This window comes from Oryza sativa, chromosome 7 (genome assembly GCF_034140825.1).
Source record: "Oryza sativa Japonica Group chromosome 7, ASM3414082v1".
NCBI lineage: Eukaryota > Viridiplantae > Streptophyta > Magnoliopsida > Poales > Poaceae > Oryza > Oryza sativa.
The window spans coordinates 6,066,347-6,183,613 of record NC_089041.1 but is presented as its reverse complement, the minus strand read 5'-3'; the positions used below and the strand labels follow the sequence as shown (position 1 = coordinate 6,183,613).

At 39.9% G+C, this 117,267-nt stretch overlaps 7 protein-coding genes, 1 long non-coding RNA gene and 1 pseudogene across 13 annotated transcripts; 3 read left to right on the top strand and 6 right to left on the bottom strand.

The window, feature by feature from the left end:
• Positions 1–14,455: 14,455 nt before the first annotated feature.
• LOC107276332 (adenylate isopentenyltransferase 3, chloroplastic) lies at positions 14,456–16,197 on the bottom strand. Its single transcript, XM_015790849.3, has one exon. The coding sequence runs from the start codon at positions 16,078–16,080 to the stop codon at positions 15,037–15,039; it is 1,044 nt and encodes a 347-aa protein (XP_015646335.1). The 5' UTR covers positions 16,081–16,197; the 3' UTR covers positions 14,456–15,036.
• An 8,619-nt stretch (positions 16,198–24,816) lies between these two features.
• Positions 24,817–35,718, top strand: LOC136357294 (uncharacterized). The gene is made up of 2 exons (XM_066312360.1): positions 24,817–25,283; positions 35,711–35,718. Exons 1-2 carry the CDS (start codon positions 24,926–24,928, stop codon positions 35,716–35,718), a joined length of 366 nt encoding a protein of 121 aa, XP_066168457.1. The 5' UTR covers positions 24,817–24,925.
• Positions 35,719–37,054: 1,336 nt separating this feature from the next.
• On the bottom strand, positions 37,055–43,795 carry LOC107275794 (basic helix-loop-helix protein A-like). Its single transcript, XM_015790874.3, is given in 9 exon segments — positions 37,055–37,661; positions 38,328–38,439; positions 38,441–38,741; positions 38,912–39,461; positions 39,664–39,720; positions 39,861–39,875; positions 40,109–40,205; positions 42,903–43,208; positions 43,528–43,795. Coding segments are annotated over 9 exon segments (2,001 nt in total). The 5' UTR covers positions 43,623–43,795; the 3' UTR covers positions 37,055–37,193.
• A 2,639-nt stretch (positions 43,796–46,434) lies between these two features.
• On the bottom strand, positions 46,435–55,793 carry LOC4342711 (protein phosphatase 2C 70). 2 transcript variants are annotated; one of them, XM_015789312.3, is made up of 13 exons: positions 55,518–55,793; positions 52,933–53,119; positions 52,602–52,775; positions 52,327–52,499; positions 51,493–51,651; positions 50,354–50,494; positions 50,230–50,291; positions 49,916–50,051; positions 47,427–47,521; positions 47,215–47,330; positions 46,996–47,125; positions 46,852–46,906; positions 46,435–46,774 (listed from the first exon to the last, which is right to left on the bottom strand). In XM_015789312.3, the coding sequence occupies exons 1-13, from the start codon at positions 55,692–55,694 to the stop codon at positions 46,622–46,624; spliced, it is 1,758 nt and encodes a 585-aa protein (XP_015644798.1). In that variant the 5' UTR covers positions 55,695–55,793; the 3' UTR covers positions 46,435–46,621. The 2 variants fall into 2 exon arrangements, with proteins under 2 accessions (XP_015644798.1, XP_015644799.1); XM_015789313.3 differs by lacking the exon at positions 55,518–55,793 and adding an exon at positions 54,277–54,447.
• A 6,774-nt stretch (positions 55,794–62,567) lies between these two features.
• Positions 62,568–71,065, bottom strand: LOC4342710 (mediator of RNA polymerase II transcription subunit 33A). 2 transcript variants are annotated; one of them, XM_015791753.3, is made up of 12 exons: positions 70,668–71,065; positions 69,902–70,012; positions 69,021–69,365; positions 67,960–68,270; positions 67,749–67,840; positions 67,336–67,666; positions 67,001–67,211; positions 66,506–66,620; positions 65,333–65,494; positions 64,561–65,233; positions 64,199–64,405; positions 62,568–64,037 (listed from the first exon to the last, which is right to left on the bottom strand). In XM_015791753.3, exons 1-12 carry the CDS (start codon positions 70,940–70,942, stop codon positions 62,917–62,919), a joined length of 3,954 nt encoding a protein of 1,317 aa, XP_015647239.1. In that variant the 5' UTR covers positions 70,943–71,065; the 3' UTR covers positions 62,568–62,916. The 2 variants fall into 2 exon arrangements, with proteins under 2 accessions (XP_015647239.1, XP_015647240.1); XM_015791754.3 differs by having other exon boundaries at positions 69,059–69,365.
• Positions 71,066–85,749: 14,684 nt separating this feature from the next.
• On the top strand, positions 85,750–91,871 carry LOC4342709 (exocyst complex component EXO70E2). Of its 4 annotated transcripts, none has more exons than XM_066312572.1 (5): positions 85,750–85,887; positions 86,021–86,206; positions 86,837–90,033; positions 90,142–90,304; positions 90,473–91,871. In XM_066312572.1, the coding sequence occupies exon 3, from the start codon at positions 86,866–86,868 to the stop codon at positions 88,030–88,032; it is 1,167 nt and encodes a 388-aa protein (XP_066168669.1). In that variant the 5' UTR covers positions 85,750–85,887; positions 86,021–86,206; positions 86,837–86,865; the 3' UTR covers positions 88,033–90,033; positions 90,142–90,304; positions 90,473–91,871. The 4 variants fall into 4 exon arrangements, with proteins under 4 accessions (XP_066168669.1, XP_066168671.1, XP_066168670.1 ...); XM_066312574.1 differs by having other exon boundaries at positions 90,142–91,481; positions 91,542–91,871; XM_066312573.1 differs by having other exon boundaries at positions 90,142–91,481; positions 91,538–91,871.
• A 12,870-nt stretch (positions 91,872–104,741) lies between these two features.
• LOC107276348 (L10-interacting MYB domain-containing protein-like) lies at positions 104,742–106,653 on the top strand (annotated as a pseudogene).
• LOC136357208 (uncharacterized) lies at positions 106,029–106,877 on the bottom strand. Its single transcript, XR_010742396.1, has 3 exons — positions 106,612–106,877; positions 106,222–106,356; positions 106,029–106,093 (listed from the first exon to the last, which is right to left on the bottom strand). It is a non-coding gene; the product is annotated as an uncharacterized lncRNA (long non-coding RNA).
• Positions 106,878–106,879: 2 nt separating this feature from the next.
• LOC107281577 (protein ALP1-like) lies at positions 106,880–107,974 on the bottom strand (the record flags this gene model as incomplete). The annotated part of the gene is made up of 2 exons (XM_015790412.3): positions 107,443–107,974; positions 106,880–107,344 (listed from the first exon to the last, which is right to left on the bottom strand). Coding segments are annotated over exons 1-2 (951 nt in total), but the record flags the coding sequence as incomplete, so codon positions are not given.
• Positions 107,975–117,267: the final 9,293 nt, after the last annotated feature.

Below are 117,267 nucleotides of genomic sequence, written 5' to 3'. Positions count from 1 at the left end.
ATATATTATTTTTTCTTCAATATATATCTATCTACCTTACAATCTGAATAATTGATCCATGCCATTTCCAAAGTTTTGATAGACATATAGATTATTATTCTTGTCAACTCGACCATCAACTGATGATTTTTAAATTACACTCTTGGAGCCTATTCAAGCCTTTTGTTTGTTCTTAGTTCTATGAAGCCTTAGTTTACTATTTGTTGTTTTTTGTATTACTATTTTTTTTACATATAAATCATCTCTGTAAAAATGAAAGACAATATGCAAGGCCAAGGTGGTTTTATCGCATCTCGACAAGTGACATAAAATTCCCAAAATGATAAATCATCGCCGTAAACTATATTAAGATAAGGTGCACTACCCATTTGCTAAGCCATCTTAATTTACATGCTGCTTCAAAGTAAACAGTTGAATGATTGAACTTCAATCACTTCAAGACTGATGGATAATATCTCGTGTTCTAAACGGGACCTACCTTAGTTGGTGGAGTATCAAACACTGGAAGTGAAGGTAGAAAACAGTCAACTCAACCACCAATCATATATAGTTGGTCTAGAACTGGGAAGCAACACCTGCATGTTCCAACAAGATAATGACAGTTACTCCCTCCGTCCCATAAATATTATATATTTTAGTTTTTGACTCTTCGTTTTATCTAAATTCTTTTTATGATTAGTATTTATATTGTTATTAGATGATAAAACATGAATAATACTTTATATGTGACTATTTTTTAATAATTTTTTTATAAAATTTTCAAATAAGACAGATGATCAAACGTTAAACACAGAAACCTAAAAATGTGTTCTTTGTGAGACGAAGGGAGTATATGTTGATGTCACATTTCGCTTAATTTGTCACCGCTCATCACCAGTCACCACTTGGATCGATTAGCCGACTATTCTGAAACCTATTATGTGGTGTCCATCAGGGCAATATATCCTATGCACACAGGCCCTCACGTGTACACATGTGCACACCAACTAAAAAATATCACCAAAAAATCTAGAAAAAATCATACACATACTTTCAATTGTATTACACCTAGGGTTAAAATCTTAACATCAAATTCATTATATTTTAGCCGTAACAAAAAAAACAAAAAATCTGACAGCTTTAAGGTTGCAATTTTGTCAGAATTTTATCTTTTTTGTTATTCTCTATGTAGAATGAATTTGAAGATGCGACTTTGCACGTAAATGTAATACTATTGAAAGTACATGTATGAATTTTTCTAGAATTTTTTGTGATAATTTTTAGTTGGTATACACGGTGTGTACACGCGAGGGCCTGTGTGTATAGGATACGCTCCCGTCCATCAGAAACATATATAGGACCCGTTTGGTAATTTTGGTACTACTAGCAAAGTTTGGTACGTATATGGTATATGCTCGGTTTGATGATAAATATATTAAGGGTGTATAAGTGGATTGGTCTGCGAAACCACTTATAGGGGTCAAATAAGTGGGTAACATCCTACTTACATAATTAGATAAAATCATTCTAACATTGTAAAACTAGAGGTTGCTACTCAATTAGTTAAAGTCCACCTAATAATTTTCCACTTACTGTCTAACATGTGGTCTGTGAGCACTTCATTTGCCATTGCTCCAAAAGGAACTGTCCTCCACATATATACTACCTCTGTTTTTTAATAGATGACGCCGTTGACTTTTTCTCACATGTTTGACCATTCGTTTTATTCAAAAAGTTTACGTAATTATAATTTATTTTGTTATGAGTTGTTTTATTACTCATAGTACTTTAAGTGTGATTTATATCTTATACATTTGCATAAAATTTTTGAAAAAGACGAATGGTCAAACATGTGAGAAAAAGTTAACGGCGTCATCTATTAAAAAACGGAGAGAGTATCATGCTTGTACAAACCACAACATGTCTACGGAGCTGTGTGGTGAGACTGCACCTGATGAGACTTTCTCCCTTCAATTCTTTGTGTTAAGTATAGAGAGCATCCTTTTAATTAATTAATTTGTTCTATCATCAGATGGTTTTATAGTAATTAATTTGTGGTATAACAAACTCAAAGCTGTAAAAACATGTTGCTGGCCAGTCGTCAATCAGTATAAGAGAGGAGTTAAGGCAAAATTATATATGCAATGTCGGCTAGCTAAGACAAGAATCACGAGTATGGAGATCTTTTTTTTTCACTGTATTTTTTGATGAAAGGTTTAGCAAAGGATAGAACTTTGTAAAAGAGAGTAGATGCATGCATGCAGTGATGATAAGATAATATAGGCATATTAAAGGCTTAGGATAAAACCAAAGGCAACTAGAAGTGCTAATGTCGAACATTACAGCCCCTGAAAGGTGATTCCTTCATGTGATAATCTGATTGCTTTCTGAGTGCTTCTATAAAATGTAACCCCCTATACATGTATAGGTTTAAATTCTAGAACTAGCATCAATGCATGAATCACAAATTAATTAACACTGGTTTGCATGACATATATATTAATGCCTGCAATTAATGTTACACATGTTAAAAGGTATATTAATTATTTGACATTTTAATTTGGTAGGTTAAAACTATACTTGTATGTTGGAGAATTAATAAATATATATCACGCTAGCTAGCAGCCTTTTTCACACTATTTGTGGAGAACATTATATTTGAGCTCTATATATATATGCTCTATTATTTGTTCACCGATATCACCATTGGCTATATATTTTATTTAAAGATACACTGACTTTATTCCTAATATTTACTTATGTTCTTATTTTGAAAAAATAACCTTTCCAGTCATGAAAAATCTGTGAGATCAAGGTTAATTTGATTAATTCTCAAGGGCATTAGTCATATAGAGGAAAAATAGTACTCCCTCCATCCCAAAATGTTTGACGCCGTTGACTTTTTTAAAAAATGTTTTGACCATTCGTCTTATTCAAAAAATTTAATTAATTATTAATTCTTTTCCTATCATTTAATTTATTGTTAAATATATTTTTATGTATACATATAGTTTTACACATTTCACAAAAGTTTTTAAATAAGACGCGCGGTCAAACATGTTTAAAAAGTCAACTGCGTCAAACATTTAGGGAAGGAGGGAGTAGTATTAGAGCAAGTTTAATAGTATAGCCAACTACTGGCTCTAAATTATCTATAGTCAATTTAATAATCAATTTATACAATAGTTACCTATACACATACTCCTCCGTACTCGTAAAGGAAGTCGTTTAGGACAATGTTTAAGTCAAACCTTGGGAATATAAATCATGAATAACTCTTAAGTTATTGAGTTTGAAAATATAAAAATTATATGAATAGATTGGTCTTGAAAAATACTTTCATACAAGTATACATATATCACTTTTTAATAAATATTTTTATAGAATTAAGAAGTCAAAGTTGCGTTTTGGAGACCGTGTCGATGTCCTAAACGATTTCCTTTACGAGTATGGAGGGAGTATACTACACAATTACTACCTGGTCCTACCTATCATATACACATTTATCTTGGAGTCCGTGCTGCAGCTGGCTATAAATCTGTAGCCCGCTGCTCTTCTCTCTCCTCTCTTATTTTCTCGAAATGTGTTTATAGCTGGTTTATAGTATGCTATTGTACCTTCTCTTACTTGTGTTTTTTTTTGTCAAAACTACTGCCAATTAATTTCTGGTAGTGATCAGTGGAAAACTTATGTGTGTGAGTTAACTCAAGCAGTGCATTTGTTATAAACTGCCAAAGTTGGATGCATGATTGAGCATGAAAAATAAAAATAAGTTACTGAAGTCAAAGTCATTCACCCAAAGCCACAAACGAAAAGACTCACCCAATTAAGAAACCATTAAACTCATTGCAACAGATGAGTGCTTTGCTTTTTAATCCTAGGAGACTTTTGCTGTTTAGCAGGACTAGGAGCAACAGAAGGCTGACTTTTTAAAAAAAAAACACATATGCAGGCTTCTAAGTTCAGTGCTGATCTTCTTTCCAATTATCTAACACTTCAATTGTTGTTTTGTAGTAATATTTGGAAAGAGGATTTGCACTCTATCACTATATGAAATAATTACAACAGGTGACTGCAAAGGTCACTTGTGTACGAATGCTACGTACGGCCACTCTATCTTCTCATTTGCTCTATATCACCCTCATCTATGCATTGTTGTATCGTCGAACACATGTAAATCCCTCTATCCACAAATATAATCATTCAAGTAGCATGTACTCCCCTCGTCCACAAATATAATAATTTAATTATAGGTATTTGGCAGATATTAAGATGAGAGAACAAATGCTACTTATTAAATGATGGATATGGTTGGATATAAAGATGGAAAATAAGTTAAATGAGAGATGATTGATGGGATAAGTAGTACTTTTGAAATGCTTATATTTGTTTAGACAAATTTTAAGCAGTTTGAATGATTATATTTGTGAACAGAAGTAGAGGTAGTACTAGTAAACTGTGTGAATGGGACTATAGTCACTGTATACAAGTAGATTTATCCCAATACATCATTTGATAATTGGGAAAGCACCGAATGTGTGGTTATGTAATCATGTCTACAATATTTCACCCACTAAGGTCCTAATTCTGGTGTCCATAAATAATACATACACGCGGATGTGTTTCTAATAGAAATTTAATGAGTGGTGATTTGTTGCTGGTCATCGTTTCTTCAGCGTGTTAGGAGAGTGTACTCATGGATATTTGTATATATGTAATGGCTTATATGTGTCTTATTGTCTTCCCTAATAACACAAAATATCCTTCAACAATTTTGTAGTAAGTGTTTTTTTCTTTATTATCTATAAGTCATTTAGTATTTTTAGATAATCTAAGGCATATATATGTCCAGGAGTTAATGCTAGTTTCACTCTTTAACTCTGTTTATTCCATTCTTTTTTCCCCTAAACATTATGTAGGGGAAATCATCACATCCTTGCCTTTTGGGAAAACTTAAGATATGGATTTTATGTTTCGCTCCATTCGATTTGATGGTTTCCTAAATATTTGAGTTTTGTTTCAAAATATCTTACAAGAAACAATGGAGCAAGTCACAGGTTGTAAAAGTACCCAATACGGTAAAAAGATGATCAAAATAAAAAGAAATAACGTTAAGATCTTATATTGGATTCCAAGTGTATATCTTTTTAAAAAGGTAGCTAAAAATATTTTTTCTTTTGAAAAAAATGGCTTTCATATAGAACCTTGATGAGCATTTATAACTCGAATTCCATAGGTTCTACAATACTCCCAAAGACTAGTGAATGTATCACAAAGTAAAAGGTAAAGGTAAAAGTGAACGAAGTGATGGATTCCCAAAGAGAGTTATCTACCTTCTTTCCCTTTCACAGGTGGGGAATTAAAGGAACTTTAGTTAGTTTAGCTTCCATACCTAAGGATCATATCTTGATGTGTGCATCCACCAATTAAGCTCCTATCAACTTTCTAGGTACGTTTTCTCATTAAGCAGTGCCTTTGATATACACATGATTGATTCTGCGGTCTTCTTCAGTTCTTCCAACTTGCCTTTTAGAACAATATCCCAGGGTTTAGCTGTGTGAAAGGGATAACTTCAAAATTGGCATATAAGCATTTGAAAAACCCACAGCTGTCTAGCTTGAGGCATCAGATAGCTTCAAATATTCAATCTCCTAATTAGAGCATATCTTATTTTCTAAAAATCTTTTTACCATCCTTGATAAGGGAGGCACAGCCAAATTAATATGTACAAATCTTTTTCCACCTCCCAAATTATAATTTTGATATCTATATGTTCTTAAATGTATGGGAGGGGATCTATCTTTGCTATTGCAAATGAGAGAACAAGCATCATTTTCAGGACAACTGCATACTTGTGCCTCAGCCAACAATTGACCTCTCATGCATATAAGATCCTATAAATCTGTACCATAGTTTCTGTAGGTATAATTTTAATCAACTTTGTTTCTATACAGAAATAATTGAAGAATATATTAGAAACAATTCATGCTGTATATATTTGAATGTTAAGGGCTAGTCCCTCTTAACAGCATGAATACTTTAAACATAAAAAACTTATCAAATGTTTTGAATGGAGGGCAGTTGATTTAGAATATATGGTAAGAGAAGCAACATTAGGGCTTAGGATAGCAGTGAGCGCAACTTCAGTAGGTTGAAAGGAGGTAGACAAGAAAAAAAACAACTATTTCACTTGGCGTGATAACAACATTTTCTGGGTTTTAAAACATAAGTGTGATAAAGGCCTTCTTCAATTTAAGATGAAGCCACCATAAAGAAAATGATATTAAAAAGGTGTTTAAGGGACACCGACTCATCTCGTTATTTTCTCCGCTTTCGCTAACTTGATTATATGTAAATCATATGGAGATTTGTCTTGAAATACATACTTTCCTAATGTAGAAATTCAGATTTTAAAATCAAATATACTGCAATAGAAATTAGTGGTCAAACCTACATTTTAATTAGGGGACAATTGATATTTTAAATGGCATGTTTTGACCGGATGGAGTAATATACTAATTAATAAGGAATCCTGATAAATTCAGTGTATATATGAACCCATTTTTAATTTTGGTAAGTGTTGAAGTTACCTACATATGCGTATATTTGAACTGTTTGTGAAAGCTCATTGGGCTCATTGGCACAGTACCACGAGGAAGGTCTTGAGGAATTTGAACCTGTAGGAAATGGAAAAGCTAAGGAATAGGTGCACGCAGAATTTTTTCAACAGATTTGAGTTGAAAAATTCCCTATGTTTTCTTTTTACAGCTCATAGGAACAAAAAATTTTGTTTCTTTTTCCTATACTCGATTCCTTAAAACGAAATGACCCTTACAGGAAAATATTTCTTAGAAATCAAAATGTTTTGCTTTTCATCCAAACCGAACAAGCTCCAATCTAATTCGTGTCTTTCTTTCTTTGATAAAGTTAGTTTCTTTGAAACCAAGATAATTACATGAAGATTATACAAAACCATGTTGAAAGATAATTATTTTGGGCCTCTGCATAACTAGATATATGCACACTGTCCAATTCTTGTCTTGGTACAAAATGGCAAACGGTACTGGTCCTTAGAGCAAGTTTAATAGTATAGCCCACTACAAGCTCCAATTCATCTATAGCCGATCTAATAGCCAATTTATACAATAGTTGCTTACTATACTATTAATATATGGTTCCACCTGTCATATATACATTGTGTCTTAGAGTCCGTGCTGCAGCCGGCTACAGATCTGTAGCTTGCTGCTCTTCTCTCTTATCTTGTATCTCACTAAAATATGTTTATAGCTGGCTAATAGTCTGCTATTGTATCTGCTCTTACATAAGCATGCATGATACTATTACATTATCCTATCAAAAGTTGTAGTACTTACCATGCTTGTATGGGTCATTTTTGAGACACATTGCATGTCAACATGGATTGGCTTTCTAACGGATTAATGATCGAGACTGCAGCCACGCGTGCACACGCACTACACATGCATGCGCACATAATTTTATTGCTAACTAACTAACGATTAGCTCTCGCTCGAACGTCATCAACCAGTGTTATATGGATGATGGCAATGACACGACAAGCTAAGCTAGAGAGCACGAACATACGCTGATCTCCTTATACAACTCTCCACTTGATCATTTTGTACCCATGGTATCTATCTCTTGAAACACTTATCTCTCAAGCAATAGCTATAGAGAAAAAAAAATCTAAATCACCCCTGAATTATTGAGATCGTCCGAATTACCCACCTCATCCAAACACAAGACGTCTTATCCCTCCAACAGCACTGACGACCGCTCTAGCTAGAGGCGCGGAGACGAAGAACATGGAGCTAATTAACCGCGAGGGCCGAGGTGCTCGTTGATTAGCCTGCCCAAGCCTTTGTCGCAGGCGGGAGCTTGAAGAGGGGGCGCATGGTGCTCGTTGGCAGTAGATAGCAATGTGCTCGTCATTGCCTTCGTGCGAGCTCGACTGCCACTTAACCCCATCAAAAGAGAGGGGGAACGGGCGGGCAGGGAGAGAGAGGAGAGGGAATGAGGGAAGAGATAGATGACAAGTGGCCCTTATGTGTGTGTTTTTTCTGATTGGTTTACTATTGTGTGATGCTATGTGTGCCAGCTTGGACCAAAACTACTCAAAATAGTTCTAGGGGTTTAATTCGTACGATTTAAAGAGTTTTAAGGTATGAAATGTCCGGTAATTTTTTAGGGCGGAAGAGGGGGAGGGGGGGAGGGAGGGGGTAATTTGGACTTTTTTTTAACTATTTCGTTTGGTAGTATAAATATATCTCATTATTGTAAACATTTCATGATTGTAAGCAGTGGAGGAGCTAGCTGTATAGCTTGGAGGAGGTCAATGTGATTTTTTTTTAAATCAGAGGATATTTTACTGATTTATCCTAAAGTGGTAAAATTTAAAAAACTTTATTGTAATTCTGGTAAAGCTGGAGGTGGCCATAACTTCCTTTTGTCTTAACAAATCTTCGCTCTGAGGCCCTGTATAAATAAATCCTTCAAAGTAGTGAAATATACTCCCTCTATTTTAAAATGTTTGACACCGTTGACTTTTTAGTACGTGTTTGACCATTCGTTTTATTCAAAAAAATTAAGTAATTATTTATTCTTTTTATATCATTTGATTCATTGTTAAATATATTTTCATGTACACATATAGTTTTACATATTTCATAAATTTTTTTGAATAAGACGAACGGTCAAACATGTGTTAAAAAGTCAACGGTGTCAAACATTTTGAAACGGAGGGAGTATTTCTCATGCCCGTAAATGGTGAGACTCTAATAGGACAGTAGGCATGAACATCTCATAGATATTAATAACTTACTCTCATTTCTTTACTTCCATTATATTTATGAAGGAGTTGCAAATTAGTCCTTTATAAGGAATCAAAATTTCAATGTACCATTTGGAAGACTGGGACTTTTCCTGATTTCCATGAAAAATGAACTGAACGATTCTTGTAAAAAAAAATCGTTCGGAGTAATTCCTCTACTCCAAAACAGGACCAAATAAATTTGTCCTTCCAAAAGAACTTAGAAATTTTTGCTAGACCAAATATGTATGACGGTTGAACTACAATATTAATCATCTGCTGAGCTTAACATCGATCCTCATGCATGAGCTAACCATCTGATCTTGTTTATCTAGTTGAAGTGGCATGTTTGGTTTTGCATCCTGTTGTTAATTAGCACACTACGTACTACTTACATAATAACCAACTAATCTCTAATGGTTTGATGAGAACCATTAATTTGACATCACTTAGATCTTTATATAACAGCCCCTATAAAAGCAATTGAGATTTGGCTCAAGATAACTTCATATCACGTACGTAGTGTTGGTAACTAATTTTTAACAGTTCAGGATTATGTAGTACTACCTCCATCCCATTTTAAGTGCAGTTGTACGTTTCCGCGTCCAACGTTTGACCGTCCGTTTTATTTGAAAAATTTATAAACAAATTTTTAAAAGTTAGTCGCATATAAAGTACTATTTATGTTTTATCATCTAATAACAAGAAAAATACTAATAATAAAAAAATTTCAAATAAAACGGAGGGTCAAACGTTGGACAAAAATGGTGCAAAACTGTGATCTTTCTGGGACGGAGGTAGTATCTCCTAGTGTCCTAGTGTAGTATAGTAGTAAGCTTACACACGAGAGGAGGAATCAGTGGTATACTCGTGTAATCGTAAATGTAAATATAAGATTTAAATCTTACTGTTTATAAATATTATATATGTGGTCCGTGTTTCCAAAAAAAAATTAATATTAACTATGGGTTTGTCATTGGTTTATATTAAATATTTTAAGTGCATGCTAAGATATATATAGGATGCACTCGTGGATGTGTGCGTGCGCATAGCGATATGTTTGTGCATCTTCCGTATTATTTAAAAGTGCTATATGAAACCTTACAACAGGAAGATGAAACTACTTGGATCGATGGATGGAGCCTCTAGAGACAAGAAGTGTTGGAGCTTTGCTTTAGAAAATGATCTTCTAATGGAGTAGGGATTTAATTAGTACATGCTTGCGGCCGGCCTGTAGCTTCCCGATCGCTTTCAAGACCAGCTTTTTCTCGTGTAGCAAGTACAAACACAATGATGCATGCAACTCATGTTAAAGAATGATTAACAAATTACCAACTTGGAAATATTTTTGGGTTTTAGCAAGTGCACGCTTGTAACTAACTACCTTAATGGCTTTAAGGCTAGCTAGGTTAGCTACAACCCTATTAATTAGCCTATAGAGATGTCATATATAAAACCTCTATAATCATATCTGAAAAAGAGTAGCCTAATGATTACCAGCCTCAGCTTAGATGTGCATTTTTATGATAAACAAAGCCAAAATTAAAAGAAGGGACAAGTGATAGTGTTATCATCAGTAACTAACAATAATAATTTATTGTATACAAGGAAATTTCCTTTGACCCTTTCTCCATGCTCCAGCCATGCATATGTTAATATAATTAGAGTAAATTTTAATGCATATATAAATTAGAGTAAATTAATTTTACAAAACCACATGCACTCTACATAATATATCATAGAACTACAGTTACAAAACTATAGAGTTACAAAACTATAGATTTAGTATATTCATTATCACAAAACTACTGCAAGTTTTAACTTTACCCGTTAGATTCACGGTCACCTGACATGTGTGACCACTGCAGTCCAAGAAGTTTCAACATGCATCATTGTTGATTGCCACATCAAAAATCCCAAATTATGCATGGAACCCTTCTTGTTAATTCTTTTTTCTTCAGTTCCTCCATGGAAACCTTCCAATCGTACTATGTATGCATGTATTCCTTCATATTTCTACCTCTAAAACCAGCTTTTTCATTCAAAGAAGTTCTAGTGTGGCAATCAACAACTGCGCATCTTCAAGCCTCCTATGTCTGCAGGTAGGTCCCACACATCAGCTGTTGGTGCATCAAACAGGTAAAGCTAGTTTTGGAATAACATAGATACTAAATATGTAGTTTTGTGAGACAAGCAGGGTTGTCGATGGCCATGAGTAAACGTGGCGGCTGCACAGGGCCCTCGATTTTTTGTGGCCTCGACCTCGGTGTTGGCCACATGCATGCCTGGCCTCCTACAAAGTGAGAGAGGAGCAAAGGGACAGAAGGTCAAAGGTGTCATTTCCCTTGCCGCTAGCGTGTGTTGAGCCGTCGTGACTCGTGAGTCCAATTTCCAACTGATGCTGATGCGCCTGCGAGGTCGACAATTGAGACAACGATGTGAGGTTGCAAGTCGCGACTGCTGATGCGGTGAGACGTAGGCACTCAGCAGACAAATGATCGAGCAACGTGTGGGTATCGCAGGCAACACCATCGATCCACTGTCCGCCAAGCATGCCCCACGGCCGCAGCGATGAGTGGCGGCGAGGCGAGCACTGAGCAGCTCGAGCCCTAGCGGCTACCTTCTGGGGGCTGGCTGTGCGGCCTCTGTGGCTCTCCCTCCTCGTCGAGTCGCCATCCTCATTTCCTCATCCTTGAATCCTCAATCCAATCTCCTCAAAGGCTCGAATCATCATTCACAAGGCCATTTCTACTCATAGCATTTTCTTTTCTTTTCTGAAGTCGTGTGCTTTCTCTAGTTGCATAGCTAGCTGCATCTACGGGCCTATCAATCCATTCAACTACGTTTATATATTCTCCTCGTTGCAACTATTCATTGACTGGGATAGATATATATCCGTATGCATTTACATTCAAATTAAATCACAGTGTTTTGAATGGCCGATTAGATTGATTATTGGACCAAAGTAATGTGATTGTCTTTTCTTTTGTTTATAAAACAGGAAGACATTTATTTCCTCTCATCGGCATGTCTTCTAGAAATAATAAGTATGATTTGGGTGTTGAAAATGATGCCTTGGATAATTATCTTAATTATGATGATATAATTAATGATTTCATTTCAAAAAACACTAGACGGGTGATGCTTTTTAATAGAATATGAGGTCAGTACTACCTTTACTCTCTTTTAGTATTAATATTTATGTGATGTATTTTAAATATTGTAAAAACACATTAAAATTATATAGTTGACACAAAATATGTGCTTATTTATACATGAAATTTTCACAATTTAAGGGCCCCATTTACATTTCATTCTGGACCCCAGATTTCTAGAGACGGCTCTGGAGGCATGTTCTTAAATCTGTAGTTTTATGATGGATTGTGCAAATACCTATAGTTTTGTGAAATTTACTCTATAAATTACTAAGATGCTGCCATCGTCTAAATGATTTGTAGCTATATATGGACCACAATTTTAATATATAGTTAGTTGAATTATGGAGAACAAGTGATTGCTACAAAGCTAAAACGATAAATAAATTTAAACAGACTCTTTGTAAGAACTGTTAATATATGACACAAGAGACCTTACCATTTGCAGTTATTTTCAGCTGATGCTCCATTCAATCTTAAAGTGTGTGTAACTGTTGTAATCCTGGAGAAAACAGCCCAAGTGGTTGTAACTTATATATAGAAAGGAAGTCTAGCTATATATGCTTGCCAATTGACAAATTTTGTGAGTTATCTGCTAAAAGCAAATAAGTTGTAAATAGATCTTTTGCCCTTAAGTACCTAACTGCTAAACTTATATGGTATTATATTGCAAAAGCAGTTGAGCACAACAAAAGTAGCCACTATATTTGAACTAATTTTCTATATAATATTGGTGATTCATTTCTAGCTGGTGCGCAAATGAATTAGGACCATCCCCTGGAAAGAACAGAAAGATTTGGAAGAAATAATGGATGGTCAAAGCTTTGCATCGATCTCTTTCTCACTAAATGTCAATGTTTTTTTATATCTCAAGTGGTTATGCATTCTAGACCCCCATGGAAAAATATTTTTTTCCCTTTAATCATTGGAGAAATTAATACCAAAAGTTTTTGGGACTAAGATCTTGTACGTGTAACACGAGAATTTCTGAATTATGATTCTCCATTTATCTTCTCTCCTGCTTACTTTAATTTAAGGGAATAACTATTAGATGTGATTCCATGCTAGCTAGGTAAAAGAGGGAACTTAATTTAATATATTTCCAGAATATGGTTCCTAATAGAACAGTTATATATTTGTAGCCATAGCTCATTCATTAGAACATGTCGATCGGGCTAAGGTGGTTTATAGGCTTTACTTTGTTTCAAAAAGGTGGTTTTCATGCAATCTCTTAGAATTCGCCTATTTTGTTTAAAAGCTTACTGAAACATAAACTAACCACAACATATGTCCGACGGCTAATATATGTCTGATGAATTCATTTTACCAACCTAATAATTATTGTTAGAATTTGTATCGGATATGTGTATATAATTGGCTACAATTTAAAATTATTATATTTTCTAAATCAACATATTTATATATGATGCTTTATCTTAAGGAATTTTCTTACCGGAGGATAGGGGGACCCATTTTTCCTCATGCATTACAGCATCACCTTCTTCCACACTGCAAAATTATTAATTTAATGAACGATATTATTGATAAATTATTTTATATCACTGCCTAGATTTTAATATTTTTATCCACTCAGAATATGCCTAAAAATATTCATGAAACCAGCAGAACTAATTAAATTGGTTAAGAAGTGGTATAAATTTAATATTGAATATTCTGAAAATTTTAATACCATGCTATGCATTTTCATATTTACCAAAAGTTGTGTTAGTTTTTTTTCAAAGAAGGTATTTTCGAATTATATATTAGCCTAGGAACCATAATTCAGATTTAGCTTGTGCAACTGTGAATGCACTTCAAGTTGATCGATGGACTTCTCCAGATGTGCAACGATGTCACTTACTAGTTTCTTGAAGGAATTTTTTTTCATGATTAAGTTGAAAAGGTCATATTACAAGATATTACAATGATGATAATTAAATCAACTGCATGCATGCTACTAAGGTTGAAGCTCAGGTGTTTTATATATTCTTGTTAGCTGGCCTCGATCCATTTGTGTTAGCAACTGGCACAAATTCATGGTGCCCACTAGCACCAATATATTCTTGATTACTATCAGAAAATATCAACCAGCGCAGTGCACATTAGCCAAATTTGCCTTCATTATCAAAATCATGTGCACTACTAGCTTATTTAATTAGTTTCTTTATCTGAGAGTTATTTCAATCAACATGTAATTATCATGTATTCACATTTATGTTAGCAATACAGACAAGCTAGCTAGCCTAGCTTCCCATATAGGTCAACTAGCTATAGGAGTTATATATCTCGATCAATTGAAAAAAAACTAGCTAGTTGTATAATCTGATAATACAAAACACAATATATAGATAACAAGATCAATACTCAATCACCTCAAATAATTATTACATTCATCATCAGATCATCTCACTCACAAATTAATATTTCCAAGTAAGATGAATAAACAATCCAGAATAAGCAGAATTAAGGTGAAGGTTGGGTAACACTAGCTCAATCACACAACCGTATTTTTTTATTGTAGTTCAAATAAATAACAAAGAAAAACTAATATTAATCACTCTCAACAGAATCATACAGAGGCCCGACATTCATACCCTACTAGACCATCGCATTTACATATGCAATGCACAACAACCTTATAAAGATCTCATACTAATTTGTAAAGTGAAAATACCGCCATAAAATCCTGTGATCCAAAGTAGCTAGGGGTTAGAGTGGGCCGACCCACGAATACTCCTTAACCATCCTAGTTTAGCTATATGAACTAAATTTATTTTCAAAACTCCAATCGTATAAATTAGTTCATTTAGCTGAATCAGAGTGGGTCAAGAAGTTCTTGTGGATCGACCAATGTCCATCCCTAATCGGAAGGGTCACTCTCAGTCCACAGATGGTACACTCCTCCACATCTGCTGCTCTTTTTCTCTCCCTTTTTTGGCCTGGTCAATATCAATGTCATTACATCAAACAGTGGTTAATTTCTTCTTAATTACCTTCACTTCACACTTATTAAGCTCCCCATCCATCTCTGCAAGTTTTTTAAAATTTTTACTGTCGTTTCGAGCTGAGCTGAGCTTAGACGCCGGCGCCCGCCGCGGCGAGAGCAAACATGGGGAGGAACGGCGGTGGCGGCACCGGCGCCGCCGTAGTTTCGGCGGCGGTGGTGAATTCGCCGTGGAGGAAGGATCGCACGGTGTCAATGCTCGGCGCGGCGACGTGCCGCTCCCACGCCTCGTTGGCGGCGCCGCCGCGCCGCCGGAACGCCTCCGTGGCGTCCACGCGGCGGATTCGCCATAGGCGGTCTAGCCTCACGATCTTGGCGCGCTGCCGGCACGACAGCCAGCGGGTGTTCGCCTTGATGTCCTCGATGGCATTGGCCAGCAGCCGCGCGCGTTCCTCCTCGCCGCCGGCGGCGGCGCACGAGCGGAGGTACGCGTCGAGCTCCGGCACGCCGATGGCGCGCCAGACGCCGCGGGAGTAGTCGGTGCGGTCCGGGTCGAACGCCGCCTCGATCTCGGCGACCATCCCGCGGCCGCACATGTCGTCGACGCGGCGGCCGACGAAGCCGTGGAGCACGGGGAGCTGCACGTCCACCCACAGGAAGCAGCAGTCGTACCGGTCGCGGAACGCGCGGCGGTCGCCGTCGACGAGCTCCTCGATGTAGGAGTTGGAGCCGCCGGCGATGATGGGCAGCGCGCCGCGCGCGGCGACCGCGGCGGCGGCGCGCGACGCGGCGCGGCGGAAGTCCGCGGCCGTGAACTCCTCGTCCGGGTGCGCCACCCCGATCAGGTGGTGCGGCACGCCGGCGCGCTCGTCGGCGGTGGCCTTGTTGGTGGCCACGTCGAGCCCCCGGTGCAGCTGCAGCTTGTCGGCGTTGATCACCTCGCCGCCGAACTGGAGCGCGAGGTCGACGGCGAGCCGCGTCTTCCCCGTCCCCGTCGCGCCCATCACAACCACGGCCTTGTGCTTCGCTACCATGCTCCTGCTGACGCTGACGAGCGGCGGCGGCGGCGACAGCGCCGACATGTCGATAGACGGCGGCGGAACAAGCCTCGGGATGGCGGCGGCGGCGACGGCGACGGCGGCGGGTTTGGGCGCCAAGGATAGTGACGTGGCCATGATGTGTGTGTGTTTTGTTGTGTTGTGTTCAAAGTTAGACCACTAATTAGCTTAGCTACTTAACTACTTGGTCAAGAGGAATTCAAGATGCTTTGTTAGTTAGCAAGCTTGGAGTTGGTTGCTGTCTTGTGGGTGTGTTTGGATGTGTATTTATATGGAGTTAGCTAACCAAAACCAAGTGGAGAACAAACAACAAAGATACTCAACAGAATTAACGAGTTTTAATTTGAGGCATAAAGTATAAGTTTAGCCATCTACTAAAAACATATATGCTATATTTGGGGAATTATAGATTCTAAGAAATAACTTATGAGAATCTTGAGAGATCGAAGCTCCGCTGCTTTTAGCTACTAGTTTATTTCTAAATTTTACATGTACTAACTCTTAAAATTTGGAGCGAGAATCTATACTGCTTAGGGAGCTAGAGATTCAAAATATATAGCAAAAAGTTAGAGATTTTTAATATAGTTGTAGCTGCTAGAAGCTTCTCCAAAGAAATCCTTAGTGTCGATAGAGACTACGTAACATCTTTTATGTAGAGGACCACAAGAATGAAAAACAAGAATGAAAACAAATGCACAAGGTAGAGAGATGTAGTGCACTATCAGATAAAAAAAGTACTACCTCCATCTAAAATAACTTCATCTTTAGCCAATGGATTTCAAATTATCAGAGGAAAAAAACGAAGTGCTCTTTATCTCTTCTTTGTATAAAGCTAATATCCACTAAACACCTAAAACTCAACATGCAAATATAGGGAGTATTTATTAGCACTCCTAAAATCTGCATGCAAGCATGCCACATCAACCTATAAAACACACAAAGTTCAACATGCAAGCACGTAGTAATTATATCTACAACTTATTTCATTCTAAAACTAAACATACACATGCTAAATCATCATTCTCAAATCATTTTCATAATATTTCAATCCAAATTATTTTATTGTATCTTCAATAACTAACATATATCTCATAGCAAAGTGCGATACATTATCTAGTTAATAAGAAAGTATAGTATATTAGTGGATAGGTAGGTAAGAGATATTTAAATAATAAGCTTTCAATTGGTGCATCAATTAGGGTAAATAAGGTGATAAAAGTAAATTTATTTTAGAACAAATGATAAAATTTAAAAAAAAATTATTTTAGTATAGAGAGAGTACTTTCTCCGATTTCAAATACATGTTGTTGCAAACTTGTCGACACTCTTCGTGAGTTTGTGAACACCTAGAAATGTTATCTTTTTTTTTCTTTTCTTGATTGTCATTGTCAATTATTAAAGGCAATGAAGCCATTCCAGATATTCTTGTACAACTTTTTCTTATTTACCACTGATAACTTTCATTTGAAATCAATACTAACAAGGATATAATAACCCTAAATGCAACTTTAGTTGTACATACTAGTTGTTTTTCAGGTTAAGAAAAAAAAAGACGAGGTTCATCAGCTTCGTCCTCGCGCGACTTTTTACTCTCCATCTAGATGACTTGTCCTGTTGCCAGGGGTGGATCCATAACCATCCGGGAAACTCTATGGTTTGAAAATATATATCTAAAATTTTTTCAAATATGTTTGTCTCTAGGCTGTAAAATTTTTCTATGGCATTAGTTGTTGGCCGGCTTCTGGGTCTCCATCGACCTGGTCGGACGGCGTGCCATCGATCGGCAAGGCGATCCTGTGGGTGTGTCCATCATCTTGCCTCTCGTATGTGTTAATCACTTAATCTCTTGTTCCTCCGTGTGTTTATACCAGAAGGTTCAGCATCAAGTTTAATTTCATCCATGTCATTTCTGCTTTTGTACTAGTTTTTAGGCAGGTGTACGAGCATTAAAAATGTACAGCGGGACCTCTGCCACTTCATCCACCGCGAGTGTTGTCATGTCTTAGACAAGTTCTTCGACCCAGACAGCATCCTGGCTATAAGCCATGAATTCAAGGCCCTTCGGGAGTAGAGTAACGTGATGCCACGACGTGTTTATTAGTTACATTTGGCAGTGTGTATTTGAAGTGAACAATATAAATTAATGTACAAATTTTTCGTATAATACTTTGAATGCAATACATGTCATTATCGAATGTTCATTACTTACTATCATTACTTATGAATTAATTAATTAATTACAACATTATTAAAAAATATTAATATAAAATTTGCAGCTATTTCAATTTTTGGTGCTATTTTCCCAAGCGATCCTATCATATCATTTCGGGTGGGCTTTTCTAATCTTTCCAGGCGGATAGGACTAGGTCCCAGCCGCCTGGGAAAAACATTTTCCCAAGCGGACCGGTCGCCTGCCTGGGAAGATATTCTATTTTTCCAAATGATTGTCTACAGGCGGAATGCCGGCCCGCCTAGGAAGGCCATTTTTGCCCGCCTGGAAATACTTTTGTTGTAAGTAGTGTGTGTACGTGTCTGCGTTATTTTAGTTACATGAATATGGCGTTCATGTTGAAACATAAGAGAAAAATAATTTCGAACGGTTGCTTGGAGCTGGAGGTATTTTTATGTCGTCCTATAAACATAGGGGCACGATTGTTAGAAATGCTCTTAATTAGTTATATCACTTTAGCTCAGATATATAAGACCATTATTTGAGGTGTGGATGTTATCCTATTTTTTGAAAATCCTAGATAAAAAGATTGTTGGATTAGGTAGTTATTTAACTTTTTTAGACGAGTTAATTAACCATTTGCACCAGATTGAGACGACCATGGAAGCTAGTAATTATGTATTTTTACAATCATACAACAGCATGTAAATTTATTTTTCTCTTAAGAAAAAAAGTTGTTTTTCTTTTCCCCTGCGGCTTGTCGATCAATCAACTGTAAATATATATTCCCTCCGATTTTCAATATATTACGTCATTCACTTTTTTAGATAAGTTTTATCATTCATCCTATTAAAAAAACTTAAGTAATTATTTTTTATTTTGTTGTGACTTGATTTATTATCAAATGTTTTTTAAGTATGATTTAAATATTTCTATATTTGTAAAAGATTTTGAATAAGATGAATGATCAAACGCTGTTAAAATGCCAATGGTATCGTACATTTATAAAATAGAGGGAGTACATATTTTTCACTTTGATTAGAGGAGATAATCCATCAATATAATTAATTATATATATGGTGCAAGTAGGGGCATGCATGCATGAGCGGTGGTGTGGTGTAGTGCGTGCGGCTAACCCAACTTTTAGCAGCTGCTTGTATGCGGCGAAATGGTGCTAATGGTGGGGTTAATCATAGGTTATTACGCAAGTGGATCTGATAGTACGACGGCACACGGCGTGATAGCTCTCTCCTTTTCTTCTTTTTCCTAACATCCTTTGCTTCAGATTTTTTTTTCAGAGCAAACGTCCTTTGCTTTTTGTTTCTAAGTTTAAACTACCTGTGATGCTTTTGAACTTAATTGAGACAAGCTTCACAGATCTTATCCTTTTTCAAAGGTACATGGTGTCATGGTCTAAATGCAAAACAATGGGCTCCACATACAAAAAAATAATACTCTATTCGGTTCGTACTAGAAGTCGTTTGACTTTTTTCTTAAAATTTCTTTAAATTTGACCAAGTTTATTGTAGAAAAGATTAGCAACATCTACGACACCAAATTAGTTTCATTAAATTTAATATTAAATATATTATGATAATATGTTTATTTTTATTGAAAATATTCGTATACTTTTCTACAAACTTGGAAGTTTGGCTGACAAAAAAATTATACGACTTATAATATGAAATAAAAGGAGTAGCGAATCATCTTGAATTTGAAGTGAAATTATTTTGAATGCACCAATGCAGTGGCGTGGTATTAGAGTTGTTGTTGCATGACTCTGCTCATAAATTGGTGGGTTCAAATCCTCATCTATACAAATATGATATAGAAACTAGAAGTTATGCTTCTGTCATAAAAAAAAGGTACATGGCTAATATAATTGAAGAATAACTGAAAAATCCATATTAAATAGTAAAATAAAAATATTTGCATTTTGATATTTACTCTCAGTTCAATATTAAATCCAGAAATATTGTCTATAGTTTGGAAATGAAATTAAATTAATTAAAATAAAATCATTTTGAAAACTATGAAAATTCCATATGTGCCCCTAAGTTTTGAATTGTCTTATCCCTTATATACCCTGAGTTTTTATTTTTATCCCATCTATACCCTTATTGTTAGTTGATTGTATTATCCCTTATATACCCTGAGTGACATTACTATGGCCTTATTTGGATCCTCTGGGCTATTAAATAGCCATCCGGAATCTTGCTATTTAGAAGTATTAAACGTAGATTACTGATAAAACCAATTTCATAACCCTTAGGCTATTTTCCGAGACGAATCTAATGAGATATATTAATCTATGTTTAGCGGATGATTACTGTAGCATCACGGTAGCAAATCATGGATTAATATACCTCGTTAGATTTGTCTCGGAAAATAGCCTAAGGGTTATGAAATTGGTTTTGTCAGTAATCTACGTTTAATACTTCTAAATAGTAAGATTCCGGAGGGCTAGTCCGGATGATTCAAACAGGACCTATGTCGTCCTTCACTTATATGATAAGTATTAGCTTAAAAGCATAATTGCATAACAGTTTCATCCCAGAAAAATAGGAAGTGCAATTACTTGACTCCTAATTTGCAAACCAAAATTTAAAATTTGACATGAATTTTAATCACCTTTGATGAATTAATTTAAAGCATAATTTCACTACTCTATCCAAGGAATTTTTTTTTCAAATTTGGTTGAAGTTGACTAAAAAACAGATAAGTTTATTTTTGATAAGAGGGAAAAAAAAGGTCATTTGTGTAGTTTCCCCTCCTTTGAAATTTAATCCAATATCAGTGCTGTTCATTTGAATTTTTGTTTTCAAATTGGTGGTAAAAACTAGTTTGTCGGCATCAAATTTTTCTGTAACTGAAGGTTTTCATCATATTAATGTACGAGCAAGGGCCAAACCTAGAGTCTTAATTTTAAGAAAAATCTATCGCGAAAACTCAAGAGAAATTGTCTTGATTGATCAAAACTATGACTTAATTAACCCTATGGACAAATATTTAACCTTGTATGGTTTAAAAATAAATGAAAGCGATGCGAGTCAATGCTTAGGACGACTGAGCTTAGACGCGTATAACAACAAAATTAGCCTTTTTTTCCCTTTCCCGCGTAGATCACAGCTAAGCCTTGCGTTGCGTGCTGAAATCCCTGAACCGACACAAAATTAACTAAATTCCTCTCTTCTCGAAGCCACGAGCCCACGAGCATGATACATATTTAGATTTTGCTCGTATCTTTCCCAAGATATGTATGAACTGCACAAAAACAATTAATCTACATCAACCTGATGGATAATTTAATTTAAATTTAATTATTATCGAAAACAAAAACCTGATAGCTAGATAAATAACAGGGAGATCAAGAACTGCAGGTAGATATTTCGCGAGCTAGTCATTGATCGTGTAGGCACGATCGAATTAAGCTCTAGCGCTAGCTAGCTAGCAACTTTTTGGGATTGACAAGCCATAAGATTTAGTAGGACTGAAACCCACATATTTTTAGCGTTTCCTGAAGATTCTGAAATCCAAATATACTTGCAAGCAAGATCACATGTACGGGCCGAAATACATATATATTTTTCCTATTTTATATATTATCAATGAATAATAAGTACTCTCTGTTTGTGTCCGTTATAAGACAAAAGTTCAATAGTTAGCTGGCTAGATCACAGTTAGTTTATGGAGAGATATATAGATAGACCTAGGTTATACACTCCAGCTATCGTCGACCGCTGACGCACAATGAAGGATTCGATATAGGTAAATCAACCATGTCAACAGCGTTTGACAATGGTAGCGACTATTAGTGAGGGTTTCAGTATGGCTCTAAAAATTTATTGGTTCCGCTTCTGAGATAGCCCACAATCCCTTGCAGCTCGACCGTAACTTTATATAGACATGCATAACATTCCTTTTGAAATTCTTACAAATTATTAAAGCACTAACTGAAGCGTATATTTAGTCAGACATGGAATACGTATGATTCGTAGGAACTTTCGATTGTTGATCAATTTAAAGAGCAATTGCAATGTACTACTGCTAATCCTACTTGTCCAAAACAAACCCTAACTTTTCTGAAAGAAACCGTTTGCGGCCGGGGTAACGAGGACTAACCATGTGGCTTATGAGTGAGGATTGGTTGTCCCAACAAAAAGGCTAACTGCATGCAACTCCCCAGTTGATCAAGGCACTGACTTTAATTTTGTGCTATATTATTTAAAATTGACAATGGGATACGGTACAGCTGCAGAATGAATATATATATAATCAATTAACTCGTACGGTTGGCGCCAACAGATCACACTTAAGCTACATATATACTATAAAACATGATAGCTTTTGATTAATCAGATCTAATGCACATAGTGCCAAAGCAATGTACACCACAGGAAAAAGATATTAGGATTAATAAGTACAGTCCTAGCTAGCCCCAGGAACATAATCACATCACACTAATTAAGCTAGCTAGGTCAGAGAGGACAAGCCCTACATGCATCATGTGTTTCCATAAGTCTGAAGGGCACATCTTAGGCTGTTAATTGGAAGATGTTTGCTTTTGGTCTGTTAATTTAGGAATTAAGAGTTATGATAATGTGGGCAAAAAGTGCCAAGGACAAAGATGCTCCATGCATTGCAGAAAACAGTGGGCTAGCTAGCAGATGCCCCAGATACCTTATTGCTAGTATGAAAGAGGGATGCACTAAATGTGAGCCTTTATGTTGGTCAAATGAGTTTGTACATAATAACCTAAGAATCATGCTGTCCTTTAAAAAAAACTCGCAAATAAACTCATTTGGCATGTATTTTCTATCTCGATCGTGGGTTTGGAAACCGTGACAACAATAGGACAAATTGGCACTACACTGGTGGAGAAACCATCTTTCGTCGGTCGGCCGATTTCCACAATAGTCCCGGATGCAATAAAAACCGGGGCTAAAGATGATCTTTAGTCCCGGTTCAAAAGGGAAACGGGCATATTTGATCTTTAGTCCCGGTTTGTGTTACCAACCGGGACTAAACATCATCTTTAGTCCCGGTTCGAATGCTGTCAGGACCTGTCAGGCCCCCCCGGGATCTTTAGTCCCGGTTGGTAACACCAACCGGAACCAAAGATCTTAACTTTAGTCCCGGTTGGTAGCACCAACCGGGGCTAAAGATCACCGGGATCATTAGTCCCGGTTGGTATTACCAACCGGGACTAAAGTTAAGATCTTTAGTCCCGGTTGGTAACACCAACCGGAACTAAAGATCTTAACTTACCAACCGGGACTAAAGATCCCGGTGATCTTTAGCCCCGGTTGGTGTTACCAACCGGGACTAAAGATCTTAACTTTAGTCCCGGTTGGTAATACCAACCGGGACTAATGATCCCGGTGATCTTTAGCCCCGGTTGGTGCTACCAACCGGGACTAAAGTCCCACCCCTATATATATGTCTTCTTCCTCCTCCAGCTGCCCGAGCAAGCTTCAAAATTACTTCAAAAAAGAGGGGAGGTCATGCCAAAATTTCTATTGAATTTATTTTGGTGATTACATACAAATCGGAGGTGCCTAAAAGGTTTGCAACTTCATCCTCCAATGTTTTTTTTTGTCATACTACATTTGCACCTATGTTTTGCACACTTTTTTTGTCTCCAAAATTTAGTTGTAAGTTGATGAGAGAGAAAATGTGTGTGGGGAAGAAAGAATATATAGAAATTTAGTTCATTTGCTAAACAAGGTTTTATAAAATAGTTGAGAAGGAAAACTCTAGTGAAAGTTAATCTTAAATAATAGAAAACAAACTAAAATGAAAATTAAAAGAAGTAAAACACATTAAAATTAGTTTAAAACTTTACAAATAGTTTTTAAGAATTATTTGGTGTAATATTTTATGATTTTTGTATGAATAAAGATATCTTATAATTATTGTATGACTGTCATTATTGTAAGAATAATTATTTGTGTGCGGTTTTTTTGACTCATGTAGATGGATCGGCAATGGATGTACGCTGACCGGCGGTCCAAAGAGTTTATTGACGGCGTGCACTATTTTTTGAGAGTGGCCGAAGCTAACAGGCAAAGGGGTTTTATTTGTTGTCCATGCAATAAGTGTAAGAATCAGAAGGAGTATTCTGTATCCAGGACTATTCATTTCCACTTGTTTGAGTCGGGGTTCATGCCAAGCTATAATTGTTGGACATCCCACGGAGAGCAAGGTGTTGAAATGGAAGAAGATGAAGTGGAAGACGACAATATTCCGGACTTTGCTCAGTATGTTGGATTTGAAGGAAATCAAACGGGCGAGGAGGAAATAGCTGCTGATGGTAACGACGTTGCGGATGATCTTGGTCAGATGTTGCAGGACGCTAGGGAGGACTGCGAAAGTGAAAAGGAGGCCCATAAATTGGACAAGATGTTGGAAGACCACAGAACTTCGTTGTACCCAGGTTGCGAGCAGGGGCACAAAAAGTTGGATACCACTCTGGAGTTGTTGCAATGGAAGGCAAAAAATGGGGTTAGTGACAAGGCATTTGGCGATTTATTGAAACTCATTAAGAACATTCTTCCGGGGGGAAACAAATTGCCTGAGACAACGTACGAGGCTAAGAAGATAGTCTGCCCGTTAGGACTGGAAGTTCATAAGATTCACGCATGTCCGAACGATTGTATCCTATATCACGGTGAGGAGTATGAGAACCTAGAAGCATGCCCTGTTTGCAAAGCACTACGATACAAGATTAGACGGGACGATCCAGGAGAAGTTGACGGGCAGCTAACAAAGAAGAGAATTCCTGCTAAGGTGATGTGGTATTTCCCTATAATACCACGGCTAAGGCGTTTGTTCAGGAACAAGGGGAATGCTAGAATGTTGCGATGGCACGCTGAAGAGCGTCAACAGGACGGGATGCTGAGACACCCCGCCGATGGTTCGCAGTGGCGAAACATCGACAGAAAATTTAAAGAATTTGGAAAGGACGCACGAAACATACGGTTTGGTTTGAGTACGGATGGCATGAATCCTTTTGGAGAGATGAGCAGCGGCCATAGCACTTGGCCCGTTACGATGTGTATCTACAACCTCCCCCCCTGGCTATGCATGAAGAGGAAGTACATAATGATGCCGATTATTATTCAAGGCCCCAAGCAACCTGGTAACGACATCGACATGTACCTAAGACCACTGGTCGAAGATCTTAAACAGTTGTGGAAGAAGGAAGGTGTCCCCGTGTGGGACGAGGACAAACAGGAGGAGTTTAACCTACGAGCGCTGCTGTTCGTAACCATCAACGATTGGCCTGCACTTAGCAACCTATCCGGACAGTCCAACAAGGGGTACAAGGCTTGCACTCACTGTATGGATGAAACAGAAAGTACGTATCTTAAGCACTGTAGGAAGGTTGTATACATGGGTCATCGTCGATTCCTTGCAGCAAACCACCCGGTACGGAAGAAAGGCAAGCACTTCGAACATAAGGCCGACCACCGTACGAAGCCTAAACATCGCAGCGGGAAAACAGTGTTTGCTATGGTTAAAGATCTTAAAGTAGTGTTCGGAAAGGGGTCTGGAAGCCAGCATATAGAGAGCGAAGATGGTCACGCGGCGATGTGGAAAAAGAACTCTATATTTTGGGAGTTACCATATTGGGAATTCTTGGACGTACGCCACGCAATCGACGTGATGCACCTCACTAAGAACCTTTGCGTAAACCTTCTTGGCTTCCTAGGTGTATACGGAAAGTCGAAAGATACACTGGAAGCACGTAATGATCTGAAGCATATGGAACAACGCGGCGACCTTCAGCCGGAACCAAAGGAGAAAGGAAGCCATTACTTGAGTCCAGCCAGCTACACTCTTAGCAAGGTAGAGAAGGAAAGTATGTTTGAATGCTTGGAGAGCATAAAGGTACCGTCTGGATACTCCACGAATATCAAGCGAATAATAAGCACGAAGGAGAAGAAGTTCACAAACCTAAAGTCTCATGACTGTCACGTGTTGATGACACAACTGCTACCAGTTGTAATAAGGGGTATCCTTCCAGACAATGTCCGGGCAACAATAACAAAGATATGTGCATTCATGAACGCAATTTCGCAGAAGGTCATCGATCCGGATAGATTAGAAGCCCTTCAGAATGAAGTGGTGCAATGTCTCGTCAGTTTTGAGCTGATATTTCCACCTTCATTTTTCAATATAATGACGCATCTGCTTTGTCACCTTGTGAAAGAGATCCGTATTCTCGGGCCTATGTACCTACACAACATGTTTCCTTTCGAGAGGTACATGGGCGTTCTGAAGAAGTATGTTCGTAACCGTGCTCGTCCAGAGGCAAGCATCGCCAAGGGTTATGGAACAGAGGAGGTCATCGAATTTTGCGTAGAATTTATCGAAGACCTTCGCCCAATCGGGGTACCTGAATCACGCCATGAAGGGAGACTACGGGGAAAGGGAACTCTCGGAAGGAAAGCAATAACGACGGTAGACAACAATTTATTCCGTAAAGCCCATTTCACTGTTCTGCAACACTCTTCATTGGTAGCTCCTTACATCGAGGAGCACTTGGCTCTAGTTCGCGCAAGGAACATCGGTAAGTCCGATGCATGGATTACACGGCATCACATTGATACTTTCCCCGCGTGGCTACGACAACATCTCATGGGTAACGAGTCGATCAACCAACAACTTGCCTTCCTGGCGAGGGGACCGTCTGGGTCGATCGCGACATTCCAGGGATATGAGATCAATGGGTACACATTCTACACGAGAGCCCAAGACATGAAGAGCACGAACCAAAACAGCGTTGTTCGTGTCGATGCCATGGGACACGATGGAACAACTGCCACGTATTACGGTGCCATCGAGGATATATGGGAACTTGACTATGGTCCTCTCAAGGTTCCTCTGTTCCGGTGCCAATGGGTTAGGTTGACTGGTGGAGGCGTAATGATTGATGACAGTGGGATGACAACTGTTGACCTTAACAAGGTTGGATACTCGGACGAACCTTTTGTCCTTGCCAATGATGTAACGCAAGTCTTTTTCGTGAAGGACATGTCTAGCAAAGGAAAGAAGGGCAGAGGGCCTGATGAGCCTAAGCGTCAAGTGGTTCTCCCAGGCAAAAGAAAAATCGTCGGAGTTGAGGACAAGACTGACGAGGATTACGATCAGTTGGATGGGCAACCCCCTTTCACGGTGACGATTGACCCTAGCATCCTCCTATCAAATGAAGACACCCCTTACTCACGCAGCGATCACAAGGAGGGAACAATAGTGAGGAGAAAGTACGTGCCGTAATTATTGTGTACACGATGTAAACTATTTTGGATGTATTGATTATCCATATAAATAAATTGATGTATGGCATATGTTAATTACGCACGATTATTAGAGGTTTCAACAAGTTTAAATCATGTATATGCTAGTTATATGTGATACTTACAATTTTTAAAAGTTTTAAATCACACAGGTGGCAATTTCATATGTATGTTAATTAGAGTTTTTAACATTTAATTTACTAGCATTCATATGCTAATTATAATTGACTAGAGGATTTTTAAAAGTTTTAAATCACGCAAGTGGCAATTTCATATGTTAATTAGAGTTTTTAACATTTAATTTACTATCATTCATATGCTAATTATAATTGACTGGAGAATTTTTAAAAGTATTAAATTTAATATATTTTTAAAACTATCATTCATATATTAGAGTTTTTCACAATTTAATTTACTATCTTTCATATGCTACTTATATATGACTATTCGAATTTTTAAAAGGTTAAAATCATGCATGTGGCATTTACATATGTTAATTAGAGTTTTTAGCATTTAATTTAATATAATTCCTACGCTAAGTACATATGATGATTACAATTTTTATTAATTTTAAATCATGCAGTATGTACATACATATCTTAATTAGAGTTTTTACCAATATAATAATATCATTCATATATATATGCTAAGTATATATGATTATTGGAATTTTTATTAATTATATTTGCTTATTACGATTTATCCACTTAATTTATTACAGCCAAAAATAATTTTTCGAAGTAATTGTCATTAATCTTTGTAATTTAAATAATGTTGATGCATTAACTTCTATTTTATAAACACATATGTAAGCGAAAATCATATGCAGTGCTATAATCTTTAGTCCCGGTTCTTAACCCTAACCGGGTTTAAAAAGAATTTCGAAATAGCGGGAAAAGATATTTACTCCCGGTTGTTGAGAACAACCGAAACTAAAGATATCTTTAGTCCCGGTTGTTGAGAACAACCGGAAGTAAATATCTTTTCTTTACTCCCGGTTGTTCTCAACAACCGGGACTAAAGATATCAAGATATCTTTAGTCCCGGTTGTTCTCAAAAACCGGGAGTAAAGATCTTTTCTTTACTCCCGGTTGTTCTCAACTCTTTAGTCCCGGTCTTTAGTCCCGGTTGTTGAGAACAACCGGGAGTAAAGATCCAGGGGTATATATATTCCCGGTGCGCCCTCGTCTTCTTCACCAACACTTAAACGTTTTCGGCCGATCGATCTCTCTCGGCCTCTCTCCTTCGCCGCCACTGCCTAGGGCAAATCCCCGCGCCGACGCCGCCGTATCTCGCCGTCGTCTCGAGCTCGTCGTCCTCGCCGCCGCCTCCGCCTCCTCCGCTGCCGCCGCATCTCTGGGGTGAGAGCCGCCGCCGCCAGATCTCCCTTCATGCATCTCGATCTCTCCGATCTCGATCTCTCTCCGTCGCGCCGCCCGCCACGAGACGCCGCGCCACGACGACGACGCGCCACGCCGCCGCCTTCGACGCCGCGCAACGCCGCCGCCGCATGCCAACGCCACGCCGCCGCCGCCGTCGCCACGCCGCCGCCGCCTTCGCCGCCGCGCGCGCAATGCCGCCGCCGCCACGCCACGCCGCCGCCGCCACGCCACGCCACGCCACCGCCGCCACGCCACGCCGCCGCCGCCACGGCCCCACAACGCCACGCCGCCGCCGCGCCAACCGCTGTCCCGATGCCGCCACACCGCCGTTAACGAACGAGAACGAGAACGATCGAATGAACGAGAGCGAGAACGAACACGTCAACGTACGTTGCCGCGACAACGTGAACGAGAACGAGAACGATCGAACGAACGAGAGCGAGAACGAGAACGATCGAACGAAGACAAGCGAGAACGAGGGAACGAACGTGAACGAGCTAGGGAACGTGAACGAGCGAACGAACGAGGACGAACGTTAACGTGAAATGCAATATATATATATATATATATATATATATATATATATATACATACATGTATATATATATATATATACATGTATATATATATATATATACATGTATATATATATATATATACATGTATATATATATATATATACATGTATATATATATATATATATATACATGTATATATATATATATACATGTATATATATATATATATACATGTATATATATATATATATACATGTATATATATATATATATACATGTATATATATATGTGTATATACATGTATATATATATGTGTGTATATATATATATATATATGTTACTTCGCATTTATCCTAATACATTTTTTTTATCTTGCAGAAAAGACGTGTTGTCGGAGTCGTCCGTCAAGCCTGAGTGGAAGAGCTAGCCCTAGAAGAAATTGGAGCAGGCAAGTGACGTAATAATATAAATGATTGTTATATTTGTAATGCAATTAATTAAGATTATTAGACCTGTAATTAGACTTATCATATAAGATTGTGTAGTGTTCTAATATTATTTGAGTTTTAATATAAGATTATTTTATTGCAAATTAGACTTAGTATGACATTATTGACTACGGAATTGGTGCGACTCCTAGGAATTGACTATTGTAGTCTTAATTAGACTTAGCATATACGCACGAAACACTTAGCATACATTACTATTTTAGTCTTAGCATGTAATATTATTTGAGTTTTAATATAATATTACTTTATTTGTAATTAGACTTGGTATGTAATTATTGACTACGGAATTGGTGCGAAAAGTAGCAATTGACTATTGTAGTCTTAATTAGACTTAGCATATACGCACGAAACACTTAGCATATACATGACTATTTTAGTCTTAGCATGTAATATTATTTGAGTTTTAATATAAGATTATTTTATTTGTAATTAGACTTAGTATATAATTATTTACTAGCTAGGGTTGTATAATATACGTCACCTAGACTTAGCTTATATCACGATTTGTAATTAGACTTAGCACGTAAGGTTGTGTAGGGTTCTAATGTACGACATTTACACTTAGCATACATGACTTAGATTGTTAAAACATAAATGTCTCGTGACTTAGCAGATGTTTCTTGTATCAACAGATGGCTGACCGCGATGAGGAACAGATATTGTACGATACAATCGCGGAGGGAAGCAGCCAGTACTGGAATGAAGAAGAGGGGAACGAGGATCCAAACCAGTACTTGAACGAGGAAGGGAACGTGGAGAGGGATGCGGAGGGGAACCAGCAGGGGCACGTGGAAAGGGATGTGGAGGGGAACCAGGAGGAGGAGGCTAGTGGTAGTCAACCCTCCGTTGGACAGAAGAGGGCACGCGGGCAACGAGGTGCAGCGAAGAAGCTTGAGGGTCGGCACATCATAACGGAAGTGGAAGAAGATGGACGTCCTAGTGCCCCGGCCGAAGCCGCCAAGAACTATGTACGTCACAGCGGTTGGGTTGTGCGGGATAACGTGCCTGTCAGTACGGTGTACTGGCGAAGAACAAGGGCACGCGGAGATCATGAGAGCTTTGTCCCAGATTCGGAGAAAGAGATGCTGTGGACCACAATGCTCGAGACATTCACCCTTCCTGCGGGTACAGAGGACAAAGTGAAAAGGTGGACTCTGAAGAAAATGGCAGAACAGTTTCAGAGCTTCAAGGGAGATCTGTACCAGAAGTATATACTGAAGGGGCAGACACCGAACTTCGACACATTCCCAAAGCTAAGGGATCACTGGGACGAGTTCGTTGCATATAAGACAGGTGAACAAGGGCAGGCGATGATGGAAAGAAACAAAGAAAATGCCGCCAAGAAGAAGTACCATCACCACTTGGGGTCAGGAGGCTATAGCATCGCGATGCCGAAGTGGGAGCAGATGGAGGCTAGCTTGATTGAGAGGGGTATCGAACCGGCAACAGCCAATTGGCCGGAACGATCGAAGTTCTGGTACTATGCTCACGGTGGAACGCTCAACCCAGCTGATGGCTCACTGGTCTTCGGCTATCAGATACAAGAGGCTGCGCGACGACTAACAGATGCAGTGGAAGCCTCCTCTCAGGGCACGTTCCGACCAGACAGAGATAGGGACGAGCTGACACTCGCCCTGCAGACTCCAGAGCATCCAGGACGAACTCGAGGGAAAGGGGTGATTCCTTGGAAGATTGGTTTCAAGGAGGACATCCACACGTACAGGAGTCGGATGAGGAGCAAGAGAGATACCGAGGCGAAGATTGCAGACCTAGAGTTCCGGGTATCGAGCTACGAACTCAACATGCAAGAGGAGGTGGCAAGGAAGGTTGATGAACGCATGGCCGCACATCGGTCCCATGATCCCCAGCCGACCATTCCTCCTGCAATGGTGAGCCCGTCAGGAAACCGTAGCAGCTGCGCCTCAACGGGGCAGGTAGGATCACAGAGCATGGACGCCATGCAAACACAGGACGAATCGACCTGTCCCGTTGATGACATCACTCAGCGGACACCATGTGAGCTGCATATTCCTTTCAAGAACTTATCAATAAAGGTAAGATTTAGCCATTCCGCTAGTTGCTGCTTATATATGTTGATTACTAATAAATAATCTCTCACAACATGAAGGTGGCGTCGGGCATGGCCATCCCAACGGACCCTTCAGGTACTTACCACTGCAGGCCGATTCCAGCAGGATACTCCAAGGTCGAAGTTGAGTTGGTCGAAGGCGCGTACGAGGACCTCGAGCTGGATTACCCTGGAGGAGACGGTGAGACGCATCTACGAGACACATGCCATGCCATTATTCTATGGCGCAGGCGGTACATCATCCTCCCTGGGCGACAAGCGGCGTCTCGTGCACCATCTCCTCCGGCTCCGCCATCTCCTCCTCAGGATCCTGCACCGTCTCCTCCTCATGCTCCGCCAGCACCGTCTCCACCTCAGGCTCCAGCATCGACTCCTCCTCAGGATCCTGCACCGACTCCTCCTCGTGCTCCTACACCTACTCCCCCGCAAGCTCCTCTTCCGGCACCTTCAAAGTCAAGGGCCTCCCCAGCTCCACCGCTTGCCCACACAAGGGCAACAAAGAAGGCGAAAGTTGACGCCGCCAAGAATAAGGACCCGGGGTACGATTGCACGCAAGAGGAGCTTGACGCTTACGTTGCATCAGAAGTCAAGAGACAATTCAAGCCTCGAAGTCCAGAAAAGAAGATTCCTATAGACCCCAGTGTCAGGAACTTCTTCAGGGGTATGTCTGCATCTGTCAAGGAGGCCATCAAGCTATCGGACTATGAGCGAACGCTGAAGAAAGCATCTTCTGAAAAGTCCAAACCAGTCCCTCAGCTTGGAGAGCAACCAAACCAGGAGATCGAGCCGTTGGTGACCGGTAAAGAAATGACGATAGAACAATTTATTACTGACACCGGTCTAACTACGGATCAATTGCTAGGAGTCGCACCAATCGAAAAGGCGGAAGTGAAATACATGTACGAACTCGGTAAACCGCTTGTCAAGCCTGAGCTGCTGCAGTCCCTACCCACACAAATGTACAAGTTCCATCAGCTGTACATGGAGATGAGCGCCACCGGTAGAGAGATGATCGGAGCGAGGATCAGGGACACGGACTTCTTGCAAGGAGATGACATTCTCTGGATCAATTTCAGGGGAATCTACGAACTATACCAGCTGGACGCCCTCGACGTCTCTATTATGAGTTGCTGGATTTTGTAAGTATATCGTTCAGTTAGATTTCTTACTATACGTCTCCTTTAATTAATTAGGTCCTTGTATATAAGTAGACCATAGAAAATAATATACTCCCTTTTATCGTTGTAGAATGGAGATTCAAAGGGCCCGACGGCGGAGGGTTTTCGATACTGGATTCATCGACCCTCGGAAAGTAAACGTCGCAATGCTCGACCAATATCCACAAGAAACAGAGGACAATCTCGTCCATCTCCTGAAGGCGCAGCATTACAAGACGTTCATACTGTTGCCATACAACACAGAGTTAGTTTAATTTTACTGTCTTCCTACATACCAAATTTCATTCCCGTACGAACTTGCTAAGTGTTTCATATGTAATGCATCCCACGCACATTGCAGATTCCACTGGGTGCTTTTACTCATCGACCTGGAGGCCTGCACCGTCAACGTATATGACTCAATGGATAAAAAAGAGTCTATGTTTGACAAGGTTTTCGAACTTATAGACAGGTACCGTCATAAGTTCCTTTGTTAATTAAGAAAATCTTGTTATGTTAATTGCTACTACGAATCATAGCTTTAAACTCCATGTAGGGCTTGGTATCGGTTCCGTCATTTGGTCCGCGGCAAATGGAGAGAAAGACTTAGGTGGAAGTTCAAATTTCCTGTGAGTACACATGCTCTACATTTATATTTCTCCGATTCAAATACATACAAGTGTATATTAATTAGATCTCTCGTTGTTTGTCATTTATTTGTAGTGCGCAAAGCAAAAGCAGGGAACTAACTTGTGTGGCTATTACGTGTGCGAGTATTGCCACTGCCTTGCAGACCAAATCATCACCACAAGAGAGCTCGATGTACGTACAAATAAATTCAAAATTTCATTACGTAACGATTTCTTGTTTAATTACTAATCAATTTCATACATTCATATAGTTTATTCGCATGAGGGATAACCTGACCACACACAAGGAATTTATCGCGGCGGTTCAAGAACAACTCATGGGATTCATCAACGAAGAAATCCTTGATCCCAAGGGTGAATTCTACTACGACGGAAACACAATTCACCGGTCCTTAGCTTCTGAGCTAGCAACGAGTACTACTACGTCGAAATCGTAGCTAGCTAGGACATATAATGGATTGTAATTAATACATGACTACATATGTTTCTATATGCATGTGTACACATTTTCTATAATGTAAATATATTTTGTTCATATATATATCTATATACATATGCATTTGCATAACATATATATGTATAAATACATATATATTATGCATGTATATACATATAATATAATATAATATATATATACATATATATATATGTATGCATATATATGTATTGAAACATATATATGCATGGTTTATATATATATATATATATATATATAGGACACTCATATGGGGCACCATGGTGCCCGGGCACCATGGTATCTAATGCACAAAATCACTCAAATTTTTCAAAATTTTCAAATTGTGAGTATATACCTAGTTATAATAATTTGATTCATACCTATACTTATCAACAAAACAACTCAAATTTAACTTTATTTCACAATCCATGATTACATACCTAACTAATTATATGTATGGATGCTATATACCTAGAATCAAAATCTAACAAAAACAAGTTCAAATTCAGTTCAAACTTGCTTTAAACTAGTTAGTAAAGTAGTTAATGTTAATACCTAAGTAATTGAAAAAGTTTCATACTCATTTGAATTGGGTATATACTCAATTTCAGCAATGGTGCCCGGGCACCATGGAGCACCAAACAAATTTACTATATATATATATATATATATATATATATATATATATATATATATATATATATATATATATATATATATATATATATATATATATATATATATATATATATATATATATATATATATATATATATATATATATATATATAAACCATGCAGCAACAGGGGCATGCAAAAAAAAAAGGTCAGCTCGATCTTTAGTCCCGGTTGGTGTTACCAACCGGGACTAAAGATCGATCTTTACTCCCGGTTATTTCACCCGGGACTAAAGATAGCGATCTTTAGTCCCGGATTGGTACTCCCGGTTTGGAAACCGGGACTAAAGGGGGGTTACGAACCGGGACTACAAAGGGTTTCTCCACCAGTGCTAGCTGTTGTTGATGATTCTTATTTTTTTAAAAAATACTTGTACTAATATTGGGTACTCTAAGAATGTTGCGATGTTAATCGAAGAAATTGGTGACCAAATATGATTATCCATTTGGGTAGGACGAAATTATAGCCACTTAGTTTTGTGTTCCTTACGACATACTAGTTATAAGCACAATGTTAGAATTTCTTAAATTATATTTATAACTACTAAGAGTTCAAAATTGATATAACTAAATATTGCATTTGTTTGTTCTTCCCTGTGAAATTTTTAAATCTCAACAAAATAAATTTTAAAGCCCAAATTGAGTACAACTCCATATGTATATTACTTCAAAGTTTTAAATTATTTAATCAAAGAAACAAAAAAAGTATGAGTCCAGTTACTGATGACTTGATAACTATTAATTTTTAAATTATTCAATTATTAAATGATAAAATATATAACTGAGGCTCCAAATTGAGTACAACTTTGTATTTATGACTTCTAAGTTTTGCAGCTATTTAATGAAGGAAAACTAAAATTAAGACTCTGTGCAAATACAACTTTATGTTTATTAAATTCTGAATGTAAGAACTACTAGGTCAAGTTCATATGTTGAATGCAACATGAAAAAAAAAGTATTAGAGTGTATATACTCTATGATTTTCATGTACCAATTTGAATTTTGGGGGTATTAAATTAAAATAGATAGTCTTGTTTTGTTGTGCTATGAAGAAAAACATCACACATATTACAATACTACATGGTGCATGCTTAATTACGTGGTCTCACTCTCAAATGAATCCTATATATTTATATTTATAAAGTTCATTCCCAAATTGTACAGTAAGTAAAGAAAGAAACTCATGTCTACTACTCCCTCCGTCCCACAATATAAGAGATTTTTAGTTTTTGCTTGCAACGTTTGACCACTCGTCTTATTCAAATTTTTTTTGCAAGTATAAAAATGAAAAGTTGTGCTTAAAGTCACAAATAAAATAAATAATAATTTCAAAATTTTTTGAATAAGACGAGTAGTCAAACGTTGCAAGCAAAAACTCAAATCCCTTATATTATGGTACGGAGGGAGTATTTTATTACACATTTCTCCTGCAACAACGTGTGTGGTACCCATCTAGTAAAATCCATGTTGTCTTTGACAAAATTCAAAAATAGAATCAACTTAACATGTAGCTACAATATATTTTTCCACAACGTTTTACTAAACAATGAAGCATATATTGAGATGTACAAATGACATTTTCTAGCCCTTTTTCTTTGCTCATGGGGATTTTTTTCCAACGGTTATATATATAGAAAGTTCACATATATAAATCATGATAATTACCTTTTAGAAAATTCAAACAAAGAATCGATATATATAGTTCTATCTATGCATCATTTTCCTAAATCACGATAATTACCTCAAGCTTGATAAAATGGCATTACATTACTATTATTATTACTAGAGTTTTTTCACTTCCCTGATCTAACCAATTTGCCACGATGGTTAGATATATAGATGGTTCTAATTAATCTAATGTTAATGTACTCCACATATATGATATATGTACATACATATCTAGTTTTAACATTTGCAAATGAATTGCAATCAGAATATATATATGCATGCAGCACAGGTGCTTGATTGCAATTATATGATTATTACTCTCTCACATATTGATATGGTAAATTTGTATATATTTGTGGCATGCATTCATGCACGAAGCTAGATTAATTATTAATTAATTCAGGGTGATATCGATGAGGAGGAGAGGACGAGATGGATGGCCCTCTTCACCTGAGCGATGCTGCTCCTCCTCCTCCCCTTCACCTGCGCCAACCAATTCACCCACACAAAAACACACAAAAAAGATTCAGTTATTTTCAGTTCAAAGATTCAGTTAATTTGTACATAATTTAGGCGAAACGAACGTACGAGCAGATCGAAAGAAGGGTGAATATATAAATTCAGAATTCAGAGGAGCAAGAATGAAAGCTTAATTCTGCATTTGCATTTGCATTTGCATTTTCATGCAGATCAGGATCATAACGACGACCTTGGCGCGCAGCTCGGCGAGCAGCTCGCCACCGGCGCACGAGGCCTGGACGGCGGTGACCTCCAGCTGGAGCTCCTGCATCGCCTGCATCACCCGGAGCAGCACCACACCGCCGCCGCCGCCGCCGCAACCGCACCGGAGCTCCAGCAGCGCGTCGCTCTCGATGATGGACACCTGCACCACCTCCGCCGCCTCGCCGCCATTGCGGCCATTGCTGCTGCTCATCCCTTCCGCCGCCGTGGCAGTGGCGGCGGCGGCGGATCTCTTCCTCCGCCTCCCGGCGGCCGCCGCCGATGGCGCCCGGGCGGCTGCTCGTGACGACGACGACGACGACTCGAGCTCTTGTATGCGGTTCCTTAGCTGCTTCACGTACTCGATCGTGTCGCCTAGTATCGACGCCTTGTCCATCTGGACACAAAAACAAATTAATTAATAATTGAAAACAGATTAATTGTTTCTGCCATTTTTTTCTGAGATTGTAATAATATTAATTTCACTACTCCTGAAAATTTGTTACGGAGTAGTTTGGAACTATATAATTCATGGATTATATATAACATTAATTCATTACTCCCAAAAATTTAGGTTTATTACCGGTGGATACGGGTAGGATTCACTTCTGGCCAAAAGTTCGGAAATTTTTTCGAATTTATCAAGATTTATTCAAATCCATAAAAAAGATTCAATTTTCTTCATTCTGAATTTTTTAAAAATCGGATGCCCGGTAAAACATATTTTGCATTCCGAAATAGTGAACCCTAGATTCATGCTGCCATTAGTGAGGATCTTCCAATGTTCGTTAGAGGCTTAAGAAAAGATAACTGAATTTTGATGATCCTGTGGGTACTTAAATACCCCTCTATTTTAAAATATGTGACGCTATTAATTTTTATATATACATTTAATCATTTATCTTATTAAAAATATATATGTTTTATTTTTGGTGTGACTTATTATTTAATAACATTAAAAGTTCTTTAAGTATGACTTATATTTTACATATTTGCACATACTTTCTAAATAAGATAACTAGTCAAATACGGCTTTATAGAAATAGAGGGAGTACTTAATTACCTTTGTCATGAAAGGTACCAAAGATCGCAGAATTATGAACTTCTCATTGAGCTTCTCTCTTCTTCTCCTCTCTTTCAGCACATGGTTGGCACTGAAATCACCTTGGATGGCATCCACTTGCGCCTTTCCCGCCCCTTGATTCAGGTGTTTCTGCTCCCCTGTAACTGCAGTGACTACTGGGAACAATCATCAGGATGCTCTTGAGCATTCTCTGTGTGGTGCCTGGACTGATCATGGTCTTGTTGTCATCACTTCCTTCAGGAGTAGTCCATCTGGAGAATGATGATTTCTCTGAAACTGGCAAGTAGTTCTTGATGTTCATCTCTTGCTGTCGCAGCGTGTTGTAATGTAGGATTGTCATGAGTGTTTTTGGGTAATGGGTATTTTCAGGTGATGCCACTTGATCTTCAGTAGCTGTGACAGAAGGGAAATGGAGACAGTTGTATCAAATATATGGAAAAGAAATGCAAGAATTGAGGATGTATGCAAAAAAGAAAAAAAATGGCAGTGCTTGTGTGAAGAGTACAAATATATATTTTTGGAACAAGGGTGCTTTTGAAGGATTATCTTCTCAAATGTAATACCTGGCTGGTAATCATTTTGTAACTCCTCGCAGAGAAAATGCCAAGAGTGACAAGGCTCATCTGGCCCTTGCAAATTTAACTGACAATTACTGTTTTGGCAATCCATCAGCATTTGGATTTCATCCTCTAAAATATTATTTGAGCAGCCATCTCTTACCACTTCTGACATCTCACACTGCATTAGCTCACTGGAAACTGCATTATTTGGTATTGTCTGGTGGTCATTGCTCACCATGTTCAGTTGGTCTTGCATTTGAAGTTGCAGCTGGCCTGAATTCCTTTCAGTGTCAGTGTTGTTAGTGTCTGAACCTGACATGCCCTCTTCTTCTGTGTCATCATTCTCCTCATCTGCATTGAGCTCATCTGAATAATCAAACTTTGTTTGGCTGGTGATACCTAGTTGCATCTGAACCTGGATTGGATGCTGATGAGTACAGTGGGTGACTGGGTTGGATGTTGAGTGCTGTGAGAGGGTAGGCTTCATGTGGATGCCATGTTGATCCATGAAGATGCCCCTTGCATACTGAATCAGGCCCATATCTTCCTCCACCTTGAAAATATATACATTTTGATTAGTTTGATCCTTACGGAGTTTCAGAGGATTATCAGTTTCATATATCAAATTACATTGAAATAGCCAATATTCACATAATCACATTAGATACTTTATAATATATTATGAGGTATTTTGATTTATACTTAATTATATGGCCCATATAATTAGATTGTCAGCTGATAATATACGAAATCACCTTTTCCGTAGTTCCAATTTCCAGGACGCCATCGACAACAGGAATGCACACAACTGTCTGATGTACAAAGTCACAAAATTAGATAAAAACTGCAGTCTGGAAATTCATAGTTTTTAGATAATGGCCACTGCATCCAAAGATGAACAAAAGCCACAAAATTTCATAGTAAACGTGTAGCTACTTTTAGAGGCAAATACCTGGATACCAGCACTCTGCCATTCATCAGTTTGGTTATTTGTTATGCACCACATCAGGGAAAAGAACAAGAAAAAAAAAGGAGAATTATTGTTACATATTCTTGCTAGCTGGCTCAAAAAGTATATAATATTATTTTATTTTCTGATCTGATTATGGTCATCATTTGCAGTCTGCAAACAGACTACAATGTGCAAAGCACTGTTGGCATTCAGAGTGAAAAATAGGTAAGAGAAGGTGATGGCTGAACCTTGGCAAGAATTGCTCTTAGGAATACTTTGCTGTCAACTTCATTTGCTCCAGTGAGCCATACATGGCCTCTCCTTGCAAATGCCCTTCCAGGTAACCTGAAGACATGCAAAGCACACATGTGTGCAACTTAACAAGTTCTCTCCTCATGACAATGTGAAAAGCATACATGTGTGCAAAGAAAGATGCATGGGCAAGGGCAATTAAAGGCTCTCTCTCTCTCTCTCTCTCTCTCTCTCATGTGTAGAAAGTAGCTAGGACAGAGTACCATTCTCACCGACTAAAATGTTGCAATTTAGATTTTTTTTTTCCTTCCAGACATAAAAGGGTACCAGATTGTTTATAAAAAAAATAAAAAAATCAAAATTATAATGTGAGAACTCGTACTGAAATCTGGTAGCTAAATGTACAAATATTTGGCGCCTTCGGACTATGTACGTCTATGTTGGATGTAGAGGTAGGGTTTTAATTGTCATTATTAAAAACAAGTTTGGTGTCTCCCAACTATAATTAGTTGTCTCTCTTGATACTTTTGTAAGACTAGTAAAATACACTAATTAATTATTTTTAAAGAGTATGCAATGCATGCTATTCTGACAAAAGAAATACAATAACTAAGTTTGATGTTAAATTAAATTGAAAAAGGGCAGGGCTAGCTAGTGTATTCCTTGTTGTCATTCTTTGCCATGCAAAATACAAAAATGGATTTCATGCCATGCATTACTACTTAATTTGGATGAGAAATGTTCCTACGACAGGTACGTTATGTACACATCGCACTTAGCAATACCGTCTATATAGCTCCCTAACGTCCAAGAGGGGGATTTGGAGGGGCGCAATTATTCTCTCTCAATCTCTCTCTTAGAAATTAACCGGACATATACTGATTTTTCGCATACGAGTTTAATTTAGCTAAGCGGCACATCACTTCATCGATGAGAAGTACACCTCGATTTATTATTATACTCTTTAATTATTACGATGTGAAACTAGCACTGTATCGGAGCTATAGAGACGGTTGGTTACAAAATCATGTAATGATGTGATTGCTATATATTCAACCACTTATATAAGGTGGAAGAAAAGTCTTAGCCTTTCATTCATTATTATTAATTATTACACAGTGCAATGTCTAAGAGGATAATTTTCCATGTTATCTCAAAATTTTGCTCTCATAGTCTATCAATTTCAAAACGTACTATACCATTGACTTTTTGAATAATGTTTGATCATTCGTTTTATTCCAAAAAGATTATATAAATATTATTTATTTTGTTGTGAGTTGTTTTATCATCAAATAAAATATAATTGTAACTTATATTTTTAGATGTTTATACTAATTTTTAATATGACAAATGGTTAAATGTTGTGCAAAAAGTCAATAGAATCATACATTTTGAAAAGGGGTAGTATGTTATTATCTAAAAAAATAACCCAACAACTTTTGACCCTTGGATTTATGGAGTAAAACTTATAGGACATATTTTAGGAGAGATATTGTTTGATCACTCTAGCACTACCTTCATTCTTTATTTAATTTACTTGACGTCATAAAATCAGGCTATTGAATTCTATACAATTTGACCACTATATTTTGTAATAATAATAATTTTATCATTGGATATGTTGTTAAGAGTACTTTCATAATACTATATTTTTATTGTGATCTCTTAATATTAATTTATAAAAAACAAATAGTTAAAAAAATATACACCATATGATCCTAATGGGTTAGGATTATAATGGTGGATATTTATCAATATATTTGTATTCATACAAAATAAAAGTTGTATTTATCAAACAAAAGCCATATATAGTTGTATTAAAGATGATATTTTCTCCCATCCTTAAAAGAGCCATATATATACCTCCTGGACAAGAAGGTACAAAGCCTAATATCACAACAGTAGGATTGGAAATTCACATTAATTAATACTCCCTCCATCTACTTTTGATAGGCATATTTTCAAATCTAAAAATTTATTTTTGATAGGCATATTTCAATCCAACAACCTATCCTCTTAATGACATTCCATTCTTCCACACAATATTGGCTACACAAGCATCGAGAAATGTAAATATTAATGAATCGCTTGTTTATGAGGAATAACTAGTAGCGTGTTTAAATGGATGATAAGTAGAATTACTTATACTTGATCTGTGTGTCAAGATGAAATATGACTATCAAAAGTATATGGAGGGAGTACATGTTATTAAGTTTTTCTTTAGAGCCTATCAAAAGTATATTTTGACTATCAAAATTATATATGCATCTAGTGTTAATCAGGAAATATAGAGCCTAATAATACGATGTATATATACATCTCTATGCTTTAGAGAATCAGAAAAGTTAGTTATGATATAATTTGACCGCACGATCTTGTTCTAATCAATTCCAACGGTTTAATTTTTTTTTTACCTCTGATGTAGTTGGATCGGAGGTATGTACCAAAATAAAATTTTGTATACAGTTGTATCTATTTGAAATAAAAAATAAAAATCATAAATCAAATTGAATAAATTATATTTTAAAATCTAGCTAGCTAATTATACGTGAAGATCTAGCTAATTAACCTGCAAAAGAAAAGGAGCTATCCTGATCTTGATTTTCTGCATGCATGCATGCGTGGATCAACACACCGATTAATTAACCAGGTGGGTAAATCTTTAGGGTTTCTGGCTCCAATTAATTAGTGGTAATTGTTCATCATTTTGCCAAGAACACGTAACAAGAAGTGTGGTTTAATTTATGCATGCATGCTTAAATATTTATATCTATATTTTTTATTATATACCCGATGCCGGGAGGGAAGGAGTAGGATGCCGACATGAGGAAGAACCACTCCGTCTCCGTCAGGTCCTCCGGCGACAGAGCCGCCCCCGGCCGCCGGCTCGCCGTCGTCGACGACGTCTGCACGCCGCCGCTGGAGTTCTCCCCGGCCTGCTGCAGCCAGTCGTAGAGCTCCCTCAGCTGCCGGCTCCGGTGGCGCGCCGCGTGGTCGGCGTCGTCCTCCTCCTCCGCCGGCGGCGGCTGCATCACCGTCGACTTCCGCGTCTTGACGGCGCCGTTGTAGTGCCCCTCCCCCCACACCAGCGAGCTCCTGCATGCCATGCGATCACAACTAAATTCAGAATTATTACATCCGTCTCAAAATATAAAAACTCGTGATATATCCTAATAATACGAATCAAAATATGTACATCTTTTTAGATTCGTAGTACTAGCATAGCATATGTCTCATTCGATACTAGCTAGAATTTTTATATTTTTGTTGTACGGAGAGATCAGTATATATATTATCAAAGTATTGAGCCATATCCTCTAGCTTCCTTCGATGATCATCGACAACGACGACGATCCGCCATGGCCGGCCATGGATGAACACTGTGCATCGTGTCGTAGGTAGGTAGGGTAGGTACCCTTGGTGGGGGCAGAGCTGCCAGAGGAGGCTGTAGGTCCACCGGAGGCTCTGCGCCACCGCCTGCAGCGCCGCATGCGCCTCGCCGCCGGCCATGGCGAGCACTGCTAGCTAGCTCGTGGATGATCGAGATCGATAAGTAAAGGCGAGTGAGTGAGGGAGCTTAGGTAGGGAGATGGTCTGATAGTTGGGGATGGAAGAATTGATTTGAAGGTGGTGGGGTTTGACTGGTGGCTGCACACGACGGCTCATGCCGAGGTCGGTCACGTGGACTATAGGAGCTACTATGCGTACTACTCCCCGGCCTCCACATGTGTCGACAAAGGAAAAAAAAAACGGTTCATACATGTCGTTTTCGACGTCAGCACGGTTTTTATTCTTTTTTTATGTTGGTACAAAATATTTGTAAATTTAAACTGATAAATTTTGGAATTTTGGAATTTGCTTCAGAAATGAAATTAATTATTCTCTGCGCATATATTTAGATGATGAGTGAAGTTCTTAGTTCTTGGCTTTTTACCTAGTTACAACGTCGGTAGTTAAATATTTTCTTTAATATAATCTAACCACTGGGTAAGACTAGTAGTATTTTCAGTAAAAGGAATTATAATGTTGTGAAAGCTGAAAGATGATCTTTTTTATTAAAAAAACATATCAGTATTTACTGTTCATATACAAATTAAAAAAATTTCAAATAAGACGAACGGTCAAACGTTGAGCGTGAATAGTGCAAAACTGCACTTATTTTGGGACGGAGGAAGTATCTAAGAGGATCATAACAACTACTCCCTCCGTCCCACAATATAAGGGATTTTTAGTTTTTGCTTGCAACGTTTGACCACTCGTCTTATTTTAAAAAAATTTCAAATATAAAAAACGAAAAATTGTGCTTAAAGTACAGTAGATAATAAAGCAAGTCACAAATAATAATTTTAAAAAATTTTGAATAAGACAAGTGGTCAAACGTTAAAAGCAAAAACTCAAAATCTCTTATATTATAGGACGGAGGGAGTAGTAGGTTTTCTTATTACATGGAAGATGAACAAGCACGCACATCAATATGCACACACCGATCAACTAACAAACACCGAGCAACTTAAACCCTGATGAGTGCAGTTAATTATGCATCTAACAACCACCGGCACTTTCTCATCTCAACCGAGTTTGATTGGTTTGGAATTTTTATTCTACACAGAATATATACCCTCAGTTATATATTGATCCTTTTTCTCCATATGTGTTGGAAGCAATTAATATTGTAATGTGTACATCTTAGTGTTAGCATGGTGTAGTTAGCTAGCCATCAAAACGTGCTTCTGTGAGCGTATTGTCAGACAGTTAGTTTAGCTGTTGCAATGCGTGATACTGTATACGTACTACGTACGTGCATATATATACGGTCAGTAGATAGGGTGTGTCTTAATTAGAGGCCGTATATAGGCAGAATGCCTGTTGATTAACTATTGGCCAGTAGGTCATTAGCGTTTTTATTCAAGTACGTAGCTTTGGAGTTTCTGTACGAGTGAACAGAGGAACCAAACAAGATGCCGTCCAATATATACGCATGTTTGTGTCTATTTTCTTACTAGTACCTCTGTACTGTTTGTCTTGTTTGTGAGACTGTAGGGTGAGAGAGAGCGAGCGGGGGGAAATTATTTAATTAATTTCAACAATATAGTGTGTTGGCCAAATTGACCCATAAGGTAGGAGTAGTAGTTAACACCTCACTTGTTACAATATGCCAATGCCTGTGTTGTCGAAATTGACCCATAAGGTAGGTAGTAGTTAATACCTCCCTTGTTACATTATGCCGATGCATGGTTAGCCAAGAGCTAACTATAAGCCAAAATGACTAATTAGCGATTAAGAAATAATTTGAAGTTTACTGTAGTATATTCTATGACATGGTAAAAGGTTTCTGATGAACATCAAGCATATGCACTTAGCGACTTGAAAGACTAGGCTAACTATAAGCCAAAATGGCTAATTAGCAATTAAGAAATAATTTGTGAATAAAGCTTTTATTCACAAAAGACAATGCTGATAAAGAAAACGTTGAAAATACTCTACCTTCAAAATTAAATTTGATAATTTGAAGTTTTGGCAGCAGCTTTTTTCTTTTTTGGGGTGGAGGGGGGGACGGTGAACTTTACGTAAATTCAAACTGGTAATTTTCAAATCTTATATCGTTTTGATTAGTAAGGAAAAATATTTACACTATAACTCTTCCCTCCTTTTCAGCAGTCACTTGTGCACATACTACTGTTAGTCAAAGTTTTGTCAAACAGATCTAGAAACAACTTGCATGTTTGGAGAAGCATGCAAAGCATTTGACACCCAAGATTTTCAGCTACAAAGCTCACAAATTAAGGCAAAGAGCTCTAACAACTTGCAGTGCCCTAAGTAGCAGAGAAAGGAATTGAATGATTTGTGCCAAATCTGCAGAGAAGAGTAAAAGGGACAGCATTTACTAGCCTTCCTCATGCATCTTGCTGGATTAGGACAGAGAATTTCAGAGTTACACCACTAGATTCTAGCCCTTGGCAGATTCCACAGTATTCCATTTCTGTCAGGGAAACAACTGGAGGCTTCTGAAGCCTGACCTTTGTGCAAAAATGATTGAAAGAGACAGACAATGCAAGGCAATACAATGCATTTACAACCTGACCAGTGATGGAGTTTGGAACTTTGGAGTTGTTGGGAAATCACAGCAGTTTTCACTTGGCAGGATGTCCTTGGAGGGCTTACTGTAGTATATTCTGTGACATGGTAAAAGGTTTCTGATGAACATCAAGCATATGCACTTTATGCTTGAGTTTTCATCAAGAAATTTGAAGTTAAATCTACTGAAAGATAACCACCTAATCAAATGATGAGGCAGTGTATGAAGGCAATGACACTGGTTACATCAGTCTATCAGATCCAATAATAAGCTAACTTAAAAGTCCACATAATTTACAGTCACAGGATAGGTAGGCAACACTTCATGACATTGCAGCATCTTTGACACCATAGCTGAAGCAAAATTATGGAAGCGACGAGCAACAGCCAGGCAAATGATTTCTTGGAATATGGTGTCCCAAAAATAGTCAAAATCATTTGGCAATACAATGGTCTGTTCTCAAGATGTCAAAATCTACAAATATTACGGATGTATTGTCCTTGGTTCGCAAATTCCTAGCTTCACTTAGTATACGATTGGCTACTTTGTCCGCCGAGGCACTATCACCACTGTTTCTCTCCCTACCCTGCAACATATGACCAGCATGAGACAACAATTAAAAGAACAATGCAACTAACACGAAAAAACAGCGTGCTCGTTCACCTCAACAACAAGCTGAACTGCCCTTTTAGTACTAATAACATCCCAGAGCCCATCGCTGCACACATGCAAACAATCACCGGAACGTCATGATTGACACATTACATCAGTAAGCATTACCTTCGCAGCACTGAGAAATCATGTTACCTAGCAATAACTGCAAAAGCTGTGCATGCTTTTGTAATGTGAACAGCTTGGCTCACATATGGTTCTGAGCTGAAGCGTGAATCTTGCTCTTTTAGAAACTTATCTCCGAACATCCTGGCGAGATTAAGTCCTGGAGAAATAAAAAATAACAATATAGCTTTCACCATTTATGGTAATCTCAGACTTGCACTCAAAACTTGAAACGGGCAAAGAGCAAACCATTAATCCGGACTTCGCCAGCTTTCAGGGCCTGTCCAGCTCTTGCTATCCTAGCTCGTTCAGTTACACTAGCTACTCGATGATCTTCAGTCATTTCAATCATCTTTCCATTGACACTGACAAAAGCAGATGTTATACATAAAAAACTGGAGGTTACAGTCAACAGACAAACGGCTAAACTTCAGAAAATAAAGTAAAAAGGTACTTTTTACCTCATAACACAAGCTGAATCACCTAGATTAGCACATTGGGCAAAACAGTCTTTCTTTTGATCAAACCAAATCAGCAGGACTGTTGCTGTGCACCCCTGAAATAGTACACACAAATATCATAAACCACAGCAGTTGTTATCGTGTAAAAATAATTGAAGAGAAAAGGCACAAAACTATTGATGGCTAAAATGGTATCAATAATGTGGAAGCTACTGATAATGAAAAACAGGCCAGACTGCAGAATCCCAGGAAAAGAAACAATTGTTGCTACCTCTAGGTTTCAACCCAAAAAAGAGCTCATGAAGTATTTTTGGCATTGTAAGCTAATGAAGTACCTAGTATATACATTTGTGGATAATATTTGCAACAAAATCTATAATGGATGAAAACACTTATAATTCAAATCATGGGGGTCGGATCAGAAAATATAGATTTAGCAAATAAAAGTACTGCTCTATAAATGACTGCCTAGGTCTGCAACAACTAGCAGCAAATCAATAAAGTTAGTATCAACCATATCCAGATGAAGTTCACAACCAGATCTAAATGTTCAGGAGAAAAACTTTCGCAACAAGATCTAATGTTTTGGAGAAAAACTTTCTAAATCCGAATCCTGTGGATGGAATCAGTGATGATATTAGCAGTTATGCATACTGCTCACCAACGGCTAGTTGAGTACTCCCTCCGTCCCATGATATAAGGGATTTTGGAGGGATGTGACATATCCTATGACTACAAATCTGGACAGGTGCCTATCCAGATTCGTAGTCCTAGGATATGTCACATCCCTCCAAAATCCCTTATATTATGGGATGGAGGGAGTATGCAACTTGCAACTACTAGCAGGAACTAACTAAAGCATATCATTGTTGTTCCGATCAAAGATGGATTTAAATTAACTAGATGCAGACCTATGATTTGCACAGTGTGGGACAGGATATCTTTTATTCTTCGCCTTACTGTTTGTAAAATGTGGAATACCTGAACTTTTAGTCAGCAGGGCACTACATAAAGTGGTTCAGAAATCATATGGATGCTTCCCAAAACCATTTTTAGGCACCCCCAAAGTGTTTAATAAAAAGTTATCACAGGTAATGACTGTTTTCATGATTCAGCTAGTGACATGTCAGAACCTTGAAATGGACGACAGCTAGGAACATCCATAAATGAATTTACTAAGTTGCAATAGGCAACCACATTGGAACTTCGGGATTCTTGTTACCACGTACCAAGCATAGAAAATTTAGTTAAACTATGCTAATGCAAGTTCACGGCAAAGCTCAAATCATAGAATAGGACATGACTGTACTTCATTCAGAACAGGACTTGACTGTTTCATTTATGGAACTAGATATATGATAAGAAACAGGTCTCAGCTAATGTAATTTTTTTAGTGTTGGTAATGACAAATCTATCTCAGTAGTGAACAGTTTAACAACAACAAAAATAATGATAGTAAAGGTAAAGGATGGTTAAAAAAGCTAAACATTTAAAGAGTAAATTTCACAAAACTACAAGTACTTTGATCGAATTATCGCAAAACTACAGATTTAAGACGTCATATCACAAAACTACAGATTTAAGACATCGTATCACAAAACTACGGATTGAACACAAGATTTATCATAAAACTACAGACTTAAGACCGAGGACATATCCGGTGAAAATGAGCTAAGTGTTGAAAACTCGTGAAAATCATACCTAAAAGTTTCGTAAATTTATGAAAAAAAATACTAGAGATAGGTGTAGATATAAAATACATTCTCACCAAATCTTAACTCCAAACTCAAGTTCGTTTATGAGAAACAAAAAAGACAAATTTCAGGTGAATAGTGTCCTGTTACTATTCACCTGAAATTTGTCTTTTTTGTTACTCCTAAACGAAGTTGAGTTTGAACTTGAGATTTGGTGAGAATGTATTTCATATCTACACCTATCTCTAGTATTTTTTTCATGAATTTACAAAACTTTTAGGTATGATTTTCACGAGTTTTCAACACTTAGCTCATTTTCACCGGATATGTCCCCCTTAAGACCAAGCATCACAAAACTACAGATTTAATACTCAAATTATCACAAAACTACATATATTTTACAAGTTTAAATTCCTACAAGTACTATTATGTTAGAGTTATAAATGTTGTAGTTTTGTACTTAACTTGGTGCAAAACATGTAATTTTGTAATAATTTTATTACTAAACATGTAATTTTATGATACTCCATCTTAAATCTGTTGTTCTTTGATAAATTTGGTTCTAAATTTGTAGTTTTGTGATATATCATCTTAAATCTGTAGTTTTGTGATAGTTTGGGCAAAGTACATGTAGTTTTGTGAAATTTACTTTAAATTTAATGCAAGCATTTGAACCACCCATGGAGTACAAATTAAATCACCATAGTAGGGGCAAAGAAGTTTAAACCAAAACCTACTTTGGCAATTTCAAGCCATACAACAAAAATAATCAGATCAGAGAATAGGAGAACCAACCTCATACTCATGATCGATTGCAGCTTCTGTCATAGTAAAAGCATATCTAAGAACGTCAGAAGCATCAGAGTATGAAAGAACCTTTTCTTTTGTCTCATGGTGAGACAAAAGAGTTGCCACATTTTCTGGAAAAATCCTAGAAATCAGGAGGGGGAGAAAACATCAGTTTTTCATGTGGCTATGATGATAAATAATCAGATTACTAATGAAAGAGTAAGTTCCATTAGATATAAGTTAGTACATGAATCCTCATATGTTAGAATAAAATATATCCATGATATATATTGAATATCAGGTGGGAATGAAAGACTAACTTGCTGACAGCTCTGGCAGCTCCATCACCACCATGTCCATCAAAAATTCCAAAGAGTCCAAACTGCAAAACCAGTTGGTATCAAAAACAGGCATATAAATTTATCATAGTTAAATGGTCAGCACCTGTTCAACACCCTGCAGAGGGCACTGGCAAAAGCTTATATCCTCCATTGCAAGCTTCTTTCCACTTCGACGGCCCACCATTGGATCAGATGCCATACCAATCCCAGCAGGGACTCGCTGATTTTGCAGTGAGATCTGGACCTTCAGTGACATAGCAACGCAAATTATAAAATGGAACATAAGAATGCTACCAAAGAATAGGTTAAAGAAAATGCGCCATAGAACTTCAAATATGTCGCAGAGCAACTTGAATGATGAATGTGATTACCAATACAATGAAGAAACTTCAGCTTATGAATTAGAGTACTTGGCCAGGAAAGAAAAAACGGTTTGTGATAGCTGGAGTATTCCAAAATCCTAATTTCCAGAACATGGTTTGATTGAAATTCAAAATAAGAGCAGCGTCTTGGTGAGTCAGCATATTTTATTTTCAGGAAGAATGTTGAATGAATTTTTAAATTAGGGACTGGAGCAATCAAATAGTCAGCAAGGATAACCAATTAACAGGATAAGGAGACTTGGTCGTGTTAGTTGCATACTTATCTTAGTGCAGTAAATCAATGTAGCTCTACCGAATAGAGCAACTAGTTTGTTGGTAATAAATTGATGATACAAAGTTGCACAATTCCCTCATCTCCAACCAAACCATTTTAGCAGATATTTATCCGAGTTGTGTTCAGGAAGCACATTCTTTTTCAACTTAAATTGGATCAAACATAAGGAAATTATTCTTGGAATGGGCTGACAGCAGACAGGCTTAGAACAGAAGGGAATACTGATAAAAATGAAAATAAGTATCTTCAGTACACAAGACTGAACAATGATTGAAAATAAATATCTTTTCATTCAAAGCACAGTTACTAGCTTTATTTATCTTAAAGAAATACTAATGGTTTCAGATTATGGATAACTAGGAATTAACATGTGTAGGGTTCACAATTGCTGAGACGAATTCTATAAGGCATGCCTGTTTAACAATTCTGGAAGCTTCATGTCAGACTAGTATAAAACCTATGAATGAAGGAAGTTAGTACACTAGTCCAATTATGCCCCGCAAGAAAGAAAATGGGAGTTAAGCAAATATTTCAGCAAACATGAGAGAAACAAGAAGAGATGCTGAAAGCATATAAAAAACTTACAGATAGTTTTGATGAAGTTCCTAGAGTTATAATGTCACCATCTGCTAGTTCAGCTGGCTCACCCCAGTGCCTGGACCCAACATTTGGATGGTGAACTGCCCGAGAGTTCACAAATGTCCCATTCAAGCTGCCCATGTCCACAATTTCCCATTTCAATGTCTGCATATGAACAAGCACTTCATTTTATGTAAACCAATGCAAGATTGGTATATTTGCTTACAGCATATAGCTATAATACTAGTTAGCCTTCCATTGTACAATTTTCTACTCGTTAAATGCTCAAAGATAAGGGAACATATCTTGTGCGCACAAGCCTTCTTGTGCACACATATCCTGTGCTCAAAGATAATTTTTCATAGTTACAGCCAAGGAAATAAGCTTCTGCTCGTTAATAACTAGCTAACAGTAAAGAGATGCTGAAAGAAAATGTAGCATGCAAACCTTTCTGGCAGAAACAGTTTCTCTTTAGAAATGGATGAAAATGTTTATTGAGTTCCTGTATGAACAAAAACTAAAAAATAGTTTTCTCTAAAAGCGTGAGTTCAGGATCTTGTGGCATTAGGTCAGGAGTATGTGTCCATCATACCACCCTAGCATCTCAATTCTCAACATTTTGATCAGTCAGCTGAGTCCTGGGCTCTAATTGAACAAAAGGTGCATCTTACTATTGAACAAAAGCACATATTTGACCAAACAAATCAAACAAAATGGTAATGTTAAGTTTCATTACAAACATCACTATTCCAGTTTAGTTACAAGGCTGGGGAAACAACTAGATAAATAGCACTAAATCGAAGGCACAAGAAATGAATAAATAGTTCCTGAACAACTTACCTTTGCATTCCAATTTATTCGAGCATGTTTCCCTGACACCTCAGAGTCCTTCAACACCAAATCACTTGGGGGGACCCTTCCAAGAGTTATCGGGATTGTAGGACTAGTTGACTGTCGGGAACAACTTATTCCGTGAGATGGGCCAGCAATGACCTCTACGTCTAGGTTGCTTCCTGCATTTCTAGCAAAAGATTGGGTTAGATGCGTATACAAATTCAAACCTTTGCAAGGCATAGCTACTGAAACATTCTAATCAGGTTTGAGGGATATCGTACGATATGTATTATCTTTTAGAGAAATGCTTCCATTCTTATTATCCTCTCCAGAACCCCATCTTTTGTGTTTTTTATCAGGCCTTGACCAACTTGTCTGTTTTGTACACTTCAGTGTGCTTCCCAAATGGAACTCTTCAGATGTATCATCTGTAACATCGATCACATGAGTTTCTCCTACAAAATTCATAGCAATTTCTGTTACTCAAGAGTTGACATTGGTAAACACTCAATATTCAACTGAGATGATCAACGCAACAAAGACGAGAGAAATTGAAGAAAGTTGATTTTTATGTCAGGAGGCTACTAAAGGTTTGGGCATCATTATACATACCTTGCGGAGTGCAGGAATCAGCAGGATAAGTCCTGCCAGAATCACTTATTCCATGACTTCTTGGTGAAGTATCACTCCTGCTTGTTTGAACTTTTGAAGATTCTCCAACAACATTTCCAGGAAAAGTGTTACTCTGGCTAGAGTGATCATCCAGAATTTCAAGGAGAGGCTTATTTAAATCCTCATTCTGCAAATGCAGAGCGCAAATCATCAAACAAAAAATACATGGATTTCCACGCTGCAATCAATGGAAGGAAGAGATTGATGTAGATCATGTGGTGGGAATTTTTCAAGAAATAATTAAGAGTGCAGTCAGATTTTATAAGAAAAGGTTTTAGAAGATAAAACAAAATGTGAAACTTCATCCTCTCAAACATCTTGCATGCAAGAAACATACTCCATGGAGTTTTGTCAGCTTAGACAATAACTTGAGCAAGTTCCCATCAAAACGAAATGCTTAAGTGAGTGAATCTGGAAGGTTCATGAAATTGAATAAATCATCTAACTTACTGTCCAAAAATGCAAGATACAACTGTGAAACTCAATATATTATTGAGCATGGGACACACTGTAAATCTTCTGAAATATCTCTAACATACTTGCAGTAACTTCGTATCACTAATGACAAAAAAAAAACACGCCAGGGTTGAATCAGAGAATAAATGGAACTACAGTACTTACAAATTTCATCACACCTTGACTCTAATATACAACAAAGACAAACTACAAGAGGAACAACGAGTTAGCCTTCCAAATTTTGGTTCTGGTATCTCATATTTTAGATGTTGTATTTGTGCCACTAGACACCTAACTGGCTCATCATTTTGAAAGAAAAACGTCTATTTCTTGTCCCTCAATTCTTCACTCAATTTAATTTCCGTCCCTCAGCATCAAAACTGGATAAATATCATCCCTCAACTCTTAAAACCACATAGCAATCGTCCCTCAACCTGTCTAATAGTGGTTTTCACCCACGTGGTGTCGGGATCATATGTCTATGTAGGGCCCGCTGTCATGAGGATTCTATGACAAGCAGGCCCCGCCGCTGCCACCGTAGATCTTACATGGACGCCAAAACCTCTCTGACAAGTGAGCTAGAGCAACCTCAGATCCCATATCTACACCAAGTAGGTCAAAAACCACTTATAAACGAGTGAGAGGTGAGATCTAAACAGTTTTGAGAGTTGACGGACGAGTTTTATCAGTTTTGGAGACGAGAAATACAAACCAAACCAAACCAAGAGTTGAGGGACAAGGAAAAAAACTTTTTTTCCTTTGGAAAAATCACGATTTGGAGAGAAAAAGAAAAGGACAACATATCAGGGGGTGCTGTATCCAGCTCACCGGTTTTTGCTCCATCTTCTTTGATTTGTGGAATGCTTCCATGAGCATTCCACACAGAGATGAAGAACGGATCGTGAGGGGATCAAATACCACCAAGAAGTAACTGATCAGATTTCAGTTAGTACGTAGGAAAGATGTGCTGCATATAGAAGAGAGCAGCAGCAGTGCTTATGGATGGAATCTGTTGATGGGAGAAGATGGATGCAAGATATAAGCAGCAGATGGACACGGGGGGAGGGTGACGGAGTGCCTATCTCGTGACGGGGTAGCGGTGCGGGGAAGACGGCCAACTCATCCTCCCTCTTTTTCCCCCACTTTTTGCATGCCGTTTTATTCTTTTCCTTGTCTCCATGTGTTCTTTCTAAAATTTTCCAAAAATAAAAAAAGAACAGAAAATTCTTCCTAATTTTCAATTGAAGGAAGCAACAACTTGTGTTCATTCCACAGTATTTTGCTACTGTAAAGTGTAAAGATTTGATTTACAAAATTTATGAAGCAAAGAATTATGAATAGCCATTAAATTGCATGATATTTCCCGCTGTCCAACATGGAAGCACACATAAACAAAGTTAGCGCAAACCCGATATCCACCGTTCAGAACCAAGCTTCAAATGTGACTCTAACCATACGCTTCCTCAGATTACTCCGACAATTTCTGAATTTCCATTTTAGAAAAAACATGGTCCACAGAATATCGTGTAACGCCGTACATTTATTTCCGCATTTTCCTAATGAATACATCAATGCGCTTGGTATACTATAATCATAGCAACAATAAAGCAGCCTTAATGTCCACGAACCCAATGCTTGTTTTTATACCCATACTAATTTAATTGATCTGTAGCAAGTAGTAATGCATTAATGTACTGTATCTTTAAGCATGGCTACGTCTCCCTAATGCGCATAATCCGACCCCAGATTTGCAACCATTAGTGAAACAACCAAAATCAGCATATACACATGTTCGTCTCCATCAAGGGTTTACCAAATCGCCCCCCATTTCCACGGATTCCTCAGCAACCAGACGAGGGAACAGCGAACGATAGGCCATATCCGAAAGAAACGACGAACAAACAGCGAAAATTCGCAAGAACAAGCTCGCTCCACGGCGGCCAGCCCCAAATGTTCGTAGCAATAATAATAGTAACAACAATAATAACAGATTAATCCGACGAAACGTTCGATTCCGTCGACGCGGGTGCGGATCAAAGCGAGGGAGGAGGGGAGCTCGGATCTTTAACCTGGCTGCGGACCGGAGATGCGGCGACGACATCCGCCGCCGCCCGCGGCGGCGGCTGCGGCGCCGCCGCTACCACCGCGCGCCGCCATCGCCGGCAGGCGAAGACGACGAGGACGAGAATGACGAGGGAGGCTATGGCGGCGGCGGCGAGGACGAGGGGGAGGGGCGGCGCGGCCATGGAGGGGGTGGTGGTGGAGGGGGGAAGCTTGCCTAGGACGACGGCTGCGTCGCCATCGCCATTTTTTTTTTCTCTCTCTTTCTCGCGTGCGCCGCGCGTGCGTTTTTTAGCGTCCGTGGGATTTTTACTTTTTTTTCCTCTCTCTCAACCCCTATTTTCGGGGGCAACGTGAATTCGGTGTCAATTGCGAGACGAGCTTGCGGTGTAGCTCTTGAAAGAAAGAAAAAGAGTTTTTTTTCCTTTCTCCCTTTTTTTTTCTTTTTTTTTCTCTAGCTTTCACATCAATGTTGTTCATGGTTTTAACGTTGAATGTGTGTGCTGATATACGATAATAATAGAATCATAGTTGGAAAAAAAAAGAAGCTATATATTAGTCGAGAAAGATATAAGATTGTTACTATATAATATTATATAGTGCTGTATTTTAGTTAACTTTAATTATTTGTTGTTGCATGCATGAGGAAACATGGATTTTTTTACGTTCTATTGAAAGGTTATATCTAGAATTCAAGTATTAAGGAAAAAACGATTGCCATACAAAATAAGGAAAAAAATAATGAATATATTACATAGCATTCGTTAAATAATTTTATTCGCGACGACAAGTTGATACATGAGAAAATAGAACATTGTGTGCATCTTCACCGTATGCATTATGGTTAAGCAAATAGCTGCCATGACAATTGTCTATGAGAAATGCCCCTAATATGATATAACTTCCTTTGTTTTGTTTTTTTAATTTAATGGTTTAGCTTAAAAAGCACCGAAAGTTTTCTAGTTTAATAATAACCAAAGGTTTGTAAAATTTATTTATTCATGGTGCATTACTCATAGGTCATGTTGTGTTACGAATAAATGATTATGAGAAAACTCCAATTGGCCATATTGGTAACATCTATAGTCTCTAGTTGGCCATATTAGCTATGACAGGTCTGCCAAGAGACTAGCCACAATTGATGGATCTAAGCTACGGCTACAGTGACGTGCCCACTATCTCTAGCCAGCTATCAACCCAATTCTATAGTTGTACTAACATTACTCGTCGGTTACATTAGTAAACGGGCAAGGGACTCAACATATGGCTATAGTGACATACATACTATTTTTGTTTGGACGCATCGCCTTCGGGGTGCATGACTATGCTGCTTAGAATTACCATCCTAAAGCAATAGTGACATGTCTGCTATTTTTTGTTCAGATGCCTCATGCCTCGGTTACATAAATAAGCTAGCCAGTGAAACCATTCTAAAGTAGTAGTGGCATGACAACTATCTTGGTTGGACACGTCAATTATATCACTAGGTTGGCTTATGCTTCCATCCTAAAGTAGCAGCAGTGACATACATGTCTTGTCAAGTTTGACACGTCGACCGCATCACTACGTTGGCTGGCGGATAAAATTCGGATGAATCTAAAGGAGTAGTGATATACCTGCTATCTCTAGTCGAAGATAATGGCTTTCTCTCCATGCTGCTTAGTGTACCTATCTAAAGCAGTAGCGACATGCCCACTGTCTCTACTCAAACGTATGGCAAGTGAACCATATGTTGATAGTGACATGCTCAATATATCTAGTTCTCAAGTTGGACGCATACCCAATGTACCCAATCATATACCAATAGTGAATGTCTCCAATAGTGACATGTCTGTTATCTCTAGTTGGATGCGTCAACTATATCTTTAGGGTAATCGGTAGATTAAAGTGACACGTCAACAATCTCTTATTGCCTACATCGGTTGTGTCAATAGCCTAATTAGTGAACCCAATATCCATATACACAGTTCAATAGTATGTATGTGTGTGTATATATATATATATATATATATATATAGAGGAAAATGGTTCTATATACCCAGATGTATGTACTCCCTCTCCCATCTACCGTCCATCTCAACCAGCCTCGATGAAGCTCCTTAATGGATCAACGAGCGGACCTGTTTTGATTTTCCTTTTGTAAAATAATCTGGATCCTTAATTAGCGCTTAATTATCTAAATCACAACAGTTAGTACTCAGCCAATCGAACAGCTCTCGCTACATTTGCGGTTTGACGCGAGGTGGAGGCAGCGACGACACCTCCTCGGATTGACTCCGCGACGATTCAGCGGCGGCTGGGTGGCTGGTGGAGGATCATAGAAGCGATCTTTTCTGATCTTTGAATCTGCTCGTTCCTTGCTCCAGTGATGGCTCCTCCTTCACCAATCGGAGACAGAGATAATCGACCTGGAGAACCTGCCACTCGTTGGTGTTCCAGGAGTAGAGGTCATCGATTTGGAGTCGCCTGAATGCAGGAGCAGAGCAGCCGTGGCAAAATCGACGGGTCTCAGTAGTGGAGGTCATCCAAAGCAGTAGGTTAGTATTGGTTTTTTTTCTACGACGAGATCGATGCTCGATGCCTTAAATTTTCTTGTTTGCAGGGTCACAAGAAAATCAGTGTGTCACCACAGTCCAAGGTATGTCACCAGAAATGGAAATCTTGATGCCTATAGACAGGGGTTCTGCATAGTATGGTTCATGCACGATCTCAGTTCTGTATAGAGAGGGGTTTTGCATATACTGCATTTCTATGCATTTGTATATACTGAATTTTTCTTTGGAGGGGTATGTACTTAATCTTTTTAAGATGGTAGTACATACTGCATTTTTTTGGATTGGTATATACTGAACTTTTTTATGGAGGGGTACGTACTGAACTTTGTAAGCTGTCCTTTGTTAAGCAGAAGTATATACTGCAATTCTACATAGAGAAGTATAAGCTGATTTTTTGATTGTCAGTAGTATGTTTTGAACTTTGTAGATACTGCATTTCTCTATAGAGAGGTTTATACTGTTTTTTTTTTTTTTTGCCTACGGAGTGGTACGCACTGAACTATTTAGATGATGCTATACACTGAATTTCTATGAAGGGGTTCATACTGAACTTTGTAAGATGACAGTATAAACTGCATTTTTCACATATATACTGAACTTTGAACTTTGTAAGATGACAGTATAGACTGCATTTTCCACATATATACTGAACTTTGTAAGATGACAATATATACTCCATTTTTCACATATATACTGAATTTTATAGGATGACAGTATTTACTGCATTTTTCACATATATACTGAACTTATAGGATGACAGTATATACTGCTACGAACTAACGAAAAGTATATACTGCTACTAACTAAAAACAGTACATACTGCTACTAGCTAACAAAAAGTATATACTTCTACTAACTACTACTAAAAACAGTATATACTAAAGTATGTACTGCAACTAACTTAAAAACAGGTATGTACTGCTACTAAAAAAACAGTATGTACTGCTACTAACTTAAAAAACAGTATATACTGCTACTAAATTTAAAAAACAGTACATGCATACTACTCCTTACTTCAAGAACAGTATATACTACCTTTAAAAAATTATCATCTGAATGATTGTATATTAATTTGATCCAACGGTAGCTGTACACGCTGGCGATGAATGTGATTCCGGATGGAGCAAACCAACAAACCAGACGAATGAAGCACTGATGAACCAGTATATACATCTATCGTTAATTATTAGCATGCATGTTCTAGTAAATCACCAGTACCATGAGGATCCTACAAGAAAGTATATACTGCTCAAATCTAGCGAGGGATTTAGTATATACTGGATGCCACCCAATTGCATGCTACAAATTTTTGATCCTGACCTTGTACCGGCCGGCCGGAGTGCATGCACATGCAGGAATTTGAAAAATAAAGGGAACGGTATTCTCTTTAAAAATTTTCTTATTAATCCAATTATTTAGTATATGGATATCCAATAAGAAATAAGAAAGGGGTGTACATACACCTGGGTAATCAAAACGGGTCCGCTCGTTGATCCGTTAAGGAGCTTCATCGAGGCTGGTTGAGATGGACGGTAGATGGGAGAGGGAGTACATACACCTGGGTTTATAGAACCATTTTCATATATATATATATATATATATATATATATATATATATATATATGGTAGTTACTATATATGAACCGGTATTATATCATCTAGCAGCCACATGAACAATTGTTGTTTAACACAATATAATTGTTTGTCTATTAGAACACTATACAAGGCAAACAAAAATACTATAGCAACACAGTAGTGTAAAGGGTCTAAGTTCACACTGAAGCATAAGGAACTATATATCAGAGTGGTATCTCATTTCGTCCTACCTACCACCCTCTCTTTCTCTTCCCTTCGTCAACCTGGTTACCAATTCCAAATCAGGCTGGAGATGTGCACCGCCTACTAAATTCACTAGTAGATACTCCTACACTACTACCATAATAACTCAACTGATGAATAACTTCATGCCATATGCTCATTGTCGCAAGCATGCAATTTCACTGATTAAGATTTTCACGTTACCGCACTCCTCGATCTCATCATCCTACACAACCCTACATCACCTTTTCATCCATGTTCATGACAACTCTTCTCCACGTTGATCAGTGCTTACCGTGCATGTATTCCTCCCCAGTATCATTGTCTTGGATTTTCTTTGTGCAGCTTCTAACAACCGCGGCTAGTCACAGAATCTCTAACTCCAAACAATCCAGATTTCAAAAGATTATGCAACTATTATTTATAGAATGAGTAAATTACATTAGTGGTACACAAACTTGTTAGGTGGGTGCAATTTAGTAAACTTGTAAAATACTCATTTCAGTATATGAATTTGTCTAGTTCATGTAAACGAGGACCAAAATAACTTGAAAATGATAATTTTATGAAGTGATGTTGATTAGGATGTGACGTGCATGTGTGTAGTGAGTATGTATAGGACATTCAATATTTATAAATTTAGTCTCTACTTTATTCTTCACCATGAAAATAATGAATTTCATATATTTCTAACATTTATAAACTATAAACTAACTAGATTTTCACCAGCTAATTATATTGTTTCTTAAACAACTATTGGAATATATGATCATGTTTTCTACAATACATTTTGTATAAAAGTTTTCTACACAAAAGTTTTTCCCCAAAATAAATAAATTCAATTTTCAAGTTTAATGGCTTATTTTATTTCACATGCCTAAAATCCCCTCCGAACTTATTTAATGGGATAGTTTTTCTCCACATCGGATAGTTTCTTCTCCACATCTGATAGTGCCGATGTAGCAACAATATTATTCCTGATGGCCGTGACCGATTTACTAATCGATGATTTTCATCGGTTAATCCGCCAAGTAGTGAGGTAACGCCAGAATCTTTGGGGGAATGATGATGCGGATAAAGTAACGAGACATAAAGTAGGGAGAGGGAAGCAACATACGCATACGGGATTAATTAAGAGGAGCCACGTGACTCCAACGTTTAATTAGATCTCCCTCTGAAGTGCAATTCAATCGACATTTTCAGATTGATGACTAGTTTACCATCTTCCCCTTCTCATGAAGTGAAAATAAGAAATACAAAGTATAAGGCATTTTGCCAATTTCCAATAGAAGATAGTATCATTTTTATGTTTATGAGGGATATAAGAAACGTTGTATTTATTTGATGATTGAAATAGCTCATACAATATCATATTATTTTATATTTGTTGTTTTACAGGAAATACATGCAAAAGACAACCTGTATTGAAAACTGTATAGATATAGCAAATCCATTCCATCTCTCACTTTATTAGTTTCTTATCGTATTATTAGAAATCCTAACATGACATCCTATTCGACAGAACGAAATCTCGGCCAACGCAACGATTTAGCAAAGCGAGAGGACAAAGAGATAAACGGACAAAGATAGAATACCAAACCTAGCCCCTTAATTACATGGCAAATTTTACTATAGCACACTTGTTATGTGTGGTTTTAGCCCTAGGACACTGCCCAAACTCACTTTTAGAGAAAAACACTCCATAAACGTGGTAATTTGCTAGTGGACACCACGCCGATTAAAATAATACTTTTCAGTTGGGGAGGAGAGAGAAATCGCGTGAAATGTCAAAAATGCCTTTGGGCCCACATGTCAGCTATATCTCCTATCTCTCTCCACATCTCTCTCTTTTCTCTCTCTCTTTTCTCTCGCAGATGGCGAGGACGGCGGCCGGCGGAGTGGAGCAGGGCGGCGGCGGCGGTGGACGAGTGCACGGCCGCCGGAGCCACCCCTCGTCGTGCCCGTGCCCGCAGCAGAAAGGGGCGCCGCCGCCACGGCGGGGTGAGGGGGACGCGATGTAGAGCCGGTGAGTTTCGGGGAGGACGACGTGAAGCCGAGTGAGCACGAGGCAAGGGAAGGAACGACGGGCGGGAGGTGGGCCGGCTGCGGAGAAGAAGCTCATTGGCGGCCGCGCGAGCAAGATGCAGGGGAGGGACAAACAGGCGAGAGGATGGCTGGCTGCGGAGGAGAAGCTCGTCGGCGGCCGCGCGAGCAAGACAGGGGAGGACCTGGCTGGCTGCAACGCGCTGGAAGGGGAATGCCGGCCGGCTGCGCGTGGGGGAAGGAGTCGTCGGCAGCGGCGCGCGAGGAGAGGAGCTCGCCGAGCACTACTGCCACATGCGAAGAAATCCCCATAATCGATCGTGTCGCACCCCCCACGACAACGTGGCCAAGCAACATGACCACCACCGCCGCCGCCCCACTCCACTCCGCCGGCCACCGTCCTCGCCATCTCCGCCGCGACCGACACCACCCCGTGCGAGCGCACTCTGAGAGAGAAAAGAGAGAGATGAGGAGAGAGATAGGAGATAGAGCTGACATGTGGGCCCAAGAGCATTTTTGACATTTCACACGATTTCTCTTTCCTCCTCAACCAGAAAATATTATTTAATCGGCGCGGTATCCACTGGCAAATTACCATGTTTATGGAGTGTTTTTCCCCAAAAGTGAGTTTGGGCAGTGTCCTAGGGCTAAAACCACACGTAACAAGTGTCCTATTGCAAAATTTGCCTAATTACATCTACCACGCCATCCACATCAATTAATTGCACTATAGCAACACACGACACACATGTTAGATACAGCGATAACCTATAGAGACGGGTGGCTTCTTCAAGAACACCATTTTTAACACACATATATTGAGCAGTTTCCTTCCTTCCAAGATATACTAATAAGTGGACACTAGCATTAGCGAAAGAGAGCAACGAGCCTAGCGATCGATCAGCAAAGTCATCAATTACTACCACAATATCGAAATCAACTACACACGCATGCACATGGCAATAGTTATGTACAGATCGCCGGCGTAGTGTCACCAGTCGCCGCCGATGATGAGCTCGGCGGCGGCGGCCATGGCCTCCGGGCCGGCACGGCGGAGGAGCGCGACGGCGAGCTCGTCCTCCTTCCACTGCCGGAGGCCGGCGCTGAGCCTCCTGAGCACCCTCAGGTCCACCTCGTGCGCCCAGCACGGCGTGCACTCCACCACCAGGCCCAGGAACCCGGAGACGTAGGCGCGCCACAGCGAGAGGTCGCAGCCGAGGGAGATCTTGCCGTCCAGCGCGCTCGCCAGGAACTCGAAGTGCGACCACATCACCCGCTCCCGCCGCCGCGACACCGGCGTCGGGTCGATCCTCCAGGCGAACATGCCGGCGTAGACGGCGAGGTAGGCCAGCGCGTGGCCGCCCAGCTTGTACACCGTGCCCCCGCTCGCCGCGCCGCCTCGCCCCAGGTCCTGCACGGACAGGAACCACGACGGCAGCATCTCCTGGAACAGGGACTGGACGAGCGCCGTGCCGCCGGAGAGCCACACCAGCGTCGCGCCGAGCGACGCCGCCACCTTCACCTGCGTCATGGCGGAAGAGAGGGATACCTGGCCATGTCTCATCACGTACTTGGTCTTCCTGACCTTGTCGGATCGGTGCCTCGACACCGTTGTTTCGGCTATGTCTTTCACCGAGAGCATGAGGAGGCGCAGTATATCTTCCGCGAGTATGGAGCAGTCCTTGATGCACCGGAATATCCGGAGATAGAGGATTCCCGGCGCGACTGGGGAGAGGCCACCGGAGCAATGAGAGCCGAAGCCGTGACCAAGAAGGCTGGCAATGCCACCGCAGCTGCATACTGATGTGGTAGACGACATTCCAAGGGTGGCGGTGAAGCAGCTTCGGAGGAGCTGGAAAACTGCGTCGTTGTTATGGTGGAACACCGTGCGTGAAGCCGAGAACACTAGGAAATCACTCCACCGCTTCACCTTCTGAGTCCACAGTGCCGCGACGATTGGCATGCTTGGCCATGGGCAGCTTGCAGCAAGGTTCTCTAAAGCTGGCCCGGCAAGGTTAAGGAAACGCTCTGATGCCTTGTCAAGTTTGTATGTAATGGTTAGGCTCACAAAAGCAGCCAATGGCAATGGAAGTGTACCCAAAGTACTTCCTCCTGTGGGATACAGAACTAGATTAGTGTTGGAAAAAAAATGCATTTTATTCACGGCAGGTGAAAAGATAATAAGAGCAAAATTGCTGGCAGGACTAATGATAGTAAAGCATAAATGCGCTAATCGCTTGTACAATGGACTAAATGGTAGCACAAATAAGCACCTGTGACAAGCCTCGGAACATCAACGCCAGTGGCAGCTACAATTTTTTTTATATGCTCTTCAACCATAGATAGATTGGCAGCAGGGCTAGGCCAATCTGTTCCATTCATGAATGCCGGTTTCCAAACACCTCGTGTTACTTCGGCTGAAAAGTAACTTACTATTGTCGCAAGAGATGCAGGGAGAAAATCAGTCAGATCTTTGAGACCTGGAATGGAAAAGGTAGTATCAAACACTGATGATCACATAGAACATAGTAATGGTTAAATAATAAGGTTCACTCTTCAATCATCTTAATTTTCAAACAAGAATCGGCAAAAATTTTACGTCAAAAAAAAAAAAAAAGAATCGGCAAAAACAAACCTGTAGCCAGTTCTCGTGGAAACAGTCTTCCATGGGAACAGGCAGTTAGAGCAGCATCCACCACAAATGGAACAGCTTCCAGTATCTCCCAAGCAGGTAACTGAGGCCAAAGATGTGAATCATCAACACCAGGACCCGAAGAATTACTTATGCTGCTACTCCCAGACAAAGAACCAATAGAAGTGCTTTCTTTGTTGGCCTTTCTGAACATCAAATTGAGAAGGCTGTCTACATTCTTATGTACTGGTGTGCCATGAGCAAATCCCGAGAGAGTTGAGGCCAGACAAGCTTGGTGTTGTCGGTACCATAACTTCAACTTTGGAAATGAATCCATGAAAATAGGATGCTCAGACGATGGGTTTGAAGTAACTGGCAACTGTTTCTGGGTATTTCTGTTTTTTGCTGAACTTCTGATAGATACAACTTGGGAATTTCGCAATAACAGAAGATACTCAGGAGTAAGCTGAGAACCAACTGGAGCACCATCTCCCATTACACAATATTCAAGTGGTGGATGGTTAAACTTCCAGAGCCTCAATAGTAGAATGAATGCATTTGAAAAGACTGTGTGAGCAGATATTTCCTCTCCTGTTCTCGGAGACCAGGAAACACTTGGGGACAGGGACCCAAAAACTTCACATATTGCCATGAGTGCAGCAGCCAGCTCTGGAATCTGTTCATTTTTTAAAAAGCAAAACCATATAATTCAGAATAAGATGGTAAATATAAACCATCAAATAGAAGTAAAGATAGGCTAGCATATGAACCATACTAGGCCATGGAATGAGAAGATTGGAACATAGTCAACAGGTGATATTCCAGTGACAATAACATTGAGCATTGGGCCATGCTTTACTAACTGGCTCTCTCCTCCAGAAAAATCGATTGGATCAGAACTTGAGAGTAGTTTGACAACTAACCGAACTGTATGCTCCTGCAAGATAAGAGAGCAAAAGGTCTTAATATTAATAACTTCAAGACAAGCAGATGTTAATTTACCTCATTATGATATTAAAAAATGAAGATGCATGCTGCTTTTACATAGAAATCAACAAGAGGAACTTTTCTTTTTACTACCAAGGAATTTCCATTTTCTCTTCTACCAATAAAATATAGCACTTCTCTATTTGTCACTACTATTAGGTCAGCTCCCATTGACTGAAGAAAACAGTAGAAATTTCTTCCTTTTTTTCGAATGCGCAGGAGATCTGTGCATCATTTCATTAATAATAATAAGAAGAAGATACACCGGGATGGTAATCCGGAAACTCCCCACACTAAACACTATTACAGTTACAAAAAGAAAAAAAAAACACCAACAAGACCACTTAAGCCGCAAGGGCTATTGACCTCGCCACCACCTCTCGGAGCTTTGAAGCTCTGGCTAAAAACCGAAGTGTGCCTTCATGTGCTACTGATTGAAGCACCATTGACACACTCGGAATAGAGCCATTGAAAACACAAGTCATTCCTCTGCTTCCAAATTTCCCACGCCACCAACAGTAGAATTTTCAGAAACCAATAATGGTATTTTGAAATCACAGAAATTAAAACAAGTTCAAGGATGAATTTTGAACTTAAAACTTAAAGTTTGTATTATAGATAAATTTAACATCATAAAATTATTTTCCCAAAACTTTCAAATATTTAATTTCATTTTTGGTGTTTTCCAGTTCTCTATCTGTATTTTTTTTAATTTACTACAGTTTCCTAAGTTGAGTTCTTGGATTTCCTGATTATTTTTTCAATGACCCAAGAGTTGCTAGTGGCAAGAAAGAATAAAAAGGAAAATGCCACATGGCAAAAGAGAGTAGTCATTTTGGAGCGGTACAAGAATATACGTTCTTTCTTCTGCAAAAAAAAAAGAAGAATTTTCCCTTCGAATAAATCATATGACTAGGACCAACAGAAACATTTCATAATATGCAAGCTACACAACACTAACCTGAAAATTCCAGCCCCGCAGCAAAGTGGCACCACATAGAATAGTGGCAGCAGAAACCTTGTCCTCATCTGACCCATCGACTGCAACTTCATACAACTTCTGAACCTCTGCTAAGCTTCCATGTTTATGAGCTTCATTCAGTGATTTATTAACAGGAACATTGTATGAGCATTAAATAATGCATATGCTATGATTCAGATATACACAGCCATAGAAACTAACCACATCTCAGAGAATAAATTTACAGCAAACATAAGCTATGGCATAGCACATCTAAACAACGCAGCCATTGACATTGTATCTGACTGGCAGCTTAATTTGACTTTTTTCCCCAAAGCACATGGACACTTGGACAGGCATACAAATGATGATCATGATAAGGAACATAATGTAGTTTTCTCTTTTAAGTAACTGATGACTTCTCATGAGAAATGCCCATTCCAAATTAATATGGTAAACTAACATCACTTGTTTCCTAGGGAAAAAGATACACACCTTGGTGCAGGAGTTGCAACCAACACATTAACCAATGACTGAGTTAATGGCGCACGCTTCATGAAAGATGACCATGCAGCAAGTTGGCTTGGGAGTGCATGAGTTATGGAATTGACATGACCATTAATATAACCAGGCCAATAGTAAACTGATGTTTCCAACAAGTTCCTTGAGATACATGACTCCACAATCAAATGCCACATGTTTCCAGCTGCTCAAAATTAAAGGAAGATTGATATTCAAGTTTATGTATACTACTCTGAAGCAAAAAAAAAAAAAGGTCAATGAGATCACTAATTATGTATGTATTTCTAAGATAAAGAGCAGACACTTACAATAATTTGTTGTCCTGTCATTGACATTTTCCATGTATCCACTGCTAATGTTGGTTCTTGAAACAAACATTGCAGCTTTGGAAGCAGCCTGATTAGCTACCGAGATGATACATGGAGGAGGGACAAGCAAACTTTCATAATCACCAAGTGTCTGTAAACTTAGCATCAATTCCTTGCGCAGATCATCACTCGTTCTCTTTTCTTTCCAGTTACTGTTCATCTCTGAATCTGATTCCTCGATTATGTCAACAATCGCAAGTGTTGTGATAGACAAAAGCATGCATACCCGTGTGTCTAGATGAGGCACAGGACCTTCTATTGGTTCTCTTTCCTGCTTGTTTTATAAGATCCAAGATGAGGATCTTAAAGACAGTTTTAAGTTTGAATAAATGCAATGAAGCGTGAAGACTCACCCTTTGTACAAGGCGAAGTGATGCTATCCAAAGGGCCAAGAAAGCATCATGCCAGGTGGCTCTATTAACTGCTTGGAGGGCCTTGATCAATCCTGCGAAGAGCACAAGCTCCCATTTAGTTACAGAAACAATAGCAGAAAGCAATGATACAAGGAAAAAGATGCTTCAATGCAAACCAAAAGATATGATTCTGTTGATGGGAAAAAATTACCACTTAAAGTCTCAATGGAATTCGTTGCAGCAATTGAGCCATCGAGACAATCCTCAAGATACATATCAATAGGAATCCATTGTGCAGAATAGCTAGCTCCAAGGCACCGTCCATTTGGAGAAGATAGAGGGTTAGAAGTCACTATGGGGTGGAATTTTCTACGCAACCAATGTTTATTTTCTCTGAATATATTGCAGACATCAAGATTCAACTGTTGAAATGCTTCCAAGGCTACTGTTGAAGTTTGTAAGGTAGATGACTTTGTAATAAGCAATTGTAACCGATTAGTGAATGCTGCCCACTGAGATTGCCTGAATCATCAAGACTCGTTAGTACTGGTGGTAATAATAACAAATTAAAGTAGCATACTTTTTCAAAAAAATAAAAAATAAAAACAGTAAGTGAATTCAGTTGTGGTGTCTTAAGGATGCCCTTGATCCCCACTTTGGAAGTTTAAACGAATGCCTTCTACCAATGTACTGTTATCCCAATAGTTCATTTGTGTACGATTCTAGTACAGTTATGAACACAAACAGCAATATCAGACAATATTGGCATGAGTATATCAGAGCTTGTCCCCCATGGCCAGAGTTTCTATGATTCTATCAGTGATCCTTCTTGGTTATAAAGTAGTAGAGAAAATCATTTGAACATTACAGTTGCAACCAATCAAGCTTGCTTGTTCATACAACCAGTAGTCCTTCTAGAGTACTATTAGTTCACATTTTAGCATTGCGGTCGACAGTTGTTTTATAAAAGTGTACAGCCATTCCATAAATACAATGAATCTGATATATTCCAGAAAAATATTGGCAATACCCTGTATACTCAGAAGACACAGAAGCTTGACTTGAGAACCTTAAGCCAATAGAGAGAATGTTTTCAATTATATGGTGCATATGGAACACAGAGATATTTAAGCCATACATTAACTCACTAAAATAAAATTAAGTTGCTATCAATTGATATAATAACAAAGGGATAAATTCACTGTTTTTAGTGATAGGAAGAAAGAGCTGGAATAACTCAGTAAAGCAGTACATGAAGTTGAAAAGCCATACATGTTTTCGCGTGCCAATGAGAGGATATGAGTAATTACTTTGTCATGAAGAAGATGCCCAATGAGCTCTATAGTTATCACATTATTCATCTTCTGTAACTTGTCAATTTTGTCTATTCTTTGTTCAGAGAAAGTTCCATCAAATGCACTCACATCATCTGATCTAGTTGGCCAATGAGCTTTCTTATCCGGTATCAACTCTAACAGGCCTTCGTCATCTAATGCAGCATCAACCAACTGCCATAACATGCAAAGGGTAAATTCAACAACAAAAACCCCTGGTTCGCATGTTGAAAAGCCAAATATCTTTGAGAGACCAAGGTTATCATCTATTAATTGCATGATCCTGCGGAAATATGAGAAGGTGTCATGAAACTTTGCATTTAGAAGACAACTAAAGGAATGATAAGTTGCAGACAGAATGACAGATACCTACACAAGGCATAAACATAGGATGCTAACAGAACAGACATGTCACAAGAAACAAACTCTTTAAAAACTAACATGAAAGAACTATATGCGAGTTGAAAACATATAAAGTGACACCTTAACCAATTCAACCGAAAATATTATGTATCACTGCAGAACTGGCCCTTTCAACCAGGTGAAATTCTTCCTTTGCAAATTGTTGCTCTTTGGAACAGATCTTGATATGTCCAGTATGCAGATGCAATAAGGTGGTCTAGATGTATTGTGGTAGACACCCAAAACTCTAATTGTCAGCATATCGTATTAAAATTCCCGTCTTATATAATTCTTTTGAACAGTACTGAATCGTTCAGAATGATGTACATGTTCCTGTGATGTATATTTCGAAACCTCTGAACATAGAATGCGTGCATTATGAAACTACTGGGAACACCTCATAGAAGGAAACCTCACTTTTTGAAATTCGCCGCTTTCATCTGAAAAGCAAAATTGAATCCATGTCTCCGCAAGAGCTCCAGATAAAGTCTATATGCAGTTGGCCTTGTGAACCGGTGAGGAATGACCCTGAATGGAGAGAAACCATCAACGGAATATTTGCAATCAGTCTTATATTCTATTTTATAGAACATTCCACAGCAGCATAGCAGATATTGAAAATGTGCACGGATTTCGCCAGTTGGTTATACGATTACTGCTGAAAAGCACATTTCAAACTGCACTTGTTATTCCAACTAGCATGATCTAGACTCTAGAGAGAAGAAAAAAAGTGAAAAAAATGAAACAGAGTATTCTGCTGCTATACATGTATTAAATTGATCTGCATTACACTGCACACTCGAGTACTCTACATACACTGCCATTCATATACTTCTCAAATTTATGGGTATTACGCACAGTAAGCACGCCACCATCCCTTTTCCTTCTCAAATTTACAGGGCCCAAAACATCAGATTGTTTATGATCATGTACAGGCCACGCTGTAGAACAACTTGCATTTGTGGTAATCTGGTTGCGAGGGAAATCTCATAGATCGAAACTAGTAGCCTGATCCGATCGCGATTGCGCGGATTCCATCAGACAGTACACCCCACGTGAGCAGGAGCCCATGTCAGATACCACGCACGCAAATTCGTCTCTCCCCGCGCGCGCGCACAAACGCCACTGCGCGCGCGTGGGGGGAGGGCAATGGATGGGAGCGGGGGCGCCGCGCCGTCCGTACCTGGTGGAGAGGATCGCGAGGAGCAGCGCCGGCGACGCGAGGCCCGCGGCGAGCGCTGCCTCGGCGTACTTCCACGCCGCGCCGCCACCGCCATACAGCAGCGCGCGGGCGAGCATCTCGGCGAGCCCGGGCGACCACGGCGCGTCCCCGGCGGCGGCGACGACGGAGGCCACCCGCGCGGCCCACTCCGCGGGCGGGCGCGACTCCGCCTGGGCCGCCTTGGTGTACTCCGCGGCCCAGTCCACCCACGCCGCCGCCGCCGAGGGCGCCGCCATGCTGGACTACTCGCCGCCGCGTGCCGTGGCCAGCCTTCCTCGCCGTCGCCGTCGTCGTCGCCGCAGGCGTCGCGGGGGTGGGGAGTGGAGTGGGAGGGACGAAGCGTGGGATGTTTGTTTGGTGGGAAGGAGGAAGAGAGAGAGAGAGAGAGAGAGATGGTGGTGGTGGTGCGCGTTGGTGTAACCACTTCGCCCACTGCATCACCACCAGGCACCAACACGAGGTGGTCCCAGCCCGCCGGATCCTCTGCTCCGCCTCACCCACCTCATCTATCTTGTGTGCGTGTAGGCGTGTAGCCATACCTATTCTAATTCAAGGAATAAGAGGAGCCTACGCGTCGGGCGACCGATGGGTTTGGAGAAAAATCGGACGCTGACATCAGTATGACGCATGCGTGCAAAACTACTTTAAACTAATTTTTCTCTTAAATTATTTATCCAAATCATGATTTCACCATTAAATTCGTTGCAATTAAATCTTCAAAACAAGATCACACACATAGATATATTCCGATGAAAAAAAATTTAGCTTATTATTGAATTATTTTAAAATGTTGCACGATATTCTACCAAGTATATCGGAATTTTTTCACTAAGAGATCGAAAATGTTTCAATAGTTTAAGTCGGGCGTTGTTTCACCTTATATAAAAATAATGTTTCAGCAAATAGTGAAAGAATGTTTCAGTTCACTGCGACATTAGATCTATACACAGTGGAATATTGTGGGTATAAAAGGTAAAACATTCTTCGTGGAAAAAAATGAAATGTATTCCCTTAATAGAGTGTTTCCAAAATATATAGGTGATTTGTTGCAATGGAGTATGTGATAGAGATAAGTGGCAGGTGGGGGTAGAGACGTGGTGGGGCCCAGGGCAGTGCGCGTCGTGGGAGGAGGGAGCGCCCGATTTTTCTCCCTCCCCTGAGCGACCGATTCCTAGCATTCCCCTAAGGAATATCAAAGTCGTGTTCTTTTAGGATGTGTTCGGTATCTCTGATTCCCAACCGGAACAGTACGCACAGAAAACAGAGCAGTCCATTAGCGCGTGATTAATTAAGTATTAGCTTTTTTTCAAAAATAGATTAATTTATTTTTTAAGTAACTTTTATATAGAAACTTTTTTTAAAAAATACACCGTTTAGAAGTTTGAAAAGCGTGCGCACGGAACACGAGGTAGAGGGGTTGGGAACTCTGAACAAAGAACACAGCAAGCTTTTCCAACTTATACCCTATCATTTTCCATGTGTATACTTTTAGCTAATACTTAATTAATCATGTGTAAATCTACCACTCCATTTAGCGTGTTCGATGAAAGGTTCCCAACCCAGATAAACGAATCAAGCCTAAGCAACCGTTGAGTAGCTACTAGCAGTACCTCATGAAAACATGTAAAATGTAGTTTTCCTGTACTTCTATTTAATTTCTTATTTATTTTCTATATTCTACAACTATATATTATTAAAATTTAACTATGAATTTAGATCAAGCTGCAGTTGATATAAACTCCTCTAGTCCTCTGAAGAGAACCTTTGTCAGATGCGGTCACAGTAAGTGATACTAGAGTAGGTTGTTTACTATTGATATATTCCGCATGTTTAGGATGAATTATTTAGCGGTTGCTAATGTTATGAATATGAATGTATATAAGCAGAATCTACTAGTAATATAGAAGATTCCAATTGAGATATTACTATGACACTGCAAATGGCTATACATATATCTCATTTCCTTCATTCTATACTCGTATTTTTTAGAAAACATCAGCTAAGGCGTATTTATTAAAAGGCTAGTCGAGACTTGAGAGGATAGATAGATTTACACATGAGGCCCTAAAGAAAAGGGCAAATTACAACTTGAGCACGAATTAAGCACACAAGGACTTCAAAAGATAAGGAAAAAGCAATCATGTCCATTGTCGATGTTTGATATCACGACTACGGTATTTTGTATAGTATGGGGATCGTTGGCACCAAAGTATATGCGAGATTGAGGTAAAAGAGATGAAGACAAGGATTTTTATACAGGTTCGGACCCCTTATCTGCCAGGTAATAGCCCTACTCCTGTTGGCCGAAGCCAGTGTTGCTCTTTATTCATCTGAATCACACAAGTACAATGATTTGGATAACCTATCTAGCTGTCGTCGACTTGGCGGCATGGATAACCAACACGTAGTCGATGACAGGGTAGTCTTCCTCATCGAATCCGCACTTATACCCATAGATGTCCCCTTGTCCAAGTAGAACTAGAGAGACCAATATGGATACAATCCGGGTAGTCCTTGTCATTTCCATATAGAACTCTATTCATCCTTCCTTATCCGGAACTCCTTCTATATACGAGGTATGATTCCGTATAAGACTTGGTACATAATGGGCCCTGCCGAGCTTAGTCAACTACTATTAGGTACGTGGTATCCATAACCATGACATCCATAATCTTGCTTCTTCCTCTGCATCTGTACCTTGATCGATGACGGCAAAGACTGCAAATTCGCAAAAATTATGGCAAGCTGCAAATTGCCAAGTAGTAGACCCGGATGGGGCCTCTTGAAGATGGAGGTTACAGCTGCCTTGGCATCATGGGAAAACTTTGCTGCCGCTTTGAGACCGTCGCTAGAGAAAAATAAGAGAACCAAAGACAGAATTAGAAGATCGCCGGAGAAGGAGAAGTGGGTCAGCGCTACCTGGTTGATGTTGTGATTGAGGGTGAAACCACCAACCCGAGAAGATCTATTGCTCCTTCAGTTTTTGACGTCTTGGAGAGACCCAATGATTCCCATATAGAAGACCTTGTTTGAGAGGAGCCCAACAAGTTCTAGAGTTCTTGGGATAAGGGAGGCCGAACACCGACGACCTTCTTGCACTGCACAAAAGAAATGGGTTGGACTAGAAAATAGGAAAAGCCCGATTATACCTACTACTACCTAGCAGAGAAGGTAGACTGACTTCTCCCCCTCCCTTTACCTGTGGTGAACCGCCATATTTGAGTAGGAAGAGAGGCTAGAGGGAAGAGGGGAAATTTTTTACCGCTATCGGCTTTGCGATAGCTCTCCGCGTGAAGCGGTCTTCTCGTGCCTATACTCGTAGCATAAAATATATTTTTGATATTGTTATATGACTTATACTACCTTTATCCAGAATATAACAATATAGCACCGAATTTGCCACATCATAGTATTATGAACATGAATAGACTCTGTTCAGATTCGTAAAATTAGAATGTGTCTCATCTGATACTAAAATAATACTCCCTTCTTTCCAAAAATGATCATCATATATGTTTATGCACCAAGACCAAGGATAATTTAAATCACATTAATCAAGACACCATGCACACATTCTCCCATGCTGTATTAATTGTATTATGATAAAATCAGTGTTCATGCGGTTATATAATGATCAATTTAAGAAATTTTGAATTCCATTATATGATGATCAATTTAGGAAGGAGGGAGTATACTACTATCTCCGTTTCAAAATATAGCAACCTAGTACATACTAGACGAGACATCCTAATATTATTAATCTGGACAAGCAAACATGGCTAGATTTGTAGTATTAGGATATGTCTCGTCCGATATTAGGTTGCTATATCATAGGACGAAGGTAGTACAAGAGCTTTATTTAAAAACTTAAAAGTACGGTGCTTAAGGGCACTTGGGGATAGAAACTAATCCCTCACGCACGTAAAACGGAGCAATTTATTAGTGTATGATTAATTGAGTATTAATCTATTTTTTAAAATAGATTAATATGATTTTTAAAGCAACTTTTCTATATTAAATTTTTACGAAAAACATAATCCTTCCGTCCCAAATTATATAGTGCCCCATTTTTAAGGAAAATCAAACTCGGTAACTTTTGACTAATAACCATACTAAGGCTGTGCTCGTTCCCAGTGGTTGGGAACCCTACCCTCTCGCACGGAAAATGGAGTAGTCCATTAATGTGTGATTAATTAAGTGTTAGTTAATTTTTTTTTTCAAAAATGGATCAATATGATTTTTTAAACAACTTTCGTATAGAAACTTTTTTGCAAAAAAATCATTGTTTAACAGTTTGAAAAGCGTGCGCGCGGAAAACGAGGAGGAGAAGTTGGGAACCTTGATGTTCGGGAGGAGGGTTGGGAACCACTCCTCCCCGGCACGCAAAACGAAGCATGCATTATTGCATGATTAATTAAGTATTAGCTAATTTTTTTAAAAAAATATATTAATTTGATTTTTTAAAGCAACTTATATATAGAAACTTTTTAAAAAACCGCATCATTTAACAGTTTAAAAAAGTGCGCGCGGAAAATGAGTGAGAGGGGTTGGGAACTTAAAGGTAAAAACACAGCCTAACTATATCTATAGTAAATATTATACATGTTATGTCATTAAATTCATATTTTGAAGTACTTTCATGTGATGCTAATTTCATATTTATTGGGATCATAGAATGTAATAAAATACTAGTCAAGATATGTTATTGAAGACCATGTAAAAAATATGTCTTTATAATTTAGGACAGAGAGAGTATTGTTTAATAGTTTTAAAAATATGCGCGCTAAAAAAGAGGGGTGAGTTGAGAAAGCTTGGAAATGAACTTAGCAGAGTACTCCCTCTGTCAAAAAAATCTAATACTGAGTTTGAATTTGGACATATATAAGTTTTTTTTTTTTTTGACGGAGTAGTTCCTTCTGTCCGGCGGTGTGCGGCTGCACGCGTGCACCTGAGCAACAAAGTGGGTCTGTTCCCTCCAGGCGCAGCGGATCCCGGCGGTGCGGGGCCCACCTCAAACGACGTTGCACCGCGGAGCACGACAAACGGAGCACACAACCACGCGGCCCAGCGCCCACTGACATGGTGGGCCCCACACCCCCCACCCCTCTGCCGGCCGTTGGCGTGTGTGGACGAGGTCTCCCCGGCCGGCAGCGAGAAAGCGAAAGAAAAGAGTCGGATAGCGGGCCCCACGGCGACAGCCGCGGTGGGACCGTGGGACTGGGAGTACGGGCTTATTTGCATTTCTTTTTTCTTTTGAGAACTGCGCTTATTTGCGTTGAAAACTCCCTAAAGTTTGCTTCAACAGTGGCAGGATTAAGGGCTGGTTTATTTTGTTTCCCAAATCAACCATAGCATATTTTGATAATGCGAGATTTGTACATATTTTGACACTACAAAATTTTGGCGGTGTTGATTTCGTTTGCTTCGATGACATTGCTAAATTCGGTTAGAGTGTTACGAGAGAAAGCTTCTAATAACTGCCAAAATTTTGTAAGGTAGTAATGGTTGAAATGTGTGTAGTTTGTTGTCCTACCGAAATTTAGCGAAGTTGAAAGTGTCAATAAATTAAACATGTCTTAAATAAAAGGTATTGCTGATTTAATACTACTATGTGACAGAAAATTTCATCCCACATTTGATATTTTTTGGATCGTTAAATTTGTTTTAAGATCCATGCATCTGTTAAACCCTAACTCTCTTTCTCCGCCTCATGTTACCACGACTGTGCCACCCAATCTTGACCAATCGAGTACACTCCCTATGCCCGATCCCAGCTATCATCGCCCCTACTGCACTGCCACCTGGCCTCATCGGCGTCAGAAAAGAAGCAACCATACCGACAGGGCTTGCCATACATTCCATCGCACTTCCCCCTCACCCCTTTTCGCCTCTCCTCCTTAAGCTGGTGACGGTGCCCCTACCCCTTCTTCCCTGTTTTTGGTGGATTCCCACCGCCGGAGATGCCACCGTTTCTCCCACTTCTTAACTACTCACTTTGCTTTGCCCCTGATGTCAACATTGATCCACGCATGCTGTCGACCCTGTGGTTTCGGTAGCATCCACCTCACCGCTCGCCCGTTCCGCCGTGTTCCACAACCATCACTCTCTAAGCTTGCAACCCTCTTCCCCTTTCCCTGACCCCTTTCCACTCTTACCTCAACTCAGCACTCTAGCTGGTCGGGCCGCCTTTATCTCATCGGAGTTCTCACCATCGCACCGAGCCGGCGAAAAAGAAGTGCAGCACGAATCATGACACGATTCCAACAGGAGGATCTGACATAAATATAATTCATCTCAAATTTCTCCCGAATAAAGGTTAGCAATTCTGTAGAATAAACGTTAAGTTCACTATAAAGTTTTACTCGCACAATTTCAAACCCTATGATATCAAATTTCGAATAGCCGGAGTGTGGCGCGCGTTGGTGCTTGCTCGTGCTCGTGCTGCTTGCTGCGGCGCGGCCATGTCTGTCACCTACCACGAACCACCGAAAGGCAGTGGCAAGCAGGCAGAGAGAGAGACAGAGACCTGACGAAGTAGATGGCGTCGGCCATGCGTCACTCTCAAGGAAGCAAAATTAAACCGACGCGACGATGACTCGATGAGGGAGAGGGAAAGTGAGTTGGACATAGAATAGTCTTACCATCGAGTCTGTTGTGCTGTCGTTTGGTTTGTGGTGGTGCTGCTGCTAACTGTACTTTATATCGGTTGTGGTTTGTTGGCTCGATCCTTTCAGTTACAATGCACTCAACTTCACTTCCAAATATGAATGTGGACATACCTATTTAGAAGGGAAGTAGGAGTAGTATAGTACTCTCTCTCCGTAAAAAAAAAAACAGATACAAATTTGGACATAACTATCTACTTTTAAAAATGATGACAACTGATGGAATAAATAGGCTAGACCCTACTATAGGGATTAATATCACCTTAGAAATTTAAGTGGGGAAGATCTCAACTTAAACAGGAAGCTATCAGAGAGCCCCTGTTAACCGGTTGAGATGGTGGTGGGATTGCCGCACGCGCTTGCACGAGCTGGGCTGGGCCGTGGCGAGGAAGGCGGCGACTGCTTCTCTCTCTTGTAAATTTTGCAACGGACAAGAATTGAATCCAATTCATTCAGCACAATTGATACGATTTCAATATGGGCTTGATTACTCCTATAACGGATGAATCAATCCCGACTTAAATCGCAATTGATACCATTTCAATACGTGCACGATTACCCGACTTAAATCGCAATTGATACGATTTCAATATGGGTGCGATTACTCCTATAACGAATGAATCAATCCTGACTTAAATCAGATTGATTCCGTTGTTACTGCAGTAACGTATTGATTCTTCTCTCCTTCTCACGCACTATAAAAGGCCGCCACCGGGACAGACAGCTGACACACCTCAGCTGCTCTGTGTCTTCCTTTCTCTCGCTTACTCTTCCTCGGAAACTCTTTGTGCCTCTATTCCTGCGCTAGCCACCGCTTCCCTGGTCCTATTCACCTATGCACACAGGTACACGGGATGAGAAGGTGCCTCCGAAACGCTGTCTGCTTGAGAATCTACACGGGTAGGTAAAACGAACAAGTTTTTGGGGAGCGTCTCGGCGGACTGCTCCTGTTCTGCTTTGACTACGCTGCATCCTCTTTGTCAGGCTCTCCTTCCTCTGCAACGCCATGTCGACCGTCAACACCGACACCAACACCCGCACCAGTACTGGAGAAGGTAAGAACGGCAATACCAACGGAGGCAACAACACCAACAATGTCTCAACTAGTACTGGAGCATTCTCCGGATATATTCATCCTCGTTTTAAACTTGCTGTTAGATACCATAGTTCCTGTTAGTATATTCATGTTTATCATCATGCCAATCATATGTGAATATACTTGATGTTTATGCTTATATTTTCAAAAGCATGCTCATGTTTAATATACATTCACTAGATCATTCAACTATGTACCTGTAATGCTTAGTATCTTAATTTTCTGAATTAAAATATGTCGATTTATGACCAAATTTCCAACGACAACCTTGGTACGTAATAGGGCTAGATTAGCTACATGGTGATGATAATCTTCCAACTCGTGGTTACACCGAATGTGATCGTACATTTGGTAACGTGCTTATTATGGTGTAACAATACTATTCGTAGCCGTGGCGATCCTAGCGGGGGAGAAGGTGAGCCTGAGCTGAGCAGCTGGCCTGAGTAGCCCCTACTGCCTGCCAAATCTATAAAAAAATGAATTTTTAGTTATGTCCAGATTCTTAGCTAGAACCTATAGTTTTAATATTAAATATTTGTATTAATTTTCAGTTTGATAGCTAAAATGCTTGCTACATGGAAGAAAAAAATAAACAGCTGAAGGACAATTAATTAGTTTTTTCCAAGCTATTTACAGACTCTAGCAAATAGTTATGTATGGTATTTACTCCCTCCAAACCATAAAAAAACAAACCTAGTACAAAATGAGACACATTACAACGAATCTGGACAAGCCCCTGATTTGATGTATTAGGATGCGCCATGTCTAGTGGCGGACCCTCTCTTGTGGTATGGTATGGCAGCTGCAATTTTTTTATTATAAAAATGATGGGGCCCACTTGTCAGATATTTCTCCACTCTATCTCTTTCGCTCTCACCCACCCTCTCTCTCTCAAATGCTGGTGGCTGCAGCTCGAACACCGACAGCAGTGGACGCCCCTTCCGTCGCCTCAACGAGCCGCGCAGCGGTGGCTGCGGGAGCTTCCTCCGCCGCCCCCTCCAACTCCCCGAGCACCACTGGCTGCGGGCGTCCCCTCCGCTACCTCGACGAGCCGCGCGCCGGTGGCTGCGGGCACCCCTACGCCACCCCGAGCTCCGTCGCCCCCTTTGCATCAAGCTCCGCCCGCCGTCGTCCCCAGCGCCGGTGGCTGCAAGCGCCCCCTCTGTCGCCCCAAGCTCCGCCATCCGCCGCCCCGAGTTCTGTCGCCCCCTCGGCCCCCAGCTCCGTTCGCCGTCGTCTCGAGCTCTGTCCTCTGCCGTCCCCTCCGCCACCCCTCCTCACGCTGCCGTCCCAAGCTCCGCCGCCCCGAGCTCTACCCGCCGCCGTCCCCTCCACAGCCCACTCCACCCGCCATCGTCCCGACCTCTTCCTGCCACCGTCCCAAGCTCCGCGGTCCCCTTCGTCGCCCCGAGCTCTGCCCGCCGTCCTCGAGGTGAGGGAGGGAGAAGAGAGTGGATTTTGGAGAGAGATGGAGAGGTGAGGGAAAACGAGAGGGTGGGAGACTGACAGGTGGGGCTCGCTGATTTAAAAAAAATGAATTGCTGACTGGACAGCCACGTAGACCAAAATCGCTTGCAAAACTGTTCGCGGGGGGGTGGGGTGGGGGGGACATTCAGTATCGATAGTTGAGGGTAAAAAAACGTCCGGTTTTCATGTCTAGAGGGGTAATTCGTACTCACCCAATAGTTTAGGGGGTAATTCGTATTTTTTCCTTTTATAATTCGACACCTTCTGTGCCACTGATTCCTAGTACGGGACAAGCTTTGTCCTGAGAGTTGAGACGTTTGGATCCGGAGACTAAACATTAGTCCCTGTCATATCGGATGTTTGGACACTAATTTAGAGTATTAAAACTAATTGCATAAATGAGAGCTAATTCGCGAGATAAATTTTTTAATCTTAATTAATCCATAATTAGCACATGTTTACAATAGTATCACATAGGCTAATCATGGATTAATTATTTCGTTTCGTGAATTAGTCAGAGTTATGGAATAAGTTTTATTATTAGTCTATATTTAATATTAGTGTCCAAACATCCTCTCCGATAGGGAGGATGATGATGGCGTCTGGCGCGCGTCACCCTCAACGAACCAACCACTCGTGGAGGAGAGCTGGAGAGGAGGGTGGTTGGTCAGACTAGTCTCACTCTCATCTGCGCGAGTGTTGTTGGGTTGTCGTGTCGTTTGTGTGCTGTGCTGCTGCTGCTAGCTAACTGTCATTTGTTGGCATGTGTTCTTATCGTCGGTTTACTAGTAGTACCAGGCTACCAGCACCACTTTACTCATTTAAGGTAACCAAACCAAAACCCCAACTTGTCTCACCAACCTCCTCTCTCCAACTAAAGAGAAATATTTCGATGGAATAGATTATAATCCATTGAGAATTCGATATTCTCTCATATAACTTTTTTTCTTCTAAATCCAACGTAAATAGTTGTGAAAGTTTATGAATAACAATTACAATGTACAGTATAGTGACATCAATCCATCTACCAAAAAAATGAAGTTTAAATTCCACCTAAACAATGAAATAATAAAAAAAAGGATAAATTTGCTGTATACGTTGAGGGCGTGCTTAGCAAAATTTTTTTGCAAAAGTTTTGGTGGTAAAAGATTTGGTATTGAAATTTTGCTAGTTAGTGGATAGATGCATGGTAAAGTTTTGCCATTTTACTAGTAAAGGCAGAGAGAGCACGGCTCCCAACACATTTTTTGATAAAATTTGCTACTCTAGACTCCCAAATGACAAATGCCAAATTGCTAACTTTTGCTAGTAGTGTTTAGATCTATTTTAGCAAAAAGTACTTTTGCTATTTTGGAGGAACTAAACAGGGCTTGAATTTATCTTTTGATATCTCGATATGTGAGTTGAGTTTGGATCTAAAATTTTTTGGAGTGGCACATACATGTTGCGTGAGTGTTTTCAAATATTTCGAATATTTTCATAACCTTTAGATAATTTGTAAACAAACATGGGAACATTCTCTCAATAGAACAAAATAATTTCCCATATTGGGATTTGGACTGATCGTCGAGTATACAATCATAGCATGACGTACTAATTAACTTTGCTGTGGAACGATATCGTATCCCGGCTGGCGGTTGTGTGATTCGATTGGATTGGATCCGAATATCTGATGACAAGCAAATCTGGGCATAATAATCGTGCTGGAGCTTGAGCTTATTATACATACTGCTCCCCTTCGAGCCACATGCTACGCATGAAGGCTGATTTTAAAAGAGAGATTTTTGGCATGTAAAACGAGAAGAGTTATTACTAACCATGTTCGAAGCTGCGATGGATGAGGATTAAGTACGAGCATATCAAACAAAAAAAGTTATTAGCACGAGGCTAATTGAGTTTTAATTAATTTATTAAAAAAATAAATTTATCTGATATTTTAAGGCAACTTCTATATAAAAACTTTTGAAAAAAAACTATTTAGCAGTTTGAAAAAAATACGTTGTAACGAAAACTGAGATAAAATTTGTATCATAATTTGAAACGAACACCCTGTTCATGATTAATTAAGTACTGTACTAGCTATTGTAAATTTAAAAAGTGAATTTGTTTGATTTTTTAATTAAGAAACTTTCATATAAATATTTTTTAGTTAACACAGATTAGTAGTTTAAAAAACGTAGTAAAAATGATAAAGTAACCCATCTCAACTTCTCTATAGAACTCACCCTTCTATATTGTTACTTGTCAGTAATTCAACCTTTAGTATAAAGCTGTAAAACGGTATATAGGGAAAAGAATTAAAGATGGCTACATACGGGCATATATATAGAACTTATACGGTCATTCAACAATTTAATATAAAGAAATGTCGGCATGTCATGCCCATGTTCATGCAAACTTTGCGCGCAAATACATGAGAATTTCGATGAGGAATTTGCATGAGAAAGCCCAACAAGAGAAGTAACAGTCTTGGGACTTGTCTAGGAATAAGTTCACCGCAGGTCCCTCAACTTAACAACGGGATTTTTTGAGGTCCCTCATCACAAAACCAGAAATGTTCACCCCTAAACTCATTCAAACTGTTCGCCGGAGGTCCCTTGGTAGTATTTTTGCCTGGTTTTGCTGACGCGACATCCTAGTCAGCAAAAAAAATTAAAAAAAATTCATGGGGCCCACATGTAAGTGACACATCTTTTTTCTTCTCTTTTCTTCTCCTTCCCTTCTCTTTTCTCTCCTCTCTCTTCTCTTCTTCAGGCCGGAGGCGGGCACAACCGCGATGGCGAGCGTGGATGCGGGTGGCGGGCGAGCACGGCAGCAGAGCGACGGCGGGCTGCAGGCGAAGCGGACGGCGGACGAGCGCGGCGGCGGAGCGGACGGCGGACGAGCGGAGGCAGCGGAGCGGCGGCGGGCGGAGCGGAGCGGAACGGACGGTGGGTGAGACCTGGAGAGGAAGGAGGCGGTGGCAGCACGACGGCGGCGGGCTACGGGCGGAGCGGACGGCGGGCGAGACTGGGAGAGGAAGGAGGAGGCAGCAGAGCGGCGGCAGGCTGCGGGCAGAGCGGACGGCGGGCGAGACCGGGAGAAGAAGGAGGTGGCGGCAGGCGGTCGGAGGCGTCATCGTTGTTCCCGGGCGGGGGCGGCGGCGCGGGGGGCTCGTAATCGTTGTTGTCGGGGGTGGACGAGAGGCACCCAAGGCGACGACCTCGCCTCTCTCCGAGCGGCGGCAATGACCTTGTCTCCCTCCGCGCTCGCCCGTCGCCGCCTGCCTGCTCCGCCCTCCGTCGCTCGCCCGCCGACGCCGATGCTCCGCAGCCGCGCTCGCCTGCCGCTGCTCCGCCTGCCTCCAGCCGCGTGCCGTTGCCGCTCCCTATCTGCGCCACCGCGCACCCCGTGTCCTCCGCCCCTCTGCCTGCTCCGGCCGCACGCCGCCGCTCGCCCTCTGCGGCCGCCGACGCACCCCTTTGGCTGCTCTAGCCGCGCGCCGCCACCGCTCGCTCTCTGTGGCCGAGCTCGCCCGCCGACTGCAGCCGTTGATGCCACCCCTCTATCTGCTCTGGCCACGCGCCGCCGCCCTCTGCCGCCGCTGATGCTCTTGCGTGGGTCGAGGCGCATGCCGCCGCCCAGCCTAAGGTCGCCGCGGTGCGCACACGCCGAAAGAGAAGAAGAGAAAAAGGAAAAGAGAGAAGATTGCTGACTAGAATGGTTGAACCCATATTTTTTCTCACTTACATATAGGCCCCACGATTTTTTTTTAATTTTTTTTCTGACTAGGATGCCACGTCAGTAAAACCGGGCAAAAATACTACCAAGGGACCTCCAGTAAACGGTTTGAATGAGTTTAGGGGCGAACATTTCTGGTTTACTGGTTGAGGGACCTCAAAAAATCTCGCTATTAAGTTGAGGGACCTCCGGTGAACTTATTCCACTTGTCTATAACCTCTTTGTCCCATGTCTCAATCGTGGAAGTAGTGTGTTACAGAGTACTTTCTCTTAATTAATTGTTTCCCTAAATGTACATTCCTTGTGACAAAATTTATTTTTACTTGTAAATTTATCATCAAGTGCGTTAGTCTTGTAAATATATGCCATGTAGTTAAGTGGAAACGGTCTATTATTATGTCCCTAAAAAAATATAACATAATGTTCTCATATATTGTTTTTTTATGAGAACATGCTCATATATTGGTAGTTTGCTTATTTAGTGTATCATGTAGGGAAAAAAGTGGAAATTAAATTAAAATGGGCTTGAGACATTAAAAATGAAAAGAAATCAGACAAGGAAATATACAGAAATATAATATTTTTAAAAGTACTTACAGCAAGAAGTGATATTTTATCTGATCCCTGCAACAAAGATGACAATCCTTCTCTAAGTAGTGTCCTCTAACTGCTAGCGGCCCACATTTCCTCTAATCGTAGAAGTAGTGTGTTACAAAATTAATTCCCAAGTGCACGTTTTTTTTCCACGGAAATTATTCGTATTTGTGAATTTATCGTATTTGAAAATCATGGGTCACTGCAGTAGACTCAGATAATCCTACCTCTAATACTAATAACCCCATCCTATACTTATCATTCTAAATAGTTTAGCACAAATTAAGATATGAGAAAGAGATTGTGGGTCATTTTGAATTGATGACAAAAATATGCTCTATCAATTTTTTTGGTAGTTTGAATAGTAAGTATGATGGTTTGGTTTGAAATCAAATAGAAGTAGATGGTAATGCCCATACTTAATTTTGGTCAGTTCTGTAACTTTCTTCTCTATATCATGAAATTTGGTTCCAATTGATTTCAATACAAAACTAATCAATTATATGCTACGCCTACCAAAATACTGATAGCGCTAAAACTTTGTAGAACACTAAACTAAACAAGCTCTATATTTCCGTTTATTTTAATCCAAGTAGGAGGATGATTAAGACCGGATGAAAAGAAATTTGGATGGAAGATAACCAATAGGGCAACCACTGCTCTGAAGTGAGAAATATATTTTAAACTCTAGAAATATACTCCTTTTGAGACGGAGCAAGTAAGGCTTACTACTTACGTTTGGCTTCGGGGGTTGGAAACTAATACTCCGCGCACGTAAAATGAAGCAAATTATTGGCACATGATTAATTGGTATTAGTTATTTTTTTAAAAAAATGAATTAATATGAATTTTAAAACAACTTTTGTTTAGAAATTTGTTTGCAAAAGATATAGTATCTTTTAGTAGTTTGAAAAACGTGCGTGTGGAAAGTAAACTAAGGAACTCAGACTAAGAGGGTGTAGGGACTAAACTTTAGTCCCTGTTATATCGGATGAATTTAGAGTATTAAACATAGACTACTTATAAAACTAATTACATAAATGAGATCTAATTCGCGTGATAATTTTTTTAAGCCTAATTAATCCATAATTAACGCATGTTTACTGTAGCATCACATAGGCTAATCATGGATTAATTAGGCTTAAAGAATTTGTCTCGCGAATTAGTCCAGGGTTATAGAATGGGTTTTATTAATAGTCTATGTGTAATATTTATAATTAGTGTCCAAACATCCGATGTGATAGGGACTAAAAAGTTTTAGTCCCATGTAAACAGGGTCTAAGGGCCTATTCAGATTAATGACATTTTCAACCATACCATTATTTGATAAAATTGATAATTATGTGGCTAGGTTTAGTTTGTTATTAAATATTGGCAATGTGTATAGAATTTTAAGCTAATCACATCAAAAAATTGTCAATGCTAAAATTTTGACAAATTAGTAATATTACTAAAATTTTAAGTATAGTTCATTTTTACACCAATCTGAACAGACCTAAGTGATGGGAATAAAAAAAATATTGTAATTATCAAAATTTCTCCTCTTTCTGTCTCCCAACTCCATCCTCTCGAGCGAGCTCAATCGCCAGGAAGGCAGGAAGCAAGAGTACCCGCGGCTGTGAAATCAAGACGAAATCTCGTAGGGTTTTCTATCTGTATTCCCCATTTCCTTTTTCCCCTTTTGTTGAGAGGGGAATTAATTCCCTATTCCAGTTTGAAACAATTTTCGAGTTCCAAACTTCCAATCCTCCTCTTGCCCTACTGTTCCGCAGGGATGGATCCAAGAAATCGGCGGATCTGGATTCTGCAGTCGCAGATAGGTCTTTGCGCAACCGGAGGCGATGGGGGTGGTAGGTAATATATATATCCTTCTGGATATGTCCGGCTGCCATTGTTGAATAATATGAAGAACTCTTTTCTGGAATGAAACACAGATGCATGGAACAGTGAGAAATAAGGTGCGTTTTATTTTTTCATATATTCTGGGTGCTATAGAAATGCTACAGAAACTTCTGCCATGTTTCATGTTTTGCCTATTTCGGCACATTTGAACTTCTGGGTGTTCATGAATGAAATGTGGAGCAAAGATGATGGATGGTGGATTAGTGAGGGATAAATTAAATATTATATGTAATAAAGCTAATAAATAGCTCAGGTTAAGTTATTTCAGCAATGCTGATGTAGAAAGTTTTTGAAGAAATCGTAGTTTGGAAATAATCGATCGTATAATCTAAGGCAAAGAATAATAATCTGTTTATTGTTCAGTAAAAGAATGAGGTGGCCATTTTCTAGTCCATTAGATTAGGAATTGTAGGAAAAAATTGTTTTATTTTCCGCATGTTGATCTTTCTGCACAGAAGGGTGCAACGAGGAAAAATCATATGAAGACCTTGACTAGCTGCAGAAAAATGCATTCTCTTTAATTGGAGGTGCATTGGTTTGACTTATTGACTACTCTTCCTGAGTCTTCACTCGTTTTCCCAACTAACTCCGTGTCTTCCCTCCTCTCATCATATAATAGTTCATCAGAACTGTTTCTTGCCACTTCATAGTATTCCTCCTTTCTGAATCTTGATATTGTTCTATAGAGTTGTCCTTGGTAGATACCTGGTACAAGATGCCAGCTTCCACATCTTCATCAACAAATATGTCTTTTGTCCTCACAAGCACAACAGAATTGGCCTCTTCGTATGATATCCAAAGCTCCTCTGAGGAAGCTGCTATTTCCCAGTATCAGCAGTGCTCTTATGAAGCCGGTATTCGCATCTATAAGCAACTTCTGGGGGACATCCCTGAAGATGGACTCGATCTCTCAAATATCCGTATCTGGATTCAGAGGGCAGACTCGCGGATGCTCGAACTGTTCAAGGAAGAATTGGTGGCAATGATTGATCAGAGCATTCAAGAAATCAACAGCAAGCATGGGCAAGAACAAGAATCTGATATGCATCGCCTGCTGAAGCTTGCAGGCGTAATGACTATGTTGTCACCGTCATCTGATCTGCTCCCTGCTATTTTGCGTCTATACGTGACCCTTGAAATCTTCCCTGTCAACCAGGTAAACGGCATTGCCAGTGAGCTCAAGAGGTGTGTAAGGGAGATTTTTCAGGGGCAGTGTTCACTAGCTCTAAATGGCATTTACAGTGTGCCGCGGGGAGGCGGCATCCACAATATTACTTCATATATGATGAACTATATCAAATATATGTGGGAACATGATAGCTTGCTTAACGTTATTCTCGCTCAAGATGACGGGGAGAGCGAGAATCCCTTACACGATGGGAAATGGACGCGACTGGATTATTTTGTGCAGTCCTTGATCGGATACCTAGACTCCTTGCTTGAGACGATATCAAAGTATCAGTCAACAGAGTTTCAATGCATTTTCTTACTAAACAATGCTCATTTCATATTGGAGATACTCGAGAAATTAGACATGAAGTCAGCGCTGCAACAAAGCTGGATTACGAGGCACCACAACCAGGTCGAGTATCAGATAGCGAGATACCTTGAGCACTCATGGGAACCAATCCTGTCACGCCTGGTTGCAAGGAAGAACATACTTTTTCCTTGCTTTCATCTGCCTCCTTTAACTGAATTTTACACAATGTTGAACAACAATTGTGCAGTGCAAAAGTACTGGAAAATTGAAGACCCCAAACTTCGGCAAGTGGTGAGAAAAACCATATCATCCCGAGTCACTCAATGTTATCAAGCATACCTGGGAAGGAGTGTTAAGAATCAGAAGCGTGCACACTACACCTCAGAGGATTTGTCATACTAGTTTCTTGGTTGAATGTTGCTCCTATTGCGTGGTATTACAACCATCTACTGTGTGGTAATTTCTAGGGAGTAGCATTTTTTTCTTGTCCTAGAACTACTAATTTGTTGAGATATGGGAGCGCAAACCTTTCTAAGCTTTAATTTACAAGCAGCTAGTGCCTAAACAGTTGCAGTAATAATTCGTTGCTAAAGAAGTTCTAGAAACAACCGAACAGACACATTCAAAATTTCTCTATTAGGCAAATTTAGCAGTTAAGCTCCTGGGACAATTCTGTCAGTTAATATGGAGTTTATATTGAAGTGTTTCTGCTAAATTACTGGATGCAAATTCATTTCTAAATCAACCTATGATGCCAAATCCAACTATGTTTTTTTGTTATAATTAGTCTGGAATTTACTCTGTACCTACATTTACATTTGCAGAAGACACCTACTGAATTTTCAATTTCTTACTTGTTCAAACTCTCCAGTTAACCCTCCATATCAGTTTCTTCCTAATCCGTATGAAGCTCTATTTTGTCGGTTGATGTGGCCACAAAGTATATTGTCTGATTAGTATAACCTCACATGCTGTAAGCACTAGATAATATAAAGTGCCTTTCCCTTGGACAACTAACTGATTCTGATTTTAAGTTCCATACAAATTAGTCATGTGATGGTGACTGACTTGTACATTCATGGTCCATGACTTCATATGAAGTCTTTACTGAATTGCAGGTATAGATCTGACATTGAAACCCAATTTTTAAAAAGATATCTTCATACTTGCTTTTGATAACATTTCATTTTCTCTCTTTTTCATTGCTATAAAGTGAAGTTATCAGTTGTAGGTTGAGTCACAAGCATGTGTACCGTGAGAAAATAAAACAACACTCTAAACATCATACTTGTCATTAAATAGCTTTGTAAGAATTCTCAAGAATATCAGTTTTTCTATAGATATGTTGACATTTGATGAGAGCTAGTATCAGTCAAATTCTTGACTGTTCAATACACCTTAAGATTTGTGCATCAGCTTTTGTGGGCTGCTAGTCTTAGCACACTGGGCTGCAGATGGAGAGGAAAAATCAACAGGTAGGCCTACATGATTTAGCAGTTTTTTCGTTGCTTAGATAATTTGAAATTGTGAAATTTCCCCTCAAAAAAATAGTAGTGAAATTAGGTCTAGATAGTCCCATATGAGATTACAAAAATATTGTATGCAACCATTCCTGTCATTACATTCATTGTTAGTGAAGCTTACAAGTGTTAGACTGCAAATGAAATTCCAAGTTGCACTGTTATGGTCTATGCTAAGTCCTCTGTAAAAAAGAAAAGGAAAAAGAAGGGAACAAACAGAGTGAATTATTTTTTGCCTGGACAGGCAATAGTATTAATTCATCCTTCAAACAACTCAATTTGTTTCTAATGTCTTCCAGACTACGTCCAGATGACTTCTCTAAATTTGGATGATTCTCCATGAATGCATAATAAGCAGGTAGAACATAGTCACAAACAGTTTGTCTCAGCTCAACACGGAGCTTTGGATCAGGGACCTTCCAATGTGCCTGTGCATTGCAAGTTGTTTCAAATGATGAAGTGAACTCTTTCATGGTTGAAGGATGAAGGAAATTGAAGGGACTTTTGGTCCTTTCTTCAGATAAGACAGGGTCAGAGCCCATGTTGCTTCTATATAATTCACTTTGTTCTGCTCGACTCTGTGCTGGTAATTTTGAATCCAATCAGCTGGTAGCATCGACCTTATATCTGCTTCTTCAATTTTCCGAAGTATGAAATGCTCATTGTTCAGAAGGAATAACCATTGTAAACCTTCAGATTTAGACATGTACAACTTAGACAGCCTGTAGAGCATGGATGTAAGATCAGATATCAGCATAGATATCAGGTGACCTGATGTGTTCATCATCCTCTCTTCTGCTAATGCATGGTCTTCGTAACTGTGAGCAAGAATTGCATCCAGTGAACCTGTGTTTTGTGTTAGTGACATGATATATCTGATGAGGTAAGTTGTGACCAAATGTATGCCGCCTCCCTCTGGCATGTCTTCTGAACTATATGACTGAATTTGGACTCTTAACTGATCAAGTGTTTCTTTTGTACCATCTTTTAGGGTGTGAAGAATTTTGTGAAGCTCACCAGTAAAGGATTCCTTGAGCTCTCCTGAGAACACTTCCTGTAGAACTGGATACGCTTCTGTCAGAGCCTGGTGCATGTGCAGCATGTGAAAGAACTTCTCTGGTGAACCATGCATCTTACTAACTGTAGATGCAAAGGTGAGTAATTGAGTGATGGGTTCTTTTACTGCTTTTGATAGTTTGTCAAGTGCCAGGCTATCATGGACAGCAAGATGCCACTGCATGAGTTGCTTGTGTGCAGATAACACTATTGTGCAGACATACCGCAGTTCATGAAGCCACTCAGTCATCTTATGTTTGATGCAGTTCCTCCATCGTGCCTCGTCATCGTTCCTTGATTGAATGCCAAGAATCCGGTCCATATCAGGAATGAAGTGGCAGTGACAACGATCATCAAATGGAGCCTGGTGCAAGTCCTGTGCATGGCCAGATTGTGTTGATTGGTTTGCTATCTTGTCAAGGTATATGAGGGATTCTTTGCTGACAATTCTGAAGCTGTCATTATCGAAGCCCGGATGCAAGTACTCCAGCATTAGATCAAGTTGTTCTGAGTCGCATCCGTCGTCTGTCATGCTCTGAGTTTCTGAGAGGAGTGACAAAGATATGCTGCTGCGACTGGCATAATCATTCGGATGCCATCCTAAAAAATGGTAGCTGCTAGTGGGGAAATCAGAAACTTCCACAGGAGCAAACCCATTTTTCGTGGATGTGGAGATGGTGATACGCCTTTCCCTGCGTTATGTATCTTTCATTGCCATCGACACATTTGGAGAGCAACTCAAATAAGATTACGCGTAAAAAAGATTGATCTAGTGCTGCTTCTGGGAAACAGGTACCTGATGAAGAATAGGTTTCCTCTATTGAGAACAAAGATCTTGCATGATGGATCAGCCTTTTCCAACACGGTGATCGTGCGATCTGTGAGCATCATATTTTTCATGCCTCCTTCCTGGTCATTAAAAAGTGGAGTCTGATGATTTTGAATCAAGAGTTGTCACAATGAAAATTTGATACAATTCTACAGAAACCAGGGCAGTTTGGCATTAGAAACATATGTGATTCTGAGTAAGTCGGCAACCTCATGAGTATACCTATAGAGGCCACCTCCCATGATGAGTGTTGTGATCTTGAGCTCTGAAACTAGCTCTACTAGACCAAGTTCAACATTCTCCTTCTCAGCTGTTAACACCTCAGCATGGAACTGGAGAAGAAGAGATGTAACATGTCTGTGAAATTGTCTGGATACATTTCTCACAATTGAATACATACACTGGAAGCAATTAAACTTCACCTTCTGAGACTCGCAGACATGCAGGTAATCTCTTAGCATTTTCTCACCAGTTCTCGCCTCTTGCGTATAAAAACCAGCAGGTAGTCTTGTTTGTGCTGAGCAGCAACTGTACTGTCAAAGAACACACTACAACAATCACACAATTCACAGAGAGGGAGGATGCATACTAGGAATCAGGTTGGTTCTGGCTGGTCGGTAGATGCGGAGGAGCACTATCACCGTCTTCCCCGGTGGGGTGTTGCGCAACGTCCACAGCAGCATTGGCGGGCACAAGCTTTGGATGGGGCTAATTGCCACATAAACCTTCTCGCAATCATCTTCTATCATCTTTTGCGCCATCATTGCATGATCTATCTGTGTACTTATTTGCAAATGCGAGTATGAAATATATATACACCAAGTCTGGAACTAGGATATCTGCATCAGCATGTTGCTAGTTTTTTTTTTATTATTTTTTTTTCGCTGCTATATTTTATATACAACAGGAAATTCAACTCTGCATCAGGTCAAACTAGTGGGTTGGTTCACTCTGGGGCTGAGCTGTTGTCCTTGGGTTTCGAATTAAATAAAAGAAAAATATGGACCGGTGTATATAAGAATAGGTTTTTGCTTCAGCTTCTAGAATATATAATCAATAATTAATATTTTGGCTAAAAATACTGAGTTCATAACAGCAGTAGTACTTTGAGGGGTTTCTGGGTGCTGCGGATGGAAGATTCAGATGGTAGAACTTCAAGCTGTAATCTTGGAACGTTTTTACTTAGGGATTTGTTAGTCCAAATAATGTTAAGTAATGCTATATGCATTGAGGGGTGTATGATTTCATTTTCACAGGTTTAGCCATTTAGGCCAAGGAAATGATTGGTTGATTATTTGAGGATTTTTGGGTTGCTGCTAATATTTTTGAAACATGTGATGTCACAGAAACTTATGGATCATTTGGAGTAGTGTTAGCTTGACCCAAATGATGAATTATATATTGAGGTTCATCAGAACTTGCTTTTTTGCTTATTGGTTATATTTATCGATCAAGTGGCGTTACTGCCTGGATAAATAAGCGTGATCGCTGCTTGACAGAATATAACTGTCCTTTTATGCCTATCCCATACCAATTATTTTAATGATTTAAATAAAAAAACAAGTATGCATGCTTCATCACTCATATGACTATCTGAATGAAGCAAACTCGATCTGTGGTCGTCCTGGTATTTAATCCTGTAGGTACAAGTTCCATACGGCAAATGGCATTTTTTTTCTATGTCATACATATGATGCACTTATCCCTATTTTGCATGAATTATGCAATCTGCCGTAGTGGTTTTCAGTTTGGCTAAATATTTTATTGTGTTCTTACCCTATTTCTTCAGAAATGTATGCAGCTACCAGGAAATCATTTTCAGTAACAATGTAAGCAGATCTTGCATCACAATCATCTGAAAAGCAACATTTGACATTTCTTTGTTTTGTTATTTTTGGCTTCTGAATCAATTAGCTCTTTATTCATAGTTTTTTAGATGCCCTGAGGACTACATTATTCCTTTGGCTGATTTCTAAAGTGCTTCTTGGGTTGGCTACTCCCTTGTTATTAATCATGTGCTAATGCAACGTCTCGTTTCGCGTTCTACAGGGAATCTAATCCCGAAAGCAGTTTCTAACGAAGTCGGCTGTGTTCTTTTGAAAGGGTTGGGAACTCCAATTCATACGTGAAATGGAGCGACAAATTAACACATGATCAATTAAGTATTATCTTAAAAAAAATGAAAAATGGATTAATATGATTTTCACGGCAAGTTTTGTATAGAAACTTTTCTGACAAAAAAACACACTGTTTAGTAGTTTGGGAAGTGTGTATGCGGAAAACAAGAGATGTGAGGTTCGGAATCTTGAGGGAAGAACACTAGTTGGTTTTAGCTTTTTAGTTGTAATAACCGATTAGCTAATCTCTGGTTGGCGCAGAGGCCAGGGGTTATGAACTTATAGTTTTACTATTAAAAAAAGCAGCCTCTTTTTTGTTTAACTAGGAAGGTAGCCCGTGCAGATACGCGGGCAATTTATTTTATGTTTATATAAAAAAATCTGAAAAAAGTCATATATCATCATATTAACTATAAGAACAGTAGATTACCTCGTAACCTTTCCATAAAAGAAGGAAATATTTATACCGTGAATTTGATAAGGTAAATGATAGTGTCTATCATATTCAAACAAAAAATCACTTTGTTTTGGTTATATGTAAACTTACCTATCATCATCCTTTGCAAACATAATATGAGTTTTGATGTTTTTTTTCTTTTATTATACATCTAATTCACTTGCGCATGTTCATGGGTAATGTACAAAGAAATACTCTATATTGTCAAAATTATTTGTACTAATTGTTAACACAATTTATATGAGAACGACATAATTAAAAGGGATAAAATATGATTCCATATGACATTTTTTATTGTACGTATGTACGTAAGTTTTTTTTTCCCGAATGGTAGTCTCTCGTATGTTCGTTCTTTTTCATGTTTTTTTTGACAAATATTTCTCTCTCATAGGAGGTAGGGTGTGCGTATGTGTATTCATAGGGTGGGTGTGCACACGTTTAAACAACCGCCTATGATTGCGTTTTATATCGTTGGTCAAAAAAATATTTTCAAGAAAATTGGCGAGGGTGACATGAAGCGGCGCCATGGCAGCGTGGCTTCTTCGACAACCTCGTAAAGAGTGGTCGCTACATATATGTATAATTTGAGAAGAACTTTAGGGCTACAAAGAAAGAAATTGAAAACTACTAGACGTGGTGGACCATATACACATACTTCTTTTTTATTTTTGACATCTCGTATATGTACGTGCATATATACACGCACTTCTTTTTTTTTTATTTTTGTCATCTCTTGTATATGTACGTGCATAGAGAGGGATTAGCTAGTTTATAGAAGCAAGGGCTTATCTGAATAAATCTAATTTAATGGTTGAAAATAATGGATTCATCGGTTTAAGTGTAAATCGATGGGTAGATGTTTTGTTTTCTCCTTATATTTTTTTCTTAAATTTCCTCCTATTTATTAGAGCATCACATGACATCTCACAGGTGTTTGTAGAAGTATAGGAACGCTATTGCTTAAACTCTTAGTCTACTTGTAGTCAACTATTGTTTGTTGTGATTTTGTGTCATCCTCTACTTATCTATTATTTTTTTTATTAATGGGTTACCACTAAGTATCATCATATATCTTCAGTGCTTGATGACGCACGTGCTTATTGGATGTCAACTAATTATTAAGTGCATTGTGCATGGATGTATTATAAACAATATAACTTGACGATTGTTGACACTGGTTTGTATATAGAACTTATTACATAGAATTTATCGGGGACATACGATTGTTATATTATACTATTCTAGATTCACAAAGTATATTATACACTACATATTTAGTTTTAGTGCATAATTAATAAATTTATGGTTAAGTTCTAAAGTGCTTATCGGAGTGGCTACTTCATTATTTATCATGACCATATTTACCGAATTGTTAAACGGTGCATATTTTACAAAATATTTTTTATTATAGAAGTTTTCTAAAAATACAAATAAATCCATTTTCAAGCTTTTAATATTTAATACTCGATTAATCTTGTGCTAATGACTTGTGACTTTTCGTGTGCCCTGGATACGCTAAGTCAATGAGCTAGATCGAACGAAGGCTAAGTAGGAGAAAAAAGATATTGACGTGGTGTCAAATGAATATATTTGATCTTTAATTTTCTAATAATATATGAATAGAGTAAACACATAATACATAAAAAAATATTTCTGATAAATTTATAACATCATTTTCCATATCAGTATTTTTTACAAGAGAGAGTGAGTAATTTTTGAAATTCTACACACACTTGAAGTTGTTTTTATTTTGGAAAATGTAAGTCTAATTTAACTATCACATAATCTATACTTTCAATTTATTTATATTTTTTATGGGTGTTTCGATGACATGCGCCTAATTTGAATACAACTCGAAATAGCATATATTTTTACAACTCAAAGCATAGTTGATATTAGTTTAAATTATTAGTTTGGTTTTCCATCTAATCCAAATGATGAGAAGAAAAAAAATAAGGATGTGGGACGCGGTGTGTATACGCACTGTTCATAGGAATAGCTGTGTACATACTCTACGTAGGTACGTACTTTTCTTAAGAAGGAATACCTACATACCTACGTGCATGTATTTTTGCCGGTCGTGCCAATACGACATGGGCCTTTTTACAAATAAATTTATTTTGTAGTTTTAAGATAGATCTAATAGTTGAAAATAATGGGTCCACCAAATTAAATGAAAACCGATTGGTCGAGATTTTTTCTTATTTTATACAATTTCTATGATTTATTAGAGTACCACATGGTGGTCTATGAGCATTTATAGGGTACTATGTCCGGATTAGAAGCGTTTGTAGGAAGTTTATCCTCTTGATTACATTTTCTCCCTTTTTCTCTTTATGAAAATATTTGCAACAATAATTTTTAAATAACCACAACCTTCTGAATTATATATTTATTTGTAACAATATATTTTAACTCATTATAATTTTTAACTTTTAAATCATACCTTCATTTTTTTTATCTATTTGGACCATTGTGTTATTTATGATAAAAATCACAATTAGAATTCATACTTAAGTTATCTACTTCACTCATAAAATGTATATTCTTCCATGTTCTATTTACTATCCTATACATGTATATTCTTCCATGTTCCATTTACTATCCTATGCATGTCATTCAAACGTATATGAAAAATTATAAAAGAAAAGTGACTATATATTATTTCTTCCAGTACCACTTCACTTGCATGTATAAATAAAGTCAGTCACTGTATATATTGTTAGATCAACTTTTTAAAGAATGCCCGCGTAGCTGAAAACATATATTTTCAAATCATATATTTTTTATTGTACGTTTTTTTACCATATTTGTGAAGTAATAAGTTTTGTTTTTCTACTATAGAAAATACTATTTTAAAAAACTATCTGTTTTTTTTGTCTACGCATACGTACATTTTTTTTTCTTGGTTTTGTCTACGCGTATGTACGTTCGTTTTTTTTAAATAAAAGTACCTAAAGTTTTTGTTTTTTTTAATTGTGCGTACGTACGTAGATTTGAGCGGTTTCACTCGTATGGACATGATTTTCCGGTATATACGGCTTCAATGTATAATGTAGTACTTTTTTTTGGTTTTATAGCTGCACGTATGTTTGTTTGTTTTTTTTTTTAAGCGAGCAGTACGTATGGGTTTATATCCGATCAGAATATACTTTAATTTTTCTCGTAAAACTTTCTCATGTATAAAGCTTATACGTTATGGGTGTAGCAATGACTTTTCAAGTAGATCTAATCTAATGGTGTAAAATAATAGGCCCACCAATTTAAGTGAAACTTAACGGTTAGATTGAAAATTGCCATGTGGCGATTTAGGAGCGTTTGTAGGGAGATTAATGGACTTTTAGTATATAATAGATAGATGGGATTATGGGAACATTGATATGTTTATAAATCCCTTATTGTATGAGGGAAGGCACACAAACAGTATGAGAAGATATGAGTCTTCTAGTTTAGACTGTTGCTGCCTATATAAACTTTCTATGGCATATTCAGACAATTTGTGCATAACTCATACAATCTATCTAAATCTAAAGTAGTGACCTTTCTCAAAACAATAATAAGCCACGTTATCAACTAAACATGGACTGTCCGATTTCTATTCCTGCAGTTTCAGGCCGGCAGATCATATGATCAGCAAAATATCTTCTTGGTTCTTCGAGAAATTCCTTTCACAATGAGGTCTTTCCACGTCCCTGAGGTAAAAGAAAAAAAAAGAACATGACTCTTCTCATCTTCACGCCGCCTCCGCTCTCGAGGCCCAGCCGCCGCGCCGCCTCATCTTCCACACTGCCATTGCCTCCCCCTCTAGTCCTCTCCATCTCCATCGCTGGCGCTATCTCCCCCCTCAGGGCAGATACAATAGTATGCTATAAGCCAGCTATAAACATATTTTAATGAGATAAAAGAGGAAAGAGAAGAGCAGCGGGCTATAGATTTGTAGCTAGCTCTAGCGCGGACTCTAAAACGTAATGTGTGTATAATAAGTGTGACCGGATATTAATAGTGTAGTACGTAACTATTGTATGAATTGACTATTAAATTGACTATAGATGATTTTAAGCTAGTAGTTGGCTATACTATTAAACTTGCTCTCATCACCGCGGCTTCATCCCGATCCTGCCGCCGCCGTATACCCCACTGGCGTCGGCGCATCACATCCACCTCTAGTCCCCCGTAGCCTTGAAGTAGAGGGGAAAAGGGATGACAGATGCATAGCGACGGCGAGGAGGAGGGTATCCGCAGGAGCTGCCTCCACACACCTATTCCACCAGATCGGCATCCAGGGCAGAATAGTCAAGGTCACTCTCTGTTCCTCATTCTCTGCTTCCTTCTCAATCTTCCTTTCTTGACTGTTGATAGCATGTTAGCCTTTCAAATACTACTATATTGATTTGTATTATATGTATGCACGTTATAAATTCCATTATTAATTAACTTGATTAGCCTTTATTTCATAAGCCCAAAAATTGTATCAATTTAGGTTCCATGACTAGAAAGTACCCGCGCGGCTTTGCCATGGATCTATCGAGCGGATGTGATTTGCATATCGATCGAGATTGGAATATAAAACTCTCAATATCTGAATTACTGCAAGTGCATTAGATCAACTATCACATTCAACACTTATAAACTGAAACATGTCATTTACCCAAATATGGCTGAATAATACTACTAATCTGTTGTTCACTTCACACATAAGTGAAGAATCAGAGAACTTCACTGAACTTGGAATTATCAATTTATGAATATTCAGATTTTGATCCAGGCAATCCTATTTCAACTTTTCGGTATCTTGAAACCATGGTGCTCCATGATGGTATGGACCAATTGACAAATAGAAAGGTTAATGTGAAAATTTATCAATTTAGCGAATATTGCTGCTCATATTTGGAAATAGGACAGTAGTTCATACCTTCAGAGCTTTTGATAGAGCTCCATCTGAATTACACAGACATACTTATGGGTCTAGTTACTGGACCAGTGGTTTTTTTTGTCCATACATATATAATGGAGCTATTATATATATACACCAAAAGTACTCTTGAACAGATATATGAAGTGAACTGTTTCTTTTCTCCATGCACATTAATGGAGCTGTTATACCCTTTGCTTGAACCAAAAATGTTCAGTGTTTTCTTCATCATTTTGCTGTAATAATAACAGCTGGAAGTTAAATAAAGGTTATTGATACCCAAACATTTAAATGAACATTATGTGTTTACTATAAAGCACTGAAAGCAAGAGCTCACATAGTTAAGACACCTACCATTTTTATGATAGTAAATATTCATAGAAACAAAGATAGAAACTGGGGGGTTATGCAAAATCAAGGCATATTAGCACATCATTTATAGACAACTCCTGGACTCCATACATGCATATAGCACACGAAATCTTATGTAATTATGTCAAGCTGACAGATCGATTTTAGTATCATGCCTTGCCGCTGTAACTTCCAACAAAATTATTTAGAACAAAAGCTAAGATTTTGTTACATTACTCTGCAATCAAATTTTGACTTTATATGAACATCATATAACTTCGTTCTAAAATAGGATTAAGGTAAATAGAAGCGTCTCTTTGGGATTTAGTCTACACACTCTGACATAATCATAATCTTGTTGTAGTATGTATAGGTACCTAGATATATCAAGGGAATCACTACTTATTACCAAGGAACCTATTATCGAATAATATCTTTGACTTGTCAATTTTAAATAAATAAATAAATTAGTTATATAGATAGGTAATAATAAGTTCTAGCCCAAGAGTTCTGCAATATTACATAGCACATCATAGTTTTAGACTCATTCATACTTATATTAAAATACTTAGATCTGTAAAATAGACATTAGTAGATTGCTAAGACTACAAGCTTCGGTTGGTTTGAAATGCAAAGATTTAAGAGCCAAGGAGCAAAGGGGGTTCGAAATTATACAAGTCGACAGCTAAAACTTGGCTCTAATCACTAATCAGCAAAGCATAAGCGGCATAATTCTCCATATCATACCACAATATGTTTACCTAAATAAGGATATCATACTCCATAATCTGGCAATTAGCTACCTGTCAGAACGGCAGATTGAACTAGAGCTAGCTAAGCAGCTACATAAGTACAGCTAGACTACAACGACTAAGATCGATATACTTGTACCTCAGAAGGATTCCTTCTTATTATCGTTATTGGAATGTTTTGATCCATCAATGCGAATTTCTTCTTCTTGTAGACTTTCAAATTCCAACAGATACTCCTAATATCCAGATCTGTTGTATGTTATAAGCATGTTTAGTGCCGTCATGCCACAGGCGGTGGCTTCAAATAAACTGCAACACCTCCACCACCAGATCCATACGATACCACCGAGCCCCACGGAAGCTGCCAAGCTCAACCGCAACCGCTGGCCTGCCGGGTCGAGCGCATCGGCAAGGAAGGAGGCAGACGGACGGAGGAGGCGGTAAAGTGAGGGCGGCGCTGTGGGATAGGGTTTGGCGGCACTGGATGAATCGGCGAGGTCCGGCACTGATGCGGAGTGGCGGTGGCCGGCGCTGGAGACGAATCGCGACTTGCAAGGAAGAGTGATGCCAATTTTTCTGTTTAACCCCCTGGGAAATCTAAAATTACAGTTAGGTCCATTGTTCCTTCGTCTATACCGTTGTTTTCTTATCCAACGGATGCGGGTGAGAGCCAATTCCATCAATTGCGCGATGCCACGTGGCGGGGTTGTCCGGCCGTGAACGTGCCCTGAATTCGTTATAAGAGAGATTAGCTATAATCACAATTGACAAAATCAAGTTTGAGACAAATGAGCGTAGATCACTGCAAGTATTAGCAAATTAAAATAGTTTGTAGAATGTAGATCTGTTTACTTTCTACTCAAGTAAATGATTCTCTAATGCTTGCACAACAGATGATGAATTATATCTAAATATTTCATGAATCACAACCAAATACACCAAAAGAAAAATTCCAGCCACAACTTCAGAGGGACCAGACAATTAAAGACTCATGTAAATCCATTGTAGTTAGCTAGTCTTAATTTACAGGAATGATCCTAGGAGCAAATCTGACTCACAGATGCATATACAGCTCAAGCCACCAATGCTTAATTACACTAATAATCTGTTCATGGAGAGTGGATCACTATCTTCATTTATGACTGAATTAAAAATTATTTGTTCATGGAAAGGATTTCAGCAGATTACATAATGCGCTTTTCTAAGGGCTGCAATAATATATACACTTTTATCTTGCTAAGTTATGTGCACTAAATCGGTACTGTAATTAGATAGAAATACTATTAGAAAGGATAATTTTTCAGATTGATCAAACGGCAAATGAAACTAAAAAATATTTAGTTTAACCGTTTTGCATCACAGAGTATTAGTTAGTCAAAATTTGTTTCTTGATAGGTTATTGGATCTGTTTGTATGTTAGTTTTGAGAAATCTTAACTCCAATTTTACTCTCTCTACGCATTTGAAGCGATAATGCCCGTTGGATTCTAGACAAACAAAACAAGCAACTTGGTTTCTTATCCTAATTGAACAAAGTACCCTACCACAAAGCGATAATAGGAGCCTCCCTGGCTCCTATTATTCAGTTTATTTTTCTAGAAGTTATTTATATCGACGTTACTGAAGACATCTCGACTGAAATTATTTTTCCCTGCGCCTGCAGTAGAAAGTTCAGTAGCATATGTTGATATAGGAATAGCCCTAATTGTTGAACAAAAGAATGAACTCACGCAACATGCAGTTTTGGTCAACATCGGCACATATTAGGATGCTTCATTCTGATCCTACTTTATTTGCATCAGTAGGCACTGCACGGTTGCAGCATTGTAATTAAATCATCAACATTGGTGGCGGGGGCGTATGCTTGGATAGGCAGCGGAGGGAGGGAGAAATAAGTTTATCTGTACTAACCATGGTTAAGTAATATTTGCACCTATCCTTATTTCTTCAAGTGCCAGTAAAAAGTCTTAGACTACTTGATCATGCATAAAATTGAGCTATAAGTGCAATGAGTTTCAATGACATTTTTTTTATATGTAGAAGTGTGACCAATGCATCGATAGGAAGAATGGGTTTTTCGTTTAAAATTAAAGAAGGAATATTTACAAGAAAGAATTATAATACATAATTGCCAGCTTTGTGATTATTCGCCACCCATAAATCTTGCTTAGGAGTTTAACGACATTATGGCAATCTCCATGAACCCGTAGATTCAACTCTAGAGCCCTCACCCGAACCAGGAACATCAAAGGGAGAAGAAATTCAGCCTCCGAAGTCCCCTTTCCAATTTGAGGATAATTCATCTAGCAACCATCAAAGCTCCTTGAAATTCTACGATGCACCAATAAAGGAAGTGATGGTGGCTCTGTCTCACGAGTCCCCTGAATCTCTTCTAGAACAGGACGCTCATTATTTCATTCAAAATGAAGATTCTGGCGAGACCCTTAAATTGCCCTCCGCCGAACCACCATCACAACCTCCAATCAAGCAAAAACCTTGTTTCTCTGGCCCTCAGAAAATTTTTAGTCATCAAGAAACAACCCCATTCTTGCACGATGCATCTCTTGAGAAAGAGAACTTGCAGGCTATGGACAAGCTTGAGACATCAACTCTGAAGGATGAGAATTCCACAAATGAGCATGAAAGTTTTTCTCTCAAAGTTCCAAAGGATTCATGCTCACTTAAAGAATCCCCTGAGTCATGTCTGGTTAATGTCGCTTCCTTGTGCGAGGACCACATCCACCTTACGGCCCTAATTTCTAGCATGTTTAGAAGTGTGGTTGTGGATGCTTATATTCATCATAAATATTGCAAATCTTGTATTTGTTTGTGGCACTAATCTTGCATAACGATGTCCCCATGGTCGACCTTGAGACCATAAACAAAGCATTACCGGGAGATAACCCGGATTATCATGGTAAGTTCCATTCCAATAAAAGCATGAACCATTTTTTTAGAATAGTATGCATCTTCAGGTATTCTTGATCGTTAACCATTTCAGGTTGAGATTAACAACGAGGGTCATATGATGCCTAAGAACACAATAGCTACATCAACTAAACAATTAGGTGATCCTTGGTGTTGGAACACACCTTATAGGAGACTCCAACATCACACAATTGGTTTTTGATGTCTTGCGACACGAAAGTCCAAGTGTGTGTGTGTGTGTGTGGGGAGGGGGGTGGTCAACGTGCTTGTCATGACAAGTTACATCAACCAAGGCCATCTTGGTTTAAAGTTGGTGTTAGTCCTATCTTGCTGATAGAAAAAGGGGTTCACCATTCTTTTACTCATACTTATCTCCAGTTGAGTTTGACTTGATCATATATGGTTATGTTTCCTTTGTCTATTTTCGTATGCTCTGGTTTGGGTGTGCTGTAGGCATTCATAGGCTTTTTAAATTAAGCATGATGCTTAGGTTAAATAGCCTGCTTTAATCAAATTTGACATGGTATCAAGTTAGATTAATGAACTGTAGAGCAGGTACTTTCATGGACTTCGGATGTATATCCTTTATGGACTAACCCATGCAGGAATTTTTTCAAATTGACGGGTGAGTCCTTAAGTTCAAGTCACACTGGAGGTAGGTTAGGGCCGGGAAAAAAATCAATTGCTAACATTGAAAGGAGAAACATATCACCTCTCAAGGTGCACGGTGCGTATATTGCTAAATTCTCATTTACCTTGTTCATGCAAATTTACCTCAGTCCTTATGAGTTTTGTTTAAATGAAAATTTGGTGAACAATAAAAAAATGTTTTCAAAAATAAAAGAAATGTCCCTCAAAAAAAGAGGAAGACAAAATAAAATTATGGCAAACGTGTGGGATCCATGCTTCTTAAATTTCTTTTTAGCGTGGATGTGGTGGAATAGGAGCTCGGGGTTCTTCTCGTGGACGAATCTCGCCCTCTTCGTGTACTTCCTCGACGATGCCTTCGATCACATTCACTTCGTGCGGGGAATTGGATCCTGAAGATTCCTGATCATCCAAGCTGTGAAGGACAGAGGGTTCACGAGGATCGATGTCGATGAATCCGACCAGGCGATCTGGAGTTCCCATCTTGCTATCATCCACACATATGTCTCGAGGTTGATCTCGGTGGTGGTGCATCAGACAGCAGGGGGCGCGGATCTTAGATCCGGCAATCTCCAAGAAGATCTTGCAGCCAGTAAGGGGGTGACTTTTCGATTTGTGGTTGGGCACCATGCCTTGTGTGGAGATGTGCGCTGGATAGCTTGATCTTTGCAAGCATCGAGTTCAATCTTCATGTGAAGTATCACCCGACATTCGACCAAAGAGTGATGGGATGTCTTGTGATTCGAACACCAGGTGTGGTGGTTTGGCGGAGATTTCCTTATTGGCACCTGACCCTTAAGGGCCCATTTGAATCATAGGAATGAAAAAACGGAGGAATAGGAAAAACATAGGATTCTGACAGGAATGCAAGTGTAAAACAGAGGATTGCAAAACACAGGAAAAACATAGGAATGACTGTTTGATTGGGCCACAGGAAAAATACAGGAATTTGAGGAGAGATAAAGACTCAAAGGATTCTTTCCATGAGGTTCTACCTCATATTAAATTTCCTCTAAAACTTGCATGGGAAGAGTCATTCCATAGGAATTTCATAGGATCCATTCCTTTGATTCAAAGGGCTATATAGGAAAAATTTCTATAGGAATGAAATCCTCTAAGGGCTCCTTTGATTCAAAGGATTGGCATAGGACTTTTGTAGGATTTACAATCCTATGGATTTTTTCCTATGTATGTCTTTGATTCATAGGAAATGAAAGGAAACATTCCTTAGGATTGCATTCCTTTAGTTCATTTTCACAGGAAAATAAGAAAGAGGTCTGACCTCTTTGGAAACTTTCCTGGCGCGAAAGAAGGGCGCGCCCACGCGTGCGCACGTCGTCGTTGGCGCCACTTTTGTGTGTTTGGCGGTAAACCGTGGCCCTTCGCGCTTCTTCCAGAAAAGAGAGAGAGAGAGAAAGATGGGAACGAGAACACCGAGGACCACATATTAGCAGCCAAGAAAGCCAACTGTGATAGAGATAGACAGCAGCTTGAGCCGGCCGCTGGGGGTGCAAGGCGGAGGCAAGGCTCGCCGGCTCAGTCGCGTATGTGGCTTCCGCTGGGGACGCCGGCCCAACAACTAGCAGCACGCAGCAACCAAGCACAGCATCCATCTGGCGCGCAGGTTGGGCTCCGCTAGGCGGAGGCGTGCGGCAGGTCCGCCATCGAGGGCAGCAGCCAGGGCCATCGATTTGGTATTTGTCTGCACTTTTGAGCTTTCATACTTGACTTATTATTGACTTATTAGTGCTTCTGTACTTTGGATCTATGGATTAGTGAATTTTTAAGCTGACTACTTGGAACTAGTTTGTTTCATTGGCACTGTAGGTGTAAATCCCTCTCTGATAAGGATTGTGTATTTCTTTTTTCTTTCTTTTTTTTTGGGAGTTAGGAAAGCAATGCCATCGAAAGGCTCTTCTCAGATGACCATGACAAATCAACGCAATTTGTCCGATCGACGAGCCCAGCAACCTCTATCACAGGTTTATGTTGATGTTGACAGTGAGCATGGGACTGCAGAGCGTCAAGAAATAGGTAATATTTGCAAATTCAGTTTCACTTGTTGTTTGCATCAAACCTTTTTTGTTTCATATTACTGCTGAAATTGAAATTGTTAAATGTTTGTCAAATTTAGGGACGACAAAGAGAGCCAGATGGAGTCACCAGATGAAGATGTTCCTTATTGAGCTCCTAACAGATCATGACGTGCCAGGTTTTCGAACACAAAATGCTTGGAGTAAGGAAGCATGGACAAATATTGTTTGCCGCCTGAATACAAAATTCGGTACATCATTTACGACCAACCAAGTCAAGCAAAAGGAGCAGGATTTGAAGAAAGATTATCGCAGTGTTAAAGATTTGTTGGATCAAAGTGGTTTTGGGTGGGATAGTGACAGAATGATGGTGAGTGCACCACAAAGTGTTTGGGACACTTTTGCTGATCGCAAGAACAAAGATGCAATTCATTGGCGAGATAAGTCGTTCCCATATTTTGATGATTTAGCTCCACTTTATGATGGTGAGCTTTATATTTTTTTTATCAGTGGTTTGTTTGTTTTGTTGAAATGTTTTAGGCAAGTTATGCTGATCGTGAGGAGAATATAATTGTGCAGGTCGTTATGCTGAAGGGAGAACTCGCCATGGTATGGACCATTATGCAAGGAAGACAAAGAATGCACCAGCTCATTCAACACAAGAAGCAAATGCGGTTGATACATATCAGTCACCATCCCCTAATTCAAATGCTCCAGGTGAATCAGGTTTGCAATTTCCTTTTGGTGAAGAGGTTGAGACAGCCAATTTGGACTTTTCATAGCATTCACCTACCCCTGTCCATCTCACAAAAGTCCCACCTAGCTCGGCACAAACACCTTCAGAGGTTCCTGAATCTCGACCTGGGAAGAAACAAAAGATCAAATCTGTTAGTCCTGATGATGGATTTCATGAGAGATACCTAAAACTTAAAAAAGAAGAAATAGATCGATTTGCTGCAATTGAGGAGAAGAAATTGGAGGATCCTTACAGCATCAACAAGTGTATCACAGTGCTTGAAGGTTTACATGGTCTACAAATAGGAGATATATTGGTGGCAGCTGATATCTTCAAAGGTAAGGATAATAGGGAAGTTTTCTTGTCCTTTTCAAGTGATGCATTACGCCTGGCTTGGATTAGAAAGGAAATCGCAGCATTAGAGTGAGTACTTTTGTGTAACATATGGCATGCAAGTAGTAGGATAGTACTTTTGTGAAATAGATGGCATGCAAATAGAAGGATAGTACTTTTGTGAAACAAAGGGGGTACTTTTGTGAAGCAGATAGTAGTAGGATGTACTTTTGCTTAGAGGGAGTGCATGCAAGTAGTTACTTCATTAAGTAGAATGTGACAAACTTGGAGTACAAGACTAGTAATTGACCTTGAATGCCATGGTGGTCAAATGCAATATATTATTTCCTTCGTGCTACGTAATGGTTCCACATCCGTTGTGCCATGTCATCTCGTTTTCTATTCCCAGCTTCTCTAGAGTTGTTAAATTCTTGTACATCACCATTATAGTTCTCGTCTCCATTTGGCACATCAACAATATGATCTGGATCAATCTCCAAACGACAATTACTTGGCCACACCATATCTCCATTATGCAGGCGTATGAAGTTGTGTAGAACACAACAGGCAACCGAAATATCAACTTGTTTACGAGTTGGGTGGTGTGAGCCGGTCTTTAGTATAGGAAATCTCATTTTTAATACACCAATTGCTCTCTCTATATGGTTTCTGAGTTGTGCATGCCGAAGATTGAATAACTCCTTATAATTTTGTGGCTTTTGATTAGCTCTGCCCTGTTCCTTTAAATGATATCTTGTCCCACGATACGGTGCTAGAAACTGTGTTGTATTTGCATAACCAGCATCTACAAGAAAAAATTTACCAGGAGGTACTTCAAAACCATGGTTTAGTGCATCTTGAAGAACTCTTGCGTCTGAAGCTGATCCCTCCCAGCCGGCATGTACATGTACAAATTTCAGATCGAAGTCGCAAGCTACCATAACATTCTGAGAAATTGTTTGCTTTCTATTCCGGTATGGTTCTTGCTGGTCTAGTGGAAGTATCATTGGTACATGTGTCCCGTCAATAGAGCCAACACAATTCTATACAAATACAAATATAACCTTGATTAAGTCTTTTTATGTACAATGATTGGTTTAACTCAAAGTAAAAAAAAATCAAAACATGAATCTGTTCATACCTCAAAAAAGGGGTGAAATTTTGGTCTTCTCAAGATATGATGGGGGTGTAGGAAAGGTGGCCGTATATATACACATGTAAGTTGTGTAACTGCATCAAGCACAACCCCAAAATACTTGCTTATTGTTTGCCCGCTGTGTTGAAACTGATCTTGCAAGGTCTCATTACTTGCATTTTTTGCTAGTGCATACAAGAATATAGCAACTTGTTCTTCTACTGAGACATCTCTTGCATCAGCAAGTAGTTGTTTCTCACGCAACTTATCGACTAAAGCTCGAAAAACATTAACTTCCATGCGAAAATTCCTTTTGCTTAGGCTCTGATGACCTGTTAAGATTTCATTAACACGACAAGCCCCTGAAAGTTTTGATGTGTGCATCGGTTTCCTACTAGATGATGGTTGTGACGAATCTCCTTCGATGGTAGGGAGAACAAAAAGCATGAACTCATCTTCATTCTGTGACCGTCGTCGATAACTTGGATCCATGACAATCACAGGGGAAATCAACAACAAATAATAAATCTGATGGTTTGGTCTACCAATATATATAGGAGAGCAGAAGCAAGCAAATAAGTTGCTAATCCTTACATACATACCAAAAAGAAAAAAAATCATTTATGACTTACCAAATGAATTGCCACGTTTGAGCTCTTGTCATGCTTGGCCGATACAATCGAAGGTGAGGTGAGCTAGTTTTGTTGATGTCCAGTTGCAGCTACAGCAATATATATAAGGACATGCAACGGCTAGTACTTGCTTTGAACGCCAACGGCTATCTGTTCAAATTCAAACCGGAAGAGAAATCTTGTATTTTTCCTATAGCACTATCAAAGGGCACCTTTCATTTTTTCCTATGTTTTTGATTCCTGCGGGATTGAAGAATCATACTACTTCCTATTCCTGTGTTTTTTCTATTCCTGTGTTTTTCCTATCCTGCGAATCAAAGGGGCCCTAAAATTCCTATGAATTTTTTTTGAATCAAAGGGGCCCTAAGAGATGTCTTGGGTTTGGCCACTTTAGGAGTTCTCTAGGGAGTTGAAGTCATTGACGCCCTCTTTTTTGACTCAATGCGAGGAGCAGCTGGCTGAGGGTTGTTTTCCATCATCCTTGCGGTGGCAATCTCAACCCCAGCTAGCATTAGGGAAGGCGAGGTTGGAATTGCGGTGAATATGGGAAAGATGATGGATCCAACTCGAGTCCATGCAAACGTCGGCTGGGTAGGATCTCCCAAGCCAAAACGATTGTAGGCATTTTTGTTGGAAGGCCTTGAGCTTGAAGCCATCTCAACGAAACCTTGAGCATCAAGTATCCCTACCCGGCACGTCACTGTCGATGGGTGATACCCATAGACCGTATCCAGAGGGTATTAGGGTAAGTTGGAAACAAGAATCTACACGAAGCGACATCAAACACATAGAAGATAAGGATTATACTCTTTCAAGTCCCTTGTAAAGGTAATAGATGTAATCGAGTTTATATGGGATTATGATGAGAACCATAGAGATTATAGTAGAGAACAACAGAACTAGCGAGTTACCGACTAGACCCCTGTCGAGAACGACTCGGCGAGATCAAACCGACGAGTTAGCTTCGAGTCCTCTGGATTGCTTCTGCTATGGGTGGTGGCTATGCTATGATTTTGATGATCCCGTACCTCCTTGGGGGTGTCCGGGGGGGGGTCTTGTATTTATACCTCAAACTGCCTTGGCTTACAGGTAGAACTTAGAGAGAACCTTATGCATATGAGATATTCGGGGAGTCTGCTTCCTTATGCATTGGCCTAATTCCTTAATATGAAGGTAACCTTCCCATATATTTGAGGATATATCGTATTTGTATACTTCATAACGCCAAGGATATGAGGTATGTATTATCCATACCCTTAACAAAAATATATAAGAAGGAAAAAAGTATAAGTTGTTGATTGATTGTTGACATAGTGTTAAAAAAATGATCGATGGAGGAAAACAAAATCGACAAATGGGCAACCCTTTGTTTTAACAGTTCTAACTCGAACAAAAAACACACTAACCAATACACACGATGATCAGAAAAGGCTTGCTAGTACTCTGTTTCTGTTTCATATTATATGTCGTTTGATTTTTTTCCTAAGTTTTTAAATTTGACCAAGTTTATAAAAAAATATAATAATATTTTCAACCTAAAACAAACATATTATCAAAATATATTTAGTGTTAGATTTAGTAAAACTAATTTGATATTTTACGTGTTCTTAAACATTTTTTATAAATTTGGACAAACTTAACAACGTTTGATAAAAAAAAAAGGGTCAAACGAATGTATATGAAACGGAAGGAGTCCTAAATTACATCATATCTGCTGCAATTAATATATAATATACTGACGACGTACGATCATCATCACCCTTCAAGGATTTGATCTATCTGGCAGCGTAGAATCAAATCATCGACGGTAGCGAACTCCTCGCCAGCATTGGAGGTAGGATGCTTGTCCATGAACTCGGAGTAGGCCTGCGCGACGCACTCCTTGACGGCTCTTCGCAGCTCGTCGCGGAGATGCGGACTGGCCGCCTTCCACTGCATCTGCTCAACGCTGGTCTCCTCCAGAGACGCCGCGAATTCTCTCAACGGCGGCGAGCGACGGCGGCGGCGTAGGAAGCCGGCTTTCTTCGCCGACGTCGGAGGAGGAGGAGGATCATCTCGTGGTAGACAGGAAGTAGCCACGGCGGCCCATGTTTGTATGTACCCCTGCTTGTGCTGCTCGATCCCATGGCGGTACGCCTGCGTCCACTCGGCTGCTAGGGGTAGCAGCGTCGTCGTCTCGATGGCTTGGAGGATGGCGTGCTCGTTGTTCAGCAGGAAGAGGTGCCGGAGACCTTCACCTCCTTCTGTTTCGTACAGCTCCGCCGTTCTCCGGAGCATCACGCCGAGGCTGCCGATCACGCCGGCGACGAGGCGGCCGAGCGGTGACATCATCTGGCTCTGGCTACCGTCGTCGTCGTCGACGTCGACGTCGCCGGCCAGAATGACGTTAAGCGAGGCGGCGTGCTGAGCCAGCAGCTCGACGTACCTCGCGAGGTAGCTGGTGACCACGTGTATGCCGCCGCCGTCGGGGACGACGACGACGACGACGACGTTCTGTCCAGGCGAGCCACCGTACGAGTGGATCAGGGCCTTCGTCTTGCTGAGTATCCCGCGCACGGCGACGCCCAGCGACGCTAGGGTTCGCTCGAGCTCGCCGGCGAACCGCTCCTTGGCGTCCCCGATGAAGGCGGCGAGGAGGAGCGGCGCCGCGTGCGCGAGAGCCTTGTGCATGTGCAGCATGTGGAAGAGCTTCTCCGGCGAGCCGCTCACCCTGCTGACGGCCGTGGCGAACTCGAGCAGCGTCTCGACGGGCTTCTCCGCCGCCGCCGAGAGCGCCCGGGCGCGGGCCTGGCCACCGCGGTGCATGACGGCGGCGACGCAGCGGACGTACTCCAGCGTGTGGAGCCACCTGGTGGTCTTGTACTCCATGTATCCCCTCCAGTGCACCTCCTCGAGGTTCCTCCATTCCAGCCCCAGCGCGGCGTCGATGCCGATGATGGCGTGCAACGACCTCCTCACCTGGCCGTCGTCGTCGCAGCCGGCGCCGAACGGAGCCCGCCGCAGCTCCGGCGACATGCCGGCGAGGATCATCTCGTTCACCATCTCGTTTAGGGCGACGAGCGAGGCAGGGGCCATGAGGGTTAACAAGCTGCCATGGTCAGCGGAGGACGGCGACGACGACTCCAACTTCTCTATGACGGGATTGTCTAGCTTCTCGAGCTTGAGAGCACCATAGCTGGCGGTGCTCGAGGAGGAAGAAGATAATGCGCTGCATCTGCACTCTTCTTCCACTTCCTCATCATCCAGACGCCATGCTGCACGAGGAATCTCGCCGTTCTCGTTCCTCGCCGCCCTGATGTTGATTAGTCTTGGTCTGCAAATTTACAGTTATATACATATAATTTTGCTATTTATCAGTCACCCGGTCCTCCTGATGATGATTAAAAGTATTTCCCATTCAGGGCTTGTTTAGTTTAAAGGGGATTGAAAAGTATTGGAGGCGATTGAGGGGGAATAATTCTATACTACAATACGTGTGGAATAAATTCTATATATACTATATCCCTCTCGCATAAGGATTAACCGACAAGGTCTTATGGATGGAGACAATCATCTAATTTAAATGTATCATCGTAAAGCGCGTTACCAACTATAATAAATATCAGCGAAAATCCTAGAAAGACCTGTATATTATTCATTATTCATCCATTTTATATTATAATATTATAAGTTTCTTTGTTTTTTTTACTACTTAGACTTCTTTACATTTGATCAAATTTATAGAAAAATATAGTAACATTTACGACATTAAAACTAGTTGAATTAAATATAACATTGAATTAATCTATTTGACAATATGCTTGTTTTGTGTTGAAAATATTATTAGATTTTTCTATAAATTTGGTAGAACTTAAGAAGTTTGACTATATAAAATGTCAAAGTGATTTATTATATAAAATAGAGGGATATATTTCTGACGTGTTGATCTGGTACTGATTTTAATGTTAGAAAATATGATTTTTGTCGGATTGAAAAATTTATAGGAAATTAACAAATTTATACGTACCTTGTGGACAGCTCCTTTCCACCGTGCACAAACAAGATCTTACATGATGGATGAGCTTGTTCCTCCACAATAGTCGCAAGCTTTGTCCTCACCTTGAACTCACCTGTGCTTGATTTCGGCCTGCTCATGAAACATCCAAGCTTAATTATCAGGAATACTGTGCTGCCTCATTAGGTAACTTTACACTGATGGTGCCATTTCAGAATTTGAAAGCCTATATAAGTATATATACATGTATATATATATCTATGACATATGAGTTTAAGTCCGCACATGCCAGACAAATATGTGGTACTTAATATTGTAGACAAATGTTGAAATTGCCCAAGTATTGTTTGAGGATATGTAGAAATTGGCTAATGGTAATTCATATATTCTTCCTGCGTCGTTCTTGCACAGATGCCCGGGGGAGGTGGTGGGGAGGGGTTGCAAAATCCTCGCCATCACCCTCACCCTTCCTCGCCACCTCACCGCCACTAGAAACTGAGCGGCTAGCTAGCAGGGAAGGTTCAAAGCGGGGAAAACAACCCCAAGGAAAGTCCTCCTCGGCGCGAGAGGCGGAGCGGCACGTGTCGAGTGCGGGGACTGGTGGTCGGAGTAGTTGGTGCGGCGGATCCACCCCTCCCTGGAGGTGGATCTGCCCCCCTTCCCCCCCCCCCCCCGGACTAGATCGGGAGAGGGCGGCTTTGAAGGCTCAGGCTGGCACGAGGAGAGCATTGTCGTGGCCGGCGGATGGGGCTGCAAGACGTGGCTGATGATGGAGAAGGAGGATGGCACAAGCAACGGCTGCACGACGCGGTCGGCGGCCAGACTGGCGCATCTGATGGCGGCAGAGGCCAGCGTGGGCAACAACAGGGACGCCGTCGTGGCCTGCGAATGCGAGATGCAGCCCGGGCGATGGCAGGGAGGCCGTCGCAGCCTGTGACCGCGAGAGGCGGACGTGTTTGGCTGCAGTGACCGTTTCGCGTTGACAGCAGGAGGTAGCATGCGGTGGTCAGCTGCGCCATCAGCAAGGGAGCTAGGGAGCTGCAGGAGGTGGCATGGACGTGCGGGAGACCGTGGCAGGGCTGGCTGGCGGTGGGGTGCTGGTGCGGTTGAGTTTGAGTTGGCGGAGGTTGTGCAAGTGGCGGTGCTCGGGGGTGGCGGTAGCAGGTGTGGTGTGGAGGTTTACAGGTAAAAACCTATTTCGGAACTTCCCAAGCTGGCAACGGCGACATTTTCAAGCACCACGTTCCCCCTTTGGGGCTTTGTCGAGCGGCCACCATTTCACCCTTAGCAGACCCTCCAGGTGAAAACTGAGTCCAATGGGACGGGTAATGGTGACGTCTAAGACACCATGGCCTTCCTGGAGACATTGTCTAGGAGGTCTTGTTCCTTACCTTCGCTGTGTTCTCTCAGTTTGGTCGCTGGCAGTTCTTGATTGTCTTCATCAGGTTGGAGCGAGGGACGAGTGGATCTCCTTCTCTCTCGCCCTCTCACTCTCCTCAATCCTTCTATGTGAGGATAACCGAGAGCTTTTTGACGTCCTTCTATATGTTGAGTCAGTGTTTGGCGGAGCATTTGTAACCTCCTGGTTGGCCTAGTGGCAATTGATCACGCTTCACAGCGGTCGACTTGGTTCTAGTGTCTTCTCCAGGGTGTGGTGCGAGGAGCTGCCAGCTCTCGCTGGCGGCGTGCATGTTTTCTTTTGTTTTTCCTGGTTACAACCTCTCAAGGTTATAATCTTGTAATTTTTTTCTTCTATATCAATATGAACTTCGCGAGTCATCTAAAAATAGTTGGTTCAAGTGGATCCATTTAATTTGTTTGTAAACTCCAAAAAAACATGAATGCCTCACTACTAAAAAACGATTTTCCTATACATGGACCCATTTATATTGCAGACGGACCATAACTGGTCGTATATGAGAAAATAGGCTTATTTTTGCGTGCGAACCTATTAAGAGGGCCGCATGCAAAAATACCCTTACTCTTTTCCCTCTTACCCACTTTAAATTTTCCCCTCTTTCTCTCCTCTCCTCTCCTCTCTATCTCTTTTTCTCCTCACTTCTCTCTATCTCTTTTTCTCCTCACTCCTCTCTCTTCGCGCGGTGCCTCTCCTCTTCTCACTCCTCTCTCCTCTCCTCTCCTCCCGATGGCAGCGGCGGGCGTAGGCGCCGGCGGCACGCAGCGGCCTCTTCCACGCGCACAACGGCCTCCTCCACGCTGCGGCGGTGGAGGCACGGGATCCGGTGTGCGGTGACCAACTCCCGCACGGATTAGGTGGCGGCGGCCGTCCCTGCACTGATCTAGCGGACAGCCGCCCTCCCCCCGCGAGGGATCCTGATCCCCTCCCCTCCCCTTCCTTCCCTCCCTAGATCTGGCGGAGGGGAGGGGCGTCGGCGGCGGTGCGGCCAGAGAGGAGCGCAGATCCGGCGGCGGGCAGCGTGGAGGTCGCCGATGAGGGCGGGAGCAGCGTCCTCGGCCGACGACGACGACGAGGGCAGGAGCGATGTCCTCGGCCAACGAGGAGGAGGAGGAGGTGGCGATAGCCGGGAGCGGCAGCGCTGCCGCCGATTTTAGGGTTTTCATTTTTTTTGAACTTTTATTTCTTTTCTTCGAATTGTTGTTTTTCCGTGCGGGCAACATAAGCACCAATTTCTGCGTGCGGGTGCGCCATCCGCAATTTTTGCAGACCCCTAGGTGCGTGAGGGCCACCCACCTGCTCGCGAAAACCGGTTTTGACCGCACGCGAAAATCTTTCTCGTAGTAGTGCCTGCACGCATTGCACTTATAGTTTATTTCGTACCACATTGTGCCTAGCCAATAGACAGACGAAATCTTGTTTTTTTTTCGTCTCCTAAGACACGTATACATGCTAAATTAGATGATATTTAATTGGTTATTAATTTTTCTAAATTATTATCTCACTATGGTTGATTTGGGGGAAAACATGCATATCGATCACGTGCTTATATTGAATAATGTATAGTGAACAAGAATTACAGACACAAAACAGCCCTAAAATAAAATATAAGGCATGCAGTTTTTAGGGAAAGAAAATCAACATTCATAACTTTTTGACTAAATTAAACTAACTACGCATAAATTTCTTGTCTCATTAGTGGTACACCACTGAATTTCCCGTGTTAATTCTGTAGTATATTATGATATATCATAAGAAAATTGATGATCTCTCTACTAGAAAAAATGGTTTTTCCCAACGTTACAATTTTATTTTTTCAGGCGGATTATAAAATCACCGTTTACAAAAAAAAAAAGCTCAAAATATCATAAATCTAGTCCCGTCTGCGAAAATTAATTTTCACATGCATAGCCTTAAGAGGTCTGCCTGTAAAAATAAAAAAAATAAGGATTATTTTTGCATGACGCCTGCGAAAATCGATTTTCGCAAGCGGCACCTTAGGTCTTCGCTTGCCACACCAATCGACTTAGTAATATCCACCACCCACGCCACCCACCCCTTATCTCTATCCCTCACCTTCCCCTCCTTTCCCCTTGACTCCCTCATTCCTCCCCCCCAGATCCCCTCCCCTCCCCCTTCACTCCCTCACTCCTCCGGCGAAGGGCAGAGGCGGCAGCCACTAGTGACGTGGAGGTGCGTGGCGACTAGGAGGAGAGCCGGCAGCGCTCCCCTCCCTTCCTCCCTCCCAGATCCGGCTGGAGGAGGGGAGCCGGCCAACATCGGCGGTGGACGGAGGAGGAGTGCTGGCGGCAGGGTGTAAGCAGCGCTTCCTCCCCTCCCTCCCTCCCTCCCAGATCTGGCCAGAGGAGGGAGCTGGCCGGCAGCGGCGGAGGCGGCGCTCCCTTCCCTTCCTCCTTCTAGATCTGGCCGGAGGAGGAGGGACCGGCGGGAAGGGCGGTGAGGGGTCAGGGTGGTGGCAGGGGTTTTTATTTTATTCGGTGAGGTGGTTTTCGCAGGTGGGTGAATGTAGCGCCTGCGAATATGTAGAAGTCCGCCTGCAAAAATAATTCTCATAGGCGGGGCTAATGTCCGTATGTAAAAGTCATCTAATTTTGCAGGTCTTCATGTACAGGTGAGGTGGAGCTTCGTCTGGAAAAATCGTTTTGATCCGTTTGCAAAAACTGTTTTTGAGACACAGTAGTATATTACATAATTAAGATGATACGTACCCATAATATCCAGCTCCCATGATGAGTGTGCCGATCTTATGTTCTTCAATTAACTTCACAATGCCAAGTCCTATGCTGTCGTTCTCAGCTATGATAACCTCAGTATGAACCTGGAAATGAAAAGCATGACTTGGTTTATAATGTCAAATGTTTGGTATGAATACATCACACGTCGAAAAATATACAGCCTATAATCGTCCGTTGGAATCCATCTCTAGAGGCGCGTGCGCACATATCGCACTCAAAACTTGGTATTTTATTTTTTTATCATAGTTTATTTTTCAGATTAAATCATTAAGAACATATATAAATATAAAATTTTACTTATAAATTATTTTTTTTGCCATTAATAAGTGTTAGGCTAAAAATAAGTTGTACCATAAAAACGCTGTGCTTGATAATGCACTTATGGTGTGTTTGGTCAGGCTTAAAAAATTTTTACGCTGTGCTTGATAATGCACTTATGGTGTGTTTGGTCAGGCTTAAAATTCATCCATGTATGACCCTGAACCAAACACACCCTTACATAAGTACCTGTTTAGACTCGCATTCGGCAGTGAATATTCTTAGCCTCTCCTGGACAATGCTCCTCTCCTTCTGCCTGTGAACGTTGATGACTTCATCCTTAAGAACACACACAGGTACCCTTGCTCCAGCTGCATATATACATATAGCACCGAAAGAAGATGATACCGTATGCATAGTAAAAGAGACGAATTTATATAAGGGTGCTTCTATACATGATGCGACGACGTATTTTCAACTGCAATAGTCAAATTTTGATGCGAGACATATATTTTCAACTATAGAAACGGTCAATTTTCCTCTAACTATAATATTTAGCTTGAATATATAACTGTGATCGTCATGAGTTAGTAAATGAAAACATGCATGGCGGCGCTAGCGAAGCCACAAATTGCTAAAGACTAAGGCTAAGATAGGTCTCAACTAATGAGATGTTAGATTTCTATGAAACTTATATGCATGGTGATTTAACAAATAATAACGGAAAGGCTATAAATCTATCAACAATTTTTCTCTTGGTATGTTTTCATTTCT

What these genes read in the sequence shown, in the direction of transcription:
- LOC4342711 (XM_015789312.3), bottom strand. Translation starts at nt 55,694, where the DNA reads ATGGCCGCGCCGCCCCTCCCCCTCGTCCTCGCCGCCGCCGCCATAGCC. An exon ending in GAACTTCATCAAAACTATCT is followed by an intron (nt 50,495 to 51,492) that starts GTAAGTTTTTTA and finishes ATGTCACTGAAG; the next exon opens with GTCCAGATCTCACTGCAAAA. An exon ending in TGGCGAAGTCCGGATTAATG is followed by an intron (nt 47,126 to 47,214) that starts GTTTGCTCTTTG and finishes TTATTTCTCCAG; the next exon opens with GACTTAATCTCGCCAGGATG.
- LOC4342710 (XM_015791753.3), bottom strand. Translation starts at nt 70,942, where the DNA reads ATGGCGGCGCCCTCGGCGGCGGCGGCGTGGGTGGACTGGGCCGCGGAG. An exon ending in AAAGCGGCGAATTTCAAAAA is followed by an intron (nt 69,366 to 69,901) that starts GTGAGGTTTCCT and finishes ATATTTCCGCAG; the next exon opens with GATCATGCAATTAATAGATG. An exon ending in TCCACGAGAACTGGCTACAG is followed by an intron (nt 64,406 to 64,560) that starts GTTTGTTTTTGC and finishes TTTCCATTCCAG; the next exon opens with GTCTCAAAGATCTGACTGAT.
- LOC4342709 (XM_066312572.1), top strand. Translation starts at nt 86,866, where the DNA reads ATGCCAGCTTCCACATCTTCATCAACAAATATGTCTTTTGTCCTCACA.
- LOC136357294 (XM_066312360.1), top strand. Translation starts at nt 24,926, where the DNA reads ATGTGGTATTTCCCTATAATACCACGGCTAAGGCGTTTGTTCAGGAAC.
- LOC107276332 (XM_015790849.3), bottom strand. Translation starts at nt 16,080, where the DNA reads ATGGCCACGTCACTATCCTTGGCGCCCAAACCCGCCGCCGTCGCCGTC.